Here is a 121896-nt window from a genome sequence, read left to right as displayed (position 1 = left end):
AATGTTGCTCGACAGGCTGGTGCATTTGCCTGAAAGGTTTTCCCCTCTTGTGCACCTGGCAAATTCCTGCTCAGTCTTTGAAGATTCCATAAACATCACCCCTTATGTGCATCTTCTTATGATCATTCTCGTAAATGAGCATGGAGGTGCAATGTCTCCATTAGCATTTTTCTCATTATGTGGTAGTTTATAACATGAGGGGGACTCAATCAATCCTAGAGGCCTGTAAGGCTAGCAAACATGTCTCATTCATCTTCACTTCAGTGGTTTAATTATACTTAGTGCATAATATGTGCTCAATGCATGTTGGTTGAATGAATAACAAATGAATAGAGAAAATGACTAGAGACAGAGAATAGCTGAATGAAGGAAGGTGTTTGGTACTTCTTTCCCGTGCCATTTGGATTGCATATAATATTATGAAAACATTTTCTTAAATCTCTTAAAAACTAAGTTTCAGAGAAACACAGAACTGCATGACAAAGCAACAGCTCAAAAACCAAACACCTTCATAATGAAAGAAATGGTTACTTAACTCAAGACAAGTATCTGAACTAATTTAAAAGAGAAACGTTTGCCTGTTCTTACTAACTGATGAAATAAGAGCAATTAGGTCTGGCTTTTTCATTGTTAAGTCTTCCATTAGAAATATTTGGAAAATAGTAACCAATCTTAACAGCCTGTGGGGTCAATCCTGCCCAGTGAACAAAACATGGACGTGTGCGTCACCATGTACCTTGCAAAATCCTCTAGCAGGCCTGCATCTACATGCACGTCGCTGACTTTATAAGATCCTGTACGTGACAATACACACATCAGCAGTAAGTCTAGACTACGAGGTCATATTCAGAAACTTATGACTTCAACAGGGGTGGAGATTGTGGGGGAACAGAGCCTAGATCGGGTGAACTTCTAAACAGAAAAGGCATTTGTGTGCTCGTGCAAAAAAGGAACAAGGAAAGAAACATATTAACAAAAGAATACTTGTCATAATTCTGGGAACTATCGGAGCAAAGAATTATGAATTTAAGCAATCCAATACCTAGTTAATTGTAATGACTGATATAACTTTTCAGGAAGAAGATTTCTACTAATTCTTGGATAAGAATGGGGTGAAGAATAGCAATCAAAAGTGCAGATTAAGATCAGTTTGCAAAAGAAATTTCCATCTAATTTAAGAAAATTCTGTCTTTGGACAATATGTGATGTCAGATTGTAAAAACAGTGACAAGCCAGAATATTTCTTTGAATAGGAAGCTGAAATAAAAGAACGTCCATAAGCCACAGGCCTGGCCAGAATCTATCTTTCTTAAACATATTTTAAACTGTTGTCTCATTCCTCACTTGCCATACTCTAGTTTTAACCCCAATCCTTTTCCCTTTTTGTCCACAGCAATTGTTCATCTCTTTTCTAATAATTTTTCTCTTTTTATTTGGGGAGAGGGGTGACTTTACCTATTCCAGAAACCAGAAGAACCAGGCACAGGCACAGCCAAATTCTGTTAAACCACAAGTCTCACTTGAACACCAAATGCATAGAAAACAACAAAAAAAATTGAGTAACATTAACTTTTGTGTTATTTTTGAATCTTCTTAGCAAAGCTATAAAAAATTATTCCACTAATATTTCCACTTAAATCCTTAAATTACCAATTTTGAGCAGAAATAATAAGTGGTAGGCTATCATTACTTTGTATTCCATTAATTTGGAATTTATAATGGAAAAAAAAAGCCTTGCCATTTTGGTTAGACCCAGATTCATTCAACTCGGGTCTCTTGTCTCTGGCAAGAAAAATAAAAGATGTTTTACAGGGAAATGTGTGGTTGAATTTCCTAATGTCCAACTAAAATATTTAGAATCATACTCCTGAATTCTTCATTTTCTCTTAATAATCTAGTATTAATTTTATTATGCAAGAATTCTTTCTTTAACCCATTTATATATGCTGTCTCCATTCTCTTCTGGGGGTAATGTGAGATTTCTGTCTATCATATAAAGAAATACATTTTTTTTCTAAATTTCTGCTTAATATTTTTTATGGATATGCACCCATTTTTTATGACTGTCAGTATACTTCATGATTTTAGAAACTTAGGTTTTTTGACACCTTGCTGTTATTTTCCAGCTGTTGATTCTTAACTTTTACTCCTTCTCCAGATTATTTATGCCACGCACTTGATTATCTAGCTTCTTGGGTCGAAGCATGTAATTATGGTTTAGTACGAAATATATCCATTGTTAGGGACTTTTTTTTAGCTTGTTTTGATTGTGGTTGTCTATAGGTTGCTGTTACCTGACTTCTCCAATAGCAGTTTTCAAGGATATCAAGTTTCTTGTTTATTTGATTATTAAAAGTGAAAATTAGGGCTTTCATTAATAAAAAATCCAACAAATAAAAAATCAAAAAATAAAATCCTAAATATTTTTCCTGCAAAGATAATTACAATTAACATGTTTCTGGACATTTTTTCTGTGCTCATATTTATATATTATTTTTGGAAAAAGGAAAAAAAATACAGCCATGATTCTCAACCTGAGAAGAATCTGGGAAGAAAAAGGATGGGGGTGGTGATTCCGAGCCACCTGGGATTCTTTCTCAAAGTACACATGGTTTCCTACCTTACTCTAATGTGACTTCCGCAAAAGCAAGTCAAATTTTTGAAGGAGGGGATAGACGGGTGAATGATATATCCTCTCTTGACACCCTTTTCACCTTTCCATTCAAGAATCACTGCAATGATGCCATTTTGTGATCTGTTACCTCTGAGTGCACATGTTTGTTCTTAAACAGGATTCCTAGTAATGGAATGGGCAAAGGGAAATGCATCTAAAAATATCTGGAATCTGTTGTCAGGTTACTGTCTGAAAAAAAGACTATCAATTTGTCTCCACCGATTAGCACGTTCATTTTCTCACTGCATCAATGCTCAATATTTTCACCTTTACAAATCTAATCTGTGAAGAATGTCAAGTTTCCATTTCTTTGATTAGTTACAAGAGAAGAATAGCCATTCATACATTTCTTGGTCATTTCTTGGTCTCTTCTTTGGTGAATTGCTTGTTTAGGGTCTTTGCTCATGTTTCTATTGGGGTATCTTCTTATTATTATTAATTTGTAAATGCTTCTCATATCTTAGATATATTAATGATTGCCATATATTAGATAAATATGAAACTTATGTGCAGTTTGCCACTAGTCTATATAGGTTTTCTTTTGATTGTAGAAATGTATAATGCTTATCCATTTATTTACTTACCCTTTTCTTTATGATTGTTAGCTTCTCTGACTCAAAATTATAAAACAATTTACCTCCATTAATATTATTGCTTCTTAGATACATTAAAATTTTTAATCCTGCTGGAACTTGTTTAAATACTCTTACTTCCTTTTTAAGCAAACATTATTCTGCAGTATTTTGACCTTAGTTTCTGAATATTCAACAAAGTATAAACAGGCATTATTGCATTTACTATTCTTGTTTAATGCTATTTAAAAAATAGAATTTTACTTTATTCTTTCTCGCACATTTTTTTTCCTGTTTGTTTTGTTGTCAATCGTAAGCAAGGTCTATTAATTCTACACACACAATATATCTTTTAAGAATTTTTTTCTTAAAAAAATTTATTTTATTTTAGAATAAAAATAAAATAAATAAAAATTTAAAAATTCCATTTTCATATGATCCACACAATTGCAGACCTCTCTGTATATTTCAAAGGTGATTTAAAATACAGCATAATTTACATACTGCTTTTCTATAGTGTCTGACACATTGCAGACTCTTGATAAGGATTTTTGAAATAGATAGACTGACACACCAAAGCAAGTACTTATATTATAGCAAATAGAGAGCACTTTAATAATACAAATAATGTGATGTTTTTTATTCATGTTCAGCATGGGTTTGCTAATCATTCATTTATTCACATTTTCATAATATAAAGTAAACATATTATTTAACACCCTGGGCTTTCCTGTCTTTCCCATAGAGTCTAGCCACTTTTACGAACCACTTAACAAGATGATTGGAAGATTAATATGATACAGATTCTCAAACTACTTTGAAAGAAAATGACGTTTTGCATGAAAAATGCTGTCATAGAAACAAAGAGCAGTGGCCATGGATGGTCTATTGCTGTTAGGAAAACAAGTGACAGCATGATAGAACATCAGCATGTTTTCTGCTGGTCAACAGAGGTTTGTGATTTTGATTTTGAAATAAAAATGAATTCCCCACACAAAAATTCATGAAGACAGGTATCACCCATCCTGCCAGACCACAGTGAGGAGGAGATTGATTGCAGGTTAGGTGTTTCCTGTGGGATCAGCTGTATCTATGATTATAAGTGGTGAGTATTCATTTCTCAGAGTTGATGTGTGTTGATGACACTGTCTGCACACTGCGGCTTGCCTCCAAGGCCTTCCACGTTACAGCCAAGCCATGATAGGAAGAGCTGCATTATGTAATGATGACCTACCTCATCTCCTTCTTACATAATACTTCACACTCTCATGGTGCTTTGTATTCATGTAGCAATTATTCCTCACAGAGTTTGAAAGAAGTAAGTTTCATTACTATATACATGTGAGTAATAGCAATATGTGCCATATAAATGTTTCACTAGAAAGCTAATTTGCAGAAGTCTGACTTGCCAAAGTTAATGTGCCACAACCATCATCCCAATGGCAAAATCAGAACTCGACTTTATCCACAAATATTTCTTTAGAAGCTGCTATGTGTCCACAGCTATGGTGAATGCAAGAACAACTTGCTTTTTCTTAAGAAGTCCATAGGGCTGGGCATGATGGCTCATGCCTGTAATCCCAGCACTTTGGGAGGCCAAGGCTGGCAGATCACCTGAGGTCAGGAGTTCGAGACCAGCTTGGCCAACATGGTGAAACCTCATCTCTACTAAAAATACAAAAATTAGCTCGGTGTGATGGTGTGCACCTGTAATCCCAGCTATTCGGGAGGCTGAGGCAGGAGTATCGCTTGAACCTGAGAGACGTAGGTAGCAGTGAGTCGAGATCACACCACTGCACTCCACCCAGGGTGAGAGTGAGACTCCGTCTCAAAAAAAAAAAGTTCATAGTTTGCAGAAGTCTTGAAACTCAAAAATACATGTAATTTTACAACCCATTATACCTCAAGCATTGCAGCTATCTGCCATAGGCTGAATGTGTGTGTCCCCCCAAAATTTGTATGTTGAAAACCTAATCACCAATATGACTGCATTAGGAGGTGTGGCCTTTGAGGGTGGTCACATCATGACTTCAGAGCCCTCATGAATGGGATTATAAGGGGCCCTGTAGAGTTGCATTTCTTTTTCTACCATGTGAGGACACAGTGAGAAGGCATTATATGTGAGCCAGGAAATGGGCCCTCACCAGATACCTAATCTGCTAGAGACTTGATCTTGGACTTTCCAGCCTTCTCAGAACTGTGGGGAAAAAATTATGTTGTTTATAAGCTACCCAGTATATGCTATTTTGTTATAGCAGCCTGAACAGACTAAGATACTACCTCCATGTGTAATTCAATACACCTAAGGAACAGAATGTTTAGAGCCAAACTCAGGCACCTAAGCTCGCTCACATCCCCAAATGATGGAGGATCTTAAGATTCCTGGGTTCCCTCTTGAGGGAAGGGTTGGTGCTATTTCTCAGTGGTCATGCTATTGAATTTTGGGATGGTATAATTCTTCCTATCATGGCTTGGCACAAAGAGAAGGGGATTCAGTCAGAATGAAAACTATAGTCTTCACACCTTTCCAAATGCCCCCTTGGAGGTGGCTCCCACCCCACGCAAGAACCACTGGACTGTGGGATGCTCTAGAAATATATTCTCTTTATTTTATCTGTGAAGATCCACAGGGAGTCACAGAAAGGAAAATCCCATTTTATTTAGAATGGTTGTAGTTATCCATGTTCTGGCTTTCAAAGTAGATCCTTCCATTCTTAAGATCCACTGTTTAAAAGATTAATTAAAATAAGCAGATTAGGATTTCTGGTCAGATATGGTGGATTGAACTCTTGCATTTATCTACATGCCCTACCAAGCCTCACAAAAATTACAGTTAAAGCATAAAAGCTTGTAAGGACAAAAAATGCAGGATAGGAGACAATATTGGATTGTATTGACAGCAGTTTTATAGATAAATCAGATAGAGAATTTGAGTATACACTAATAATAAGTACATAGAAAACAAAGAAGTCAAAATAGAACACATGTATGTGTGTTATGAATTGAATGTTTGTGTCCCCCTAAAATTAATTTGTTGAAATCTTAATGCCCAATGTGATGGTATTATGAGGTAGTGCCTTTGAGGAGTAATTAGGTTCTGAGGACAGAGCCCTCATGATGGGACGGTGCCCTTACAGAAAGGACCCCAGAGAGCATTCTCACCCTCTCTCTGCAATGTGAGGATACAATGTAGAGAAAGTGAGGATCGAATGAGAAGATGGCAGTCCGCAACCCAGAAGATGACCCTCACAAGACACTAAATTTTCCAGCTCCCTGATCTTGGACTTCCAGCCTCCAGAATTGTAAGGAATAAATGTTCATTGTTTATGAGCCCCCAGTCTAAGGCATTCTGTTAGAGTAGCCCAAATGCACTAAGACAATGTGTTACCACTAAGGAAAACCAAAAAAGTAAGCAAGAAAAAAAATGTAATCATAGCTCTTCATATGGTTTCGTAGTTAACAAAATAGAAAAATATAGACATTGAACATAATGTAAATCTTCTAGAATGAGGAAGGAATGTGTGTGTGTGTGTGTGTGTGTGTGTGTGTGTGTGTGTGTGTGTAAAAGAAATAGCAGCATTCTTATCTCCTATACTCAGAAGTCAAGGATAAATTCTAATATTGAAATACAAGGAAAGAAAGAAAACATGTCACTATTTGATTTAGAATGTCAGAAGAAATCAAGAGTTGAAAGATTGACTTTAGGGAGCAGGATTTGGGTGGAGAGAAGATAATCTAGGTAGCTGCTGTTTTTTATTATCATTCCCATTACACTATTTCACTTCTTAGATTATGTTCCTACTGTACTTTGATTTAATAGGAATAGAAGAAGTGGGGTGAAGAAGGACAAGGTGAAATCCAAACTTTTTCTGTGAAGTTATTTTGCAGATATTCTTTCACTATTCTTCCCTGTAATAGAAGTAGACAAAGTTTCTAGGGGTTAATTCCTTTGTCTCAAAATTAATAGTGCATTGGTAGTATTATTACTATAATTATTATCAGTCAACTAACATTATTTGAGCACTTACTACATGCCACAATTATTTAATTCTCAAAAAATCCAATAAATTAAGCAGTATTATTACCCCTACTGTACATATGAGGAAACTAAAGCTCAAGTGGCTTGCATAATTTGCCCCAGGTAGCATGGCAAGTTAAAAAAAAATTCAGTAAACAAACACAGTTCAAAAGAGCAACACATTTATCAGCTTACATCACAGAAGTCCCTTATTTTGACCTGTGAATTGTTCATCCTTTAAAAACTCCAGGAAACTTAGGGGAAATGTGATTTAGAAATTCATAGCACCTTTAATCTAAGCCCAATCAGACATCCAGAAGCTTCCCACAGACAGCCCTGCCAATGTACCTCAGTACTGACCTGCAGCACCTTTGGTTTTGGTCTCTTCTGAACTGAGTATGCCAAGAACACTAAATTATATAAAATGATGTCAGTGCTTTCATAATATAAATATTGCACTGAGGCTTTGGGACTACATCAGTAAAACCGAATTTTATAAGGGCTTTGATGAAAAGTCAAATTATGCAATTATCACTTCTGTCATGTCTAATGAAGATACACATCTAAAAGTTTAAAGAAGTAATAGAGATAGAAGAATGAAAGAAGAAAGTGACTTATCCAATTTGCTTTTTCAGTCTTCACCTTTCTCTAGCCAGTGTTCAAAAGCTCTATGCACATTTCCTTAAAAGGAACTTCTCCAAGCAGAATAACAAAGTAGAAAAAGGTTTTTTCAGTTCCTTTCCATTCTACTTTTTGGATGCCTTCAATTTTTATGACTCTCTTTTCCAGTGTTTCTTCCTAGATTGCTCTAGGGTGATGGGAGCTAATCTTGACAACCCTAAGACTGGCTTCAAAGGCTTCCCTGGGCTTTCTTTGGGACTCTAAGGGACAACAATGTCCTTTTTCTCCATAATGACAATGACATACCTTCCTTCAAAGAATTGACTCATTTGACAATTTGAATAGCGAATGGAATGAGTAGTACAGAACAGAAACAGAAAGCTTGAGGGAAGCATTTTATCATTAAAAACTAAGAGCTCATTTCTAATTTAGATGACTGAATGGATTTGGGACTGTTAAATTGTGATGGCAAACACTGAGAAAGGAGCAGGCTTTTATAAGAAAGATGATGAATTCAATTGTGATGAAGTCGAGTTTGAGGTTCCTGCAGGACATCCAAATGGAGATATCCATAGGCCTGTGTCCTGTTCAGGCCACTTTGCTAGCAGAATCCAGGAGATGCCATTGAATCCAAACTAGGGGTACAGTGCTGAGAATGGTTTCGGTCTTATTTAGGGTGTGGTACCATAGTCTGGACCAAAAAGAATGTTTTTCCAGACATCAAGGGATTGACAGAAATAGCTAAAATTCTCTGTTTTAGTTTCACTGCCTCCTCCTACCCTTCAGAGCTGTCCCTTCTAATTATCCTCATCTGTTTCTGCTTTAATTGCTTTTCTGGCTCACTGTTTACCCTAGGCTGGGGCTTGCAGATACCGCGCCACCACTCCCCTCTTCTGTGCCTGCAGAAGACATTGCTGATAGGACAAAGCCCTTTCCCATTGGGTCCTGGTGACCAATATGGCTGCTCTACCTAGGGTTCCCAGCAGCAACCCCCAAGCAGAGCTGGCACAAGAGAAGACACCCATTTCTCCCCATTGTCCTTGCCCAGGCCTAGGCTCTCCAGTCTGGATCCAATTATCTGTGTTTTCTTTGATATCTTTTTTCCTCTTATTTTCTAAACATTCCTACACAGTTTTTCACATTTCTGCCCCTCCTTGGTTACCAGTCATTATCTGGAGCTTCCAGCTTCCACACCAAGACCACAAATTTAACAGATTGAAATTATGGAGGTGAAGCAGAAAAGTCATGGACTGTGAATTCAGACAGATGTGGGTTCAAATCCCTGCTCTTTTATGTTACCTGACCCTCCTGGACCTCTGTTTCTACAGCTGTTGAAGGGTGAAAATAACATCAACCTTGCAAGATTGTTTAGAACCTAGCTAATTTACATAAATCTTCATACATGTACTTGATCAGTAAATATTTAGTTTTGTTACTGAGACCATTCTCAACTTCATGCATTTCCTTTCAAAAACCTTAAGTTCTCTGAGCACTGACTGTATGTTTTACTTATCTTTGTGTCTCTCACAATGCCTACCACAGTGTAGGTCCTCAATATGCCCTTAATATATTCTTCCTGAATAAATGGATAAATTACTTGATGATTTGGGGGGAGTAGAGATCCTTTATTTTTATTTTAAACAAATCAGAGTATATCACAGCAAGAACGCAAGTGATTATCTTCAACATAATCAGAGCTAGCGTTTACTGCATGCTCACTATATGCTAGATCCTGTTGTGAGTACTGCACATGAATTAACTCATTCAATCCACCCTCACAAGAGCCCTATGAAGAGGGTACTATGATCATCACCACTTAACAGATAAAATATTTGAAGTAGGGGAAAGACTATTTGTTCAAGGTCACCCAGCTAGTAAGCAGTGGAACAGGAATTCAAGATCAGATGATTTTTCTTCAAGAGGTTCTTAACTCCTGTGCTATACATACATGAAACATGAAAACAAAAATGCTGCTTCTGGCTGACCTTTTCAGGTTCTGTCCCCATTCCTTGGTATTCCCTCTCAGCTGTGGTTAGGACGACTTTGGTGAAAAAGTTGGAGAAGCTGTCCCTAAAGAAATCTTAGCACAAACATCCAAGCTCAAGCAACTTCCTTTTAGCAAATGCCCAAATTCTAACATTCAAAATAGATTCAGAAAATTTCCTCAAAACAAAACCAAAAATCTTTCAAAAAACTTTCAAATAAGAAAGCCACATGAGTTTGTAGACAGAATATCATGTTCCTTGTTCCCAAGGTCTAGCTGAAAAGTTGTTTACAAGTGTAAATTGATGACTTGCCCATGTCATTATCCATTTGCAGATTTGATTTATCCATCTTCATCTGAAAATATATCCACCTCATATGTGATTTTTGCATGCTGATGAGTGCACCTGGAATTGTGACATAGGAGATTGAGTAGGTAGGGGCTAAAGTGGGTGGCAAAGTGGGGATGTGCAAAGAGATAAAAAGAAAATGTGCTTTAACATATTCTGTCATATGAGCCTTTCTCTTTGCTGCATACTTCCTGCAGGGAATATTTCCTCAAAGAAAACTATACAAACAGGCCCCTTCTCCAGTTTATCTGCACCAAAAGTGCTTTTATTGTGTGTCCACACTTAGCAGGTTTGAGAAGAGGTCAAAGTAGTCTGCTCAAGCACCTCATGAATTCTTCGAGGGGTAGGTACAATTTTCCTTCCTTCTTGACAATTTTTCTTAATCTTCATCTCTTTGTTGCAGATTTTTTAGTATCTAATTATTAAGCAGAGAAAAGGCCATAGATAGTAACTGAACACAAATTTCAGGTTCTATCTCACATAAAACTTAACCCTTTCACTGTCAAAAGTTAATCTTTCTACACTACCAACCATAAAGACCAATGACTAGACCTCACATCTTCACTATCCAGGCCATTGATGAATAAAACAAACTCATATCCAGGGTTAAAGAACTGAAGCAAATCTAGAGGCAAGGCCAAGATGAAGAAGAAATTGGTGTTAGAGTGGAAAGAGCAGTAGACTGAGAGTCAGAAGCCCTGGATCCTGCTCCTTACCATTAAATCTAAAATATGACCTTGGGAAACGAACTTCCTTCCTTGACGTTGATATTGTCATTTGTAAAATAACAATAATGAATTAATAATAGTTGCTAACATTTAATGAGAACTCGTTAGAGATGTCAGGCACTGTTCTACACTTAAATGCATTAACTCATTTAATCTTTATAGTGGCATCATGTGTTTGGTGCTAATAATATCACCATTAACTAAGGCGCAAAGAGTTCAGTAACTTGCTCAAGTTCTGAAAGCTAGTAGGTGATAGCATCAATGTTACAGTTACATACCTAAAGTCCTTTTCAAGTCAAAAATTCTATTTTGTTCTAAATGTCTTTCCTCCTCACCACTGACAAAATCAACTCCAAACTCTCCTATTTATGAGTTTTGAAGGCATGCTTTATAGAGTTACAAAAAACTTTAGAATAAAAAAAACCCCAGCAATTAAAGCATTTTTATTTTGCATGTATAATTTCACATATTTCCTTTGGGAAATTTTACATAGTTGTAACAGGCCAACTTTTATTATAACTCAGAAATAAGAAAGCACAAAAGTATTTGGCATTGACTAGAAAAATATCTAAATATTCATATACTTTCATCTGGATGGAAAAGTAAGAGCTAACATTTATTAAAAGCTAAAATTCTTCTGAACACTGTTTAGAGCACTTTACGTATACTATCTCATTTAATCCTCACTTACTCATAAGGCAACAGCCTTGTGATATATCATCTCCATTTTACAGAGGGGATTAATAACTTACCCACAGCACACAGTGTAGCGAAAACTTTAGGATTTGAATCCAGTCACAGTCTTGACCCAAAGCCTCTTACTTAACTTCTGTCTGTGGAAGAAAAGTGAAATCATGAAAAATGGATTTTTGAAGTAAGGTAAACACCAGAGCCTGGGGAGTGCTGTATTAAGTATTTTAAATCCTGCTCAGAGGTTTAGAATGGCAAAATTAAGTCATGAACAAAAACCAGTCCATAATGACTACCGATCTTTGCCAATTTAAGCATATCATTAGAATTAAAATTAATTTTCCGTTATCTATGTCATCTAGGACTTGGAAAAGCACAAGGAATTCTAATTCTCAAAAGAAGCTCAGCCCTCACTTTAGTTAGTAGTTTCAGCCTTTTTCCTGACCAGACATTTTACAGAACAGCCTAGTTATTACAGCTTGTAAAATGGAATACTATGACATTTTGTGAGTTCTTTTTTCCTTTCTGACTTACGCTGCAGTATAAAATGACTTTGAAGTGGATAAAAGTGCGTTTAGAGAAAGAAAGGTTGAGGAGATACGTGTCCTGTGCCTGGACGCTATTTCAGAAGAATAATCAAGCCTAGTTAATTTGTTTGCCAAAATGTCTCTAAAATCTGTAACATATGAGATAATGTGTGAACCATTTTTCACTTTCCAATTTCTGCTTTAAAATGTGGAGAATTGAGTAAGTCTGAAGGCCGGTTACAGAATACCCTGGGTACACTGGCTAATAGATAAACCAAGTACATAGCAGCAAATGTGAGAAATGCAAGATAGGGTAGTATTTTCTTTTATCTAAGAAACCACAAGGTTTTCTGTTCTTCTGAAATATTTCATATTACCATTATGGAAGCACTGTTTCATGGTCACTGCAGCAAATAAGGTCAGGTTATTCTCTGCAGAGACATAAATATGCATTGCTGGAGACAGTTGGGTATCCTCTTTATAAGCACATTGACATAGGAAAGAATTTGTTTTTTTCAATAGGATGCTTCCATCAAATTCTTGCTATAAACATTTGATGTACTGTAGCAAATTAACATTTAAACACTGGGTTTATATGCTTTTTTGTTTGTTTTATAGCCACAAGGAAAACCCACCTTTTCTTAGCTTTTAGTATCATGAATCACAGACCTGTTATTTCCTCCTTCCCATCTACATTTTACCATTTTCAGACAAATAGCACTGTCTCCAGAAAAGCAGTAATTTCATTTTTGCCAGTTATGTTCTTTGTTCAGTTTCAATTTGACATCCCAGAATTATATAACTGAAAGGAACATTGAGAGATCATCTGTGCCAACCACCCCAGGAAGGCATCTTACAGTGTGCACCTACTTCATGGCTGGATAAGAGATTCTCTATTTGATAAATAGTCTCTTCCATTAAGATACCTATGTACATAAAGTGACCAATCAACAAGTACTTATTTTTGTTGCATGTAGAGAACTGTTACAGGTTTTATGGGAATCATTATAACAAACAGAAAAAAAATCTTATACCATAGTTTCCTTATCTATAAAATAGGGAGTGATACTCCTTACCTTACAGAATTGAGGTGACTTGCACATAAATCCACTGGAGTCGTTAGTACTATTAACCTATTTTGTAGATAAGGAATCTTAAAGTTCACAGAGGTTAAGTGCATCACTGTATTCTGCCCAATGTCATGAAGCAAGTAAGTGGCAAAGTCTTCATCTCGATCTTTTGATCTACAGGTTTTTTTTCTTCCAGTCTCTTGTTCTGTTTCTCCACCCACCTCTGAATACCTTATATTTACATAGCAGGACATATTTTATAAGTTTCTTCCACACACATTCTTATTTTGAGTAGATATTTTTATTTCACTAATGAAGAAACTGAAACATTGAGTAAATGGTTTGTCTGTGGTCATTTGGCTGGGGAGGCCGACCAGGTTTTAGACTCCTCTCTTCTGGGCCTGAATTAGAGAATTTTCCACTGCACCACATCAGTCAGCAGAGTTTACAATCTTACTTAGGAATCCACATAAACACACTTGAAACAAAGAAAAATTAAGTCTTAAAACTCTACACTACAAGTACTGGGGGAGATGAGTTCATGAGCTGAAGTGGTTTTTCAGTTTTCATACTTTCTCCATTCTTACCAGCTCTCTTCTCATTTTCTGAGGCCCGTACAGTTCAATTTTCTCCTTTCCCTACATCATTTCAGTCAATCTGTTTTGCCCTTGAACTTCATTTGACTTGTCTATTACATATTTCCAAGTGTAAGTATTACATTCCTTTCATCCTGGAACATGGTTGTCTTCACAAATGTTCAAATGTGCTTAGAACTATTTCTCTTTTTGTTAACATAGTGACGGATTGCTCATTATTTCACAGGGTTTACGTGTTCATACAGATTGTTAAATACCTTCCATGTTATTCCTCAGCTTATGTGGCTGTGCAGGAAGTTGTCAATGACTCAACCTTAGCTGCGTGCCAAGTACTAGAGCTGTGAGCAACCCCCATCTCTAACGGCGCGTCCTACGTCCTGCCTTTGCCTCCCACTGGAAAGCATATCTGCGGTGACCAGTCATATCTTGATTATTATTCCCCCAATGTTTTGGCCTAGCAGAAGGCCTTGTTCATTTTATAAGGCTGCCTTGTGTTCTTCCTAGTGGTGAAGTTAAGGCAAATAAAGAAGTGGCTTGAGCTGTGTGCCATTCTGGGGCCATGCTGCCTGGGCTCAATGAGCAGTTCTGCCAAAGCTTTGTGACCACTACTTAGCTACTCTGTGCCTCAGTTTCCTCATCTGTAAAATAGAAATAATAATTGTAGCTACCTCCTAGGATTATCGTATAGGTTAAATGAGTCAAAGAGCACAGGAGTCAAAGAGTTTGAGCAAATAAATGCTCAATGAATGTCATCTTCTACTGTGAAATTTTTTGTTAATCAGCGTAATATGGCTGGCATAATATAGGGAAGTTGATATATTTTATCAGCTCATTGAACCCTCCTGAGAACCTGAAAGACAAGTGTCACTATGACCATTTATGAGGCAGAGAGGATATTTGATTTGCCCAAATTATTATGACTAGAAAATGGTAGACTCAAAATATAATTCAAATTAGTCTGATTCTTGTATGCCAAATGATAACTGACAGCTGATATTTATTCAATGCTTATGACTCTTTTGTCTCTCATAACAATCCCTTAAAATTATATTACTATTATAATACACTTTTTACAGTTCAGGAAATTGAGGCTTAGTGAGTTCAAGTAACTTCTTAAAAATCAAGTCAATCTGACACTGATTCAAAATACAAAAATTTTTTGATAAGAAGAGCATCTCAAAATTAGATGGTTAAAATTGAGACAACTTGGTGATTTTTTTGATAAATAACTTCTATCTTTTGGAACAAAACATAATAGCAAGAAATAAAGCCTCTCTAATGGAGATTATATGTGAAAATATTATATATTGTAAGATTTAACAGGTCACCTGCAATTTAGTACATTTCTAAATGAAGTCTGAAAGAATCAAGTATTTCTTCCTCCAGATTATACCATAAACTGTATTTCATCAGTTCTAAGCACATTTTTTCATATTTTAAATTTTTCTAAATTAAGATACTCTTTAAAATTTTAACTGGAAAACTTTTCTCTTTAGTGATAAATAAGATAGCAAGCTTTTTATAGTCGATGACTTCTTCTTCTTCTTTCTTCTTCTTCTTCCTCTTTTTTAGATGGAGACAATCTTGATTATAGCTCACTGCATTCTTGAACTCCTGGCCTCAGGCAATGCTCCTGCTCCTGCCTCAACTTTCCAAAGTGCTGGGATTATAAGTGCACGCCATCATGCCCGACCTGACTTGATGACTTCTTAAGATTCAGTGAAGCCTGGTATTTTATATATTTATTTTCTATTATGTGATCTCATTATTAGGGCCTTCAAGTTTGTTTTTTATTTTAAAAAAAGCAAGCTCCTTGCTGGGGCCCATTAAGAAATGAGAACTCTCGCAAAAAATGCTTTTTTATTCATTCACAATGCTGCATATTTCACTGGTAGTTACAATAAATCACAAGCTGATAATTAATGGAGGGAAATATGTAAAGGGCTTTCCCTGGGCAGATTTAGGTGATTCTGTACAACAAAAATGTTAATCAAATGAGAAAGTCAGTATGCTGGTTGAACATTTCTTTTCTCAAAGATTCCTTTTGACTTCATGGAATTACAGTTCAAACATTTGCAAGCTCTTGTTTTTGAAAGATACTAATTACTGTCAAAATTCCCCTCCTCTAGTGTTCATTTAAAATTTCTTTTTCTCTGACCCAGTCTTTCAAATTTCCACCCCCAGTTTGACCTCAGGCTTTCATCCACCACTTGCAGACAAGAGTTTTATGGGCTTTTCCTGTCTTATTTGCTGGAAATAATTTTTGCTCCCCAGAAGAATATTCTTTCATCATAAATTTCTATCTGTTTGTTGTTTCTTTTCTGGATAATTAGGATAATAAGCATTTTTATTCTAGTCTTTTCATGGCTGAGACACCTATAACAAAAGACAGATTAACAAGAAAAAAGCATACATATTTATTTAAGTTTTACATAAAAGAGACTTCAGAAATGAAGACCCAAAAGAACAGGCAAATGTGCATTTTTATGCTTAGGTTTGAGACAAGGTGGATGGTTGTGGAAAAGTATGATTGGACAAAGGAGGTATGCTCTAATGGTAATAAACTGGGGGGAACTTAGCAAGGTCTGTTTGTTCATATTTTTCTCTGCATCCCTGGGTCATCAGAGATAAGGATGTTCTTTTCTTCTGGTATTAGAGAGAGCACCCTTCGCCTGAAGGTCTTATGACCTGCTTCAGGGTAGAAGGTAGAAGAGCGGGAGAAAGTCAGAGAGTGACTTTCCTAGATTTTCTGACCTGCTTCCGGCGGGAGAGATGAGGGGAGGGTAAAAGTGACCTTCCTGCTTCTGCTGTTTTCTCAAATGCCAACATGCTGTATTTTGGGGTTGCCCGTCCTAAACACCATCAATTGTAACAAATGTACCACACTAATACAAGATGATAGGGGAAACTGTGTTTGGGGAGTAGTGGGGGTGGAGGGTGTGTGTACAAGAACTTTTTGTACTTCCTGATGGATTTTTCTGTAAACCTAAAGCTACTCTTTGAAAAGTCTATTGGCTGAGTATGGTGGCTCACACCTGTAATTCCAGCACTTTGTGAGGCTGAGGCAGGAGGATCGATTGAGCCCAAGAGTTTGAGATAAGCCAATGCAATACAGTGTGACCTGTCTCTACAAACAGTTTAAAAATAAGCAAGGGTGTGCAGGTACACACCTGGAGTCCCAGTGGCAATCACACCATTGCATTCCAACCTGAGCAACAGAGTGAGACCCTGTCTCAATAATAAAAATAATAATAATAATGAAGTTTATTAATTCAAAAATACCTATTTTCCCAAATTGAAAATATAATATGGCCCATAGCTTTGTGACTTTTCAATTCAATCATCTTAGTTACCTTCCAGGAGCAAGCTTAGACCCAGTCATCCTAGAAGGGCACATTTTTTGTTGTTTAGGAAATTACCACAAAGGACTGAAAGAAGGAAACAATGCAGGTGATTCAATGTACAGCGTGCTCCCTTTCCTCACTGACTCAGTACCATTAGTGCTTATGTAGCACTTCATGTGCTTAGATTGCTTTATAATAGCTTAATAGCTGAGACTCGCAATACTTCTGTGAGGTAGGTGGTCAGCAAATACCTTGGTTAGAAGTTTCATTTGAACAACCTGATGCCCAGAATTGTTAATGGCATACCCAAGGTAGCAGTGAGTCAGAGAGTGAGGAGGGACGTAGACATGGGTGTATCCCCTTCTGAATGCCTTTTCTGTCTCATTGGCTTTTACCAGATCAGCTTGCTGGCAAACGGGTGTGTAACTATTAAAGTTCTGTTTTTAGGGGGTAGCTAATTAAGAAGATAAGGATGGTTGACTGACTCAACCATCCTTACCTTCTTAGGTTTCAGGGGGTTTTATGCACATGGCAGGTCTTTGAACCTCCATGTCTTTTGTTAGCACACGTTGCACTTGCCAATCACCTCAGCCAAATACTAGTAGAGAGAAGGTAAGCAGTAATCTCCATGGAAACAGTTTTTCTATAGACGAAAAACAAAATGGACATTGATGGAAAAACTCTTTCATACTTCCTTAAAAATGAAGGTGCTACTGTTATTGTTCTTACTGTCAAAGCAAGAATAGGCGGGGTCCATTCCAACTGTTATTCTCAATAATTCGTGTTTCTTTGGTACAAAGAGTACTGTAAAATGCAGTTGGTGGGGATATGCTGGAGTTCTTTTTCATAACCATAGAATTTTAATTCTGGATGTGTGTGCATTTTAGAGTCTAGAATTCTAGAGTCCTTTAGAATGAAGACTGTTATATTTTAAAAAGATAATTTTGTTATTCTACATTTGAAACCACTTGCTCATTTCTGAAAAAAATCAGATATTAAGGGGAAAAAGGTATAGATATGTAATTTTGCCTTTATTACATCTGGAGGGTACTTTTTAAATTTTTTTCCAGAGCTATTAAAGTGGAGGAAAATAAAAGATATTGGTCCTTAGATCATTGATATAAATCAGATAATCATCCTATCTGCATAATGGTCTCTTAGGAGGAATAGAGAATATGTATATTAGCATAAATAAATGAAACACCAAATGTGAAAGAATTAATTAGCAAACAAACACTGAAGTTGGAGAAAAATCTGTGTTGAAGGCTGACAAAGTACTCAGGGTTGAAATAAGGTCAGACAGAGGCAGACCTATTCAATACAATGTTTTCTGTTTTTTGTTTGTTTGTTTGTTTGTTTCTGGGAAGCAAACAGGAAAGTTTGCATGAAATCATTTTACATGAAATGATACTGGGTTTACATTTTTTCAAAGAACAGTTACTTATGGAGCACCCACTATATACAAGGTTGTGTGTCTATGTGTTACGGTAGATACAAAGATAACTTCTTTTTTTCTTAGATAGGGTTTTCTCTGTTGCCCCAGCTGGAGTGCAGAGATACTATCATAGCTCACTGCAACCTTGAACTCCTGGGCTCAAGCAATCCTCTTACCTCAGCCTCCCATGTAGCTGGGACTACAGGTGTGTGCCACCATACCCAGCTCAAAAGTAAATTCCTACCAAGGTATTTGTAAGCTAGTAACATAAAATTTTTCTGAATAATGGAAAATTATAAACAAGGAGCACCTTTATTATAGCACTGAAATTTAATATATCTTTGTTTTGTGATTAATGATGCTAATTCATGTATAGGATATTTAGAAGTTAAAAATTTTATAATTTTCTTCTTAAAGGAATGCCTTATCACAGCATAGTTACACAACCCTTTAAAAAACCAATGTGGGCCAGGCACGGCCAAGGTGGGCAGATCAGGAGGTCAGGAGTTAGAGACCATCCTGGCCAACATGGTGAAACCCTGGCTCTACTAAAAATACAAAAATTAGCTGGATGTGGTGGTGCGTGCCTGTAATCCTACCTACTCGGGAGGCTGAGGCGGGAGAATCACTTGAACCCAGGAGGCAGAAGTTGCAGTGAGCTGAGATCGCATACCTCCAGCCTGGCGACAGAGTAAGACTCTGTCTCAAAGAAAAAAAAAAAAACGAAACAAATCGAAACAAAAAACAGTGTGATCAACAACTAAATCTGAAGTACCTATAATTACCAAGGCAGCAATTAGCTTAAAAAAAAAACAAACATATAAGGGATCTCAACACACATTTATATATTTTTATTTCATCTACACAATTAGATTTCAATTATTTCAATATTTTGTTGCAAAAATTGACAAATCTCTAAATCTTGAATTTGATGTTGCAACTTTTTCTTTATATGATGAAAGAAATAATTTTATAAGTGCTTCATAATTAAAACAGAAACATATTTTGGAAATTGAAAAAAAGGAAAAAAATACCTGTGTTACTATTTCTGGGCCATGTAATAATGAAGACTAATGGCATATTATTTTTCAGTTGAAAGCTAAACATAGTGTAAGATTAACAAACCATGTCATCATCAATTTTTAATCTAGAGTACCGTTTTAATTAACCAAGAAAATAGTATTGCAGTTACCTGAAATAAGAACTTTCTAGTCACTAGTTTCTAAATAAGAATGGGAAAAAAAATTACTGTACATGGTAACCAAAAGAAAGTAAATGCTTTTAAAAAGTTGTTTATTTTCTCATAATAGAAATCTTTATTCCTTTAATTTATTCTATTGTTAAGGTCCTTTTAAAAGGAGTCTCCTTTAAAGGCTGAGCACTTTGAAAGCTACAGCAAACCAGATGCTTGAAGCATTTCAGTTTTGCTTATTTTGGACTATACATGATGTGTGAATATCTTTTTTTTTCTTTTCTAATCTGAAACACAAAAAGTACTAGAGATCCTTTTGTTATCAGTATGCATCAGAATTTGAAGAAAGTTAGACATAAAATATTTCTTGGAAGAAGAGTAAACAGGTTATGCCAGTTAAAACAAGCCAAGGAATTTAGAACTACAGTATTTGTAATGTTATTAGTAAATTGGGCAGCCCATGGGGTGAAACCCATAATCAAAATGTTTGCAGTATACTGAAAAAGAGAGAGGAAGATATTGAAAGAAATGTCATATTTTCACTGCGTGTGGATGTTTTCAACAAAGCTAGGAGCTTTGTGCCCAAGCCAGTTGGCATTCTACCCTATCTGTATAGAATTCTGTGGCACTTCTTAAGCCATGAGAAATTTGATTAAGCATTATGTGTGTTCCTTACAGCAAGAAATTCTCTCGCCTGCTATAAGTCAGCTGTTTTCATCCAATTTTCTAAAGAAGAGAAACTATCAAAATAAAGGCTCACTTTGTTCAATCAAGAATTAAACCCACTCTCACCATTACAAACACGGGAAAAAAAATTCAACCTGACCTTTCCTTTTTACTGTTTATACCCTGGGGTTTGAATTTGATTCTTCTTGATCACTTTGAGGATGTCAAAGTATACTCTTCAAAGGTATAAAATGATTGATATATGGTATTCACAATAGACTGTTTTAGGTAATACATGTATGTAGTAATTCATTTTAAACATTCCTTTGATAATTAAAGCCTCATTCTTACAGAAAACACGTAGAAATAGGGTATCACAAAGAACTACTGTTATAATTTCTGCCTCTTCTGGCATACATCTCTTTTAAGAGTTATTATTCACTAACTGTATTGATTTCTTACAAATGTGTTTTATATTTTTTTACTTCCCTTCTCATTTCATTATTTTGTATTTAATTATTTTTAAAAATATTTTTTGGCCTCATGTAGAAACTGCTTTTCTGTTTTGATGTTACCTTCTTACTCGTCTAATTTTATCTTAATTATGCTTGAAGATTTTGTGTTTTTTGTATCTTTAGGTTTATTGTTGTCAGTGACTTTTTTGCTGTTTTCCAAATTTCATAAAAAGAAATAATGTACAATACGTGAGAGGAGTACCTCCGATGAAAATTCTCTAAGTAAGGATGGAGATTTTCATATTTCAGAAGAAAGAAAAAAGCAACCTAGCTTAAAAATTTGTTTAAATTGACTCTGATTATAGTTGTTAAGGAATGGAAAAAATCAGTAAGAATTAAAGACCTTCATGATTTTGACCCATTTTTTACATGGAACCACGTCAAACCTATCCGAGAGGAGCAAAAGGAAGAGGAAAGGAATAGAAAACATTCAAATGTGCCATAAAAATGAACATACTTTTTATTTGGTAGGCTATACACTCAGCAGGAAATGCTCTTAAAAAGATAAAACCAAAATTTATAAACCAGAGTTAGGCCAGGAGTATCACCTACAGGTTTCAATAATTGTGTTGAAAAGCTTAACATGAATTTCCACTTCTTTATAGTTAAAAGGGCATTGTCTCCATGAGAAGGAATCTGAGGAAAAGCTGCCGAAGTGTGGCTTTCTGTCTTGACACTGATTCACAGGAATATTGCAGCAGCCCTCTGCCTGACTCCAAATTCAAGATCACAGTTTCCTCTTTTCACTAGACTTTACATACTGTATGCATATTAAATATTTACAGTGGGTACCTTTTAAAAGGATCTCTTTTAAAAACAATAAAGTAAACAACATTCCAAGTTAATGCAACTTAGTATTGCTGAATAAATATGTTTTGTCATACAGTTAAAAAAAAATTCCAGTAGTGTTTATTTAAAAAAATTAGAGAGACAAATCTAACAATGAGGTTATTTCATTATAATCAGTAGTTACCTCAGTAGGAAGAAGGCATACCACTGCTTCCCTGCCTCACTTTCTTGGAACTCCTCTTCCTTTCAGAGGTGCTCTGGGGGTGGAAATCAGATGGAGGTTAGCAGTGGTATGACAGTTTGGCCAACATTAAGGCTTTTGTGAGCGATATACTGTCACTAGGGTCACACTATTCTCAGAAGGTAAGTAACCCAATGGACTGGCGGTAACATAAACTTTCCCCATATTTCCATGTCAGGAAAGGGCAATTAGTGGCGGGGGCAGGGGGGTCTGCTTTTGTCCCTGAAAGGTCTGTCTATAGAAATACTATCATAGTGACCACCCCACCCAGCTGAATTGGTTCACCAGGTCATCCTTTACTGACACAAGTTATGCAACTACCCTTTAATATTTCCTTCTCTTCTGATAGCAGAATTCCTCTTATCCTTGATTTTATATCCTTCACCTATTATAGACACTTGAATTTCTTCTAATCAATTCATACTGCGTATACTTCTTTAATCTTCCTGTCAGAGTCAAATCCATCTTTCTGTCTTTCCTTCTTTCTTTTCCTTCATTTCCTTCCTTCATTCCCCTTCCTTCCTTACTTTCCTTCCTTCCCTCCTTTCTTCTCTCTTTCTTTCTTTTCTTTCTTTCTTTTTCTTTTCTTTTTTCTTTCTTCTCCCTCTCTCACCCTACCTATCCATCCCTTCCTGACTTCCTCCTCCTCCTCCTCTCCCGCCTCCTCCTACCCCCCTCCTCATTCTTCTGCTTCTTTTGGCTCAACTTTCTTGTTTTAAACAGAATTCATGAGCAAAGACTAGATAGTCTGAAATCTTTCAGAAGCCCTTTTGTTGATTCATGAAAAATACTGTCTTCAGCAGTGAATTAATCCTTTGGAGTTACTACTTTCATTTCTGTCATTAATAGTGTTTATTTGTGTAACTCGAGGCTAGTCTGTTTAAAATCTATGAGGATTTTTCTAACTGACTCAAATAGGTACCATTCAGTGAATGTTTACTTGGTAGTACATGCTTCTCATGTTTTTTCTCTAGTTCTTACATTAACCCTGCAAGGGAGAATACATTATTAACATTTTACGAGTAAGAAAACAGAAGTTTCTAGAAGTTAAGTACATTGCTTCAAGCAGATTAAATAATAATATGTGTCATACAGAAAAAAATGTATAAATATGGACCACATACATATTTGTTAAACAGAACATACCTAAGACATAGTTACTAGGAGGTGAAACTAGAATTTTGAAGTCTCTGTTCTTTCTGCTACAACATGTAGCTTTTAAGACCTACATCAGAAAGAACCAAAGAAACTAATCAAGAACCATGCCAAAAAAAATGCAACCGAAATGGATTTATTTGATCTTGCTTTAAAAAATAAAATATAGGTCAGCTCTACTGACCTGGAACTGTTTTTAGCTTGTATCATTTTCTTTAAACAAACAAAATAAACAAACAAAAACTGATGCTAACTGTAGTGTGTCATAATGATGTAAAACCCAAACCAAAAATCTGTGCATGCAGGAATGATTAAATGTGAATAAACAAAATGTATTAACCTTTCAACAGGAATTATCTTTAAGTGACTATGGATCTTTTATTTATTTTATACTTTCTATTTTCCTGTATTTTCCAAATTTTCTATAGTAAGTATGAGTTGCTTTTCCAAGGAAACAGATCTTCAGTAAAATTAATTGGTAGGTTAAATTAGTGAAAAAGAAAAAAAAAAAGTTTTGCTCTTATCAGCTTACATTTTTACCATGAGATTAAAAAAAAAAAAGCAACTACATAATATCAGGTGATTGTGTACCGTGTTTGTAAAAAATATTTTAATCAGGGCTTAGAGAGTTTAGGAACCCCCTGCCATGACAAGCATGCTACCTGTTCGAAGAAAGAAAGAAAAAGTCTTGACTGAGTTAAGCTTTGGAGTTTAATTACTATTTGAATGAAGAATTAAGACTTTAAAACCCAGTTGGGCATTAAGTCATCAAGGCCTCTGACACACTGTTTTAATAAAGCTCCTGAAGTTGATGCCACACAGGAAACAGGAGCAAAAAAAACTCAACTCAGTGAATTCCAGTATTGAATTTGTACTTTATGAAAACTGTAGCTTGCCTTCAGAATTTGAAGGAAGGGGAAATCTGTTCAGCTCATTTATTTTCGGATTTAAAAATTTCTCCACAGTCCTTCAAGGACAAGCCTCACCTTCTAAGTTTATTCCCAACTGAGAGGAACATATCCATTATAGGAAATTGTTTTATAACTTTGGTACTTCCAGTTTCCATCGTTTTAATTGAAATATATTTAATTTGAAAACTGTAGTGTCTGATTCTCCAACAAATCATCCTCCGTGAGGATAGTTAGGGTTTCTCAGATGTGCTTTAACGTTCATCCTGGAAACACATGGTAGACTGTGGACAATTATATTGTAGATGTAAAGAATAACTTGAGAAGTGTTAGTCTATTCATTCATTCACCAAACACTGCTTCATATGCTGAGAATATAAAGACAAATGTGTAATGGTCCTGGTCTTCAAGAAGCCAGGTGAGGGGCCAGAAGATACTGATTGTATTTGCATGGAGAAGTGGGACTGTTGTCCTGTGTCCTTTAAAAACCACCCAATTCAGTTCTCAATTTCTGGAAACCATCCTGGACTGGTATGGTTGTGTGTGTGTGTGTATACGCAATCATGATTTGCTTAATGATGGGGATACATTCTGAGAAATGGGTCATTAGGTGATTTTGTCATTGTGCAAATATCGTAAAGTGCCCTTACACAAATCTAGATGGCGTAGCCAACTACATACTTAGACTGTATAGGATAGCCAGTTGCTCCTAGGCTAAAAACCTGTAGAGTGTGTTACTGTACTGAATACTATAGGCAATTGTGACACAATGGTATCTAAAGATATCTAAACATAAAAATGGTACAGTAAAAATAGGGTATAAAGGCTGGGGGCGATGGCTCACGCCTGTTATCCCAGCACTTTGGGAGGCCGAGGCAGGAGGATCACCTGAGCTAGGGAGTTCAAGACCAGCCTGACCAATATGGTGAAACTCTGTCTCTACTAAAAATACAAAAATTAGCTGGGCTGTGGTGGCACGCACCTGTAGTCCCAGCTACTCAGGAGGCTGAGGCAGGAGAATTGCTTGAACTCAAGAGGTGGAGGTTGCAGTGAGCTGAAATCATGCTACTACATTCCAGCCTGGGCAATAGAGGGAGACCCTGTCTCAAAAAAAAAAATAGGGTATAAAATTAAACATGGTACCCCTGTATAGGGCACTTAACCAAGAATGGAGCTTGCAGGACTGGAAGTTGCTCTGGGTGAGTCAGTGAGTGAGTGGTGAGTGTATGTGAAGGCCTAGGACATTATTACATACTACTGTAGGCTTTATAAACACTGTACACTTAGGCTACACTAAACTTATAAAAACAATTTTCCTTTCCTAATAATAAATTAACCTTAGCTTACTGCAACGTTTTAACTTTATAAACTTAATTTTTTTTAACTTTTTGACTCCTTTGTAATAACAAACATACACATTTGCCTAGGCCTACACAGGTCAAGATCATCAATATTGTCTTCCACCTCCACATTTTGCCCTAATGGAAGGTCTTCAGAGGCAATAACATTCATGGAGATGTCCTCTCCTATGATAACAATGCTTTCTTGTGGATAGCAAGGACCTGCCTGAAGGACCTGAAGGACGTGCCTGAGGCTATTTTACTGTTAACTATATATATAAAAAATAATATATAATATATAATATGTGACATTAGATATATATTTAAATATATAGCTATATTGTATATTATATATACATATATATTTTTACTATATATTATATATAAGCATACTATATATTTATATATCAAATAGACAGAGTACACTCTAAAATAATGATAAAAAGTACAGTATAGTAAATACATATGTCAGTTACACAGTGGTTTATTATCGTTTTCAAATACTAGGAAGTGTACATCATTGTAGGTGCTACACTTTATATGACTGGCAGCCCAACAGGTGTGTTTACACCAGCATCACAACAAACACGAGTAATATGTTATGCTACAATGTTAAAAGTTTTCAGCTGCATTATAATCTTATTATAAATGCCATCTGTCATTGACTGAAATGTCATTATGTGGCACATGACTGCGTGTGTACATATATATGGGCTTATAAACATAAAAAAGATACTGAAACATATACATGTTTATTTATACACACACATAAAACTCAAACTTTTTCTTAAGTTATTACATTGGGAACCCTCTGGGGAGGGTTGACTTATCAGGTAAAGAATTTATGGAAGAGTACAAAATAAAAGTACATAGTAAAAATACTTTTTGTACTTGTTTTATTTTTTATTTTATTTATTTATTTTGCGACAGAGTCTCTCTTTGTTGCCTAGGCTGGAGTGCAGTAGCATGATCTCAGCTCACTGTAGCCTCCACCTCCTGCCTCAGCCTCCCAAGTAGCTGGGCGCACCCAGTGCGCACTATTATGCCCAGCTAATTTTTGTATTTTTAGTAGAGACAGGGTTTTGCCATGTTGGCCAGGTTGGTCTCGAATTCCTGGCCTCAATTAATCTGCCAGCCTCGGCCTCCCAAAGTGCTGGGATTATAGGCATGAGCCACCATGGCTGACCTGATATTATTTTATTTTAAAAATGAATAATGTAGTCAACGGCCACAAAAGAGCATACAGTAAATACAAGTCTCTCTCATTGCCTTGTCCGTCAAACACAACAGGCACAACTGGTAGCAATTTGTTGTTATTCTTCCAGAAAGATGGTATGCCTGTAAAAGCATAAATGTATAAAACAAATAATAGGATACTATACACTCTGTGAAGCGCTTTGCTTTTTCACCTCATTAAATTTAAAAAAATATGTTGAAACATTTCAAACACACAAATGAGAACATACTGCTTCATATTACCAGGCAGGCTGTGGACACAGCTCCACAGGATACCCTTCACATTGACTATGATGTGAATAGTTCTGTCTGAGGTAGGGCAGCCCTCTGCTGAAAATAGCAAAACATGAATCCCCTTGCATCTATTCACCACCCAGCTGTATGAAAGCAAAAGAAAATGCCAATGTTTGCTCCAGTTTTTTGAAAACTTAACAGATACGGTTGAGATTGTTTGAGTATTCCTTCCTGATTTCATTATTGTCTTGCCATCCCACCATAGTCATAGATTTAGTGTTTTATAAGACCCATGGATAATTTATATATTTACTAGACACATATATCTATCAATGTAGATAGTACTACATAATGTGCCTATATTTGCTGGTATCAAAAGTTTACATAAATAGTATATTACTGAATGTATCATTCCACAACTTGCTTTTTCAGTCATCTTACTTCTTTGATATTCATCTTCACACAAGCATCTCTAGTGCACATTTTAAATGCTATATAGAATTCCACTATATGACTATATCACAATTTCCTAATCTATATCTTATTAAATGACATTTCTGTTTTTAAATATTTTTCATTAGAAACCATGCTGCAATAAACATTGTTACACCAATTTCCTTCTGCACATATGAACTTTTCCTAAAGTTCTAAATCTAGAAGTAGAATTGCTAAGTTGGAGAGTATGAACATCATCAACTTTATGATATTTCAAATTGCTCTCCAAAGTAGTGGTACCAATTCACATGCTTACTAGCAGTATATGAGAGCTATTGTTACTCTAAACCATAACAACTCTTGATACTGTTAGAATTTAAATTTTGCCAAGTGGAGATGATGTCTAACTGTTCTTTTTCATCTTCCTAATTATTAGTAGGGTGAGGATCTTTCCATATGTTTATTATTCATTTACTTATCTCTTGAATTGCCTGTTCACATTTTGCTTATTCTTTAGCATTTATATGAGTTGTGAATCTCTTTTCAAAGGATATGGTTTATTTTTTCACTTTATGTTTTGTATCTTTGTTGAACGCAAGAGTTTAAAAAAAATCTTGGTGTCATCAAATTTACCAACATTTTGCTCTACTTTTTGTGTCTTGTCTAAGAAATTTTTCCACATATAAACGTTATGAAGATAGTCCATATATTTTTTTTGTTTTACCAAAAGCTGTTTTAACATTTAGATCTTTAATCCATCTGGAATTTATTTTTGTATATGGTGTGAGAATGGGATCCAATTTTATTTTATTTCTTCCATATGGTTAAGCAATTGTTCTAGTACCATTTATTGACTAGTCCTGCCTTTCCTCACAGACTTATAGTGCCACGTTGGTCATATTTCAAGTTTGCACATATGCAAGTATCTGTTTCTGGGCTTTCTATTATGTTCCTTTGGTTTATTTGACTCTTCCTGTGCCAATACCACACTGTCTGCTTTTCCATAGCTCTATAAATTCTTGATGTATTTGGTCAGGCCAATTTCACCCTGCCCCCAGCTTATTCTTCTTCAGATTTTTTGACTCTTCCTGATTCTTTGTGCTTCCATATTAATTTTAGGATTCACTTGTCAAGTTCCATAAAGTCTCTTTTGAATTTTGGTTAAAATGTTATTAAGTTTCTAGAATATTGTGGGGGAGGGGACTAACATATTTACAATTCATGAATGTAGAAGTGTATCTCTGTATCTAATTATTTTTGTTCTTCAAAAACATTTTATTTTCCCCATAGACATCTTAACCATCATATATTAGGTCTATCCTTAGGTATTTTATAGGTTTTTTTCTATTTGATTTTGTAGCTTGTTATTATTGTTTTGTTGAAATGACAATCATTTTGGTATGTTGACTTGAGTCTAATAAACTTCCGAAGCTTTCTTATTCATTCCAGTAGTTGAAAAGCACTTGGATTTTCTTTGTTTCAAATAACATTGTTTAAAATGAGAACAATTTTATTGCTTCTCTTTCAAATCTTACATCACTTAATCCCTTTCTTCTTGAATTGCGTTAGATGAGAGCTTCAACATACTACTGACCACAAGTAGTTATAGTAGTATCCTTTTCTTGCTGCTAGGAACACTTAAAATTTCACATTTAAAGGGTGATATCTCTAGGTTTTCTCATAGATATTCTTTCTTAGGTACTCTTCCTATTTTGACTGAGCCACACGGTATCAAGACATTTTGGTCAAACATTTTCCTGGGTGTGTCTATGAGGGTGTTTCTGCATGCAACTGATATATTTGGATTAGTAGACTGAGTAAAGCTGATTGCCCTCACTAATGTGAATGGGCCCCATCTCATCAGCTGAAGGCCCAAATAGAACAAAAAGGCTAACCGTCCGCAAGTAAGAGGTCACTCCTCCTGCCTGACTGCTTTCAAACTGGGACATCAGTGTTTTTCTGCCTTGGGACTCAAATTAAAACATTGGCTCTTCCCAGGTCTTAAGCCAGCAGCCTTCAGACTGGAATTACACCATCAGTTTTCCTGAGTCTCCAGCTTGCCAACTGCAGATCTTGGGACTTGTCAGGCTCCGTAATCGCATGAGCCAATTCCTTATAATAAACCTATCTCTCTCTCTCTCTTTCTGTCTCTCTCATTGGTTCTCTTTCTCTGGATAGCCCTAACTAATATATTTGCAAACGTATCATATCCACAAATCAATTCAATCATTCTTACCACTGCAACTACCCTAGTACAAGCCGCCAAGTAATTTCATCTGAGATACTGCCATTCCCTCTTACCTAGTCTCATCTTCATGAGATTCATATCAATTATATTCACCCTAGTATAGATTATTATCTATATATTAGCCAGAGAGGTTATTTAAAAGACAAATCAGGAAGGGCACAGTGGCTCACACCTGTAAACCCAATATTTTGGGCAGCTGGTGGGGGAGGATAGCTTGAGTCCAGGAGTTCGGGGCCAGCCTAGGCAATATAGTGAGACATCGTCTCTACAAAAAAATAAACTTAGCCGGGTGTGATGGCGTGCACCTGTAATCCCAGCTACTCAGAAGGCTGAGGTGGGAGGATGCTTGAGCCCAGGAAGTTGAGGCTTCCGTGATCCAAGACTGTACCACTGCACTCCAGCCTGGGCAACAGAACAAGACCCTGTCTCAAACAAACAAAAGCAACACATACACAAACCAGATCATGTCACTCCTCTTCTGAAAACCCTCCAAAGTTTTCCCATCACATTTAGAATAAAATCCAAAGTCCTTACTTTGGGATACAAAATCCCACATGATCTGAGTTCTAGCAATCTCTCCCATCTCATCTCTTTTCTCTTGCTCAACCCTGCCATCCACATCACTGCTCCTCATGCCTGCCAAGCAGGCTTCTAAATGTTCTTCCTTGATCCTTGATCCAAGCAAAATCTTGTCTTGTCGTTACTGCACTCACATTTCTCTCTGCCTGATGTGCTCTCTCACTGAAAATATGTGTGTCTCACTCCCTCACTTCAGCCAGGTGTCTGCTCAGAGTAGCATGCTTCATCACATTCTATCTTATTACTTGGTTTTGTTGCTCTTTGGAGCAGTTATTGCCTCATGACATTATACAGTTTTTCTGTTTATTTGATTATTTTCTGATTCACCCACTTGAATACAAAGTCCATGAGTCAGAGAATTTTTCCATTTATTTAGATGTTATATCCCCAATGCCCGAGGTAATGCCTAACACATAGTAGGCACTAAATCAGTGTTTGTTAAATAAATAAATGCATCAATTTTATTATTTTTTCTGCATTTTCCTGCATCTATGATTTGATTATGTGCTAATATGGTTGATAGGTTTTCTGACATTAAAACAGCTTTACATTCTTAGAACAAATACTACTAGAATATGATGTGTATTTTTAATACATAAAAGAACTCAATTTGTTAATATTTTATTTTAAATTTTTGATTTTATATTCACATAAGAATTATGCTACAGTTTTCTTTTTATCGTGTCCTTACCTAGTTTGAGTGTCAACGTGTCAACAGCATATTAGCCTCACAAATTAAGCCAACCAGCTTTTCTTCTTCTTTTTTTTTTTTTGAGACGGAGTTCAACCTCCACCTCCCAGGTTCAAGTGATTCTCCTGCCTCAGCCTCCCGAGTAGCTGGGATTACAGGAATGAGCCACCATGCCTGGCTAATTTTGTATTTTTAGTAGAGATGGGGTTTCCCCATATTGGTCAGGCTGATCTCGAACTCCTGACTTCAGGTGATCTGCCTGCCTCAGCCTCCCAAAGTGCTGGGATTACAGGCATGGGCCACTGTGCCCGGCCGCTTTTCTTCTTTTTTTAAAATCTGAAATGTAATTATTATAAAAGAGCAGATTTTTATCTTTAGAAAGTTTGATAAAACACACATGTAGGCTGTCTTGGCTTACTGTTTGGGGGCAGAAGACTCCTAACAATTTAATTTATTTCATAGTTATTGGTTTATTAATGTTTTCTATTTTTTCTCCAGTCAATTTTGGTAACTTCTATTTTCCTAGGAAATTATCATTTCATCTAAATTTTCTATTGGCACAGTATGTTCCTATTATTTGTAATATCTGTAATATCTATATTTGTTTCCTTTTATTACCAATTACTTGTCCTTTTTATTTTCAGGAAGCTTTCATCAAAGCTCCAGCTTTTAGCTTTATTATTTCTCTCTATTGTTTATTTTCTACTTATTAATTTATGTTCTTTGTTATTTCCTTAGAGTAGATATATGTTTTTGTTTTCTTTGTTATTATTTTTCTAACTTTCTGAGTTTAACACTTAACTGATTTATTTTAAGTCTTTTCATTAATTCTGTTAAAGGTTCTATTTTTGCCATCATGTACTTTGCTGTATCCCTCAGTATTATTTTCATTGTTATTTATATTTAAATATTTTCCTAAAGCATAAAATATGTTTTAAAGTCCAAACATATATGGATTCTTTAAAACCACTGTTCAATGTTGATTTCTTATTTATTAGGTTGGTGCAAAGGTAATTGCGGTTTCTGCCATTACTTTCAGTGGCAAAAGTAATGGCGGTTTTTGCCATTACTTTCAATGGCAAAAACCACAATTAGCATTGTGGTCACAGAATGTGGTCTGTATAACACTAATATCTTATAATTTATTGAGAAGTTCTTGGTGACCTAGAACATGATCAATTTTTCAAAATTAATATTTCATATGTACTTGAAAAGAATGTATATTTTTATTTGGGGGGTATAGAGCTACATAAATTTCTTCAGCTGAAGCAACTCTAACCCTTTTATATTTTGTCTGTTGAATATCATTTTAAATTATGTTGTTAACTATATAGAAGTTCATAACATACATTCTTCATGGATCATTACTTTCATTACTATGTGATGTAAGTCTTCCTTTCTATTAGTACTTTTTGCTATAAATTCTATCTAGCCTGATACTAATATTAATACAGCAGCTGTCTTTTGTTTAATAATTGCATGCTGTATATTTTACAATATCTTCAACTCATCTCATTAAGAAGCTACGAGACTTGTCTCATATGGCTAATGCACAGACACACTAAGATTTGACCCCAGGCAATCTTACACAGGTCACATTCAACTCCTAAACTATGCCATCTCCTGGAATGGGCTTCTAATCTGGGATTCCAGTAGGCCCATAACTTCTGTCATTTTCATTCTATTGAATTTCTTTTTCACAGAGATGTTTATCCTGTGTTTGATACTTTCTATGTCTTTTTGTTTGTCTCATTATTTTTTATGTATCATTGCCATGTACTTCTTGAACTGTTCTATACAGACTTTGCTTAATATTTCTGGAGATTGCTTCATAACATTACATACAGAGCTGCCTCATTATATTTAATGACTGCATAGTATTTCGTTGTATATGTTATAAAATTTATTTAATTAGTCCCATAAAGATGTGCATTCGGGTTATTTTCAATATTTTGCTATTACCAACAACACTGAAATAAATACCCTTGGACATAAGTAGTTTGCAAACATTGGAGTATTTTTGTAGAATAATTTTCTAACAATGAATTGGTAGGCCAAAGATTATAGGCACTTCCTATTTTATAGATATTTCACAATTGTTTTCCATAAGTTATACTCCCAAAAGCAGTGTATAAAAGTTTATATGTCCCACACTTTCTCACCAATTGTATAACTTCAAACTCTTTGATCTTTGTTAATCTGATAAGTTAAAAAAATGGTATATCACTGTTTTTTCATTTCTTATTAGTGAGACTGAGCATGTTTTCCTCAGTCATTTGTCTTTTAACAAGTTTAAGTTTGTCTTTTCTGTTAGTTGCTGGTTTACATTTTCAGTGTTTTAAATATTTAAATCTATACTGACAAATATACTCTCCCTTGCATTTTCTAAGTTTGGGTTTGGCAGTTAAATGGAGCCAATGTACCATTCCAGTACTTTTTTTCCCTCTCTCCATTCAGTTCTTGGTTGACTAAAAATTTTCTTCCAGAGAATTTTCTCCCATTAATAAATAAATTTGGATAGGCATTAAATTCTTAGTTTATACTTTTTAAAAAGATCTTTGAAAGTATTTCTTTTTTCTGTTCTAGTATTCACTCTTTGTATAAACTTATTATCTTTTTGAATGGAAGCCCAAATATTTTTTCTTTATATTTAAAGCCCAGAAACTTTACTAGAATATGTCTCTGTGTTCATTGTTTAAAGTTATTTTTTTAAGGCCCTGCTATGTGCACTCCTTCAATCAACACATCTGAGGCTACTTATACTGCTATAAACTTTTCTTTAATTACATCTTTAAATATTTTTCTTCTTCCACAATTTATGTTCTTGAGGACAACATTCTTTTTAAGTTCGATATTCTGTATATTGGATCTTTCATATCTGTTTTCCACATCTATCATTTCCTTCTTAATTTTTTAAATCTCCTTTTAACTTTCTATTCTATTTTGCTCCCTTTATAATATTCCATACGTCTTACTGTGTTTTTAGTATGTCTGTTCTGTGTGCTGCTTCAAACATGGCCTTTATTTTTATGATGGTTTTATTTTTCCCTTTCACTTCTTTTGAGCTTGCCAGTCCAATTTTCATTGTATTCTGTTGCCTCACCCTATTTTCTACATTCTCGTGTCTATGCTTAGAATTCCTATTTTATAGAAGCATTAACTTCTTAACATTTAAAATTTCATGGTAAGTAACTTGCTCACAGTTTTTAAAGAACTCTGTAGAAATATTTATCTGGTGAGGGTTTATTACCTGCCATTCCTTTTCTTTTTTTTTCCTTATATCATATTTGGATAATTCTATGTAAGTTCTTTAAAAAAAATCACCTCCTATTTGAATGAAGTTACTTCTTCCTGAAGTAGCTCTTTATAGTGTGATACTTTGAGGGAGGTGAGGGCTATATTCTAGACTGGCAGGAATTCTCCTTGGGATACTAGTGTGTGAGTACAGGGTTACTTCTCCCTAGCTAACAGAAGTTGATATTTCAGGGCTTCTCTCAATGCCTGCTTTCCCCTCTAACCTGTTGTACCAGTAGACTGCTTCCTGGTAATATGACTTATCTTTGTGTTTGTATTTCCTCATTCGGCCTTATCTTCCCCTTCTTCTTTTTACCAAACTCGGTCCAGGGAAGCTCTTGCTATTAGACTATACTTCTAACATAAGTAATATTGACCCAGATAAAGAAGAGCTGGGCTTCGCCAGGCTTGAATGAGATCTGTACCCTCTGGAGTCTTCTCTCAGCATCTGCCTGTGTCCCTGTTTTACTTCAGAAGATCTGGCAGCCTTCTTCCTTTGCTAGGATTCAGAGTTAGAGGGCCCTCTTCCTGTCATAGAACTAAGTTCTAGCTTTAGGTTTTGTTTCTTGTTCTTATTGATTTGGGTGATTTCTAAGAGGAGAGGAAAAAACATCTTGATTACACCTATTTTAAAACTGCAAATCATGTATTCAAATTTTAACAATGACTTCTATGATCAATAACTTTAAATACTCTCTTAATTTCTTCACTGCTCTCATTTCTAACTCTTTAGTTATATTTATTTCTTTATGACTATCAACAACTTATTTTCAATCCTGCTCAATTAAATTTTAGAAGTAAGGGCACAGTCTTTACAAAACATAAAGAGCAGCTTACAGCCTTGCCTACAACCTCTAGCACATATTTCAGGATCATATTAGTTTTCTAAATTATCACTTCTTAATATAGAACTATAGGTAAGAAAATTTTATATTTATATGTTCAATAAAATGTCACAATGAAAATTGTGAAAAGATTTTTTCTCTATGACAAGCAAAAACATGATAATGTATAATGTGCAGATGAAATGTCAATTCATTCCAATATATACACATTACTATAAAGATCATTATATAGAAGTTATGCTGTATTTGAAATTGGTAAGCTGATATAAAGAGGTATTATTTTGAAATAGCACATCAGCTAATGATGAAAAAATACCACATATATTTTCATACTAAAGAATGCAACTATTGGAAGTGTCTTTTCCCTTAGTCACTTAAGGAATTAAATATACTTAGGATAATAGGCAACTTTTAAAAAGAAAATGTTTATCAGTTTTGTAGGGGGAGGTCCAAGTTCACGACACATCACACTACATTTTATAGAAGTATAGGGTTTTATTAAACTTCCTGTTTCTGCTGGCTGCTTGCTTGCATAGCTGTGGAGGGCCATGTGATTGTAGCAAATGCTGGATGTAAATTTATATCTTTGGCATAAAATGAAAGATAAAATTATTGGAAATCTGAAAATGTTTTTGCTTGTATAAAAACTTGATCTTAAAAGTTACACTACACCACCTTAGAAAGGGAGAGGGACAGAATTAATGTCAATAGTCTAAATATTGGTTTGGGCTTCTAGCAAATTTTTCATGGGAGGCCATGGGGGTGTGATTAATGCTTCCCAAGAACACTTAGATATTCTCCATCAAGTAATCTGTGCTGGAAAGGATTGAATGCTAGGTCCCCAGATGATTAAAGCATATTGGCCCAAGGTAACATTAAAGCTAGAACTCAATAATTCTAGTTAAACTAGTAAAAATGAGAGATTTAAATTTATACCCAGATTTTGAAGAAAAAATAACTAATCAACAAATGCACACACGGAAAGTTTCCAACTACACATTTCCTACTAAATGAAAAATCCCATACCCAGATATTCATAGCTTCTAATTATTTTGTACTCAAACTTCCCAGGTATTTTTTCATTAGATACCCTTATTCTCTCACAAAAAGGTTGTAATAAGGTTGTTGCCACAGCTGCACCAATTCTCTCTTACCCTTCTCTGATTTTTGAGGGCAACTGGAAACCAATGTGGTTTGTTTTTGTACATAGTAACTTGGCCCAGGTCACAGGAATACCACAAAAGAGTCTGATAACAACACATTTGCACTCAGACTGCACATGTACAGATAAATACACATCCCAAAACTATTTTTTCACCCTCACCCACAGAGACAATATATCACTGCCGTTAGAGTCATCAACTGCTTCAGAACATGAAATGCCACTTTAAGACAGTGCCATGGAGCCATTCCAGGCATTCATTAAAGCTTTTTATTTTTTAAATTTTATTTTCTTTTAGATTCAAGGAGTACACACACGTTTGTTACATGGGTATATTGCATACTGGTGGGGATTGGGCTTGTAGTGCACCCATCACCCAAATAGTGAACATTGTACCCAATAGGTAGTTTTTCAATCCTTGGCCACCTCCCATCCTCCTCTCTTTCAGAGTCCCCAGTGTCTATTATTTCCATCATTATGTCCATGTGTACTCACTGTTTAGTTCACAATTACAAGTGAAAATATGCAGTATTTGGTTTTCTGTTTCTGTGTTCACTTAGGATAACGGCCTCTAGCTCCATTCTTGTTGCTGCAAAGGATATGATTTCATTATTTTTTATTGCTGAGTAGTATTTCATGGTGTATTAGGTACCACATTTTCTTTATCCAGTCAACCATTGATGGATACTTAAGTTGATTCCATAACTTTGCTCTTGTGGACAGTGCTGTGATGAACATGAGTGCAGGTGTCTGTTTTACATGTGATTCATTTTCCTTTGGGTAGATACCCAACCGTGGGATTGCTAGGTGCAATGATAGTTCTATTTTTAGTTCGTTGAGAAATCACTGTTTTCCATAGAGATTTAACTAATTTATATTCCCACTAACAGTGTATAAGTGTTCTTTTTTCTCTGCATCCAGGCCAACATCTGTTGCTTTTTGACTTTTTAATAATAGCCTTTCTGACTGGTGGAAGATGATATCTCATTGTGGTTTTAATTTGCATTTCTCTGATGATTAGTGATGTTGAGCATTTTTTCATGTGTTTGTTGGCTGCTTGTATTTCCTCTTTCAAGAAATGTCTGTTCATGTCCTTTGCCCAGTTTTTAACGGGGGTTGTTTGTGTTTTTTCTTGTGGAGTTGAGTTCCTTGTGTTATTAGTTCTTTGTCAGATGTATAGTTTGAATATATTTTTTCCAATTCTGTAGGTTGTTTAGTCTGTTGATTATTTCCTTTGCTGTGCAGTAACTTTTTTGTTTAACTAGGTCCCATTTGTCTATTTTTTTTTTGTTGCTATTGCTTTGGGGTCTTCATCATACATTTTTTTGTCTAGTCCAGTGTCCACAAGTTTTTACTAGATTTTCTTCTAGAATTTTTACAGTTTCCAGTCTTACATTTAAGTCTTTAATCCTTCTTAAGTTAATTTTTTGTATGTGGTGAGAGAGATAAGACTCTAGTTTCATTCTTCTACATATGGCTATCCAATTTTCCCAGCACTATTTATTGAATAGGGTGTCCTTTCTCCAGCGTTCACTAAAGCATTTTAAAATCATTGTTCCTTGAGAATTATCTATTTTACAATTGTGATTTCCTTATTCTTTTCAGGCCACTCTTAATCAGTCTAAATCTAACTAATATCCCTAGAAACCGTATTAAAAATGGTTGGCTTATTTTCAGTGTATATAAATACAATTATACAATTATTTTAATAATTTTATTGTGTACTTGTTTCAGACTCATTGCTCCAGCTGGAGAGTTGATTATGACACAATGCCTGCCTTGAAGAGGTAAGAATTTAGTTGGAGGCAAAGGTTAGAATAAGGAAGCTATACGGTAATTACTTAAGGATTATATGGCAAAGCATTTCCTAAGCAAATGGCTTTCAAATTCATGGCAGTTGTTGAATCTTTTCTTAATAGAAATCTTATAAGTAAATCCAAGTTATTAGACGCATAAAAGAAAAATTCTTCTGATTGAAATAAGAACACAATTCCATGAGTCTCTCCTGCTGGGTTCCTTGTCTTAACCCCTTGCAGCCCTTAAGCTTCTTTTACAGATGCTCTTAGGGTTTTTGGAGTGAATCTCTTAATCCCTACTGTACACATACATACATTTATTTTGTCCAAATAACTGAAGACAGATATATTTAATGTATAATAGCCTTTGATAAGTAGCAGTATCCCACGATATGGGTTGGAATAACCATATTACAGACTAAAGTATGATTTTTAAAGTAGAAATCAATGGGGACTAGTGAAAAGATAGCAAACAAAGAAGTGAAGGATGGCAATTGGTCTCATGATATTACAGAACTAACCAATTAATGGTTAATAGATAAACAAGCCAGACTTTCCAAATCCTAACTTCTATGGATAAAGTTTTACGAGAACCATTGCTAGTTTTGTCCCTCAGTTCTCCCCAAATGACTGTGCTAACTGATAGGTACTATGGAACACTATGCAAATGTCTCCAGATAGTTGAAGGATTCATGTATTTAGTAAGTACCACTGCATGCATTAGAATATTCTAGATAGGTCTTGGGTTGGAATAAACATGGTCTTATTATACAAAACGTGTTCTTAGAAATTAACCAAATTCTAAGAAACGAACTCAGTTTTATCTTACCAAATTCCACGAGGTGGGTGCCTGAGTATAAAACCAACCTAAAGTTTTAGATATGGAGTTTTCTTGCCACCAGATGTTGAAGCTAGGAAAGAAGATGGGGCCTCACTAACTTACTTTGCATTTACTTTCTGCCTTGTAAACATGTGGCAAATGTAATAGAAAGTATATTTAGGATATAAGCAGGAAAATAAATTTTTATTTTTTTTTCTGACATTTTGTGACTCTAGATTCCCATGACACAAACACTGTTTAGATATGTAGTTCAGTGATTTAGTGCTTTGTGGGCAGGTAATTCATGGACTTCTCATCCACTTGATTTTGAGTAAGAGAGCTTTGGAATTGTGATGCAAAATTAAATTAGACTAATCACAGAAGCAGAGCATTCAATTGAGAAAAAATTGTAGGGAAATTTACAAAGAGAGGAAAGGGTGATTAGTGATAAAGGGTAGTAAAAAATAGCTTTTGTTTAAATACTAGAGATAAACCCAAGTACCCAGCTAGATATGTGCTTGGGAGAGAACTGTATAAAAGGAGAGATTTATTGGAAATGTTTTGTGACAGAATACTATCAGCAGATGTTCCTTGTTAGGAGAATACATATTAATGTTGATGTATTGCCTCAATTTGTTTACATTCCCTCCAAACTGGCTGATAAAGCTGCCTTATAGAATCACTGCACATGGTTATACACTGTACAAGGAAAAATATCTAAGAATGACATTCACATCATAGATGTCATGGATTTGCATATTTATTATGGCAATATTCTCTACTGAAATAAAGTCATGAGGAAGGGGCACTTTTTTCCCATTTACAAAAAGGTGCCACCTGTGCTAGCAACAATCTAGTGTTAATTCTTCCGTAGAATCACTTCAACTCTAAGATGTTCCTTGGCCAGATGAACAGATGAATCATTCCTCATTTCCTTTTCTTATCATGCTCATAAATGAGATCTAAAATGCTCATTAGGTCTTTGGACTCTTTTGGCACCAAAAAGATGGTTGGCATTCAAAAGACTGGGAAGGAACCCAAAACTAGTTGTTTCACTAACACAAATTGGGGATTGGGTAGTCACAGACGGAAAACAAATAAGCGGATTTGGTGAAGAAAATTATACTTCTTTTTTCTTTCTTGTTTACTGCCTGGTGCATAGCAGCTACTCAAGAAAATATTTTGGGAATGAATTAATGTCCATAGGGACCATCATCTCTAGAACCATCCAAAGTCTCCTTTACTTTCAGGATCAGTCCAAAGGCTAAGTATTTATGACTTCATGGAGGATAAATATTAGTAACAGTGATGATGAAACTGATTATACATTGTAGTTCTTTACATAGATTCTACCAACTGATACTCCTATACTCCTTACTTTACTATACTCCTGTGATTTTCTAAAACATACTCCTTCCTTTATACTCCTTACTTTATACTCCTTCCTTTATACTCCTTACTTACTCCTTACATACTCCTTACTTTATACTCCTTACTTTACTGTACTCCTGTGATTTTCTAAAACATACTTATTCTATTATATCCAGGCAGCTGTTCTCCATTCTCACTACGTAACCCAATGTCCACTTTCTGGCCAGGTTCTCAGGCACACTTGACATTTTCATCAAGAGAAGGAAAATCATTTCAAGTCCAAAGGATAAGCACCATCATGGTAAAAAGGTCATAAAACACTAGGAGTTGCTCTTTAGCAATAGATTTTTGAAGGTAAGGCCAAAGAAAACATGGGACATGGTTTGGAACAAGCTTGCGTATACTTCATCATCAGGGCTGTGGTACACAGTATGAGAAGGCTTCAGGGGAATTAAAACACCACTGGAAAGGAGGGTTTTGCTTGCATTGGCTATAATAAATATGTTTTTACAATAAACAAATGGGTGGCCATAAGACATGCATGTCTGATGTTGAAGGGAAAGCCTGTTTGCACCAAATAAATTACAGAAACAGTTCAAGAGCAGTTCATCCTAGTGAAAATATTATCCCTGAACTACTAGCAGGGTTAGTGTCAGGTTAGGTTATCTTTTGTATGAATGCCAACTACACTCACTAAACCTGCCTAAGGGTAGTTTGTTGAAACCATTATACGCTTTTTCAGTAATCTTACACACTTCTACTTTAATCACAGCCAAATCTTACTTTTTTCATCTCAGGATCAACTTTTTCAGGGGGCTATCTTACAGCTTGAAAATCATTCTTCCCTGCCCCGGCATGCTCCCTGCCCCTGCCCTATCCTATGTGACTGCATTCCAAATGAATGTCTGAGATGAAGGCCAGGGCAATAGATGCCAATCCTGTACAAATCACAGAGCGGACAGACTGATCCAAAGGCCATCATTTATTCAAAGTCCAGTCCTTTAGTTCACTGGAAGGGAATGGCTTTTAAAATATGGCCAGCAAAAACAATGAAGTAAGACTCTTTGGGGGGCATTAATTTCATCAAAACTTTTGAAACTCTTTAGATGCTCATAAACTTTGGATTTTTAGAGCACTACAGGAATATAATATATTTATATTTGTTATTTATTATAATTTATAAATATTTATTTTGTAACGTAAATATTTATAAGTTTTGGTCTTCCAAGCCTCTAATGCAAAAATGAACATGGAATTAATTGAATGGCTAGCAAGGCAGATGAATACTTCTCAGCAATGGCAATTAATACTCTAATTGCTACGACTTGCAAAGGTTTGCAAAGAGAACAAAAACTTCACATCAATAGTCTGTCACCAAGCATTCACTGAACACCCACAAATTGGAATAGGTATCTGACAGAAGCTATCTGTGGACAGTATCCTCAAATTACTCTTCTGTCTTTCCAGATAATTAAGGCATTTAGAAATTGATATGGTTTGAATCTGTGTCCCCATCCAAATCTCATGTCAAATTGTAATCCCCAATGTTGGAGGTGGGGTGTGGTAAGAGGTGATTGGATTACGAGGGTGGGTCCTTCATGAATAGTTGAGCACCATTCCCTCGGTGCTGTTCTCCTGACAGTGAGTGAGTGAGATATGGTGAGATCTGGTTGTTTAAAAGCGTGTGACACCTCCCCGCTTTTTCACTTCATCCTGTTCCTGCCACGTAAGATGTCTACTCCCACTTTGCCTTCCGCCATGAGTAAAATCTCCCTGAGGCCTCCCAGAAGCAGCTGCTGCCATGTTTCCTATACAACCTGTGAAACCATGAGCCAATTAAATCTCTTTTCTTTATGAATTACCCAGTCTCACATATTTCTTTATAGCAGTGCGAGAACAGACTGCTACAGGAATATGTGTCTGTCAAATACTTGTTGTTATTGTTGTTTATAATGTTATTCACTGTAAGTTCTTTTTAAATCATTTTTTTAAAGTAGGAATGAATGTTCTTCCTTTTCCTGCTTGCAGTACGTCAGTGTTATATGTTACAAGTCAAGAGCTTCAAGACAGAAAAGCAGGATTTGTGTTTCAACTCTATCACTTCATAACTGGGCAAATGATTGAAACTCTGAGTCTCAGTCCCTTCCACCATAAAATGAGGATGAAAGTGATAGCCTCTATGCACAGTTTTTGAGAAGGATTGCAGAGAATAATGTATGAGATGAAGTAATCAAAGCTTATATAAATATAAGTTGCCATTTTTTTGTATATTTTTCTTCTTTTTTTATTATTATTATACTTTAAGTTTTAGAGTACATGTGCACAATGTGCAGGTTAGTTACATATGTATACATGTGCCATGCTGGGGTGCTGCATCCATTAACTCGTCATTTAGCATTAGGTATATCTCCTAATGCTATCCCTCCTCCCTCCCCCCACCCCACAACAGTCCCCAGAGTGTGATGTTCCCATTCCTGTGTCCATGTGTTCTCACTGTTCAATTCCCACCTATGAGTGAGAACATGCAGTGTTTGGTTTTTTGTCCTTGCGATAGTTTACTGAGAATGATGATTTCCAATTTCATCCATGTCCCTACAAAGGACATGAACTCATCATTTTTTATGGCTGCATGGTATTCCATGGTGTATATGTGCCACATTTTCTTAATCCAGTCTATCATTGTTGGACATTTGGGTTGGTTCCAAGTCTTTGCTATTGTGAATAGTGCCACAATAAACATACGTATGCATGTGTCTTTATAGCAGCATGATTTATAGTTCTTTGGGTATATACCCAGTAATGGGATGGCTGGGTCAAATGGTATTTCTAGTTCCAGATCCCTGAGGAATCACCGCACTGACTTCCACAATGGTTGAACTAGTTTACAGTCCCACCAACAGTGTAAAAGTGTTCCTATTTCTCCACATCCTCTCCAGCACCTGTTGTTTCCTGACTTTTTAATGATAGCCATTCTAACTGGTGTGAGATGGTATCTCATTGTGGTTTTGATTTGCATTTCCCTGATGGCCAGTGATGATGAGCATTTTTTTCATGTGTCTTTTGGCTGCATAAATGTCTTCTTTTGAGAAGTGTCTTTTGAATTGTCTTTTACAACCTGGTGAAAAGCTTATGACATGTAAGTGACCATTTAAATCAGTGATACCTGATGAGAACTTTGCTGCACATAAAAATCACCAATGGAGCTTAATAAAAATATAGCCCAATAGGCTATAGCCCTCACTGATTCTGACTTAGTAGACTGGGTGCGGGCCAGTATGTCTCTTTTTAAAAGTGCCATAGGTAGACCAAGATTTGACAACTACTGTCTTAATAAACAAGAAAGCCCCTCTTCTTCAGGATGCTTCTGGGAAAATAACTAATGTACCTTCTAGATGATTTGGCTTACAAATAGAAACTTGGATTCCAGGACAATCTGTGAAAATCCATATGCTAAAAACTCTTGTAAACTCTAATAATAGATTCTAAACCTCCAAATATGAGAATCTATAGAAATGTACTCTGCCTGGTGGTAGAAATTTGAATTAAGGGATACTAAGGAAAGTTGATATTAGTTCATTAAAGTATCTGCCATGCTATCACTACAGACAAGGAATATACGCTAATATAACTGACCAATAATTTTATAGAATCTGCAGTTCCACAAAAATGTTTTAGTAAATAGTGTGAAACATGAGAGGAAATGGTAATTTTTAATTTTCTTCTTCTTTACTAGAGGGGCTGAATTACTCATGGCGTCCCAAATCTCTCTTAATGCATAGTATGAGGTCTGTAGTTGTTAAGACTGACTCAACATTTTCTTAAAAGAATTCTGAATTGAATCTTTCTGAAGAAGAAAAAAAAAAGATCACTTACCATTTCATTATTTTTCATCCTCATTCACCTCTGAACTTCCTGGTTCTGTCTGGGGCCAAAGTAAAAATGCCAAAACACCACGGGAAAGGCTGCTCTCACAGTATTTCTGGCTCACCAAAAATTTCTGGAGAAAGCCAGTTTCCATGAGATTTCAGTTCCAATTTTATAGACCCAAGAAAACTCAAGATAGTTCAGATAAAGTTCAGATAAGCATTCAAATTTTTCAGTTACTGATGCCAGAAGAACCACTAAGTCATTTGACATGTTCACATCACTGTTTTAGGACAGAAAAAAAAAACAACTAGAATTCTGATCCAATGTGAACAATTTTAGAGGAGTACAATGTACTGAGAAGCCATTAGAATTAATAGGTAATTTTTTTAATAAAATGCAAAAATAAAAACAATGACCCTGTGGCTTATTTTAGGTATAAATAAAATTTAAATGAAATAACCTAACAACATCAAACATTGAGCAATAGCTTGTCCAAGAAAAGCTACTACGGCAATTAACACAAGATATGACTTGAGGTGACAACACTTTGCCCACCTGTTTATCTTTCTGAGTTCCTACCTTACCTTCCTTCCTTAAAAATGGAAATGATAGTACCAACATCACTATACATTACATGTTCCAGCAGGTATAATGAACTACTAATCCTAAAACCTTAAAGTTCTCTATTTCTTGCATTGGCATGGGATGGAGCAGGAAAGAAGAAAGTTAATTGAACTTGCAAATAATCCTCTAAAAAAATTACCTTTGGGGCCAGAAATTACCCTCTGAGGCAAGAAATAAATTCTGAATTTTTTAAAGGGTGAGTGGTTTGGTAAATTTACTCACCAGGAGATCAAGATCTTCTCAAAAACTGTCAACAAAGAAAAACATCGCATGCACACCAGAGTCTCATTATAACACTACCCACCCTGGTGTGAAGTTTGGAATAGCGAGCTTTTATTCTTGGATCCCATCCAAAGAGATTCAGTTATTGTAAGCACCAGAAGGAAATTGCTATAACATGGCTCCATGTATAATGCTTTTTTGTGGCATAAGCAAGACCCTATTATGCTAAAATACAGTAACTGACAAAATTAGGCTATAGAAACTGGAAATAACTGCCATTAAAAAGGAGTTTAGTATGTTTATCATTCTACTAAAATTTTAACCAGTCTTCTCATCTCCCAAGAAATACATAAACCTTAGCAAATCAAATCTGTATCTTCTTCACCCAGCATAAATTATCTCTTGTTCTTAGCTAATGGGAGAATACATACTTACAAGGATAGGAAAAATACTTTGGACTCTTCCTTTACTAAGTTTATAGCTAAAGGAACATTTTTAAAGAATGTTTCCAATGTAGACAACCATTTTGAAATATTTAGGTAAGGAAAAATTAATTAATACCTACCATTTTAAAGTACTACTTTATTTCCTTTCTTTTTCTTCTACCATCTTGCCACTCAACTTGGGAACTTAATTACTCAAATTATTTGTGTATATTTACCCCCATGATATGGTTTGGCTGTGCCCCCACCCAAATCTCATCTTGAATTTTAGCTCCCATAATTCCCACATGTTGTGGGAGGGACCCCTGGTGGGGGATACTTGAATCATGGAAGGAGTTTCTTCCAGACTGTTCTCCTGGTAGTGAATAAGTCTCACGAGATCTGATGTTTTTATAAGGGGTTTCCCCTTTTGCTTGGCTCTCGTTCTCTCTCTTGCCTGCTGCCATATAAAACATGTCTTTCACCTTCCACCATGATTGTGAGACCTTCCCAGCCACATGGAACTGTGAGTCCATTAAACCTCTTTTTCTTTATAATTTACTCAATCTCGGGTATGTCTTTATCAGCAGTGTGAAAATGGACTAATACACCCCACTTACTAAATAATTATTGATTTGTACTTTAGAAGGAGATATCAGGCTTCTAAGTAGGGGTCAAGTTTCCTCTTAATTTTGTCAATCAATTCTTCAATTTTCAGGAAAATGAAGAAATTTTCTCTGGTCATATATTATCCCTAATAACTATTAAACAAAAGCATAAATTATTAGTAATTTTATTAATCAAAATTTGTATCTAAACTCTAACTCAATACCCATATTTAGAAAGGAGCAAATTCCTCCAAAAGAAAATATACCTAGTTAATATGCTATAAAAATATCAAGTCTGAATCTTAGCACTCAGTAGACTGAAAATTACTCAAAAGTAAGGGATTAGAGAAACAAAAAGTCTTGGCAAATATACACGTAGAGGTGTCCCACCCATATTTAAATCATTAGTTATCTTTTAATATGGTACCTACTATTTGTTTAATGTCACTAAGTATGAGGTACTATCCTAGGCATTGTACATGTGTTTTATCACTTAATGTACTTTAATCTAAACGGTGCAAGAGCAACTTCAATACAGGTATTAGTATTACCCCTATTTACAGATAAGAAATGGAGACTGAGAAGAATGAAGTTAACCTATATGTGTGCATACATCTCGCAAAAAATAGAACTGACTTTTAATCTAGGTCTGTTTGACTTAAAAGTCTATTTACTTTTCACTATGAAGTTTGTTCTAAATGAGAATAATGTACTTTATCACCCTATAAATATTATAACAGTAAACATTGAAGTGGTATAAACTACAATGGAAGTTATCTAAGCCAGAAATTATTGTATAATTTAACACTAACTCACTTTTTAAAATTTTATATTTGCACTAATGAACTCCTTGCTCATATAGTTCTCATTACTTCCTCTACATAAATGCATCCAGATTTACATTCAGATCCAGCCACTTACTCTGTTATCAGATTAGATCAGTCTCTTGCAAAGTACCACCAAAAATGTGAAATATAATGTGTTGAAAGTTGCAAATATTTTTCCCATTGGGAAAGTCACACCTACTACTGTATATACTGTATATACTGTCATTACTGTATATACTGTATATACTGTCATTACTGTATGCACTCTATTTTAAATTTTAAATTTTCTTCCTGCTGAAAAAAGAAGGAAAAAAACACAAATAAGGCAATGATTAGAGTACTGGAGTGATTAATGAAGCTGATAACCTTAGCTAAGAAGGTCAAAAAATGAATTGGACACAGAAGCTAAAAAGATGATGAAGTGGAAGATTCCCTGGGGTGCAGACCTTTGAGATATCTTGATTATATTCAGTCAATCCTGGAGCAGCAGTGATAAGAAAAAAAACAGGATTCTGGTGATGATGGCAGCCTTTAAGACCACGGAGATGATAGAGAAACCAGTCCCAGGGGCTAAATTGGCTTGACTCAAGAAGAGAACCAGCCTGGACATAAAGTTGTTGAACAGACCACAGACATCTTTAATAGTACAGAGAAACAGTCAATGACAAGAAGAATTATTTGCAGGAGGTGGAAGAGGTGAAAGGGACTTGCAGGGGGAGTGCCAAGTAAAGATCCCTGGGATAGGCTGAGTGGACTAAGTCCACGCTGAGCAGAGAATTGTTTCCCTCCTAAGCCCAGGAGAGAAATATTTGAAAAAAAAAATCCAGAAATTCCTTCTGCATTCAGGGAGCAGGAGCTCTCACAGAGCCTTGAGGAAATAGAAGGCAAAAGGGCAGGGAAACCTGGTATGAAGGCAACCACCAGAGAGCTCACATGCAGAGAACAGGAAAACTGAAAGCTGCTATTGGCAGAGGAAGGATTTCACCAAATCTGCGTGCAGTGGGGATAACCAGAAGCTCGCTACCATACTGGTGTGTGTAAGATTGATGTCCAAACTGCTGGTAAACACAAGCAAAGGAAAGAAACTAAAATCCAAGTGTCCCATTAGGTGTTCCAAACAAACTATAATGTGAAACTGATGTTAAGTACATTTTGATAAGAGATCAGTACTGAAAAACTCATGTTGTGGTACGTTTTAAATTTTCTAGTAGATTTTTTATTGGTGTAGGCAAAAGGTTACTATGCAAGAACTTTAAGAAAATGTTTGATATTGTCTTTAATGAGTAGAAAAGAAAAGGAATTTGTTCACCTGTCTACCAAACGAAAAAAAACAGCTGAAGGCCCCTAGTGATTGGGTAGTGTGGCGGTAGTGGTGGTGGTGGCTATCTTGAAGTGAAATATCTATAAATCTCCAAGGTTCACTTTGGAAGGAAAACCTCAGGTGGAAAGAGGCAGCTGATCAAACAGCTTCTAGCCTTTCTCTCTGGCTTTCCCTCTTCCTCTGTGAGTCTCTCACTTAGAGTACTATTGCATTTCCAAAGTATAAGATGGACTATTGCCAGGGCCAACAGTTTCCAGTAGAACTGAACACTCCCCTCCATTAAAACAGGGAGATAGTTTCAAAGGGTATATTTATTGAGCCCATTAGCTCCTTTGGCACAGCAGCCCAACTGAAAAGTCAGGGACAGAGGTTCTGAGTTTTGTTATAATAAAGAAGGGAAGTTGTTGCTGCTGCTGTTGTTTCTTCTCATCAGCACCTTTCTATAGAATCAGAAGGAAAACTGTTAAAAAAAAAAAAAAAAAACCAATAAAAAAAGTGCAGCAAGAAGAGATTTGGTGAAATGTCAGGATTCCTTGTAGATGGGGATAGCTATGATGTACTACTCCTTTCCATTTGCCTCACACACAAAAACTGCATCGATAAACTAAGTGTCGTATTTACTTCTACACATGAATTCAATATAATGTTGAATGATATCTGAAAACATTTTGCAAATCACAGATGCAGTCCGGAGTCTCTCAGTAGTCTCCACCTCAGTTCTCACACTGAAGGAATATATAACTATAACGTGTGAGGATGCACTCAGATGTTAACTCTCAAGCCCAGTCCACATGGATCTAGATTTCATTTCTGAGAGAGAAATCAGGAAGTTTCTTCTAACTGATTTTGCTACCTTTGGAGTAGAAGGAGATAGAGGAAACAAAGAATAACTTGAGTTCTGACAATGCAAGGACAAACAGACTAAATTAATTAAAATAGATGCTTACAAAATCTAAAAGTACAAACCGTGCTTTTGAAAACTATTTGGCTTTTCTATGCAGGATGGACAACATGTTCATATTGGACTATAATGTATGTTATTGAGCACCTAAAATATGCTATTGGCACTGCTAATTAATACTCATGCAATAGGCACTTGCAGTGATTTGTGTATCCTCATCTTGCCTTCCTAAATTCCTCCAAAGCCAAAACTGCTTTATGTTTTTTCTGTAGTCCCTCTGCTCAAGAGTTGCTTTTCCAGGCCTGGTGCAGTGGCTCATGCCTGTAATCCCAACACTTTGAGAGGCCAAGGCGGGTGGATCATCTGAGGTCAGGAGTTCAAGACCAGCCTGGCCAACATGGTGAAACCCCCATCTCTACTAAAAAAAAAAAAAAATAGCCACACATGATGGCGAGTGCCTGTAATCCCAGCTACTTGGGAGGCTGAGGCAGGAGAACTGCTTGAACCCAGGAGGCGGAGGTTACAATGAGCTGAGATCATGCCACTGCACTCCAGTCTGGGCAACAGAGCAAGACTCCGTCTCAAAAAAAAAAAAAAAAAGAGTTGCTTCTCTAAACTTGCACAAGACATCCTTACTCATATACTCCTGGGAACATTCTATTTGTATTGTAGTGCCTGCCAAAGTGTCCAGAACAACCCAAGACACAGAGAAGGCACTTGAAATGTGTTGGTATCTGGAATGTGATTGGCTGACTTGGGAGCCAGTGGTGTGCTGGGCCTGCTCCTATGAGCTCTGCAGATCAGACTGTGACACGTCTCTACATTCAATCACCTCATCTTCATAGTTTGAAATTGGCTATGGTGGGAGGGAGCATTTATACCACAGAAATTGTCCAATTGGTTTTAAGCATTCTGAATATAAGCAATCTGTCTTCCATTTCTCTTTTATTCCATCTAGCTTTTAAGCTGTTTTGAATTTAGCAGTCAAGAATTTCATGTGAGAATTGTACTTTGAGTAACTACATTTATCTTTTAAAAAAATCATTTTTAGTTTTTGAAGAAAAGCAATTATTTTGTACATACCTTTTTATATCATTTTAGACAATCATTTTCAAATAAGACAGTTCTTTGCTTAGTTTATATAAGTAGTAATTACAAAGAAAAATGTGCTGTTCTATTTTTCCCAAAATTGTTATTAAATAATCAGTAAAGATGCTAAAATTTTCTTTGTTTAATGACCAGGAAATTAAATTGTCTAGTTTGTAAAGTTAGAAAATAACTGTGTATTAGAAAGTTAATTCCATTGCATTAAAATTGGTGTTTTTGGAAATTATCTTACTATCTGACGAAATAATTGCTATTTTAGCCAAATGCATAACACTTTCTGTCTAAAATGGCCTTTGTAATATTAAAATATGAACATTCATTTTCCAGAACATGCATTGGAGAGACTACGGTATTTTGAAATTAAATTAGTTGTTTAACAAAGAGAATAATACCCCATATCCTTTGGAAAGGCAGTAGAGTGCTGTCCTTAGGAACAGAAAATGTGGGGCTAACTGCCAGAATTCTAGTCCCAGAAACTCCCTTTATTAGCAGTGTGAGTTTAGGAAAGTCAGATAACTTCTGAGTACCTCAGTTTCTCCCTGTGTTCAATGGGGATGGTAATAGAACTGGTTTCATACGTTTATGGTAAGGATTAAGTGCTGCACATGTAAAACACTTGGAATAATACCTAGTAATCAATAAGTGTTCAATAAATGCTAATTATAGCCAGGAGTGGTGTGTTTGTAGTCCCAGATACTTAGGAGGATTGCTTGAGCCCTGGAGTTGGAGGCTGCATGTTCATTCCTTTGCACTCCAGCCTGGACAATGAAAGAGTGAGACTTTGTCTCTAAGAAGGAAAGAAGGAAGGAAGGAAGGAAGGAAGGAAGGAAGGAAGGAAGGAAGGAAGGAAGGGAGGGAGGGAGGGAGGGAGGGAGGGAGGGAGGGAGGGAAAGAGGGAGGGAGGGGAGGGGAAGGGAGGGAAGGGGAGGAAAGACAGAAAGAAAGAAAGAAGGAAAGAAAGAGAGAGAGAAAGAAAGAAAAAGAGAGAGGAGAGAAAAAGAGAAAGAAATAAAGAAAAAAGAAAGAAAAAGAGAAAGAGAGGGAGAGAGAAAGAAAAAGAAACAAACAAAGAAACAAAGAAAGAAAGAAACACTAGTTACTATTATTTCTAGCATCTATGTGTCTCAGCCCAGAGTCATACATATACTGGGTACTTAATAAACGTTTCTAAATTGGTTAATTAAATGACCGGTTACTAGCATAGAGCAAAGGAATAAAGACTGAAAACCTACTGGGTACCAAGAACACAGCTGTGAACAAAACAAGCAAGTTCCCTGAGCTCATAAAGTTTTTAGCTCTGTGTTGTTCAGCCCAAAAATATATAAGGAACTGATATTAATGTTTAGGAATTAAAAGAAGGATCTGGATTATAAACTCCCTGACAGCATATATTAAAGACTGTATTAAAGGCAAATGAATTCAAATATAAAAATTTGGCTGTGTGTAACAGAGACCCAAAAGAGCTTTTGCGGAAAGGAGATAGAAAATTCTTTCTCATGTAACAGTCCAGAGGTGGGCCATCCAGGGCTCTGCAAAAGTCTAGGTTCTCAGATGCTTCTGTCTTATAGCTCCACCACTCCAGGGTATTCTCTGTCTTCATGGTCCTGGATGGCTCCTCACCACGCCCAAATTCCAAGCAATAGATTGGAGGAAGGAGGAAGAACATACCCCCTCCATTAAGAGGGAAGTGAATATGAAATTATTTTCTTCACTTCTGGGCATAGCCTATTATGTTCACATAGCCACCCCATCTACAAGGGAGCCTGGCAAAATATTTTTATTCTGAGGGCCCTTGTACCCACCTAAAATCGAGAAGATGCAAAAAAAACAAATCTTGAAGGACAGCTAATAGTCTCAGCCACGTTCCATCCCTTTTATGAAGTTTTGCCAAATTCTCCAGAGAAACCCTCGTTCGCCTCCCAAGGAATGTGATCCCAAAGCCTCTTCCAGTTCCTGCATCTAGATCAAGGTTCTCTGGGTGAGATTAACTCTCTACATTAGGTCTCAATGTGGCTCTTTGGGATATGGTGGCTATAAACTAACAGACAAGTAATCCACCCAATATAAAATGAAGGACAGGAGCAAGATGACAAAAGTAAAAACTTCTGTTAGAAGAGGGAAAATGAGAAACACAGCTGTCATCGATCTATAAGATTTATCAAGTCCTGTTGGAAAGGAATTGTGGAAACTTCCTACCCTGCTGGTGGTATGAATCCTTCAGTCAGCCCATTTGGGAACCGTGGCTTCAGCTCTCTGGGAGGATTTGTTGTCCATTGTCTTCGATGGCCACATCTAAAGCGGACTTTGGATGGTATTCCTTCTTGGGGCTACCACAGCTTTCACACACTGCTTCTTGCTGATGTCGATTTATGGATTCAGGAGTTGGGTTGGTTTGTCACAGGTTTTAGCCAGCCAGTTTTCTGGCTTCTTTGGCAATACAATTCCTTTATAACTAGAAGAATGCCTTCCAGGCCATTTGTTTCTGCTCAGTTCCATGTGTGGGTAATCACAGCCAAGGCTCTGGTCTTGATATAGATGTTAAGACTAAGAGTTCTGATTTTTATAAGGACCTCAGTGTCACTTAGATTCCCAGAGGAAGGATTCTTTCATAGTGGAGACTCTCTTCCACTTTTCTGCCCCACACTGGGAAGGGTATTAAATTACAGTCCACTCTTCTGTCAAAATAGTGCCTGTGGGTGATATGCTCACTCCTAGCCACAGCCACTCAGCTCCTGGTCGTAGAGCCAGTCTTCCAAGCCGTCCTTAGGCCCACAAGCATGTGTCAGCTCTCAGCCTGAGCTTGCCAATAATTATCGCTCTTTTAGCCCCACTCTTCAACAATGTCTGTTTCCTTTCACTAAGCCTCCACATAAAAGATGTCCTCTCTTGAGGCTGTCCATATAGGCTGTCCACATAGCCACCTGTGCTGCAGAGGTCACACTCACAACTTTAGAATGGAGTTCTTCTGTGCTTTCTTGCCCAGAAACATGTCTCCTTTGGCCCTGCCCAGCACCTTAAGCTACAAGGCCCAGGGAAGTAATCGTGCTGGGCAGGGAACTAAGATACATTCAGTAACGAAAAGACTTATTTTACTTTATAACTTTTATGAATGTATATGAATATATACACACACATATATACATAGACATATAAACGTATTTTATATATGTATATATGCAAGCTGGGCCATTCTAGTTCTCTTTCCTCACTGCACTATAAAGGGCTGCTCTGTAAGAATCTACCTGGTAAGAGGCAAGCATGAATCTTTCTGTTTGTCAGGCTCCAGACTTCCCAGAATTCTCTTCCCACACTCTGCCTAAGGGGCAACAGTGGAGCAGCTTGCAGATGTTCTAGCATAGCAAGCCTCCAGGATGAGGCCCCAGTCTCTTCTTCCAGGGGACTCGTGGTGTTTAGGACCTCTTACTTGTCTTGGAGAAATGCTACAGCACTACTTACCACAGCACTGCTTACTGAAAATGTACTAGTCCTATGCATTCTCTGTTTCAAAAGATTCTTGAATGTCTAATCTTTTCCCTATATAAGTGGTAATGTGGGGGATGGAATCAGGACCACTGAGCTACATTTCAGGAAGTCCTGCAGAATTTCTTTAAAATGTGGGGGTATCTTAGCATCTAGTGGTCCCAACTTTGAGGCTTTAGCTGAAATCTGAGATAAGTCTCATTCAACATTCTGTTGCTAATAATAGTAATAATAATAATTGTAATAATAAGAATATTAGCTAACTTTAAAACAGTGTGCTGGGCAGTGCTCTACACACTTTAAATTTATTAAATGGTTAACCATCTAACAATCATATAAAGTTGGGTCCCCATTTTACAGATGCAGAAACTGAAGCATAGAAAACCTAAGTAACTCGCCTAAGTTAGCATAACTACTAATGGCAGTTCGGATATTTAACGCCAGGCAGCCTAGCTGTAGGGTTTGTACTCTTAACTATGACACTTTCCTGCCTCTTCCTGTTAAGAGATTTGGACTTTAGACTGAGAGTGATAGAAAGAACTTGACTCTCCCTTTATCTATAAAAAAAGGATAATAAAACATACCTTGTACAGTGATTTGAAGGATTAGATAATATAGATGAAGATTCTGGAACCAGCCCTGATATTGAGTAGTAACTTGATAATAAATGATAATAATTATTATTTTTTCCCTTTCTGTGTGAGGTAGTTGATGCCAAGCCAGCACCAAGAAAATCTAGAACAGTCATTCTTGTAGAATAAGAAAGTGCCCATTCCACTCCCCACTCCCAAATTCCCAAATCAGCTGGCAGAGATATTCAGCCCCACATATGATTCCCCTAGATAATAATGAAAGGATAGGAATTGTGTTTCAAATCAACATACAGCCAGCCGTGACCATATGCAATAGTTCGTTTCCCGTTAGGTTTATTACTTTGAAGACTGCGCCAAAGAACCAGAGACAAGTTGGAGAAACTGAGACTGAGTCTAAACCCTCTGATTCTCCTTGATCAAGTTCCCATCACAGAGTCTGGAGAAAGGCTGTTAACTTTTATCTTCCCTGGCAGGCAAAGTGTCAGAATTAGTCCCAGACAAAGGACTATGCAAAAACACTAGATGATGTAAACCCCCTCCATGGGTTGAGTTGACCAGAGCATTAGACAATTCCAGTTTGAGGCTGGTGATACCTGTACAAACCGGATAGGTTTTAGTTTCTACAAAGCCTGGGGTATTAGGAAAAGACTTGATTACCTGTGGCTTAGTTTGAATTAGAAGGCAAAACAATTACACAAAAGCCCTCATTTAACTTTTAAGTGGTATTAGGCCCACACTAACTTTATGACACTAGGTTGCTTAAAACGAATGGCAGTTTCTCACATGCCTTAGAAAAAAATGTGGGGCTTATATGTTTTTCCAAATTATGAGGCACTGTGCCCAAGACAGGCAGATAGAAAGGGTACATTAGACAAAACCAAATGTACCAGTCACTCAAAGCAAGTGACAAGAGAAGAGCAATTTCATTTTTATTTTTCCACTCACATAGAAAGGCAGTGTGGCATAAGGGAAGAGCCAGGTTTCGGTCCTGTTTCTGCTGCTCAAGTTCCATGTCATTAGGAAAAAAAAAAAAAACAACTGAATTACTTTTTGTCTTACTTTCCTCATTTATAAATAGTAAGCTGGACTCTAAAAATCTGTTTGAATTCTTGGGAATTTAATTATTATCACTCAAATATGGGAGATTTGAACATGAAAACAAAGAATGTGAAGAATAGAGATTGAAAGACAACTGGAAAAGTAAGCATCGCCAATCTGCAGATGAGCGCTTCCTTCCTCTTTGTAATTTGATAGTCTTCAGGAAACTGTCTGGTTCCCAAGGGGAGAGGAATGAGGGTGTGTGCAGGGGAAGTCACACAGGCAACTTAAATGTTTTCCCAGAACCCATGGATAGTCCATGCACTTCGATTTGTGCGATGCAGTCTCTCTAGAGAATATATATATATATTTATAATGTTCTCTAACTTTGTGTGACCTCACATATTTAAAATTCCTGTATCAATTTGACTCACTGCCACATTTCCTTCTGTGGGGAAGAGGAAGCTACAGACCTCAAATGGCTTTTACATTGCCGGCATGACAAGTTCCCTGTACATATGGAATAGCAGATGCCTATGTATATATATATATATTCCTTTTCAGTGCGTACATAAATATTAAATTCTCTATTTCTCTAGCACCTAGAAAAATTCAGAAACTTAAGGTTGATTCAAAAATCAAACCAATATTAAACTAATATTTTGTAATTGAGTAACTCTACCTGTGCTGATACTGATTCTGGTGGGCACTTATAGCTCTCTGGTTGCCAGGGACATCTTACCAGGAGTGTACTAAAAAATAAAATAATGCACTGGCTTTGCAGTATGAAAGCAGCGTCCATAAACCACAATATCTCTCTGTGAGGAAATAGACTTCCTGTCTGCTATTTTTTTATGTGCCCAATTAAGTGCAGATTTTTGGCTGCATGAGCAACATAACTGCAGCATTTTTCCAGAAAAACCAAGAAATGAACTAAAAACTAAAGAAAAGTCTTATAAGAAGATGGTCTGATAAGTGCTGTGAGATAAAATTTTTTTTCTCATTTTATACCTGATACCTTCCAACCTGGACGTGACCAGTCTCAAGCTTAGCTACTTTAGATCACATTTCTAATGCTCTGGCAGCTCCTCACCCCAGAGGGATTTTCACTGAGTAAGGTGAGTACATTTCAAGGCCTTATATGGAATAAAATAGCAGGGTATGAAGGCGGGGTGGGTGATTCAGTGAGTAGGGTGTCTGAGAATTAAAAATCAAAGTTAACTGAGATTCTTTGATGGAAAAATAGGGGCTAGATAACCTGGTTCAAAAGAAATAAGAACCTGCCTAAAACCTAGTTGCCACAATAAAATCAAACCTGAACATGTGAGGTCTGAAAAAGTTCATAGATTTTAACTTTAGTACTGAGTTAAACACACCTGTGTACTTTCTGGCTTAAGTCAGAAGCAGAAAACTAGAATCCTGTGAGAAACACTCATTTGGAAGACAGGACAAGTTAAGTGCCCAAGCTTCACTGATACTCTCTCTGCTACCTCAGAGAGTGCAGCTCCTTCAAATATACACTCCTCAAATCTGGATAAAAGCTTCGGTGGGTCCCACTAGGTCAATCTTTTCCTGTAAGTAGTCATCAAAAAAAAGTACCTCGGTGCTAGAGTTGGAGTCAGCACCAGTCTTGAAGACATAAACAGTCTTGACAGCACCTAGAATAAACATGTGCTTGTCTGTATCATAGAAGGACAACAGATACATTTTAAGGGGAAAGCCCAAATCAGCTGGAAATACCTTTGCTCTGATGTGAGGGCTTGAATCCTCCCCTAGAACACAGGTAAATAGATTTAATATCTTCTGAGTTTTTGGCTTCTTTACTCTGGATTACCAAATTTTGGAATTGCTATTAAGAATGAAGATACAGAACCCATCAAGGTTTAATTGCTTAGTCTTTCTGCCCTGGGTAAAATGTAGGTAAGATTTTCTTCTACGTCTCTCCCAATCTAGTCCTTTGACCAGTTCTAACTCAGTGAAATACCCCTAAAGCTTTACTGTTCGTTTGGTCAAGCTACTTTTCTTCTACCTTCATTTTCCTCATCCGTTAAATGTGTTTGGTAATGTATACTGTATATACTTTATACTCCTGGGATGATAGCAAATCAGATAATATAGCTAAAAATGAAGTCTACAAAAAAAATGAGTCTTTGCATGTGTAAAATTCAGCCTCCTCATGGTAAATCCAAACCACAATTGTTGTTTTCAAAATAAAGATTATAAATAGAAAGCAAAATAAAAACACATGCCTCAGTGTAGACTGGTATGAGAATTTTAAGGCATGCATAGGTTCAATGGAAATGCTGACTTATCAGAAGCAGGGAAAAAAAGCCCAGTGCCTGAGCCATAGTGTCAATAGCTAGGCTTATGTTTATAATTAATGGGTTGCGGCAATTCTGATAACATTATTGCATGTTTATAGATGAATGTATTTTGCTCTACCTCTTGTCATTTGAAGTTTCAATATAAGCCCTGGTTTGAGTCCTAGTTTGAAATGTAAATGATATTGGACATGAAATAAGCTTCTTAAACCCGCATCACACCCTCTCAGGAGTCTACATGCCTTGTGAACCACTACACTGCTGTTCAAAAAGTGCCCTTCTAATGAGGCCAATTCTGACTAATGCATATTCCAAGAATAATACTTGACCAAAATTGAATGCAATTCTCGTGTACTTATTATAATTTTCTATGACAGAGAGCAGAGGCTAAATTCGGTGAAAGTATTGTTTTTCTTCTAAGCTTGGGTCTGCCAAAATTTGTTTTTATTCCCCTCCCTAATCCCCCCGCCCCCCCGCAGTTATTCCTTCTGGAATGATGTGTTGATCATGACCAACTGGGAAACTTGCTGGCATCTGTATTGTGCCCGTTTTCACCACTTTCCTTTGCCCCTTAGATAGGTTTTTGGTACAGAACGGAAATATTCCCAAGTGGAAGAATCATTAACAACCACAATGTCAAGAGCAGCCTTGAAAGGAGGCATCTGCTATTCCATATGTACAGGGAACTTGTCATGCCGGCAATGTAAAAGCCATTTGAGGTCTGTAGTTTCCTCTTCCCCACAGAAGGAAATGTGGCAGTGAGTCAAATTGATACAGGAATTTTGAATATGTGTGGTCACACGAAGTTACAGAAGATTATAAATTCAGCATTAGAAACCGAAAGAAAAAAAAAGACAAGCCACAGGTAGTATTCTCATATTATATTTGCTTGAGCTGTCAGAACAAAATACTAGAGAGAAATATTTTTATGACATGGAGACGGATCTGCTTGCCAAAATTATTTTCCACTAACTTAAAGCTATGTATCACTGTGCAAATCTAAACACTCCTATCCTTGTAGCATCAACCATTCATCTTATTACTGGCTAAAGAATGCCCATCTCAAATAAACAAGTGTACAAGGTAGTGAGGTACAGGGTGTGAGGCACCAGAGGAGGAAGGCGCCCGCCTTCAGTGGGATGGATGACATGTGTTCAAAGATCTTGAGTAGCTTTAACTTGACGGCAAGGGCTACAGTCTAGGCTCCAAATATATAGTACACTTCACTCTGTGTTTGTTTGTTAAGAAGTGAGAATTGATCACCAAGTTCAGTGGGAACTGTTGTATGGGGATTCAGTAGGCTTGTATTTTTTTCTCCAAAGCTCACTGCATGTTTTTTCTTGCCTTTCCTGTGACCCTTACTTAGCCATGTCTCCAGATGATCTCCTAGAGCAAATCTTTAAATTTTAAAAACATCCTTGTGAAGTTATGTAGACATTACCATATGCTGAACCTATCATTACTGTTGGACTTTGCTTCCCAGACACGGAGAATAAAGCAGGTGTCTACTTCTTCCTCTTTTGTGGTGTCTTCCCATTTAAATGGCTTATTGATGCAAGTACTGCAGCACAAATGAATGCTGATGCCAGCTCTGCCCATGTACATGCCCACAGAAGAAGCACTGAAGGGATAGCAAGAATGCATCACACACTCCTCATGACTACTGACCCACACTCCTTGTCCTGGTTACCTTAAGAAGTCTCTGTGATCCACTCAGGATTCAGGGCACAAGCAGTATCATGGGCCACTCAGACCTATAGCACCCAGGACACCAGGACAGAATATTCAGAGAGTCCCTTCAAACATGGAGACTATCTTGGCAGTAGTGTTGGAGAATGGTGCCTGTGGTCCACAAATGTTTATCAATGAGGGGAGGCTGATGACAACTGATCTTTATTAAGGGACTTATATCTCACAAGGTGCTTTCACATCAATGATTTAATTTCCACAATTTATCTGGGGTGTAGTTTTTTTTATTATTCAAATGGGAAAACTGGGCAGTGAGTAGTTCACTCATCCAACTAATATTTATTGAGGGCTTGCTATGGACCTCTGTTCTAGGCACTAGGGGTAAAAGAGTAAACAGAACAGACAAATTTCCTTCTCAGGTCACTTGTATTCTAGTTGATGCAGAGAAGGGAGACAGACAATAGACGAACACACAGGTGAAGTCTACAGTCTGTCAGATGGAGATACTGCAATGGAGGGCAATGATTCCCAGTGGGGAATAGGGAAGAGTTTCCATTGTAAATAAGGCAGTCAGAAAGTGCCTTGTTGAAAAGGTGACCCTTGAGTAGATAGCTATAGAAGCTAAAAGAGCTAATCAGACGGACACTCAGAAGCAGCATCCTAGAGGCCCCCTGAAGTGCCAAGCATTACTGCTTGAGTTAGTGAATAGCGGAGTCACCCCCTGATGGATTTTAGGGAAATTTCAATGGAAGGAAACTGGGAAAAGATATTTACCAAAGGAGACAAAGGGATTTCACTACTCACACCCTAGTTTCAGTGTGAGCCAGTTTGATATCAGCTCTAACAAGAAACCAAGGCTGAGCCTGCATGGAGGAGTAATGTGATTGGGTTTGATCTGCCTGAAGTATTGAGAATAGACTCTAGAGAGGCAAGGGTGAAAATATGGAGACCAGTTAGGTGGCCACTGCAGCAATCTAGTGAGAGGTGATGGATCTGGTGTGAGAGAGGAAGACCATGTGAAGCATTACATGAGGAACTGAAAGATTGGAGTTGCAATCAACTGAGATAGGAAAGACTGGAGGTGAAGCAGGATTGGAAAACAAGATCAAAAATTTGATTTTAGACATGTTAAGTTTGAGCTGAGTTAAGTTTATTGACTTAAATGCACCAATACAACAGCCCTGTGAGCTAAGTACTGTGTTACTATCTTCAATTTTTAGTTGAGATAACTTGGCTCAGAGAGTTGTGATGACTTACCCGTAGTCACACAGCAAGCAGATAGTACATCAAGGACTCAAGCAAGATTTTTCAATCTGAGTTGAATGCTTTTCCTAGGACCCCACAGATGAGTACCAAACAGTGCTACCGAAGTAGATAACTGATGAGAATTTCTTTTTCTGTGACTCACTCTAAGGCAGGATTTAAATCAAAACTTTTAAAGTCTAAGATTTAGAGAATCTGCTGTAAAAGGGGAGAAGAGTTTAATTTTATATCCACTTGAGAAACCAAAGTTTTTTTCTTTCACCCTTAAAAAATAAAACAAAACCGAGGTGAGCCTAAGGCCAGCATGCTGATTGCATCAGAGAGACGAAGATGAAATGAGGAGAGAGGAAAACGGGCATGAGCCCTAAATCAGCACGTTAAAGGGGCTGGCCTGGGAGGTTTGTATTATCAGACGTTAGTCAGAGAGGGACTTTCTTTTGCTGGCTTAGAAGAAAACTGAAATAACACATTAATTTTAGGTCCTTTGATATTTTTTCCTGGAGATGTTTTGTTTTGATACATCCAACAACAGCCAAAGAGAAAGCCTCAGAAGACAGACATAATAAAAACAGCTGATGATCCCTAGTCACTAAGCATAAGTTCCACTGTCTTAGTCTTGCCCAGCCCAAATCAGCAGCTCACTAAGAAGCTACAGGACATCCTGGAGGATTTAAAGAGCAAGCCTCAATGTTTCAAAGTTCCAGCATCAGGACTTCTTCCTTCAGTTAATGGCTTTGAGAACTGTTAAAATTCAGATGTTTCTGAGAAGGATAATGTTTTAATTAATAAAGAGATCACTGAGTGTGTTGGAGGGATTTACTAACAGAAAACTAAATGGCTCAGCATCGAAAGCTCTTTCATTTTTGGGCAGAGGGACGGCTGGCTTCCAGTAGTTTATAAACCAGGGTACCATTGTTCGGGTAAAGAAATGAGAGGGAAAACTGGAATGTGTACTTACTCATTCAACCATCATTTATTGTGTAAAAATAGTGACTGATACGGTTTGGCTTTGTGTCCCCACCCAAATCTCATCTTGAATTGTAATTCCCACACCTGGTGGGAGGTGATTGGATCATGAGGTGGTTTTCCCCATGCTGTTCTCCTGATGGTGAGTGAGTTCTCACAAGATCTGATGGTTTAAAAGTGTTTGTCAGTTCCCCCCTTTCTCTCTCCTGCCACCAGGTAAGATATGCCTTGCTTTCTCCTCACCTTGCACCATGACTATAAGTTTCCTGAGGACTCCCCAGCCATGCAGAACTGTGAGCCAATTAAACCTCTTTCCTTTATAAATTACCCAGTCTCAGGCAGTTCCTTATACCAGTGTGAGAGCAAACTAATACAGTGACATAACTATAAAAATTGGGACCTGGAAGAAAGAGTTGAGAGATGCTATAAGTGAAGTACATTTTTCATCTTTTATATTGCAGAGTCAACGATATTGTATAAAACTGACAAATCAGTGAAAATGAAAACAATGACTAGAATGACTAAAAACAGAAATTGCTGGGGGGTTTTGTTTTTTTGTTTTTCTCCCTCTGTTGCCCAGACTGGAGCACGGTGGTGCGATCATGGTTCACTGCAGCCTCGAACTCCTGGCCTCAAGTGATCCTTCTGTCTCAACCTCCCAAAGTGTTGGGATTATAAGCATGAGGCACTGTTTCCTGTCTTAAAAACAGGAATTGTTTAAGGTGGTTTTGGGAGCACATGGAAATCAGGAGGGGGTTAAGGAAGGATGGATAAAATATCTTGCATGTTATGCTCTTCTGTACTGCTTGCCTTTTTTAAAAAAAATGTACGTATGTATATTTCATGTAAAAGTTTGAACTGAATAAGTACATTAATATTTTATTTATGTTAACAAGGCTGTGGGAATAAATGGTGAATAAGACACACTTGTTTTCTGCTATCATAGAAGCTTAAGAACTGAACACTCTGAAGCAGAGGAAGTGTTAAAAAAAATCTGAGGTAAGGTACAACAAAGGAAAAACTGAAGTAGGATAAAAAGAGGGAAACTTGGAGCTTGTTCCTGCTAGTGCCTCATCCCTCTGTCTCTGATTAAGTTAAAATGAAGAAAGGACATGCTATATTCCAATTGGTAGACATTTTGCAGTTGTGCAAAGGCAAGCTATGCCTGGCCCTACCATATTCCTTACCATACTCCTCCTACTTCCTTTTCTTTTTCCTGAAAAGAGCAACTTTGTAGATCCTTTTTTCAGTAGGAATTGATCCACCCACAGAAGAAGATGTGTAGGATGAGTGGGAAACAGGCACAGGAGAGGAACTCAGTTCTTTCTTACATTCATTTCCCTTGGGATTCTGCAACTCTGCCCTGGCTGTATACTTGCTTCCCAGACTCCTCAACTGAATCATAAGGAAGACGTTTCCAAAAATAAATTGCCAGAAGCAAAGGGGTTAATAAATTTAAATATGCTTAAGGTGAATCATTCACAGAACTTCAGACTTCAAACATGGAATCATTAAAACTATTAGTGTTAACTCCAAGTTCTGTTTCTCAAAAGCTGGGGATGTCAGGCTACTTCTGTTTTAATAACTCTGGCAACTCTTTCTTCACATAATTAGTTTCAGTGTATCAAGACTTTTTTTCTTAGCCCATATTGAAGGATTCCTGAAATGGTTAGTTCCTTAGAAAAAAACGTTAAAACTCAATGGCTCAAAGTCACTACCAACCCAGGAGAATCAGCATAATTTTACAATTAGAACTCAGGCTTTTTACTGACAGTAACACTAGTTTACAATTGCACTCATGCATTCATGGTCTGCAATCAACAAAATTTAATTCGTGTCTATTGTGTGACAAAATTACAATAGGTGTAGATACTAGGATGAAATAACAAGTCCTTGCTCTTAAGAACTTGTGAATTGTGAACTTGTAAAATCAAAATAAAGCATAATAAATGCCTTAATAAAGCTGTAATAGAATAATATTTTTGTTTCTTTCCTATTAAGTAAGCTTATCAGCATAGTTTCCCATCAATCTTTATGTATTAGGAAGAGGAGAATGATAGATGCTACTGAAGGGGATTAAAGGGTGCTTCTTTGAAATACGCCACTTTGGTATAAGGATTATTCTGAGCTGGAGTTAGTTGAGAAAAACTGATGCAGGAAAAGCTTTCAACCCTCCCCTTTCAGTATAAAAGCAGGGGACAAATTTTCATTTATAAAAGTGTCTCCCTCTCCCATACCAGGAAGAGGAAGAGGACTCACATCAGTGGAGAAGGCACCAGTTTGAGTACGTAGAGTATGCATAACAAACCCTACTGAACAACCCTTATCTTCCACTCTTTCTCCCCATGTATTTACCTTTCCACAATTTACTGGCCCTAGAAGCCAAACCCTCTCCCTTCCTTTGTCTGGTTTCTTCTCCAGAATGTATTGATTTGTTAAAATGACATATAAACTCATTGGTCTAACCCCTTCTTTGAGTCTTTACCTCTTTTCCATGAAGGCCTCTGTATAGACATAATCAACTCTTCTGTTAATCTGTCATTTGTCGGTTTAATTTGAAGGACCCTAGTTGCCGAGCCTAGGAGAAAAAGTTGTTCTTCCCTTAAGCCACCTATAGATGGATATGATGTAAGAAAAGTCCATTTTATAGAGGAAAACAAAGTAGAAATCCAGTATCATCCAGCTTGCAGGATTATGAGAAGAAATGATGATGAAAATTGAAGAGTTCAAACTCATATAATTGCATTTCACCACTCCCTCTCACCTTGAAAAAGAAGCTTGGTTAGGGTGGGTGTATTCATCTGTTTTGCGTTGATATAAAGGAATACCTAAGACAGGATAATTTGTAAGGAAAAGGGGTTTATTTGGTTCATGGTTCTGCAGGTTGTACAAGAAGCATGATGCCAGCATCTGCTTCCAGTGGGGGCTTTGGGGAAGGCTTAGGGGAGCCAGTATCACATGGCAAGTGGAAGAAAGCAAGAGAGACAGGAGGAGGTGCAAGGCTCCTTTTAACAATCAAATATTTTGGTAACTAATAAGGTGAGAATTCATTCATTACTATGAGGGCAGCACCAACTTGTTCATGAAGGACCAGCCCCCATTGCCCAAACACCTCCTACTAGGCCCCACCTCCAACAATGGGGATGAAATTTCAACATGAGATTTGGAGGGGACAGTTATTCAAACCATATCCATGAGGTACATAGAAATATCACTATAGGTATAAACACATCAGAGATAAAGATAGCCTGGAGATGTTCCATGCCTCTAGTAGAAGCCAGCATTCAGCCTGATATACTGCCAATAATTTATATCGTAATTATTCTTTCTCAAAAGGACTATAGGCATTTATCATCATGACTGTGCATTGAAGAAATGAAAGTAACCAGATTTAGTGGAAATTATTGGACACTGATTGTGAACTCACACTAATTCCTGAGACTCAAAGTCACTGTAGCTCAACAGTCAGAGTAGGCAGTAATGGAGTTTGGGTGATCAATGTAATTTTGGACCAGAGCTGTCTCACTATAGACCAATGGAGCTCCAATACTATCTCATGTTTATTTTCAAATTCCAGAAGGTATCATTGAAATATACATACTCAACAACTGGCAGACTCCCTATATTGGTTTTTTGACCTATGGAATAAGAACTATTGTGATAAGAAAGAACAAGTGGAAATCCCCCAAATCTCCTCCACCTACCAAAATATTAAACCCAAAGTAATACAACAGTCCTGAAAGGACTATAGAGATTAATGACATAATCAAGGAATTAAATGATGGAGAAGTGGTGATACCTAACACAGCCCTGTTCAAATAACCTTTTAATTCTGAGCATAAGACAGACAGATTCTGGAAAGTGACAGTGTATGATCATAAATTCAATAAGATGGTGAGTCAAATCACAGTTGCTCTTACAGATGACAGATGTGGTTTTTTTACTGGAACAAATCAACACATCTCTGCTGGTACCTTGCATGGTTATTAATCTAGTAAATGTTTTGTGGTTGTTATTTAGCCTGTTAGTAAAAACCACCAAAAGCTTTGTGCTTTCAACTTGAAGGAGCACCAATAGACATTCACTATTTTACCACTGTTCAAGGTTATATTAACTCTCAATATCCAATCTTAATCCAAAGGACGTTGGTCGTATCTCCATTCCACAGAACAAACGCTGTGCAAATACACTGAGGATATCATGCTGATTGAATGTGTTGAGTAAAATACAGTAATTACTCAAGAAACCTTGGTAAGATATATACATACTAGAAGATGGGGCATAAATCCTACAAAAATTCAAGGGCCTATGACAAAGTAATACACACCAGATTTACCCTTCTACCACAAGCAGTTGTAAAACTGGACACCATTTTTATTCAGAAATGTACTGGAGGTTCTAGTCAGTGCAAAAAGGCAAGAAAAATGAATTAAAGCCTTAAATATTAGAAAGGAAGTGGTAAAAAGTATTTGAATGATGGTATATGTAGAAATCACAAGGAATTTTTAAAAGTTACCTTGCTAGAATAATTTCAAATGCTGAATTAATAAACTAAATTAATAAATTAACAAACTAATTATATTACATTTGTGGTCCATACAGTATAATAATACTAAGCAATGAAAAGTGGTGAACTACGGATAAAAGCAACAAGGAAGATTCTGAAAACATGATGGGTGTAAGAAGTCACTTACAAAACAGCATAGTGTATGATTCCACAAATGTGAAATTCTAAAATGTGGGAAATATAGTTTGTAGTGACTGAAAGACTACAGTTGTCTCAGCCCAAGAGTGGGGAATTATCAAGTGCAAAGGAAAAGAAGAGAACTTTTTAGGGTGATAGAAATGTTTTATATCTTGACTGTGGTGGTAGTTACTCAAGTGTATATATTTGGCAAAAGTCACCAAACTGTAGACTAAAATGGGTGTATTTTATTGTATTTAATCATACTTCAATTATGTTGCTTTTTATAAATCTAAACCTATTGTCTCAGGGAAATTTTTATTGATACAAGATGAAGAACAAGTTGTTCTCTCTGGTCCTTGTTATCACTAAAAGAGGTCCACTGCTGCCATTGCTTTAGGAGGAATGTTTAGTGACTTAAGTGATTTTCCAATTCTCCCTTCTGGACCAGAACTTTCCTAGCTGCTCTCACAATTGTGTGGAGTCTGATCCCTAGAATAAAGTTTTTATTTCATAATACTCTTAGTTGATCTGCTCCTCCACATGGTTCCTTAACAGGAATCATCCCCAAGTTACACACAGAAAAATATACAGAAGAGTCAAAGGGCTAGCTCTTTGTACTTCCAGGAACTAAACTTCAGATCTTACAACCATGGCCTGGAGAGCCTTCCATAACCCACTAGGTTAGTGTTTTCGGTTTGTTTGTTTGTGGTGAGAACATTTAACATGAGATCTGTCCTCTGGACAAAATTTTAAACGCACACTACAGTATTGTAAACTATAGGCACCAAGCTGTACAGCAGATCTCTAAAACTTACTTTGAAAAACTGAAACTATATACTTGCTGAACAACTACTCCCTATTTTTCTTTCCCTCCCAGTCCCTGGCAAACACCATTCTACTCTCTGTTTCCATGAGTTTAACTATTTTAGATACCCTGTATAAGTGAAATCAGGCAGTACTTGTCCTCCTGTGACTGGCTTATTTCACAGAGCTTATGTCCTCCAGCTTTATCCATGCTGTCACATATGACATGATTCCTTCTTTTTAAAGGCTGACTAATATTCCTTTGTATGTGTATACCACATTTTCTTTATTCATTCGTGTGTTGATGGACATTTAGGTTATTTCCATATCTTGGCTATTATGAATACTGTTGCAGTGAATCAGAAGGTACAGATATCTCTTCAAAGTTCTCATTTCAATTCTTTTAGATATATACCCAGAAGTATGATTCCTAGATTACATAGTAGTTCTAATTTAATTGTTTGAGGAATCTCTGTCCTATTTTCCATAGCAGCTGTACCCCATTTTACATTCCTACCAACAGTGTACAAGAGTTCCAATTTCTCAACATCTTCTCCAATACTTGTTATCTTTTGATTTTTGTTTTGTAATAGCCACCCTAACAGGTGTGACGTGATATCTTATTATAGTTTTGAGTTGCATTTCCCTGATGATTAGTGATGCTGCGTGTTTTGATATATATCTGTTGGACATTTGTATGTCTTCTGTAGAGAAACCTCTCATCAAATCCTTTGTCCATTATTAAAATTGGGTTATTTGCTTTTTTGACATTGAGTTGTAGGAGGTCCTTATTTGTTTTGGATATTAACCTCTTATCAGATATATAATTTACAGATATTTTTCTCCCATTCTGTAGGTTGCCTTTTGACCATTGATTCTTTTGCAGTGCAGAAGGTTTTTAGTTTGGTATAATGCCACTTACCTTTTTTTGCTTTTGTTGCTTGTGATTTTTGGTGTCATATCCAAGAAATATTGCTGAGCCCAATGTCATAAGATTTTGTCCTATGTTTTCTCCCAGGAGTTATTCTATTTCAGTTCTTACATTTAAATATGTAATTTTTTCCATTGATATTTGTGTTTGATGTGTGTTAAGGGTCAAGTTTCATTCTTTTGCATGTAGATATCTAGCTTTCCCAACAACGCTTGTTGAAGACACTTGTTGTTTCCCCATTGTGTACCCTTGGCACCCTTGTTAAAAAATTGTGTCAGTAACATACTATTTTAATTACTATAGCTTTGTAATATATTTTGAAATCAGGAAGTCTAATGCTTTCAGCTTTCTTCTTTTTTCTCAAGATTGCTTTGGCTATTTGGTGTCTTTTGTTGTTTCATGTAAATTTTAGGTATTTTTTCTGTAAAAAAAAAAAAATGCCATTGGAATTTTGAAAGGAATTGCACTGATTCTGTAGATCACTTTAGTTTATGAACATTTTAACAATATTAAGTCTTCCAATTCATGAACATGAAATATCTTTCCATTTATTTGTGTCTATTTACATTTCTTTCATCAATGATTTGTAGTTTTCAAGTATTTCACCTTCTTGGTTAAGTTTTCTTTTTTTTTTTTTTTTTTTTTGAGATGGAGTCTCACTCTGTCCCCCAGGCTGGAGTGCCGTGCTGCAATCTTGGCTCACTGCAAACTCCACCTCCCAGGTTCACACCATTCTCCTGCCTCAGCCTCCCCAGTAGTTGGGACTACAGGTGCCTGCCACCATGCCTGGCTAATTTTTCATTTTCATATTTTTAGTAGAGACAGGGTTTCACCATATTAGCCAGGATGGTCTCATACTCCTGACCTCATGATCCGCCCACCTCGGCCTCCCAAAGTGCTGGGATTACAGGCATGAGCCACCGGGCCTGGCCCTCCTTGGTTAAGTTTATTGCCAAATATTGTATTCTTTTTGATACTCTTGAAAATAGCATTGTTTTCTCAATTTCCCTTTTGGATAGTTCATTGTTAGTGTATAGAACACAATGGATTTTTGTATGTGTATTGTGTATCTTGTAATCTTACGATATTTGTTTATTAGTTCTAACAGTTTTTTTGTGGTGTTCTTAGGGTTTTCAACATATAAGATCATGTCATCAGCAACATAATTTTAATTCCTCCCTTCCTATTTGGATACTTTAATTTCTTTTTCTTGCCTAATTGCTCTGGCTAAAGTTCAGTACAATGTTGAATGGAAACAGTAAGAATGAGCATCCTAGCCTTGTGCCTGATCTTGGAGGGAAATCTTTCAGTTTTTCATCACTGAGTGTGATGTTAGCTGGGGGATTTTCATATACGGCCTTTGTTGTATTGGGGGATTTTCATACATGACCATTGTTGTATTGAGGCAAATCCCTTCTATACCTAATTTGTTGAGAGTTTTTATCACGAAAGGCTGTTGAATTTTGTCAAATGTTTTTTCTGCATCTAGTAAGATATGAATGTGACTTTTATTCTTCAGTCTGTTAGTATGGTTTATTACATTAATTGATTTGCATATATTAAGCCATCCGTGCATCCCAGGGATAAATCCCACATAGTCCTGCTGATCCTTTTAATGTGCTGTTGAATTCAGGTTGCTAGCATTTTGTTAAGGATTTTTGCATCCATGTGCCTTAGAGATATGGGCCTGTAGTTTCTTTTCTTATAGTGTCTTGGTCTCACTTTGGTATCAGCATCATGCTTGCTGCATAAAATGAGTATTGAGATGTTCCCTTCAGTTTTGGGAAGAGTTTAAGAAGCACTTGTGCTAATTCTTCTTTAAATGTTTGGTAGAATTCACCAGCTAAGCCATCTGGTCCTAGAGTTTTCTTTGTTGCATACAACCTACCAAAATTGAATCATGAAGGAACAGAAAACTTAACCAGACCAATAGCAAATAATAAGATTGAGTCAGTAATCAAAATCTTCACAACAAAGAAAAGCCCAGACCAGATGGCTTCATTACCAACTGTATTAGCTTTCTATTGCTGTGTACCAAATTACCACTAATTTTTGGCTTAAACCAACACAGTTTACTATCTCACACCTTCTATGGGTCAGGAATTTGGTATGTTTTAGCTGAGTTGTCTGCACAGAGTCTTATAAGCCTGAAATCAAGATGTCAGCTGGGACTCTGTTATCATCTGAGGCTCAAGGTCTTTTTGTGAGTTCAATGATTGTTAGCAGAATTCTATTCCTTGTGGTTGTAGGACTTTCTTACTGACTGTCAGCCAGAGGCTGATCTCACATTCTAGAGGCCGATCTCACATTCTAGAGGCCACCCTCGGTTTCCTGCCACATAGTCCTCTCTATAACATGGTAATTTACTTTTTCAAGGCCAGTAGGGAAAGCACTTCTCTTGCTTCAAATCTCTCATGCCAGTCTGTTAAGGAGTCTTAACTAATATAATATTATCACAGGAATATTTGCACACAATAGAATCTAACTAAGGAGGTGACTATCATATTCGCAGTCCCTGCTCACACTCACTTTATTATTTTAGCATGTAGTTCATCAGGAAATAATGCAAAAGATATGAGTATTAGAAGATGGATAGAATTTTGTTAGAGGAAGAGGAAAGGGAAAAAATGTCAAGCAAGAGAACAATATAAGGTATTAGATGTTTGTTGTAGGGCTGAGAGAAGAATGCAGTTGGCATATTAAAGCTGCAAGCCAAATGAAGTAGGGTGTTTATATGGAAGATCATGAGAAGCACAACTATAATTGGAGATTGCAGTCTGATCCCGAGAGCTTTTACTACTATCCCAAGAAATATGCTCTCCAACAGAAAGTCAGATAGGAAATGATGTATGGATTTTCAGTAGAGAGAATGATACAACAAAAATATATTTTAGGGTGATAAGATAAGACAAATGAATAAAATTTAGAAATAATTATTATAGCTATAAATCATCTGATTGAGGTATAAGGTGGCAGGTATTTAGCTAACTGTGGGAGTGGAAAAAAAGGAGAAATATGAGACCATTTAAGGAAAATATGAGGCAGTTTTGTCCCTTCTATATATAATCTTTTCCAACTCACATTGTCCTTGGATTTTATAACTTTGCTGACATCTACTTTTAGCTTTATATTCTAAGAATCAGTATCAGCTTATTGCCATATATGTGAATAATTAATAATAAAAATGCCTACCACTTATTGCAGGCTATTCAATTTTCACAACAACCCTATAAAATAGGTGGTATTTTTGTCTCCATGAGAAAACTAAAAAATAGGTTGAACAACTCACACAGCTAGTTAGCATAAAGTTCTAAATTGGATTCAGGTCCTTCTCTCTCCTAAACAGCATGATATACTGCCTCTGTAAATTATTAAGTTTACTGAGCCTCTGTACACAAAGTAGTGTAAAGGTTTGTTTTACTTATGATCACTGTTATTTAGCATTCTATTGTCTCAAGAAAAGTCTGATCCATAGAATGCCATCCAGAGGAGGGTCAAAGCATAAAGAAATATTTACTTACTAAATTGAGATTAAAAATAAAGATAATTATCCTAATAATTTAATTTTAAAATTGTTTTTAAAAATAGACATATTAAAATGTATGTCTTTATCATGTACAATATGATGCCTGAAGTATAAAATATTGTGGAATGGTTCAATCGAGCTAACTAACAAATGTGTTAGCACACCTAGTTTTTTTGTGGTGAGAACACTTAAAAGTCATTCTCAGAATTTTTTTAAGAATACAGTACATTAACTACAGTCATCCTGCTATACAATAGATCACTGGAACTTACTCCTGCTATCTAACTGTAAATATGTATTCTTTGACCAACATCTCCCCAACCCCCAATTACTTCAGCCTCTGGAAACCACCATTCTATTCTCTATTCTGTGAGGTCAGCTTTTTTAGATTCCACATGAGTGAGATCTTGCGGTATTTGTCTTTCTGTACCTAGCTTATTTCACTTAACACAATGTCCTCCAGACTCATCCATGTCATTGCAAATGGCAGAATTTTCCCCTTTTTTGGCTAAACAGTATTATATTATGTATATACGCCACATTTTTTAAATCCATTTATCTGCTGGTGGACACTTGAGTTGCTTCCATATCTTGGCTATTGTGAATAGTGCGGCAATAAACTTGGAAGTGTAGATGTCTCTTTAACATACTAATTTCATTTCCTTTGGATGTTCACCCAGTAGGAGTATTATTGGATCATACTTTTAATTTTTTCAGGGACCTCATGCTGTTCTCCATAATGACTATACTCATTTACATTCTCCAAAAAGGTGTGCAAGGGTTCTCTTTTCTCCACATATTTGCCAATGCTTGTTATCTTTAGATAATAGCCATTCTAACAGGGGTGAGATGATATCTCATGGTGGTTTCGATTTGCATTTCCCTAATGATTAGTAACGTTGAGCATTTTTTCATATACTTGTTGGCCATTTATATGTCTTCTTTTGAGAAATGTCTATTGAGGTCTTTTTCCTACTTTTTAATCACGTCATTTGTTTTCTTGCTGTTGAATTGTTTGAGTTGCTTATATATTTTGGATATTAACCCCTTATCAGATATATGGTGTACAAATATATTTTCTTATTCTGTAGGTTGCCTCTTCACTCTGTTGATTGTTTCCTTTGCAGAAGCTTTTGGTTCAACATAATCCCATTTGTTTATTTTTGTTTTTATTGCTTGTGATTTTGAGGTCATATCCAGAAATTCATTTCCCAGACCAATTTCATGGAGCTTTTCCCCTGTATTTTCTTCTGATAGTCTAATAGTGTTGGGCCTTCTGTCTATTCTGAGTTTACTTTTTATATGATGAAAGATAAAGGTCTAATTTCATTCCTCTGCATATAGATGTCTAGTTTTCCCAGCACTATTTATTGAAGAGATTGTCCTTTCCCCATTGTATTTTCTTGGCAACTTTGTCATAAATCAGTTGGCCATAGGTGCCTGGATTCATTTCTGGGATCTCTTTGCTGTTCCATTGGTCCATGTGTCCATTTTTATGCCAGCGTGTTATGCTGTTTTTGTTACAGTAGCTTTGGAGTGTATTTTGAAATCGGGTAGTGTGATGGCTCCAGATTTGTTACTTTTCCTCAAGATTACTTTGACCCTTCAGGGTCTTGTGTGGATCTGTACAAATTTTAGGATTGTTTTTTCTATTTTTTCAAAGAATGCCATTTTGATAGGAACTGCATTGAATCTGTAAATTGATTTGAGTACTATGGACATTTTAACAATATTAATTCTTCCAGTTTATGAACACGGTATATCTTTCCATGTATAAGTGTGTTCTTCAATTTCTTTCATCAGTGTTTTATTGTTTTCAGTGTGGAGAGATAGTTCACTTCCTTGGATACATTTATTTCTAAGTATTATATTTTCTTTTTAGCTATTGTAAATGGATTGTTTTCTTTATTTCTTTTTCAGATCGATCGCTGTTAGTATATTGAAATGCTAATCCTGCACCTTTACTGAATTTATTAGTTCTAACAGTTTTTTGGTGGAGTCTTTAGGGTTTTCAATATGTAAGGTCATGTCATCTGCAAATAGGAACAATTTAACTTCTTCCTTTCCAATCTGGATTTCTTTTATTTCTTTCTCTTGCCTAACTCTGCTGGTCAGGACTTTCAGTATGATGTTGAATAGAAGTGGAGAATGGGCATCCTTGTCTTGTTCCAGAAAAGCTGTAAACTTTTTCCCATTCAGTATGATGTTAGCAGTGGGTTTGTCATATATGTTCTGCATTATTCTGTGATACATTCCTTCTATGTCTAATTTGTTTTAAGTATTTTTATGAAGGGATGTTGAATTGTGTCGGATGTTTTTTTCTGCATCTATCAAAGTGATCATATATATGGTTTTCATCCTTTATTTTGTTAATGCGACTTATCACATTTATTGATTTGTGTATGTTGAACCATCCTTACATTCCTGGGATGATTCTAACTTAACCATGGTGAATAATCTTTTCAATGTGCAGTTGAATTCAGTTTGCTAGTATTTTGATGAGGATTTTTGTATCTCTGTTTATCAGGGATATTGGCCTGTAGTTTTGTAGTTGTTGCTGAATCTTTGTCTAGTGTTGGTATCGGGATAATGCTGGCCTTGTAATATGAGTTTAGAAGTAGTCTGTCCCTTTAATTTCTCTAAAGAGTTTGAAAAGAATTTGGTATTAGATCTTTTTTAAATTTTTGTAGAATTCAGCATTGAGGCCATCAGGTCCTGGGCTTTCGTTTGATGGGAGACTTTCTATTACTGATTCAATCTCCTTACTCATTATTGGTCTGTCTAGTTTTTCTATTTCTTTGTAATTCAATATTAGTAGGTTGTACAGAAATTTATCCACTTCTCCTAGGTTTTCTAATTTGCTGGCATTATTATTCATAATATTCTCTAATGATCCTTTTTATTTCTGTGGTATCAGTTGTAATGTATCTTTATTCATCTGTGATTTTATTTGAATCTTCTCTTCTTTTTTCTCAACCTAGCTAATGATTTTTCCATTTTATCTTTTAAAAAGCACTCTTGGCCAGGTGCAGTGGCTCACACCTGTAGTCCCAGCACTCTGGGAGCCCAAGGCAGGTGGATCACTTCAGCCCAGGAGTTTGAGACCAGCCTGGCCAACATGGCAAAACTTCATCTCTGCTAAAAATACAGAAAAATTAGACAAGCGTGGTGGCATGTGCCTGTAGTCCCAGCTACTCATGAGGCTGAGATGGGAGAATCACCTGAAGTCAAGGCTGCAATGAGCTGTGATCATGATCATGCCACTCCAGTCTGGGTGATGGGAGTGAGACCCAGTCTCAGAAAAATAAAAAATAAATAAAAATTTAAAAACCAACTCTTCATTTTGATATTTTCCATTATTTTCCTAGTCTCTATTTCATTTATTTCTGCTCTAATCTTTATTATTGCTTTCCTTCTACTAAATTTGGGCTTAGTTTTGTCTTATTTTTCTAGCTCCTTAAAATATAATGTTAGATTGGTTGAGAGCCTTCTTTTTGATATAGCTGTTTATTACTATAAACTTCCCTCTGAGAATTGCTTTTGCTATATCCTATGGGCTTTGTTGTGGTATATTTCAATTTTTATTTGTCTCAATAAATTTTATAATTTCCATGTATTTGTGACTTTTCCAAAATCCCCCTGTTATTTATTTCTAGTTTTATACTATTATATTTAGAAAAGATACTTGATATGATTTCAATCTTCATAAAATTTTATAAACTTATTTTGTGGCTGAACATATAATCTATTTTGGAGGAAGTTCCACATGCAGTGGAGAGCAATGTGTATTCTGCAGCTGTTGGATGAAATGTTTTGTATGTGACCATGATGTTCACTAGGCCTAAAATATAGTTTAAGTCTGATGTTTCTTTGTTGATTTTCTAAATAATTTATCCATTGCTGAAACAATAGGTGTTCGAGTTGCCTACTATAATTACTTTGCGATCTGTCTCTCTCTTCTGATCTATTAATATTTGCCTTATGTATTTAGATGCTCTCATGTTGGGTGCATATATCTTTACAATTGTTATAACCTCTAACTAAATTTACCCTTTTATCAAAACATAATGATCATTTTTGTCTCCTTTCACAATTTTGACTTAAATTCTATTTCATCTGATTTAAGTATAACTATTCTTGCCTTCTTTTGATTTGTGTTTTCATGGAATATCTTTTTCCATCCCTTCACTTTCAATTTACATGTGTCCTTACAAGTGAACTGAGTCTCATTCTCTTCTAGGCAAAAAATGGTTAGGTCTTTTAAAAAAAAATTGATTCAGCCACTCTTTTAATTGGAGAATTTAATCAAGTTACATTCAAGGTAATTATTGATAGGCAAGGACATACTCTTGCCATTTTGTTAACTGTTTTCTGGTTGTTTTGTAGATTCTTTATTCCTTTTTTCCTCTTTTATTATCTTTCTTTTTAGTTAAGTGATTTTCTCTGTAGTGTGTTTTGATTTCTTGCTTTTTATTTTTTGTGTATCTATTATAGGTTTTACTTTGCACTTACCATGAGGCTTACAAAAAACATCTTATAGTTATAACAGGTTACTTTAAGCTGATAAAAAGTTAACTTTGATTGCAAAAACAAAAACAAAACTCTACACTTCACTCTACCCCCACATTTTGACTCTGTTATGCCACAGTTTATAACATTTTATATTTTACAACCCTTGACAACTTACTGTCATCATTATTTTTAATAATTCTGTCCTTTAACTTTTATACTAAATATGTGATTTACATGCTATCATTAAAATATTAGACTATTCCAAATATTACCAGTGTACTTACTTTTACCAGTAAGTTTTACACTTTCATATGTTTTTGTGTTTCTCAATAGCATTTTTTTCTTTCAGTGTGAGGAACTCCCTTTAGCATTTCTTGTAAGATAGGTCTGGGGTGATAAATCTCCCAGCTTTTGTTTGTCTGAGAAAGTCTTTACCTGTCCTTCATTTCTGAAGGACAGCACTGCAGTATTTTTGGTTGGCAGAGTTGTCTTCTTTCAGTGCTTTGAATGTATCATCCCACTTCCTCTTGGCCTGTAAGATTTCTGTTGAGTGTCTACTGCTAAATACATTAACATTCTCTCATAAGTTATTTGCTTCCTTTCTCTTTCTGCTTTCAGAATCCTCTCTTTGTCTTTGATATTTGATGGTTTGATTATAATATGTGTTGGGGTAGTCTTATTTAGATTGAATTTGATTGGTGCCTGTTAACCTCCCTGTACCAGATATTTATATCTTTCTTCAGGTTTAGAAGGTTTTCTGCTATTATTTCCTTAAATAAGCTTTCTACTCCTTTGTCTTTCTCTATTGCCTCTTAAATTCCAAAGACAAATATTTGCTCCTTTGATGCTATCTCATAAATCCTGTAAGCTTTCTTTATTCTTTTTTTCTTTTTGCGCCTTTGATTGGATAATTTCAAATGTCCTGTCTTGAGCTCACCGATTCTTTCTTCTGCTTGATCAAGTCTCCATTGAATTTTTCTATTGAATTTTTCAGTTCAGTTGTTGTGTTTTATATCTCTAAGATTTCTATTTGGTTTTTAAAAATTGTTTCTATTTCTTTGTCAAACTTTGCATTTTGTTCATGAATTGTTTTCCAAATTGTATTTAATTTTCTATCTCTATCTTCACGTAGTTACCTGAATTTCTTTAAAGGGATTATTCTCAATTCTTTATCAGTCACTTCTTAGAGAGCCTTTATTCCTGGGTTCCTTACTAGAGCTTCATTTTTTTTTTTTTTTTTGGCGATGGTGTTATATTTCCCTGATTTGTCATAATTTTCTTGTGTCCTTAAATTGATGCCTGCATATTTAAAGAGGTGACCACCTCTTCCAGCCTTTGCAGCTGCTGTTTGGTGGTAATAGGCCTTTACTATTTAGTCTAGCCTGGGATTCTGTATGTGCTGGCTAACTGCAAACCCGAACAGGCAGGCCTTGGTGTGGGATTCTCTAGTTGAGCTGGGTCACTTCCTGTGTGGAGGATAAATGGTATTGCTAGCTGTGCTCTGTGGTCTGGTGAGACCACTGGCTGAACTCTACCATCAGGTGTAATTGGGCCAGGTTATGGGTTGTCTTTCCTGGCTGGGTGGTACTGTGTTTTGGAATCTCTGCTGTGTTGCCTGCGGCATGATGCTGTTGGCTAGTTTCTCTGCTGTGGTGCCTTCTTTGGTTGGAATGCAGAGCAGCTACCAAGATCCATGCACTGATTCTTATGGAGCCTTACCCACCTTCCGTGGCTCCAACTGACCCCAGGTGGTCCAGCCCTGCTGGCACTCCCAATATTTCTCACATGATGAGACAGGAGCAAGTCTCCAGCAAAGGGTCTCAGAACGGTACAGATGCTGAATGTTCACCTCCAATTCATCCCTCACACTGCAGAAGCTGTGGACCCAGGAGAATTTTCTGCATGTGGTGCCATGCCAGTCTGGAAAAGGGGGACTGCAGTCAAAGAAAACTGATTCTCTTACCATTCACTCATGGCATTTTTAGATTCTGTGGTCCAAAGAAGTGTATCAGCCTCACTCCTGAATTCTGGGATATTCAAGATGGAATTCTTGCCTGTGCATAATTGCTAATTGGATTTCTTTTGCGGGCAAGGAATGAAGCCAGAGAACTCCATGTTGCTGACATAACTCCCTGTTATTCCTAATGATTTTAACTTACAATATCTTAATTATATTACAGAAGTTTGTGAGAGGATGTTCACAAAATACCAAGCAAAATTCATGACTCATGGCTATTTCTCAATAAATATCAATTTGCTTTCTTTTTTTCATTCTCTTCTACTCATTACTCCTCCCCTACACTAATAAATTAAAATACAGGGATCAGTCAGTTTAATACTGTTTTAAGGAGGACTACATGTTATTTGGAGAGAAGGGCAATAAGTCCACCAAATTCACATGACCCCAAGAGGCTACAAGAAAGGAACCACAGGCAGATTGTATACTTTTTAAGAAAGAGAAGGGAATTGACAAAGATGAGGTCTGGGGGGAAAGAAAGCTTACGGAAAGAAAAGAAAATGCATGGGCTCATTGTCAATGTCTTTCATAGTTACCTTAGAGTATGAAACAATCTGTGGTTTGATTTATCCAGATAATTACATTGGTTCTGCATTTGACATATCAGAGGACTAAAAGTTGTGGTTCTGCTGCAGACCAAATGCCCTTTGGAAAGTGACTTTTCTCCCCATATGAACTGAATAGTGGCAATTCAGCCTCAACCACAGCTGAATGTGACCCCTCTGCTCTCCCACTAGCTAGCAAGTTCAAACTTAGCCTCTGGGCCTCATAAATCCAGGCATGTATCAGTTCATCTCCAAACACTTGGTATGTCTGCCCCATCAATTAAAAAGCACAAGGCAAGTGAGCCACTAGAAAGTTCAAGCATGATTAGGCAGCTACCGTGCATTTTCAAATCCACTTTCAACATCTCCATTATTTTAACTAAGACCTCTAGTTATTAGTCTTATTAAAAGAGAAGAAAGAAGAAGAAAAAGAAGACACAAACTTGCTTTCCAGACAGGTTAATACAAGCCCTTCCTCAGTGTTCTATTCTTGATTTAAGGAACATTCTCAGAGTGAGAGAAGAGTTTTGTGTTGTATGGAAAATTTGACTCAACCCAAAAACCCAGCCAACACCACAAAGTGGATTGGAGTCAAATCAGATAAATAGTAAAAGAAAAGAATACAAAATATCTTTGAGTGACAGTGTCAAAAAGGTTCAAAAGCTTATTAGAATCTGGTTCAAAATGCACAGACCACAAGTTAGCTTCATCCTATCAAGGTGCTTTTAGTTATTGATTAAGTGATTTTTTCATTCCTGTGCACACAAACATGTAATTAAATGTTCACAAACATATACATTCCTCTCGGTTTTGGTTTCTGTAACTACCAAAAATAATGTTTGAGAAATCTCCCAAACCTCCCAGTGTATTATTCATGTAACCTGGATATCTCATGAAAACAAAATGTACAAGACTGTAGTGCCAGTTAGCATGTGAAAATATCCGGCAACAGTGTGTTTTTACTTCTGTGATAAACTGTATTGTCTTTTTGTTATAATGGGAAAGGATTAGTAAAGCTTACCAAATAAACAGCAGCTTCCTTAGAGACATTGACCCTTGTATTTTACAAAACCAAGAAACCAATACTGAATAGAATATGGGGCTCTCTGGCAGACTAACGGAGGGCAACCTTCAAGGATCTGAGTCAGATGAGGATTTGGGCTAGTGATACATTTTGATACTTTCTATTTTAAGCACCCCAAAAGCTAGATGCTTATACACAGCTAATCCAATTTTTTCTAAAAATCTGTAGTCTGCAAAATTGTGTTCCTTTAGAACTTTTTGCCTGTTTTTGGCCTGGAAATGATAATATTTAAATAATACATCTTGAAATGCAGAGGTCCACCCAAAGGAAAAATAACATAAAAGAAAGTGAACCAGACACTTTCAGGCCTCAAAAAAGGTCTTACTCGGCTTAGCGAGTGCTTTGGGTGAAGGCTCAGAGGGTCGGGGGGCCAAAACAAGCCTGGTATTTTTCAAACAAAAATTTTACTGTATATTGTACAAGTAAAGGAAATGAGAAGAGATAAAAGCACACGCAGTTTAGAATTTAACTTTTTGGGGTGGAAACTTGAAAGCACTTAAGAAGTGGAATCTAGACATTTTCAAATACACGTCAGCTCTTGTGCTGTCTGAGCTTACATTACCTGTTTGAATTAAGATCAAGACCTGGGTTACCAAATAGTAATGCCCTTTTCAGCAAAGTCCACATTTGAATCAGCTTTTCTGTATCACTCTCTTGAGTAGCCTGCTTTCTTGAACACTGAAGTCTGGTCTGAGCTCCTGAAATCAACATCTCAATGCATTAATCCAGAAAACCTATAATTGATGCCGACACAGGGTTATCATCAGGTGATAAGCCTTCCACCTTACTTTCTTCCATCTTTCATAATGAGGAAGTTCTTGCTTCCAAGATAATTAAAGGACGGCTGATTTATAAGTGGGTTTGCTATGCCACTTTTTTCTTTATATGGTTTCTTTTCAGTTTCTCTTCTGTTAATAACTGGCTTAACACTTTTATATAATAAAAAGGTCAGATAGGCTCCACACAAAGCACCCATAACAGCTGGCAGCCTATCCCACTGCTATTAGCCGTCATTTAGCTGAGCAGAAATGTTGGAGCATGTAGGAACAAAGAGACAATGGAGCATTTCTAGAAGCACATCAGTGCCAGAGCAAAGAAAAAAAGAGGGGCCCTAAAAGGCAAAGTAGAAGGTGAGTCGAACTGCCTAGACACAACGGCAGGATGATTCCCTTTGAAGTAGGTAGCTGGCTTCCTTGCAATACCAGGAGATTATCCTGAAAAAAAATAATGCTTTGGTGGAGGTAAAACCATGCAGTTATGGAGGTCAGATCCAAGCAATGTGAAGAACAGACAAGCATGGCGTATCCACTCACTGCTATTTTCCAGAATCTATATACAGTTAACTAAGGCCTATAATGGTCCAATTAATTTTTAAGGAACCCAGTATGAAAGCAAAAACCATAGTCACTTGAAATGTATATACATGTTCTAGTTTCCCACGATTTTTATTATATAATATTTGGTTGAACTATAAGAAATTGCCAATATTTCAATATTTTGGGCCTACGGAAAAGGCAATTTCATATGGTTCTATTTATGTTTATAAATAGAATGGTGTAAATATTTTCTTTGGATTTGAAAATCAGTCTCATTCTGTGGATTTTTCAGATTTGGTGCATTTAAAAGCTGAACACTAAAATATTTGTGTTTCTCCTTTTCCTAGGGTATCTCCATCTCTTCCCCATTTTCATGGATATCAAGTGTTTCATAGATATCTGGCTCCACATGCCAAGTTGTGGGAAGATTTAACTCCCAACTTAATATGAAATCAAGGATGCAATTTCTGATTAAGCCAGTAAATTTTGCACAGGAAATACTCCTTGTTCTACAGCTACATCCTGTGTATCTCATGCTAGCCTTTGCCAGCAAATATTAGTCCTTGGTTTTAAGAAAGATTCAGGGGAAAAAATTGCTCAACTCTGGAAAAATAAAAACAAGAGTCCTCCTGGGGTCAGAGAAAATTGATTTGATTTATTCTGCAACAACTTCTTACTAGACAGCGGAGAGAAGAGTGCAAGAATCTCTGGGTCAGAAGACCTCACTTAATCTCTCAAGGTCTCAGTGCCCTTATGAGGAGTTGAACCACATGATTAATAAGTTTTTGACTCCTGTATTTATGATTTTTAACACTCATGGAATTGTTAGGGTGGCCTAATGGGTAAACATAAATCTTGCCACGTATAATCTGCCTGACTTTGCCCCAAACTTTTAAAAGCACATGAATATGAGCCAATAAATCTAAATTATAGTATACTGCACATTTGCTGTGAGAAATTTCCTATTATCACTGCCTTTATGTAAATGATTGCTCATAATGTTAGTAGACAAACCACTTAATAATTTCCAGGCCAGTGAACTTTTGCCCCACTTCAAAATAAAGTTGTTATTCTCCTTTCAATAGAAGCTTAGGATACGTCAAGCCTAATGAGAGTAAGTTAGTAGGAAAAAAAGGCTATGTCATCTGTAGAGGTGATAACAAGATCAGATCAAGTGGTTCCAAGTGTTTTATTTTCTACCACATGCCTTCATATGAGTTCATCTCAATGAATACTGTTTGAGTGGTCAGAGAGCTACCATAAAGATGCTCTATCTAAGACCGTATGAAGAATTTTTTTTAAGAATAAAGTTCATGGTAACTTTAAGGTAACATTCTCAGGGGGGAAAACATTTCCAAATATCTGTATTGCAAACTGCCAAGAACAGGGATCCAGTCTTGATCCCTCCGCTGATATGCTCTGGGACTGGAAACAAGTCAATTTCTCCCTCCCTCAAGGTCTTAAAATTAATGTTTTATCTGGATCACCTATGTTGTAGTAATCAGGGTTTCCCAAGAATAAAATGGAATTATATGGCATCTTAGATTCCTTCCAAAGGTGGTGTCACTGTTTCTTTCTCCTTAATTAGGTGATGATATTGCCAACATCTCCCCAAGGCATCATATTTATTCCAGCAAGTTCTTATTTAGAAAGCTCATATTACAATTATTCTGTACACTTTATCTGGATTGGCAAATTTAAGTCCCCATCCACTAATTTATGCTTTATTAAAACTGATTCAGTTGAGGGAGCATATCTGACAGTACTGCAACCAAATTCTGTAAAGGCAAACTACAAATTAAAGGCCATATCAAATCCCATGTATAAGAAGTAAATATGTATGTGTGGCTATATGAGTCTGTACATGTGTGTACAAACGCAGGGTGGTAACTATAGTGTGAAGCAGTAATGCCCTCCAGGACCATGATGCTGATCAGGACAACTTTATTCTAGTATGAGTATGTTCAGTGGTGGCTCCAATGTGGCTAATGCTAAGGTGAAGTTCATGCCAGCACAGGGCCGATTGTTTCATTTCCTGTCTCAATGGCAGCCTGTTGCAGTGAGGCAGAGAAAAGTGTGCCTCATCCTCAAAAGTTTGGAAGATGCATTAAAAATTGGATAGGAAGAGCCAGGATGGAAAGATGAAAGAACTGAGAAATGGGTCAAAAATAAAATGTCAGCAACCATTCTTGAAATGAAAAAAGGATGACTGTGGAAGGGGAAGAAAGGAGTTCAGGGAGCATGAAGGAGGGGTAAAGGAGTGATAAAAGGAAAATACATGTAAGCAAAAATGAGAAGGTAAAAAGTGAATTATTAAGGAAAGAAGATGATACATACAAGGACAGATTAATGAATGAAAAAAATCATATACCTTCTAAGCCTGCAAATATGAATTTTGCTAACCTTGGATGCCATAAATAGGAATTCCAACAACCTCAACAGTCCAAATTGGCGATTTCACTTAGTCATTTTTTTCTACAGTACCAAAATAGCAATTTATTCGGACCTAATAGAAGATCTTGCTGATGTAGTAGTTGAGCTTGGTAGGTGGTATTCTTCTGGTAAGACATGAAGATTATCCTAGATGAGTAGTAAAGCATCTTCTAGAAATGTCCAGACCAGAGAGAGACCTTAGAAACAAAGGGAGTCACTATCACTCTCCATTGTTTTGGCCTTGAATTCAACTTCTCTATCACCAAAAATGATTGGACTCGAGGCCCTATTTCAGGGACTGAGTTTAGTCAGAATGTTTTCTCAATTAGCAAAAAATGCAGTGTCTGACAGCTAGTCCCTTGCAGACTACACACCTCAACAGCGTGATTTAAAGGCAAAAGAAAGTTCCAACCACCAAAAGTATTCCTCACTGGTTCTGCCATGATCCTTGAAAACACTGACAAGAAGAAGTTTTGCTGAAATAAGGCAAGAGACGAGGCAACACATAAAGTCAATATTGTTCATGATCTCACTAGAACAGATTGGCTTAGCAGTTCAGATGGCTGTCACCTGGAAGAAGACTCTGTGGGTATAAGACCAGAGCTGGATATGTTTTGTTGTGGAGAGAGACAATGGCAGGTCCAGAACAGCATTGTTACTAGAGAAGGCTGGCTTGTGTGGGAGGAGGACTGTAGAGAGAAGTGGGCGGCAGTGCAGTCGGAAGGAAAGGCAATGAGGGACTGAAGGAAAGGCAACATTTGGTATGTGGTATGTGTGTGTGAGACAGGCGTGAACATATGTTTCCTCCCACCATGCGCAGTGCAATTATATGCATTTCAGGGATAAGAGAAGTGGGAGACAACATGTACCAAGCCCAGACAAGGCTCCACTATGTTTTAAGAGTGCTCACGGCCAGGTGCGGTGGCTCACACCTGTAATCCCAGCACTTTGGGAGGCCAAGGCAGGCAAATCACAAGGTCAGGAGTTCAAGACCAGCCTGGCCAACATGGTGAAACCCCGTCTCTACTAAAAATACAAAAAAATTAGCCGGGCATGGTGGTGGGTGCCTGTAGTCCCAGCTACTCAGGAGGCTGAGGTAGGAGAATCACTTGAACCTGGGAGGCGGAGGTTGCAGTGAGCCGAAGATTGCGCCACTGCACTCCAGCCTGGTGACAGAATGAGATTCCGTCTCAAAAAAAAAAAAAAAAGAATGCTTATACAATAAGCTTCATTTTTTTATCAGCCACCACAAATGCCAATTTCATTATAATGCCAGTCTATATTCTGAATAATGCTGCTTAATCCAGCTTGTTTGACAGCAAAAACCTAGGATCATTGTTCATAATAATTTCTTGTAGAGGTTGCTTTAAATGAATGGAGGTAAATACATTCTATCAGTAAGCCACCTTTTGTGTGAAACAGGGTCAGCGGTTCACAAAAAAATCTCACAAATTATTATTGTCCTGATTTAATATTTATGGAATGCTGTGCTTGAGTCTTTGCTACCACTTTTATGGCAGTTTCATAAATTATCCCTGTGATATAATTATTCCCATTTTATAGAGGAAGAAATTAAAGGAAATAAAGTAACTTGCTCCGATGTTCAGGAAGTTTGGGTCTTGGGCAGAAATCATGGTTCTTTTCTCAGAACACTGAGTCCCAGCTCTCACACAGACTATAGTGAATGCTGAGAAATTTTTAATGTGACTCTGAACATCCTGACCTTACTCAAATTTTATAAAAACAAGGATAACTATTAAGAGTTTATCTCCATGTATCATTCTCTTATTTACCGGCCTTGGAGTGGTGAGTTGAATCCTATGTATTGCCAAGAACCAATTGCCAGAATTACCACTGGACTCAAGAAAATACCATGGAGAGGGGATAAGGAATGCCAAGCACTGATCATCTGGGCCCCAGTGAGATAGGACTGCCCCTTCTCTCAAGTGTTTCCAAGAAGAGAAATTGCTCAAGGAGGAAACTCATGGGAACTAACTTGGGAGCCTTGCCTTATTCCGTGTAAAGAAGTAAGAAGATTGAGACTGTCTGGATGGTTGCATTTACTGGATTTAAGAAGTTATCCTAATTGAATTCAGATCCTAAATAATTTCTGAAATGCACATCTCCAAAGTGTCAAGTTGCTGAAATATTTACAAATGAGCCTAACGTTTAGTTGTTAGAGAAAAATCTAGGCTGCTATACAAACTGTCCTAGGCTTTCTGGATGGATAAATGTCTATATTTTAAAGAGGTGCCTTCAAATTATTTAATCAATTATAGGAAGAAAGTAAAACAATTATGTCCACGTAAGCACTTGGACTGTTTTGCAACCAGCTATTGTATTTCAGTCCACTGACAGGAACAATTTTTCACTTTCTATAAGGAGTACAGAAAATCTGATTATAGAATGGAGGAAAGGAACAAATAGGAAATCAGAAAGATTAATAGAGATAAGAGCCAAAGAGTCAATTGTTAAAACATGTAGCAGGAACTTAGTAATGAGAAGAATTAGAGAAGTTAGGAGGACAAAAATATGGGTACCATTCTTTAAAGAGTAATAGATTCCTCAGATATACCAAGATCAAAAAGATACAGAAAGGTTGAAAAACTATTATAGATTAAAGAAGCTTAAAAAGACATGGCAAGTAATGCTATATGTGATTCTGGACTGCATTCTGTATGGTAAGAAAAAAATACTGCAAAAGACACTATTTGAACAATTAAATTTGGAATATGGATTGTTGATTAAATACAAGTTTGATATTAATGTTAATTTTCCAGAACCTGATAACTATACTGTAGTTATATATATTCATGTTCTTACATACCGAAATATTTAGGCATAAAGGGTCAAGATAGCTCCAACTTGCTTTCAAATAACTCAGAATAAAAATAGGAATAGGTATACATATATATCCATATATAAATTTATTTTCCTATATATGTAAATATTTTTCTCCATAGGAAAAAATATTCATTTTATCAGTGAATAAAGGATATATATCAGTTCCTTGTGCTAGTCTTCCAATTTTTAAAATGATTTTTAAACTATAACAACATATAAAGTTACCAAGAGTTAACACAGAGTGGAGGAACTAAGCAGTTTCTTAAACAAACAGCCTACTGTATTCTTAAACACTCCTGACTACCCTGACATCAAAGTCCTCATCCACCCATTAATAGAATACATAATGAGAGAAACAGGAAAGCAAAGACTCTAACATATGCTTTTAAAGTTTCCTGTTGACTTTGAACAGCAATTGCATGCCCTGTCGTCGCTTCAAGGTGCCATTTCTATATCTTAAAAATGTAAGGTTCAAACAAAAATCTTTTGTTTCCAGTCCTAACCAGCTTGACTCAAGGAACTGACAGCTGCTGAGGACCACAAAACAAATCAAGAAGGAAGTACCCTAGTGCTCTCCAAATGGCTCTATGTACCCCAATTGTTCAAGAGTCCAGGAGAGTCTGATTTTTTTAGCCGGCTACAGAAATTCTCATTTCTCAATGGTGCTGCAAGCCCTGATATTTTATTATTTCTCCCAGCAGTTTGAGGGTATTCTCATAAGCCCTTTGGGACATGATGTTTAATTACCTTTAAGAAAGCCAGAAATGCTATTTTGTGGCCATGGGCAGATTACATACACATGCACAAATGCACGCCTTCTCACGAAAGTGAGTTTCTGAGGTTTCATGACTCACTGTGTCTTCTATTCAGATAGGTTGTGTATTGTGTTTGGCTGGGACACAAAAACAGGTAGCTTAACTAGTAGCTCGAGCATGTGGCCTTTGTCCATAGCCCAAAGGAGATCACCTGTTGAGCCCTCAGTAGAATTTCCACTCCCTGTCCAAGTCAAAAGCATAACTGAGAAAAGCTGCTGTTCGTCTCCAGGTGTTTCTTCGAGTTAGCCAACTTCCTCCCTCTCCATTGTGTTTCCCAGGAATGGGAGGCTTGAAATTGGGTGGCAGTTAGTGAGGTATTGCATGAAGAGCTGAATAGGAAATAGCACCCAACCAGTCAGACTAGAGATCTCTTTCTCATTTTTTTTTTTTTTTTTTAAGAATTGCTTCTTTTAAAGGATCCAGGACCAGGCTGTATGTAATTGATACGCTTATCGCCCACCCTGTATTCTCACCTTCTCTGGGCTTATCCATATCTACTGCTGCCTTCCAAACACTATGAAAACATTCTTCTAGAAAGTCTCCACAAATCTGCCTCATTGATCCTGCCCACAACTCTCTTTTATATCCTCTCAAGACTTAAGCATAGGTGTATCTTTCCTTACAAAACATGTATTCTTGAAAAGCTGAATGTAAAAGTAATTTTTAAAAACTCAACATGTTTGAGTCAGGTCTTAGTTGCAAGCCAAAGAAATACTCTCAGACTTAACAAAAGAGGAAATTACTAGAAGTATATGTGATTTAGATGACACAATCCATAAGAGAGCTGGAGAAGAAAAACTTGGGGTAGGGGGAAAAGGCCAAAGTCAAGGAAGCAGTCAGTAGGACCAATCCACAGGAAGAATCTGTGGAAGACATTGCCACTGACACCCCCACCCATGCCACAGCAACACACAGCTACACTAGACAATAGTTACTACTGCCCCTGGGAAAAATTTCTTAACCAACTTTGTAAGTTTGAACCATTCCCTCAAAGTTCAGAGTCCCAGTTGGGAGCATCCAGGTGGCTGAGCCTAGGTCATATGCTTCTGTGCTACCTATCTTCACCCTAATAGAAAGTGGTTCCAATCCTGAGAAGCAAGAATAAATGCCCACACATTTTAAAACTTCAAGGGAATTAAAATTGAGAACTTCATTTGCAAATTGAAAACTCTTATTTTAAAAGTTGCCCTCTTGATTGAACTCTTTCCTGAACTCCCATTCTTGGCCCACGGGATTTATTCAGTCAATGCCCCCATCTCTGTGAGCCCCTCTATTCCCTTCTATGTTCACTCTAAAGTAGAGAGAAAATTATTTCAGCACCTTGGTCTTAGCTTACTAAAATATTTGTGAATTTTCATCCATATATCATCATTTCAATGGGCCAAAGAGCAGGAATAAATGAATCTAATTAGAATTGACAGTAACTGACCTCTTCCTTTGCATTTCCCTGGACAGAGGTGTCAGATTATCACATTTTCTAATGCATCTCCTGCTCTGTCTAGTAGAGGGAAGAGCTGCAGCAGTTGGCTGGTCCTTTTCCTGTATCTGAAGGTTCATTATAAGCCTTGAAGACGAATAAAAAATGAATGTGTTCCATCTAAACCATTGCAGGATATCTCCTCATACACACAGATGAGGCCCCAAAATTTCTTAGTTCCTTTTCACGTACTGTTTTCAAGTTGCTAAATGAAGGCAGAGATTTTAGAATATCTGTTTTCCAATTATCCTCCCTTCTTAGAAAGGCATCATAGGCCAGGCACGGTGGCTCACACGCCTGTAATCCCAACACTTTGGGAGGCCGAGGCGGGTGGATCACGAGGTCAGGAATTCCAGAGCAGCCTGGCCAATATGGTGAAACCCCGTCTCTACTAAAAATACAAAAATTAGCCGGGCATGGTGGCATGTGCCTGTAGTCCCAGCTACTCGGGAGGCTGAGGCGGGAGAATTGCTTGAACCCGGGAGGCGGAGGTTACAGTCAGCCGAGATGGTGCCACTGCACTCCAGCCTGGGTGATAGAGCGAGACTCTGTCTCAAAAAAAAAAAGAAAGAAAGAAAAAGAAAAGAGAAAGGCATCATAGACACAGGGTGTCTCTCCTCTAGGACATTGAAAATGCTCATGGAGTTCAGGAGACTAACATTGAGCGTTTCCAGCGCTCCAAGTGTTGTCCTAGGTACTGCATGTATTTTAGCACATTTTATCCATACAATGACCCATGGAAAGTAATGGTATGCCCTCTTTTCAGGTGATTAAATGGAAACTAAAATAACTAAATGGCCCAAAGTACAGAGCAGTAAATAAGAAAGCCAGGATTCAAACACATACTCCCCAGAACTCCTGCTCTTTTCACTCATACCATGATACCTTGAATTATTCTCTTGTCTCCTATTCTCTCTCACTCCCTTTCTCTCTCTCTTTCTCTTTCTCTCTCTCTATATATATGTGTGTGTGTGTGTGTGTGTGTACACACACACATATAAATAGCACAGATATATATGTATATGTAGCTGGATGTGCTACTTAGGCCCTCAGAAGAAGAAATTCGGTGATGCCTTCTATATGCCATATCCTGTTTGAAGTCCTTGGTGCAGTTAGGTAATATTTTAACTTTTTTGTGTGATTAGAAAAATACACCCACGATATAAATTAATCTCAAAAATAAGACAAAGTATAAGAACAAATTAAATCATTTATAATTGATGGGATGGATTCTATTTGGTTAATATATCTAAATCTAAGACAATTACAAGACTTCAATGCTATACAAATGTTTTTAGTATAGAACCAAATTCAAATTATTCTAGGCTGACTCTTCAGGCCCCTCAAGACAAGGGACTGAATGTGAGAGTTCCAGAGAGGCTGATATCAGAAATATTATACAGTCTTGCAACATGGCAGAACCTCGTCTCTACAATACAAAACAAAAAAAATAGCCGAGCATGGTGATGTGTGCCTGTAGTCTCAGCTACTTGGGAGGCTGAGGTGGGAGGATCACCTGAGCCTGGGGAGGCCAAGGCTGCAGTGAGCCATGATTGTGCCACTGTACTCAGCCTGGGTGACAGAATGAGACCCCAGAAAAATGAGTGAGAGAGAGAGAGAGAGAAAGAAAAAGAGGGAAGGAAGGAAGGGAGAGAGAGAAAAAGAAAGAAAGAAAATGGAAGGAAGGAAGGAAGGGAGCAAGGGAGGAAGGAAAGAAGGAATTATTTTCACTTAATTATTTGATTAATTAATCTTGTATAATTTGATCCCTGGCAGAAGAGGCAAAATAACAATGTTCATGATGAAAGGCTGATACAAATGAAGCAGCAGTGGCAATTAGTTGTCCTTTCTGCAGCTGAAGAGAATGCCTGTGGAAACCAGCCCAGCCTGACAACTGTCGCCAGGCCTCCTCTGCATTTCTCATCTCATCATTATAGGAGCAGATGTGGGAGGGAAGTGGATTCATTTATTCACCCAACAAATGTTTATTGAGTGCCTACTATAGGCCTGGCAAGTCTTCTAGGTACTGGTTAGCATTGAGCAAGACAGACAAAACCCTGCTCTTACAGGAAAACAAAATGAGAAATGTTTTCCGAGGACCAAAGTCCTTGTATCTGAATGTTTCAAATAAACTTCAAGCTTTTTGTATTTTCTAGTTTTATGCCAGGACTAGAGGAACAAACCATCCCCTTATGATTTGCTGAAAGGCAGTGCCCAGTGAAATATTGCTCAAGATAAGGAAAGTCATATTACAGAGGGAGCAGGTTCAAATTAGAGTGATATTCAAGTAAAAAGAGTCTCCAGGTTGGAAGGTGGTTTAAACCCAACAATGCCAAAGTAATAGGTGGATTGGTTTTTCCCCTCTCATCCACGTATGCACCTGGACCGAGACAATGCCGTATCTAACCGAAAAGCAACTTAGCCAGGCATGGCGGCTCATGCCTGTAATCTCAACACTTTCAGAGGCCAAGACAGGCACATCACTTGAGGTGAGGAGTTCGAGACCAGTCTGGCCATGTAGTAGATGGCCATTTAGTAGAGACAGTGAAACCCCATCTCTACTAAACTGCAAAAATTAGCCTGGCATGGTGGTGGGTGCCTGTAATTCCAGCTACTGGGGAGGCTGAAGCAGGAGAATTGCTTGAACCTGGGAAGCGGAGGTTCAAGCGATTCTCCTAGTTCAGTGAGCTGAGATCACGCCACTGCACTCCAGCCTGGGCAACAGAGTGAGACGCCTCAAAAAAAAAATGAATGAATAAAAAGAAAAGCAACTTAGAAACTGTAACTATTTTCCCCAACAGTCTCAGGGAACACGGCCTCTTTTCCATGGAGGCTTCTTGATGCCTTTTATATGTGTGGGTGTCCCTAGGCATGTTTTAAGCTCATTTCTGGGTGTAGCAGGCTTTTCCCATCCTTGACAATAAAACACACCCAGATTACCACACAGAGTTCCTGGCTTCAAAAGGTCCGATGCCTTTTTAAAGAAACTTCTCTTGGGGCTTCCAATTCTTAGAAGTTAAAGAAAACTCTTAATGCCTTTCCCGCCCTATGACTACACAACATGGACAAGGTACAAAACGTTAATTTGGAAAACCAACCTTATCAAGTCACATGGGTGCATATTCATAAATTATTTGTCTCCCAGCCCATTAAGTTTCCATTATCTGTTTCCAAGATTGTTGCACCTCTCTCAGGCCCACCCTGTTTCCTATTTGTGAGCTGAGGCTGAAGAGTAGGACCTGCTGCTCAGGTGTGGGGACATTCAGTAATTAGAATGTTAAGCACTGCGAGTTTTAGGTTGTATCTACTTTGTCTAGAAATGTTTCCAGTTACTAACAAAGGACATGGAGAATCTTGTTCTTTATTGTCTATAGCCCAGTTTGTCTTTCACACTTGAATGACTGAATCGTCATTTTTGGGGAGACGGGGAGATTTGTATGAAAGAAGGATGAATGACATACAGCCTCCTCCTTGCAGTATATAATCCACTAATTTGAGCAACAAAAAGAAATAAAAAGATGCAACAAAACAACTTAATTTCTAATTCTAGGATTGCTACATCAGATAGGGCTTCCTAATGTTTTTGCAGAAGAAGATCACTTTTTACTTAAAACACAGTCATGTATTCATATCCCCCCACATGCAAACACAAACTGTGTACCCCCCTACACACGCAAACACACATAATTGTGGTTGTACTTTAGGTGTGTATTATTTAATAAAATATATAGTATCCAGATGCTACTATGTTTTCAGAAAGCTTTCAATAAATTTCTATTTTAAGTAATTAATTTTAAGAGTTAATCACAGGGGCATCTATATACATTTGAAATACAACTGTGCCTAAATACAGAAGATATTTTAGAGTCACAGGTATACCTATGGACTCATACATTCCTAATAATAGCACTGAGGTTTTCACAGACTTGGATCAGCCCACAAGTTGAAAAGTTCAGAGTTGGGGAAGAAACACTCTATTCCACTTGAGTTGGGTCAGAACCAGGCTAGGCATTTTGGAGGCCTCAGGTTTAATTGTGTCTGTGCCATTTAGCTGTGTGAACTTGGACATGTTGCTTAATCTCTTTGGGCTGCATTTTCTTCATCTGTAAAGTGGTGATGATACAATCTAATGATGTCGATATGATTCTCAAGTTAGATAATAGATATTATATAAAGATAAAGATGCTAAATTACTAGGATCACAGCTACACTTTCCCTTTCTATGACTCTCAGATCTGGTCCCACAGCAAATAGCTTATATGTACTTGCTTCATACAGCCAGAAGTAAGCAACATTTCCAAAGAACCCAAGCCATATGGGTAGTGACATTTACCCACCACTAGCCATGCTGAATTTAAACTGATGACCTATTCATAAAAGCTTTGGTGTCTGTTTTCCAGCCTACCAAGTCATTTCCCAAACAGAAACTCTGCCAATTCCTCCGTCTCCTGATATGATATGCAATGTTGTGCAATGTTGCTCTCTTAAGAACTGGCCTTTCTATTTATTGTAATTTATTCAAAGATTTTTAGAGAATATGAATTTACAGCAGAGATGAACTAAGGAAGTACTGCATTTGTGGAAGAGATGGTATCACTGAAATTTTAGCATTTTGAGTCCATAAATAGTGCCCCTTCTGTAATCCATTATTCTCTGCAGGGATCCGTGGGCTCAAATCTATTTAACTCACTTTTTTTTTCTCATGTCATCTGGTAAGATTTAGCCATAACTGCATAACTGTAGCAGCTTCAGCCCAAATTACCATGCTGCTTGGAAATGGCTTATAGCATGCTACTCTACGATGACTATGTCTTTTTCTCATAGCAAACTTAAGAGTGTGGGTCCCATGCTAAGCATACATTCATAACCCAGGAAGAGTGAGCGGGGCAGCACAGGAGCAGGTATCATCCCATAGGGCATTGCTCAGCGAGCTGCAGCTGCTCAGCCCTTACCCCAAGGGCAGCCAAAACATCTAGATCAAAGGGAGTTCAGAAAGAATGAAAGCACAACCCTAATTCAATACAGGAAAATTGCCATGACTGTAGTGCTTAGTTCATTCTTCTAAGACAACAACAACAGAAGGGAGAGAAAAAAAAAGATAAAAAATCCCTAAGATCAGGCTCTGGCATCAGGAATTAGGCTGCCAAGGCGGAAGGCATACCCAGTGGGGAAGGCAGCTCGTTTTCCGAGATTAATCAGAGTGCTTTGAGTCTGCTTTTATTTCCAAATGTACTACTGCCAAGGTACAACATAAGCCACTTAATTCCTTCCCACAAACTAGAATTATTAGCTGTCATACAAGCTACACAATTTTAATAAAATCCCAGGAAAAGTAAAACGCATTTAAGGTGGAAGAGTTAAACCAGGAGATAGGTAGTCAGAGGCTGAGTGGGGTTCTACCTCATTAACAGCCTAATATAAATCCATCTCTGGGTGTTGATGAAAAGCAGTTACACTACGTGGTTACCTGTTGACACCTGCCCAGTAAGTTGTTTTGTGATGGACAGAGGGCAACTTGTAATCATCACAAGAGCTTGCAATAACAATAAGCAAAATTTCTTAGTGGAAAAACCAAAGATACAGAAAAATCTATGAGAAAATTATACTTTCCACTATAGGAGTTTCCTTTACAGACTGATTTGGGGCAATAATTGGTCTAAAACTAGGCAAAAAGGAGAAGAAACATTTGATTTGGAGGCCTTCGATCCAAAATGTCTTTCCACCTTCCCTTCAGAGGGCAGCTGACATTGATCACCCTCCCCCATCCCCATTAGTCACTCCTCAGTTGAGACAAATCTGCAGCAGGAGTGTGTTAAAATGCCACTGTTACTTGGGAGGGTGACACATGAATGCCTGTGATCACATCAGTTTACCAGGTTGCTTGGTAATGGGTCAAGCCTCTGAGCTTTAAGACGAAGAGTGAAGCAATCAAGTTCTAATAGAATGAGGATTTTTTTTTTGAGGTAGAAAGGGGTGCACCTGGGATGGGAATTCCTGTGAGGAGTGCCCCAGAATGAGTCTCCTCCCACCCTAGGGATGTGGGGAGAGAGTGGGGGAACAGCAGACCACAAAAGAGGCAAAGAGGACTCACGGCTCTGGACTAGACTAGACTAGACTGACTCTACCTTTTACTCCAGAACAAGAATGCACTAGCTGAAGCTGTAGTTGCATTTTGAACCAAGTCTTAAATTGCCACCTTTCATAGTTTGCCTGAGGACATTTATCAGTTTGATTGGAAACACCACCAACTCAGACCCAAATAGTTCATTCTTTAATAATAATCTTAACCACAAAGATAATAGAGCATAGATTAAGTCTTCCTTTAATAGATTGTTTCAGACCAAGAGAAATGTATTCTTGGTCATACAGTAAAGCTCCTTTGAATTTACCCAGTAATTGCTACTGCATACTGGTATAACTGAAGAATTTAATTTGGAAAAGCAAACACAGTGGGTTTTGTTTTGGTTTGTTTTAAACTGAAAAACTGCATAATATGTTTCTAGTTTCACATATGTCTACTTCTTGTTCAACATGGTAGAGCAAAAGTAAGTTAGGAAAACACATTTACTAGGATTTTGCAATTATTTTTCTATTTTTATTTAATCTATTTTCATTTGTTGTTTGCCTTTCCTGCCATTTCTGTAAATGTCCACATTTATTTTTCTATGATTTCTAAATAGAGAAGAATTGAAACAGGGAATTGAATTATTATAAAAATAAACTTCCCAGTGAACAAATCCATCAATACTAGATGAGATGCCTTTCTTTCCTAGCAAGCGCGCTCTACAATGGGGCAGCAACCCTCTTCTGTTCTGAACAGACCGTGTGGTTCATATCAGCTCTCCTTCTTATGAGAGATTATTGTCCTTGTGTATGTTGAGTAAAAAGCAAATATCTAAAAGACATCTAATTACAAATTCCTATTCTTACTAGAGGAGAGAAACAGTATGTGGAGAAGGCAAATTCTTGAGGATTTTCTTTATCAGTGGTTTATTGTTGATTGGGAAAAAAGGGAAACTGGGATGAGAGAGACAAAGAAGATGAATTTGAATCAGCTATCACCACTGCTGATGCCTCATCCTTAGAATTTCTAGGGTAGACCCTGCTTAGGTGAGGCACAATAAGGCTTAAAAATAAGGCAGGATAAGGTTCATTGCTCAATCCTTCTATCTAGGCAGCCCCCACCTGAAGGTCCTGATACAAAATTATCATCCTCAGAGCCAAAAATCACTCCACTCTCCAGTAACTTGAAAAATTAGCCAATATCACTGCTGAAATGCATCCTACAATTGTTTTAGACATATCAGTTCTACTAATTTGCATAAAGCAGTACGGAAGAAGTCCCTGCAATCCAAACCCTTTCCAGAATGTATCAGTCACGTTGTTTCTCAGGACTGCTTTCAAATAAGATTAGTACCTTTTGACTAGACCTGGCAATAGAAAGTGGGTAACATCACAAAACAATTAGGTTATTTCCAGTGGGTCAACGAAATAAGTTAGTTCCTCAGAAGCTGAATGAAGTTTGCAGTGTGTGGTGTTGGAATGCCATCTGATCCAAACTCCCACTGAATGGGTAGGAGAATCTTCTACACCATGTCCCCAACAGATGGCCAGTCTCCACTTTAACATTTTCAGTGTGCAACACATACAACCCACGCATTTACAGAATGGCCCATTTCTGTTTTCCAACAGCTCCAGTGTTTAGGTTGTGTCAGTATCACACAGTTTTCTCCCTCTCTACATTTTTATTCATCTGATGGTTTCACTCCCCTACTCTAAACACAGATAACTCTCTAGTGGCTTCAGAAGAAATCTAAACGCCTTAGCAAGGCATTTCAAGACCTTGATGATGTACATCTCATTTTTCCACCCAAATCTATTTTCATTTCCCTACTTCAGCCATCTATTCAGCAAATATATATATATCAAACCATATATATATATGATGTATATCTCATTTTTCCACCCAAATCTATTTTCATTTCCCTACTTCAGCCATCTATTCAGCAAATATATATATCAAACCATATATATATATATATATTTTTTTTTTTTTTCTTGAGATGGAGTTTTACTCTTGTCACCCAGGCTGGAGTGCAGTGGCACAATCTCGGCTCATTTCAACCTCCACCTCATGGGTTCAAGTGATTCTCCTACTTCAGCCTCCAAAGTTGCTGGGATTATAGGTGCTTGCCATCACGCCCGGCTAATTTTTGTATTTTTAGTAGAGATGGGGTTTCACCGGGTTGGCCAGGCTGGTCTCAAACTCCTGACCTCAGGTGATCCACCTGTCTCGGCCTCCCAAAGTGCTGGGATTACAGGCATAAGCCACCGTGCCCAGCCAAACCCTATATATTTTGAACACTGTGGTAAACATTGGCACCACAAAGAAGAAAAAAAGTTTCTCGAACTCAGAAGCTCACAGGAGCTCATTCCAGGTACCCTGAGCACTGGCAACACCAAGCTATTAACTGTTTCTCAACACGTCGCATATCCTCCCAACACTGTGGGACTGTTCTCTCTTCTTGAAATGCCCTTTCCTCCCCATTACTGCTGGTAGAAATTCTAATTATTAGTGCTACTTCCTATGAGAACGCTTCTCCAACCTCAAAGTCAGAATTGAGGACTCCCCACCCATCTACTGCCATAGCATTTAACATCTAGAAAGTAGAGCCTGAGAGAAGGGGATACCTAAATAATACCAATGGGGGAAATCTGGCTTATGTAAGCAAAGATAGAAATTTATCAGAAGGATATGGCATAACTACAAGAACGAAAAGAGAAGTTGAAAGTCAGATTTTAGAATCAACTGGAACCTGGGTAGCTCTTGGGTTCCAGGGAACAGACACTAGAGGTGATTTCGTTGTTGTTGTTGTTGTTGTTGTTGTTGTTGTTGGCCAGGGAGCATCAAAACACTTTGATTGACAATGCTGTCAAGGCTGAATACAATTGAGGGGAGCGGAAGGAGGGCTGTTGCCAGAAAAAAAGAGATAATACGAGGCGGGAATGCAGCAGATGCACCCTCCACTAAAGGTGATAGCCAGAGGAGTTATCAAATTTTTCCAAATGAACTTGCTTAGAAACTCCTAGGGTCCTGATTTAAATATAGATAAATTCATATATGGTAGATCCACAATAGGATGTTAACAAAGTAAAGATTATGAAGCATGGTTAAACTTTAACCCAAAAAAGAGTATTTATTGCACGCATAACAATACAAAAACATTTCTGTAAGACAAAATCACTCGTTTTTTCCTACGTTCCCTTCCAACACTTGATCATATATATAAAATCCCAGCATAAATCGAGTTATGTTTTCCAAATTTTCCCCTTTTTCTATGTCTTGCACATTTTTTCAGGCTGCTTCACAGTCTTTAACATTTTTATATTAATTATTTTTTAATATCCTGTGTGTTCCTAACACAGAATTTGTTCATTGAATGTTTAGGATATTTCTAATGTTTGCTTCTATACATAGTTCTATCATTAATATCTTCATGTATACAAATTTTCTTTTCTTTCTTTTAACTTTTATTGTAAGTTCAGGGGTACATGTACAGATTTCTTATATGGGTGAATTGCATGTCATGGAGGCTTGGTGTACAGATTAGTTCATCACCCTGGTAATAAGCATAGTAGTAATAAACATGGATAGTTTTTCACTCCTCACCCTCCTCCCACCCTCCACCCTCAAGTAGGCCCCAGTGTCTATTGTTCCCCTCTTTGTGTCCATATGTACTTGATGTTTAGCACCCACTTATAAGTGAGAACACACGGTATTTGGTTTTCTGTTTCTTCGTTAGTTCCCTTAGGATAATGGCTCCCAGCTCCATCCATGTTCCTGCAAAGGACATAATCTCATTCTTTTTCATGGCTGCATAGTATTCCATGGTGTAGATGTACCACATTTTCTTTATCCAGTTTGTCATTAATGGGCATTTAAGTTGATTCCATGTCTTTGCAATTGTGAATAGTGCTGCGATGAACATATGCATGCAGGTGTCTTTATGGTAGAATGATTTGTATTCCTTTGGTCATATACCCACTAATGGGATTGTCAGATCAAAGAGTAGTTCTGTTTTAAGTTCTTTGAGAAATCACCATACTGATTTCCACAGTGGTTGAACTAATTTACACTCCCACCAGCCATGTATAAGCATTCCTTTTTCTTCTCAGCCTCACCAGCATCTGTTATTTTTTGACTTTGAATATGGTCATTCTGACTGGTGGAAGGTGGTATCTCTTTGTGATTTTAATTTGCATTTTCCTAATGATTAATAATGTTGAGCATTTTTTCAAATGCTATGTGTATGTCTTCTTTTGAGAAGTATCTGTTCACATATTTGCCCACTTTTTAATAAGATTATTTTTTCTTGTAAATTTGTTTAAGTTCCTTATAGATTATAGATATTAGACCTTTGTCAGATGCATGGTTTGCAAATATCTTCCCCTCTATGCACACAAGCTAGAAAACCTAGAAGAAATGGATAAATTCCCAGACACATACAATCTTCCAAGACTGAACCAGGAAGAAATTGAATCCCTGAACAGACTAATAATGAGATCCAAAATTGAATCAGTAATAAAAAGCCTACCACAAAAAAGTCCAAGACCAGACAAATTCACAGCCAATTCTACCAGATGTATAATGAAGAGTTGGTACTACTCCTACTGAAACCATTCCAAAAAATTGAGGAGGAGGGACTCTTCCCTAACTCATTCCATGAGGCCAGCATCATCCCGATACCAAAACATGGCAGAGACACAACAAAAAAAAGAAAACTTCAAGCCAGTACCCTTGATGAACATAGATGCAAAAATCCTCAACAAAATACTAGCGAACTGAATCCAGCAGTACATCAAAAAGCTAATCCATGATGCTCAAGTAGGTATCATCCCTGGGATGCAAGGTTGATTCAACATATGCAAATCAATAAATGTGATTAATCACATAAACAGGATTAAAAACAATAATCACATGATCATCTCAATAGATGCAGAAAAGCCTTTTGATAAAAGTCAACATCGCTTCATGTTATAAACCTTCAACAAACCAGGCATTGAAGGAACATACTGCAAAATAACAAGAGCCATCAATGACAAACCCACAGCAACATCATACCGAATGGGCAAAAGCTGGAAACATTCCCCTTGAAAACCAGAAAAAGATAGGAATGCCCTCTCCCTACACTTATTCAACATAGTACTGTAAGTCCTGTCCGGTGCAATCAGACAAGAGAAATAAATAAAATGCATTCAAATAGGAAGAGAGGAAGTCAAACTATCCCTGTTTGCAGATGACACGATTCTATAGCTACGATATAGATATAGATTCCATAGTCTCTCCCAGAAAGCTCTTCCTTGGTCTGATAAACAACTTCAACAAAGTCTCAGGATACAAAATCAATGCACAAAAATCACTAGCATTTCTACATGCCAACAACATCCAAGCAGAGAACCAAATCAAGAATGCAATTACATTCACTGTAGCCACAGAATAATAAATTACCTAGAAATACAGCTAACCAGTGAGGTAAAAGATCTCTACAACAAGAATTACAGAACACTGCTCAAAGAAATCAGAGATGACACAACAAATGGAAAAACATTCCATGCCTATGGATAGGAAGAACCCATATTGTTAAAATGGCCATACTGCCAAAAGCAATTTATAAATTCAATGCTATTCCTTTCAAACTACATTCTCCACAGAATTAGAAAAAAACTATTTTAAAATTCATATGGAAACAAAAAAGGGCTTCAATAGCCAAGGCAATGCTAAGCAAAAAGAACAAAGATGGAGGCATCATGTTACCTGACTGCAAACTATACTACAGGGCTATAGTAACCAAACAGCATGGTAGTGGTACCAAAACAGATACAGTGACCAATGGAACAGAATAGAGAACTCAGATATAATGCTACATGCTTACAACCACATGATCTTTGACAACATTGACAAAAACAAGCAATGGAGAAAGGACTCCCTCTTCAATAAACGGTGCTGGAATAACTAGCTAACCATATGTAGAAGACTGAAACCGGACTCCTCCCTTACACCATAGACAAACGTCAACTCAAGATGGATTAAAGACAAATGTAAAACAAATTTTCTTTTCTTTGTATCATTTCCTTAGGATAAATACCAATAAGTGGGATTTTGGTAAGATAAATAAAGTAGGAATATTTTATGGTTCTTGAAATGCTTTGTCATATTATTATAGAAAAGATTTACCAGTTAAAATTTGCCATCAGCAATGTTTAATTCTCCCAAAGTATACGGCATTACCATAATTTTGCTCATCATTAAGATTTAAAGTACAATTTGCTGTCTGGAAACAACAGATGCTGGAGAGGATATGGAGAAATAGGAATGCTTTTATACTGTTGGTGGGAGTGTAAATTAGTTCTACCATTGTGGAAGACAGTGTGGTGATTCCTCAAGGATCTAGAACCAGAAATACCATTTGACCCTGCAATCCCATTACTGGGTATATACCCAAAATATTATAAATCATTCTACAATAAAGACACATGGACATGTATGTTTATTGTAGCACTACTTACAATAGCAAAGACTTGGAACCAACCCAAATGCCCATCAATGATAGGCTGGATAAAGAGAATGTGGCACATATACACCATGGAATACTATGCAGCCATAAAAAAGAATGAGATCATGTCTTTTGCAGGGACATAGATAAAGCTGGAAACCATCATCCTCAGCAAACTAACATAGGAACAGAAAACCAAACACCGCATGTTCTCACTTATAAGTGGGAGTTGAACAATGAGAACACATGGACACAGGGAGGGGAACATCACACACCGGGGCCTGTCGACGGGTGGGGGGAAAGGGGAGGGAGAGCATTAAGACAAATACCTAATGCTTGCAGGGCTTAAAACCTAGATGACAAGTTGATAGGTGCACCAAACCACCATGGCACATGTATACCTATGTAACAAACCTGCACATTCAGCACATGTACCCCAGAACTTAAAGTAAAATTTTTAAAAATAAATAAATAAAGTACAATTTGTTGTTTAAATTTGTTTAGTATATGAGGGGATTAGCCACAATATGTTCTCTTATACCTGTGTGAGAAGCTGCTTGGTCTGAAGCTACCATTTAGCTGTCCTGATGTCGTAGTTCTTGTGTGTGTGTGTGTGTGTGTGTGTGTGTGTGTGTGTGTGTGTGTGTGTGTATGTGTGTGTGTTTTACCTAAATATCTTCTCCATTCCAGCAAAAACAATTGTCCTGCTTTCCAATATACATAATTATGTTAACGTGACTTTTTTTGAGCCCTCAAGTGTTTTGCTGGGCAGAAAAGTTTACTTATAAGTTTACATAAGTTAAAAAGAAATAACTTTCAATTCATTGAAGTTACAAATTTAAAAACCTTAGGCTTTTGAGTTCACCTTTAAAATCTTATTTTATTTACAAGCAAAATTTTTTATAATAATTTCTTTGAAAATTGTTTAGAATAATATTTTGTTCTATTTATAAACTTTTTAAACACAAATCATTTTAACTGCATTAATACAGTATTCCTTTCTTATTTAAATACAGTACTTGTTTATTTTTTTAAGAACTAGTATTTTTTAAGTACTACTATTTTGACAACAATTTTTCTAAGTACTTTTAAGACATTATTATTCTGGTAAATTAAACCTATAAATACAATGTACTTTATGCTTTTTAAACTCGTCCAATACTTAATAAGCTTGCTAAGATTTAAGTTAAAAGCACAAGTCTAAATTACTTATGCAATTACACATTTCAAATTGGAATGATAAGGTTGATCTATGACAATAAGTAAAAGTGTTCTTAAACATTATGAAATAAAATAATAGATATATCAGATTCTTTATTATAAAAGTATTAATGCTATATGTTTGATTTTCTTAAACATCTGTAATTAGTGCTAAGTCTACCCACCGGAAAACTTTCTTGGCTAACTGAAGTTATTCCTCCACCAGAGCTTCAGCCTGGGATACTGCCTGAATTTGTGTTAACTACTCTGGGGAAACACATTGAACTCAATATATAGTCTATAACAGGAACCCCATAACTTAAAAGAAGTATTGGTTTCATGTCCCTCCTAGTCTCATACCCAAAATGGTCTTCATCTCTGTTTATCTCATAGAAGCCTGAAAATCTTACCCAGACTGGTCACTTCATGGTCCTGGGCACTTGATTGGCTTCCAACTCCAAAATGCTTTGAACCGGACTCAGTTCTGTATTCCCGTTTCATTTTTATCCTGTCATGTCATGTCATGGAAACAAAAAAGGGCTTCAATAGCCAAGGCAATGCTAAGCAAAAAGAACAAAGATGGAGGCATCATGTTACCTGACTGCAAACTATACTACAGGGCTACAGTAACCAAACAGCATGGTCCTACCCATAGGTCCTATGGGTAGTAAAATAATATACAGCTGAAATTATGATTTCAGCTGTATATTATGTATGGCTTTGTCTGACAACTCAGTCACAACTTCCAACTTTATTCTACTGACAATAATAAATTAACAGCCACTTTTGAGCTTTTGTTTTTCTCCCCTTTGGAATTCATGTCTTTCTTTTCTATTATGAAATCTTTAAGATGAAGTCTTGCAGAAATTGACTTGATTAATTTATAGGGCACTACATGACTTTACATTGCACCTCTCACATTGTTGGGTTCATTAAGTAGTTATACCTTTAATATAACACTGATTTGTAGCCAAAGCATCTAGAAGCATATGTTGTATAAAAAGGGGCAGAGAGTTTGCAAGGACTAGAAAAAAAATTTTGTCATTATTTCAACACTTGGTGATATCTAAGAATTCCAGGTATTTGATGAACATAGGAATATTTTAATGACCACATAATTAGAAAAACAATAATTATGGTTCATTGAGCATTTACTCCAGTGCCAAATAAGATTCACTGAGCTCTCACCATGTGCCAGGGACTCTGCAAAGTACTTTATATGTGTTTTCATTTTATCTAGTCATTATAGAACCCATGGAGTGATAGGTTTCATGATTTTCTGACATTCTTGGTGTCAGGGGAAGAAAAGGAGAACTCTTAAGACAGAAACATATATGTACTAAACACCAGTGTGACACCTAGCTCTGGGAATAATTAAGAGCTATTAAATAAAGTGTCTCTTGAATAGTTTGGGGTGTTTTGACTTTCATATGTTAATCAGCAACAGACATTATATGCATATTGGAAGACATGCTACTGTGAAATCATTTTAATCTTCACATTCAAGTTTCAGGCCTGCTACTGTTTGAATGTACCCCCCAAAAAGTACATGTGTTGACATTTTAATCCGCAATGCAACAGTCTTCACAAGTTGGACTTTTAAGAGGTGATTTGCTCATGAGGACTTTGCCCTTATAAATGGATTAAGATCATTATCGTGGGAATGGATTAGTTACTGTGGGAGTGAACTCCTGATACAACAGTAAGTTCTACCCTCACACTTGCATCTGTTTCCTGCCTTCAGCCATGGGAGGACCCCCACCAGACGCTGGTGCTGTGCTCTGAGGCCTTCTAGCCTCCAGAACTGTGAGCCAAATTAACTTCTGTTCTTTATAAACAACAGTCTGTGGTATTCTGTTATACAGCAGAAAACAGACTAAAACAAGGCCCTATAAGAGTTAAAGGAGAACTCAGTCGTGTTTATAGTCACAAGCAATCCTACCATGTGTCACTTCACACAACGGTCCCAATATTGCTGCCAACCTGAGAGACCATCTATTGACCATTCATTTCCATCCTGAGGTGACAGAATGGCTACCAAGCCAAAGGGAATGGAGTGGAAAGAGCAAGTAAATCCATACAATGCCACCTTTTTCTTGTTACCCTCCCACCATCCCTACTTGCTAAAGTAGTATCACCAGCACTTCCATTTTACCTATTCCCTTCCCTCAGCTCTACCTTCCCCAGATCATTTTCCACTTCCATCCAGAAATAATCAAGAAAAGTTATCACGTATGTGGTAGGTGAATGTCTTTCTTCCTTTGTATATACAAAGTCAAACAAAGGTTTGTAGAGAGAAGCTAAACAAAGTTTACAAACCTTTTCGAAAGCAAACCAGGTTGAGAGGATGGTAGAGGGAGAGAAAGCATGGCATCTGCTACCCAGAGGGACCGAGGAGCAAAGTCTTCACTGGCAATTCTGGAGCTGAAACAGGGCAGCTGACATGAGGACAAATCATCAAATAAGCTCCCCAATTCACAATGTGGCTCACAGATGGGTTTCAATAACAAGGCTAAGCCATCTGGTAGCTTCCTATTTTAGCTAATTATTCTTGGTGACTAAGTGCTAAGCTCTTAAAATTGTTGTTCAATTTTTTTCCCACCATCCCTCTATATTTTAGTTTCCTGGGGTAAATCCCTGCTCTAGTTACTTTTCTGGGGGAAAGTCTGGCTTATCTACTATTCTTAGCAGAAAAGCCCCTCAATACTTACTTTAGCACTCTGGTTCTGTAAGTGTTCCAACAAAATACGCTACCATAAACAGCAGAGTTAATTAAGCGCCCACCCCAGAAGTCTAGGGGTATGGCCCAAAGCAGCTCTCACTAGCAGTCTTGTATGAGACCTTAACATTTCACACCAGGTTTGATTTTTGCCTTCTTATTATATATGTGCCTTATTTGAATATGAAAAATGATTCAATTATCATTGAGTAAAATTGAATCTCCAGGAAGATGCATCAAATTATGATGTGTCATTTTATACCATTTATAAAGCTGTCACATTGAAAAAGTGGAACTAAGGAAAAAGATTTCAGGAATGTAGGGAATAACAGAAGAGAGCAGCCCTTGTTAGGTGCTGATAAGTAGATAAGTGAATTCCTGAAGAAATAATTACTGGATCTACGAAGCAGCCTAAAACTGAAAAACATCATTGGTAAATTAGACTGGCCAGAGGCCTTGGCCCCTAAGGCTTCATTCAACCTTAGGGATGACCTTCATCTGCTCCCAGCCCCAGACCCTGAGAGCCACCACTTGGGGCCAACCTGTTTCCTCAGTCCAGAAGAGAATGAGATAAAGGGGACATAGGCTCCAGATACTCCAAACTATAATCGAAGTGCAGTGGCCTGATCTTGGCTCACTGCAACCTCCACCTCTCGGGCTCAAGGGATTCTCCTGCCTCAGCCTCCAAGTAGCTGGGATTACAGGCACGTGCCACCACACCCAGCTAATTTCTGAATTTTTAGTAGAGACGGGGTTTTGCCATGTTGGCCAGGCTGGTCTCAAACTCCTGACCTCAAGTGATCTGCCCACCTCGGCCTCCCAAAGTGCTAGGATTACAGGCGTGAGCCATTGCGCTCAGCCCAGAGCCTGAGTTTCACAGCATGGCTAATGTTGATTCAAATCCCAGCTCTTTCTTTCAGAAACGATGTAACTTTGGGCACAATTGTTTCAATTTCCTCAGTGATAAAGGTGTAATGCTTATCTCACAGGACTCTTAAAGACTAACTGAGGTTAAACATTTAATAGGTGCACATAGTTGGTGCTTTCAAAACGATAAAAAGATTTCTTGATTTAGGAAGTGTACAATGATTTACAAAGAAAATAAAGCCCTTCTATTTCATATAACTAATCTAATACTTTAAATGAGCTCGCTCCCACACTGCTGGAGGTAGACTGAAATGAAGAGAAATGAAGAGCACACATTTGTCCACTGACCGTAACTTTTGCCTTTTAGGAGTCTTGGATGTGTGTTTAGCCTGTTGGTTTTAACTGCTGCCCATTGCAGAACGTCTGGTCAAGTCCCTGAAACAGTCACACTGGAGTCCACTGAGGGACGACGGCTGCCGAGCCTGCGGTCTGTACCCTGCTAAGTGGGCCTGATCAATGAGCAGCAAGGCTGTATCTCCTTGCAGCAAGCTCCCTCTGCATGTGAATGTCTCCATGCCAGAGTTCAAAATGCACAGTGAAATGAAGCAGCTTCTCTTATTTTGACCTTTCCTTGAATCTCTCTAAATGCATCCTTGATCGTTAACATTCAAGGCTTGCTTTTCCAAGTTGTCTCTCCTTCCCTCCACACCCATCAGGGCTGAATGGGGAGGCTCCCATCCACTTTCCTGTGGCCTCTTCCATGAGGCTCTTGAGCGCTATCCAGTCCTGGCTTATAGTACCTTAAAAGTCAACCTCTATGTAGATATGTAGCTACATCATGGATGTTTAGGAAATTTGAAAACATTTCCTCTGTAGATAAATTCTAGATTTCAAGACTATTGTCTTGCTGCGGTCTCAAAAATTCTGTTCCACTTGTCAAACGCTGGATATAGACTCCGCATTCTTGTGGTAATAATCCCAAACCTCCCTAATATAAATGGACGTCTCTGGCAAAACAGAGAGAAATACAAACAAGAAAAGCACACTGATAGATTTTAAAATATATATTATTCTCATGCGTTATTTCTTATTTCCAGAAAGGCAGTGTTTTATTCGGTAAGGAGGTTTCATAGCACTATATTATCAATACTGTGTTTTGTGTGGTGGGAGTTAAACTGGGTTTTATGTGCTGGCCTAGGAGTGTGATCATTATAAATAACATGATTTCTATGGGAAAATTTCTTGAGAGAGCCTAATAACTGACTTCCAAATGAATTTTTGGAACACAGATGGTTTGTAAGTTGAGAATGAACAGTATTCCACTTTAAAACCAAAAACTTCCCTGAGTTAAACAAAATGTAACCTAAGGAGGATGATTATCTTGGACTAGAAAAATTAATATTTCTAGTTTCTCTGTTTTTATAACTTACTTCCTTAGCTTTTTAGCACAAATATAATAGATCAGAGAGGCCAAATTTGAACTATAAACTAGAGGCTGTGGTGAATTAAATATATTTGCTTTGTTCTGCAGATGTTAAACACAATTCCCACAAAATTTGAAAGGTGGAGTTAATTCTGACTTCGATGAATCTAATGAGCATCTGTTCTGATTTTTCTAACCATTGATCTTATTTTCTTTTAACTTGATACTGTATGGTTTACACAAGTCCATGTGATAATTGCAAATAGCCAAAGGTGAAGTCATTCCAGAACCCCCCAAAACAGTTTTTTTTCTTAAAATGTCAAATGATTCTTTGAAGATATTTAACAATTTAATATGAGTGCAGAATATGTGACACATAAATACATTTACATTTATTTCTATAAATGTGTCTACACATAAATACATAACTAACTAAAGATTGAGATATTTCTTTCTATAAAAGAAAGATGTTTCTTTAACAAGGATATAGAAAATTATGAAATTCCATGTTATGAGATGAATTGTCTTCTTCCAAAATTCATATATTAAAGTCCTAACCCAGCGTACTTCATAATAAGACCACATTTGGAAATAGGGTCTTAAAGAGGTAATTAATTTAAAATGAGGTCATTAAGATGGGCCCTAATTCAATATGACTGGTGCTCTTACATGAAGAGGAAGTCTTGACACAGCCACATGTACAGAGGGAAGACCACATGAAGACAAAGGAAGAAGACAACCATCTACAAGCCAAGGAGAGCAGCCTCAGATGAAACCAGCCCTGACGATACCTTGATCTCCGACTTCTCACCTCCAACATTCTGAGACAATCAACTGCTATGGCATAAGCCCCTCAGACTAAGGTACTTTGTTACGGCAGCCCTAGCAAATCAACATGCTCCATAACCTAAAATTATGCCAAGAGGTACAAAACACAATTAAGGTTATTTGTTCTGCAGATGTTGAACAAAATCTGCACAATAGATATTTTATACTATATTAATAGATTGTAGGTTTTCAAATTAGGTTACATAGTGATATTTTGGAGTTCTGCAAATGCCTTAATTTAAATTTTACTCTAGGCTATATTTTAAATGTTTTAAAAATATATGTAAACATTCAAATATATTGGATATCAAAATTCAGTCCATTGCAGGCTTTCATTTCACTAACTTGCACTGCCCTGTTATACCATCATTGTGTAGATCTCAGAACAATGCTTCTCCTAATATCACTGTGTGTATATTTTAATTATCTGAAAATATCATCAGAACTACTGCAGTTTTGCAATAGTATTTTTAAAAATAGCATCCTGCCTAAAATGTCTATGTTTGGTAGTAATTCTTTAACTTTATCCCATTAAATAAAGATTAATGGATTATCAAAATAAATTACATATCTTTATAAGAAAACCTGGAAAAGCAGTAGGAAGAAACATTCCCATAACCTTGCCTATAAGTGATATTAGTGATTTTCTCTGTAATTTCTTGTTTGACAATTTTGTTTTTGTTTTGAGACAGAGTCTCACTCTGTCGCCCAGGCTGGAGTGCAGTGGCACAACCTCGGCTCATTGCAACCTCCGCCTCTCGGGTTCAAGTGAGTCTCCTGCCTCAGCCTCCCTAGTAGCTGGGATTACAGGTGCATGCCACCATGCTCGGCCAATTTTTGTATTTTAGTAGAGATGGGGTTTCACTATGTTGGCCAGGCTGATCTTGAACTCCTGACCTCAAGTGATCTGCCTGCCTCAGCCTCCCAAAGTGCTGGAATTACAAGCATGAGCCACGACACCCAGCGACAATTTTTTTTTATCGTTAGAGTATTAAGACATGCATATACTGATAATTAAAACTAAAAATATATAATTTCTGGGAGTAAAGTTAATATGTAATATGCTTATTAAGAAACATTCTGAAAATGTAGAAAGTAGCAAAGGAGAGAATAAAAATAACTTAGAATTATAAACACCCACATGTAAATGCAGTCCTGCATGTATATTTGCTTATTACATAAAGTTATGGGCATGCTCTTTCTGTGCAGATTGTTGAGGAGATGTATGCCACACACAAATAAATCTCAAATAAGGCTCTGGTGTGTGTGTTCAGTGCATGCCCTTACATATAATAATCAATTATATAAAAAGAAGAGACTACCATGACATGCTGAGTCATGGTGACATCATGTTAAAGACAGCTTTGGCACATAATGTAAGCTCCCTGTGTGATTTATGTATGTAGCATAAGAAAAGTAAGCAGTTGATACGTATTATTAGCAGTTAAATTTTCAAACAAAAATGTCCTAGTAATCCTCTTTCAAATGTTTATATCAGTTTAATTAAAGACAACCTTAAGGTTGCAAGGGAAGCTGCTTTAAAAAAACTGACACTATTTGCATCTCAAGATTTCCTCAATACAAACAATAACCGGATGTTGATGCAAATTTGCAGTAATTATCTACAAGCTTTGTGTCAGTGTTTTTGTTCTTAATGTATAGTCCCATGACTATCCTTAACTGACTTTATAGTAAGGAAATATTTTACACTAGTTAAACACTGGTTTCATCCTATCATTTCAACCTAAGATTTAATTTTTTAAAAAAAATGTGAAAACCACTGATGTAGAGGAACAAGTAAAGGAACTAGGATCTTTAGTCTAGAGAAGAAAAAGTTAAAGGGGAACATGTAAGCGGCCTTCATATATCTGAAAGAGAAGTTTGCTTCAGAAAGTAGGAGAGTGAATTGATGACGGTGCAGAGGGACAAATCTTAGCACAATACAATCTAAGGAAGAACTTTGTCATGATTACTCCTTTCTGCAAGTAAAGGGTTGCCTTGTGGGCTCCCAAGAACCCCATCATGGGAGATATTCAAGTAAAGTTTGGGTCTTTAAGGAGACTGTACGAGAGTCCTCCTTGGGAAAATCATTAGCTCCAATTCAGAGCTCAGAATTTCTTTCTGCTCTTAGAGAAGAAAGAAAGCCTGTTGGCCCTCTCTTTTAGGGATTTAAAAGAAAACCTGTAAATTTTCTGTACTCTTAATCATGTAAACCAGAAGATTAAAGTCACAGATAGCCAGAATGCTCCACCTGATACAGCAGAGTTCTATGGCACAGAGCAACTTTATAAAAGCTCTCTCCTTAGATGGGGATAAAGTGGTGCTTGGAAACACTAAGCTTCAGAAATTGGGGTTTGCAAGTAGGAAAAACAAGAGAAGGGATTCAAGAAATTACAACCTGAAGGGGGAAATAATAATTTTGAGTTGACTTACATAAGAACACTTTACATGCTCAGGCTTATACAACTAAAAAGGGAAGCAGGGAAGCCCTGTCAATGAGGATGCTCCCAAGCCTACCCTAATATTAATGGCTTATTCAAGCTCTTGAATATTTACTTTGGGAAAAAGCTGAGGCATGCCCATTGCAAACTGTGACTTACTGTTGAAGTCATCCATGACAGGCAATATAACATGATCATTAGCAGTGTACCCTCTGAAGCCTGACTTCCTGGATTCAGAGCCTGGTCCTACCTAGAAAGAGACCAACTCATCCCAGTTCGCCAAGGACTTAGCCAGTCTTAACTCTGGAAGTTTCATATTTTGAGAGCCCTCTCCAGCCTCAAGTAAACTAGAGGAGTTCACTGTGGTAGCTCTACAACTGGCCAGTTGGGAGAACTTGTATAAGGTCCCTAAATTCTGTGGGAGCAATAAATATACCTACCTCATAGAGTGGCTCTGAGGATAAAATGAGTTATAAATATAAATTGTGTAGAACATGGTCACTCAGTAAACAGGAGTGGTTTTTAGTATCTGTGATCTGTTCAGCCAGCAATGTGACCTTAAGTAACATGAAAGTTCTAGTGTGTGTTTACATGCAACTATTTAAAACAAGCCCCCTCCCTGTTTTCATCATGGTCCTACTAATAGCCCAATTACTAGCCATTAAAAAAAAAAGGATGCTCTCCATCATTTAAATCCATAGACTTAAATCCGCATATAAACTTCATGTACATTGCTTAAATCCACTGATCAGAAGACTATATCCAGGAATTTCAGGAAAGTGCTTCATCTGTAGAAGATACAATGGGTCTCAGAATCACCTGAAACAGCCCTGAGTAGGATGTTGGAGGATGGGGAAAAGGGAGCAGAAATGATAGATTATTCAGCAGGATGAATCAGAATGATGACACAGATCCATGCAAATGCTAACAGCAGAGACACACTAAGTAAAAGGCCTGGGAATAATGCAGTGATCGGTTTCATCATTTATACCACGTTTGATATTCAACATGAAAAGAAAAAATATAAAATGTAGAGTATTTACACCTAACTACCACTGGGCAAGGACATTCCTTTACCACCTAAAAAGTACCTTCATCATATATGGGGGAGAGACCGACAGTGGGAGACCACACCTTGCCAGAATCATCAAGGGTATCTCATTTGCTTTGAAGTGACACCACCAGACCCACAGCCACCATGCCACTATTTCTACTTTAACTAAAGTGGGCTGGATGATCTTTGAATGTCCTCAGGGGAAAAAAAAAGTGGGGGAGAGAGTTTGCTGATTCAGAGCTTAAAAAGTTAGTAACAGTCACTAAAATAAAGCAGGTTAGGACAGGTTGCTGAAGACCCAAATATGTGTGGACAAGATCCCATAAAGCACATTTCCTGGAGGCCTGGATCCTGCTTCCTGCCTTCTAAGCAGCTGGTGTGGGGTGTGTGGGGCAGGGGTGTTATGTTCCCAAGCATCCCCCTACCACCAATCCTTCTCAGACAGGAAGTTTGCAAGTTGCTAGGCTTTGAAAGTATTGTTCCTTGAGATGATCCAGAGGTAACAGACCACATCAATTTTGTTCTTTCACGGAGTAGTTCTATTTATTCACCCTGGAGATGGGTTTAGACAAAAGAAAACCTTAGTCAACTGGAGCCTGACTTACCACAACCATCAATTAACATTTTTGCTTTTCATTTAGCTTCCACGAGAAATGAAGTGAATCACAAGAAAGTCATTTGACATTAGGGATTCATCTTTTTAACCAACCAGTTCCCAGGTCTAACCAGGTATTCGCAAGTATTCTTTTCTGACTCATCTTGTTTATCTTCTATATTTATTATCAAGTTAAAAATGTGAATTTATGCTCAGATCAGTGATCCTGTAGCATAAAGTGGTGTGAAATATCCAGAATGATTTCTACTAAAAGGTTTTTACTTACCTTGCAATCAAAGAGTGTACTAGCCTTTCAGAATAGGGAGGAAACTTAGAGATAGCATGTGTGCTTCTCACCTGGTTCATGCCCCTTCACTCTCCAGGGTGTCCTGGTTTGAACAACAAATTATTTGCTCACCACACAGACCATCTATCTCAGTGCTTTTAAGACAATGTTAGCCGCAAAATCCTTTTTTCAAACTAAATCCTACACAGCGCTCTAATATATAGACAGGGTGACTGGACATCCCAGTTTGACCAGAACAACAGAGGGGTTTTAGAATTAAGGACTTTAAGGCAAGAATTGGGACAGTCCCTGGTAAAACAGGTAGGTCAGTCACCCAGTTACAGACTACACAAAAGCTCTGTTTTGTCAGTGTAATTATATTTTGTAAATACAAATTCATAATACTCATTTATTATTAACTCAATCAATGAAAAAATAAGGCCGTTTTAATAACCACAAAAAAGAATGATATTGAGAATGAGGGTAGCATTCTTATATAAGCCTCAGCATCCAGCTAGTTTTTTAACTCATTTTGGTTTCATAGTACTGGGGAAATTGATTCACATGAAGTAGTCATGAATGATAGCTTGTTGCTGATATTTTAGCAGTCCCCTTTATAAGCTCAGAATTCTTTCTAATTAGACCAACCAAGAGGCTTATAAGAGGAAAAGCAGGCTGGGCACGGTGGCTCACGCCTGTAATCTCAGCACTTTGGGAGGCCAAGGCAGGCGAATCACGAGGTCAGGAGATTGAGACCATCCTGGCCAACATGGTAAAATCCCGTCTCTACTAAAAATACAAAAATTAGCCAGGCGTGGTGGCGTGTGCCTGTAGTCCCAGCTACTCAGGAGGCTGAGGCAGGAGAATCGCTTGAAGCGGGAGGCAGAGGTTGCAGTGAGCCGAGATCATGCCACTGCACTCCAGCCTGGTGACAGAGTGAGACTCCATCTCAAAAAAAAAAAAAAAAAAAAAAAGCAGGCTGTTTTCACGTCAAATCACTAACCATATCTAACATATTCTTTATGACAAATGCAAAAGTCATATAAGAAGCATCAAAATTTATGAAGGGCATAAAAACTCTCTATTATATGACATACATATGTGTATGTGGTATGTGACATGCTAGTGGCCCACTTTTTATTGCTCAACTCTCCCAACATCAGATATTAAAGCACCTGAGCCTGTCTGGCTTTCTTGCCGTTTAATTAAGGCTCTCACATCTGTTCTACAATAGTGTAGTGTCCTGTACAATTCTGCACTGGGGATACATGTGTAGGCCTGAATTGTAAGAAACACCAGCACTCTTAATCAATATTAATACATTTGCAAGAAAATGTGGCAGAAGAAACTTTGTCCCATGTCTATACAAAGCAAAGTTAAACAGGTAGCACAAATTGAAAAGTTGTCAGTGTGTTGCATGTTGACATGTAGCATATCTTTGCTTGTTATTTTTAATAATCAACACACTTTAAAATGATATTCCAATTATGTCTTTGCAGAACTGGGTTTCAGAAAGTGCAAAAGTAGTGACGATAGGGAACACTTCTCTTTTTTTTCTTGAGACGGAGTCTCGCTCTGTCGCCCGGGCTGGAGAGCAGTGGCGCGATCTCAGCTCACTGCAAGCTCCGCCTCCTGGGTTCAGGCCATTCTCCTGCCTCAGCCTCCCGAGTAGCTGGGACTACAGGCAAGTGCCACCATGCCTGGCTAATTTTTTGTATTTTTAGTAGAGATGGGGTTTCACTGTGTTAGCCAGGATGGTCTCCATCTCCTGACCTCGTGATCTGCCCGCCTTGGTCTCCCAAAGTGCTGGGATTACAGGAGTGAGCCACCGCGCCTGGCCAACACTTCTCTTTTTTATTATTTTTTATTTTAAGTTCAGAGGTACATGTGGAGGATGTGCCAGTTTGTTACATAGTTAAATGTGTGCCATGGTGGTTTGCAGCACAAATCATCCCATCACCTAGGTATTAAGCCCAGCATCCATTAGCTATTCTTTTTGATGCTCTCCCTCCTCCCCAAAGTCCACCCTCTGACAGGCCCCAGTGGGTGTTTTCCCCACCATGTGTCCATGTGTTCTCATCATTCAGCTTTCACTTATAAATGAGAACATGCAACATCTGGTTTTCTATTCCTGCGTTAGTTTGCTGAGGATAGTGGCCTTAGCTTCATCCATGTCCCTGCAAAGGACATGATCTCGTTCCTTTTTATGCCTGCATGGTATTCCACAGTGTATAAGTACCACATTTTCTTTATCCAGTCTACCATTGATGGGCATTTAGGTTGACTCCATGTCTTTGCTATTGTGAATAATGCTGCAATGAACATACACATGCATAATGAATAAGTTTCGTAAAATAATAATTTATATTCCTTTGGGCACATACCTAGTAATGGGATTGCTGGGTCAAATGGTATTTCTGCCTCCGGGTCTTTGAGGAATTGCCACATTGTCTTCCACAGTGGTTGAACTAATTCACACTCCCACCAACAGGAACGCTTCTTTGTGTAGCATTTATTGGATGTCAGGCTCTAAATATTAACTCATTTAGTCCTCACAACAATCTATGAGATAGGTTTTAAATCTATTCAATCAAAACTGCAGTGCTGGGCTAAGTGATTTGCTGAAGGTCACAAAGCTGTGAAATAACACTGCCAGACTTGAGCTTACACAAGCTGGATCCAGGTCTCTGTTCATAGTCACTAAACTTGACACTACACTCACCTCGGTATAAAAACCCTGCTCCAATGTGTTTTATAGACCAGGAAACCTGCTCCTGAAAAGTTATGGGACTAGACCAAGCCCATGAAATTTGTAAATGGCAGAAGGTCAGGAACCTGCCTTCCCAAAGCCCACTTCAAAGTCCTCTCTCCCACACCTGGACATCCCTCAGGGTGCTCTGTCTAACCCACCTGTACAGACATCAATAACAGATTTCAGTTCTGCGCTCCCTGTGCCCTGCCTCTGGGTAGCAAAGGTTTTCTAATGCGTGGGGTATTGCTTTATGAGCATTTGCTCAGCAGGACACACGGATGCACACTCCACAGCCCCGACAGACAGAGAGTAAGTGAACAAGATCCTGATTCCATTAAAAGAATAAAGAGAGCCTCTTTCCTTGTACAGATTATCTCAGCTATAAAGGATCTAAGGATCTGTTTACAATTACACAAATGTTGCCTGTTTTGTTCCAGACAGGGCTCTTTAAAACATCATAAGCAAGCCGCAAGGGCCCAGAGGGTGGCCCCATTTCTCCCTGAGTATTAAACAACTCTGTGAGCTTCTAGAGTACAAGAGGGACTCCTTTCATCAGTAGCTACAGAGAAGAAAACATCTACCAGTTTGGTGCATATGACTGAATTACAGTTCGAATATACCCCAAAAAACAGACTGATGGAAAATCACAACTGCCTTTACACATGCATGCCATTCTCTCCTTAATTGATGTGTTACTAAAATTTGATTTAAGACTAGATACAATACTTTCATCTCTAATACTTTCCGAAGAAACATTACAAATGGTGAGATTCCCAAACTATCTTCTTTCCAAATGCATTCAGTCCCTGTTAGGTGAAATACTACATATTTGCAATCAAAAAGAGAAAATGATATTGTACAATATATTGTCTTCAAAATAGCAGAGGTACTGTATATTTAAAACTATACTTTATAAATATACTTTAAAAATAAACACATATAGTAATTTCTGGAACATATTGAGACATTGTAACTAAACAATGTTGAAAGCATAATTAAATAACTGTTCTTAGTTATCTTTAATCCTAACGCCTGTGGGAAAACCAGATTTAATTACAGAAGACAAGACGGTAGGTAGCAGTAGTAGTGCTGAAAGGAGCTTCTGGGCACTTTCAAGAGCTGAGAATAGGAGAGTGCGTTGGTTCTCCGTGTCTAATTTTACTTCTAAACAGAGGCTGTCCTTTTCTTTCTTGTCGGAGGCAAATCAGTAATAATGGTCATTTGCTGCCTCGCACTGTCTTCTCCAGCACGCTGCCTCCTTCGCTGTGGCTCCAGTCCCCACCGACTCTTAGTGAGGTCACATGCTGGCCATGGGTGAGGCAGGGTGGCCTCACACAGACACATCTCATGGCACTTTCAGAGGCTGCAGATGCCTGCTCAGAGCCTCGTTCTAGGGCCAGAGGTTATAGCACTAACTAGGGGCTGGACAGGGGCCACAGTGCTGCCTGCATGACCGCTGGCCCTGACCGTGTTGGCCCCACCCACCACCTTACCCCGAGGCAGTATCCACAGTCGGTGAACAAGAATGTTCTATCTTTATATTTGCAGGGTAAGAAGACAGGTATTAAAAAAAAAATCACCCTCAATAAAAAGCAACGATTCTTGCTCCACAGAAGAAAAATATGAGAAAAACATAGGCACTGAGTATAGATTTCATAAAGAGAGTAGACTAACTTCCATGACCCAAGACCCAGAACAAATCCTCTGACTCACACACTTAGTTTGATGATCCTTCTGTTCAATGTGGCTTCCTCTAGGAAGCTGCCTTGCCCCTCTGTGGCAGATAAGGGCCCTCTCAACTTCTCACTTGGCACCTAATCATAGTTTCCCTCACTCTGTCTCAGAACCCCAACCTGCTCATCCTCCTCACTGGACCTTGGAATGTGGTGGTTAGGAGCATGCACTTTAGATCCAGCATAATCTGAATTCTGGTCTGCCCATCCGAGCTGGTCTGACCTTCTATTAAATCTCAATTCCTTTATCTGTAAAATGAGGAGACAAATAATTTCTTACCTTATAGGTTTATTGTTACTAACATATTATAATAGTTATTTAAGTTCCTGGAATAATTATTTAAGTTCCTGGCTGTATCCCCAGCTCCTATCATGGTGTTCAGCCCAGAGAGTGTGTTCAATAAATATTAATTAATTGAATCAACGAACAACGCTCAGCTAAGGAAGGGAGGATAGCACCAGATATGGAATGATGTCTTCACCCAGGCAGCTGCTGCTAAGAAACAGTTAAGTTGCCCCGAAGGTTTTCTGAGAACTTGATGCTTCCTCTGATTTTCAGGATGATAAGTGGTCCCTGCTATTTCAAGTGTGGCAGGGCACCCTTGCTCTGTGAAGTGCCATTTCACAAACAGGCTACCATCTGCTGCAATGATAAAAACGTTTGGCGTTAAATTTGCTGTGGTTGTCAGTATTGACGTGCCTGATATTTAGAACACTTACTTTTTTATGGAGCTGATCTGGGAGCACAGAAAGCTTCTGGGAAAACTGCCCTACATAGCTGCCCTTTACAGGCAGAACAGCTGTGCCGCAGTTTTACTGTTCTGAGGCTGATAATAGGGAATTGAAGTATCCTAAGAGCCAGGCTCCATTTCAGAGCCCTTGTAGGTTGCTATTCCAGGGCAGTGCACACCCCATCTGCCCTAGCTTTCCAGCTTTGTTTTGATTTTAGTTCATCACATTGCACGTCAATGTTAAGTTTTTAAATGTTAAGTTTTAACTTTTTAAAGTACCATAGTGGATATACATCTCGGTTCACAAGTCTGACGTGCAAGAAAGATGTTTCCTTGAGTATTTTTTCTTATTAACAACTTCATTTCTACTTAGAGTTCCTATTTCTTGGAAGCCGCAGAAATTTGATTATTCGTTCAGTCTGAATCCTTTTTCTCAAGGGTTGCAATGGAAGATTTGAGGATTCAACAATGTCAAGCTGGTGTGGAGTCTGGGATGTGCCTGGTTCTCCATGCGTCTGTCTTTGCCGAGTCATCTGTGGGCCCTCAGGCATGGATCCTCCAGCTCACTTGGCCACTTCCGGTGCCACCCTTTGGAGGAGGGGAATCATTCTGTGGTTTTCTGGCTAGGGTAGAGTGTGGGATTCTCAGTGAGGCTCTCTATGGCCTTGTTTGCCAAGGCTCACTGCAGAGCCATTTCCTTTCTAAAGCTGTGTGACCTCCAGGGGTGGGGGTCCAGGCACATGTCCTTTAGAGAAGGTGAGTTTTAGAGCTCACCTGTCAAGGAGGCTGTGCGGGCCCTGCTGTCAAGGACCACTGCCTCAATACCCCCACCCTTGCCCCATCTTTCCTGGGGTCAATCCAGGTGACAATCTGGAGAAACCTAATATTCATCAAACTCTCAACAATTTAAATAATTCCAGAGTCCTTGCCATTTCCCTAAGGCTGTGGGGTTTTGAAACAGAGAGAGAGAGAGAGAGAGAGAGACTCCCTTTTTTCTCTCCTTTGTGCTCTGCCACATTCTTGCCCTGTGGCCAGGAGAACAGGCCAGGAGTAGGAAGAGAAAAGTGGAAATTGTGGAGGGCAGATGGAGAAGGGAGGTGGGCATCTGTTAATATTTCAAAAATGATCTAGCCACAGTACACTCATTGGTCTCATTTAACTGTCACGACAGCTGTGTGAGTAGAAGACCTCACTTTTCAGGCGAGGAAGCTGAGACTTAGAAAGGCTAAGTCATCTGTTCAGTGCCAGTCTGGCACTGTTTTGTTTTTTACTGGGAAGGTGGCAGAACGGAAACCCAGTCTCCACACCCCACATGCAGTGCTCTTTCTGCCACACACTGCGTTCCAGGTGAACTGGACTCCTCGCTGTCTTCATTCACAGCTTCTTCCTGCATATCTTTGCGCCTTTCTCCATGCTCTGGAATGTTCCCCTCACCATCACCACCTGTCAGAGTCCTCCCCATCATACATTCCAGAAGGCTTTTCTCGTCACTTGCGGCAGCAGTGACTTCTCCCTCCAAAACCTTTGGACAGCGGCTCCCCTCACGCTGCCTCTGCTATGCTGCTCTGTCAGGGTCATGTGTGCTCAGATCTTATTGCACCCACAATTTTTTTTTGACAGAGTCTGGCTCTGTCTCCCAGGCTGGAGTGCAATGGTGCGATCTCAGCTCACTGCAGCCTCTGCTTCCTAGGTTCAAGTGATTCTCATGCCTCAGCCTCCCAAGTAGCTGGGATTACAGGCATGCACCACCATGCCTGGCTAATGTCTGTATTTTTGTTAATAGTAGAGAGGAGGCTTTGCCATGTTGGCCAGGCTGGTCTTGAATGCCTGGCCTCAAGTGATCCGCCTGCCTCGGCCTCCCAAAGTGCTGGAATTACAGGTGTCAGCCACCGCACCTGCCCCTAGACTGCAAGCTCTTTGAACCCAGGAACCCTATCTTATTTTCTTTAAAAGAATGAACAAATGAATGGATGGGTGGGTGAGTGGAAATAGGTGCTCCATGACTCCAAAGAGAAAGGAAGAGTCTTGGCAGCCTTACATCTCAAGTCAGGCCATAGGATGAGCTCTCGAATTACAGGGCAAGACGGATGGGAAGAAGCCCTGCGAACTAGTTGGCTAGTCTAGAAGAATGTTGGCAGCATATGTATTGAAGAGAAAAAAAAAACAGAATCATGGACAGTCAAAAAAGGTCTTCACCCTAGACAGGATGGTCCTTCCAAGTGAGGAGTGTTCATATGTCTACCACTGGTTATTCCTCCTGAATTCTCTGTCCACATAAATGCAGAAATAACAGGGCCTGAGCATGAGCTGATGTGAAACAATCACCTCGCAGGGTCATTTTGAGGAAAACAGTGTAATAATATTATTACACTAGCTTCCACTTACTGGGGGTCTATGGTCTACCAAGCTTATGCTTAAGATTGTGAAAAAGGCCAGGCACGGTGGCTCATGCCTCTAATCCTGGTACTTTGGGAGGCTGAGGCGTGAGGATGGTTTGAGGCCAGGAGTTCAAGACCAGCCTGGGCAACGTAGCAAAACCCCATCTCTACAAAAAATACAAAAATTAACCTGGCATGTTGGTGTGTGCCTGTAGTCCCAGCTACTCAGGAGACTGAGGCAAGAGGATCACCTGAGCCTGGAAGATTGAGACTGCAGTGAGCTGTGATTGCATCACTGCCCTCCAGCCTGGGCAACAGAGCAAGACCCTGTCTCAAAACAAAACAAAAAAAAAAAGGATTGTGAAAGAAAAAATTCTCAGTTTCACTTATCAACAGTTAAAGATTTAAAAATAGCTATTAGGGGCTGCTTTAACGACTTCTAAGCATCAGCATGGAAGAAGATGTTCAAAATAACAACAGGGAAAATTTGAATTTGTGAGAGTGGAAGGAGGCATACAGATATTTTCTAAGTGGCCTGCAGAAAGACTTCGTGGTTACCCTGTAGGAAGACTAAAGAAAATAAGTAGTTGGTTGCTAAGCACCATCTTTCCATCAGCATATCTCCACACTCAATGACATCATACAAAACAAGATTCATTCTTATGAGCCATGAGCTAAAGGCTTGTCTGAGGGAAGTTCATCCCAGATGCCTAGCATATCAGGAATTTATTTAGCCAACTGGTAGGTGGTTGATCAACTTGAACCATGGTTACAACCAGATGTATACAACCACATGCTATGTCAGAAAAGGTGAGTCTTAACTGGTTAATTATAATTTCTCCTTTTCTTTTAAATGAAGTACCAGGTAATAATTTTTAAAAGGTACACCAAGTTTATGCTAGGGCTTTTCTTTCCACAGTTTAAAGAGGGAATAGACTATGACAGGGAGAACATTTTAGATAAATAAATGATGTGTGTAAATTTCCCCCATTTGTTTTAATCTTCTTCCTACACGCTATCCGGCAGTCCATCCCACCTGTCCCAAACGGTGGGACAGGCTGCAGGCTACATTCTTCCACCTTTCATGGTGTCTTGCCTTGGTAATTGCTGTTCCCTTAAAATAGAGCAATGAAATCAATGCTATGTGGGCAACTGACAATGAGGAATCTCTCATATTTCCCAGAACGAAGAAAATCTTAGCCATAGGGGTAAGATTGTGTTGAGCCAGATACTATGTCAAACATTGAAAATATAAAAACACAAACATTAGTAAATAAGCTACAGCCCCATTTTTCCCAGGTGGCCTCTAAAATGCACCTCCCCTACCCCCCACAGTGATCTCCACCTCCTGGTATTCATGCCTTTGTGTAATTTCCTGGTTTTGAGCATGAGCTGGACCTAGTGACTCACTTCTAATGAACAGAATAAGTCGAAAATGATGAGCTGTCACTTCCGACATTAGAGGGCAAAAAAATCTGTGGCTTCTGGCTTTGGCCTCCCCTCTCACTCTCCCACTGGCTTGTTCTGAGGGAAGTGAGCTGCCATGTTGTGAGCTGCCCTGTTGTGAGCTGCCCTACAGAGGGGCCCATGTGGCAAGGAACTGATGTCTCCGGTCAACAGCAGCAAGGGCCTGATGCCTGCCAACAGTCACTTGAGCGAGCTTGGAAGTGTATCCTCCCCAGTTGAACTCTAAGATGACTGCAGCCCTGTTGAATATCTTAGTTGAAGCCTTGTGAGAAACCCTGAGTCACAGTGATAGAGTTTGGATGTGTGTCCCCACCCAAATCTCATATTGAAATGTAATCCCCAGTGTTGGAGGTGGGGCCTGGTGGGATGTGATTGGATCATGGGGCAGATTTCTCATGAATGATTTAACGCCATCCCCTTGGTGCTGTCCTCATGATAGTGAGTGTGTTCTCATGACATCTGGTCATTTAAAAGTGTGTGGCACCTCCCCTCCCACTCTCTTG

General features: G+C 37.6%; 2 long non-coding RNA genes across 4 annotated transcripts, besides 6 other annotated features; one reads left to right on the top strand and one right to left on the bottom strand.

Moving 5' to 3' along the window:
* Positions 8677–8846: an enhancer, noted in NCBI's record as "experimental_27297 CRE fragment used in MPRA reporter constructs". NCBI's record gives its function as "activates a minimal promoter by MPRAs in K562 erythroleukemia cells, with activity observed for both the introgressed and non-introgressed 12:28289203 or rs11049363 variant alleles {active_cell/tissue: K562}" and the evidence as "EXISTENCE:reporter gene assay evidence [ECO:0000049][PMID:34662402]".
* Position 8761: a transcriptional cis regulatory region, noted in NCBI's record as "Neanderthal adaptively introgressed variant 12:28289203 (GRCh37/hg19 assembly coordinates) or rs11049363 in the experimental_27297 CRE". NCBI's record gives its function as "modulates activity of the experimental_27297 enhancer by MPRAs in K562 erythroleukemia cells {active_cell/tissue: K562}" and the evidence as "EXISTENCE:reporter gene assay evidence [ECO:0000049][PMID:34662402]".
* Positions 10457–22030, bottom strand: LOC107984462 (uncharacterized). The gene is made up of 3 exons (XR_001749450.2): positions 21955–22030; positions 11699–11779; positions 10457–10633 (listed from the first exon to the last, which is right to left on the bottom strand). It is a non-coding gene; the product is annotated as an uncharacterized LOC107984462 (long non-coding RNA).
* Positions 13539–14738: an enhancer, noted in NCBI's record as "BRD4-independent group 4 enhancer chr12:28283226-28284425 (GRCh37/hg19 assembly coordinates)". NCBI's record gives its function as "activates an origin of replication core promoter dependent on BRD2, P300/CBP, MED14 and CDK7 cofactors, and independent of BRD4, by STARR-seq in HCT116 cells {active_cell/tissue: HCT116}" and the evidence as "EXISTENCE:reporter gene assay evidence [ECO:0000049][PMID:35650434]".
* Positions 15457–82334, top strand: LOC105369710 (uncharacterized). Of its 3 annotated transcripts, none has more exons than XR_931461.3 (3): positions 15457–15558; positions 37873–37925; positions 81144–82334. It is a non-coding gene; the product is annotated as an uncharacterized LOC105369710 (long non-coding RNA). The 3 variants fall into 3 exon arrangements; XR_931462.3 differs by lacking the exon at positions 81144–82334 and adding an exon at positions 56176–67057; XR_931463.2 differs by lacking the exon at positions 81144–82334 and adding an exon at positions 42154–42435.
* Positions 117470–117694: a silencer, noted in NCBI's record as "fragment chr12:28180270-28180494 (GRCh37/hg19 assembly coordinates)". NCBI's record gives its function as "represses an EF-1alpha promoter that drives an FKBP-Casp9 reporter gene in an ReSE screen in HepG2 liver carcinoma cells {active_cell/tissue: HepG2}" and the evidence as "EXISTENCE:reporter gene assay evidence [ECO:0000049][PMID:32094911]".
* Positions 120793–121896: part of an enhancer, noted in NCBI's record as "BRD4-independent group 4 enhancer chr12:28175972-28177171 (GRCh37/hg19 assembly coordinates)", that runs on past the window's edge. NCBI's record gives its function as "activates an origin of replication core promoter dependent on BRD2, P300/CBP, MED14 and CDK7 cofactors, and independent of BRD4, by STARR-seq in HCT116 cells {active_cell/tissue: HCT116}" and the evidence as "EXISTENCE:reporter gene assay evidence [ECO:0000049][PMID:35650434]".
* Positions 121549–121749: a silencer, noted in NCBI's record as "peak1635 fragment used in MPRA reporter construct". NCBI's record gives its function as "represses an SCP1 promoter by STARR-seq MPRAs in K562 erythroleukemia cells {active_cell/tissue: K562}" and the evidence as "EXISTENCE:reporter gene assay evidence [ECO:0000049][PMID:32103011]".

Source organism: Homo sapiens, chromosome 12 (genome assembly GCF_000001405.40).
Source record: "Homo sapiens chromosome 12, GRCh38.p14 Primary Assembly".
Taxonomy (NCBI): domain Eukaryota; kingdom Metazoa; phylum Chordata; class Mammalia; order Primates; family Hominidae; genus Homo; species Homo sapiens.
The sequence above is the reverse complement of the archived record's forward strand: the minus strand, read 5'-3'. Positions and strand labels throughout refer to the sequence as shown.